This window comes from Somniosus microcephalus, chromosome 4 (genome assembly GCF_052327205.1).
Source record: "Somniosus microcephalus isolate GS21.2 chromosome 4, FLI_Smic_1.0, whole genome shotgun sequence".
Taxonomy (NCBI): Eukaryota; Metazoa; Chordata; class Chondrichthyes; order Squaliformes; family Somniosidae; genus Somniosus; species Somniosus microcephalus.
Window position 1 is genome coordinate 242,445,053 of NC_140990.1, and position 144,179 is coordinate 242,589,231.

Genomic DNA, 144,179 nt, shown 5'->3' on the forward strand with positions numbered 1-144,179 from the left:
CTCTTTTTCCTCCCTTTCTGAGCAGCAGAAGCGTCCCTGATGCCAGGAAGCTGGCTGCTGCTGCCTTCCCCTGGTGAGTCATCCCCTCAACAGTATCCAACTTGGTATACCTGTTTGAAAGGGGGATGTCCGCAGGGGGCCCCTGCTCTTCCTGCCTGCCTCTGTTGCTCCGCCTGATGGTCACCCCCTGTGCAGCCCTACCCTGAGGCGTGAACAACTCGCTAAACGTGCTATCCACGACCCTCTCAGCATCGCGCATGCTCCAAAACTCATCCACCCGCAGCTCGAGCGCCACAATGCGGTCTACAAGTAGCTGCAGCTGGATGCATTTCCCGCACACATGGTCGCCAGGGACACTGGCAGCGTCCCTGACTTCCCACATAGAGCAAGAGGAGCAGAACACGGGTCTGAGCTCTCCTGCCATGACTTACTCCTTTAATTAATCTAAAAATTTATTCAATACCCCAGTTACAGGTATACTCTAGGGCGCTTTATTTACCAACTGTCCTCACTACAACACAGAGCCCCTAGAAATTTAACACCACAGAATTCAAGCTTGTAATGAAAAGAGAGAAATACTCACCAACCAATCCCTTACCTGCTCCCTGGTGACGTCACACCCCGATTACTTTTTACCTCTCTGCAACTTCTGAGCTCGCAGACTGGAGGACTTGCAAGAGCTGTCCCTCAGACTAGTCAAGCAACAGCCAGTCACACTCTCAGAATCATACCTTTCAGCCAATGTTCCAAACTCCTCCATCACCATCCCCGGCAGGGCAGACCCACCAGGGGTGGTGGCACAGTGGTATACAGTCGGAAGGAGTGGCGCTGGGAGTCTTCAACATTGACACCGGACCCCATGAAGCCTCAAGCCTTGAGCTCAAGCATGGGCAAGGAAACCTCCTGCTGATTACCCCCGACGCCCTCCCTCAGCTGATGAATCAGTATTCTTCCATGTTGAACACCACTTGGAAGAAGCACTGAGAGTAGCAAGGGCACAGAATGTACTCTGGGTGGGAGACTTCAATGTCCATCACCAAGAGTGGCTCGGTAGCACAACTACTGACTGAGCTGGCCGTGTCCTGAAGGACATAGCTCCCAGACTAGGCCTGCAACGGGTGGTGAGAGAACAAACACAAGAGAAAAACCTACTTGACTTCATCCTCACCAACCTATCTGTTGCAGATGCATCTGTCTATGACAGCTTTGGTAGCAATGACCACCGCACAGTCATTGTGGAAACAAAGTCCTGTCTTCACACTGAGGACACCCCTCCATCGTGTTGTGTGGCACTACCACCGTGCTAAATGGGATAAGAACATAAGAAATAAGAGCAGGAGTACGCCATCCGGTCCCTCGAACCTGCTCCACCATTCAATAAGATCATGGCTGATCATCGACCTCAACTCCACCTTCCTGCCCGATCTCCATATCCCTTGATTCTCCTAGAGTCTAAAAATCTATCTATCTCAGCCTTGAATATACTCAAAGACTCAGCATTCACAGCCCTCTGGGGCAGAGAATTTCAAAGATTCACAACCCTCTGAGTGAAGAAATTGCTCTTCATCTCGGTCTTAAATGGCCTACCCTTATCCTGAGACTATGCGGCCTTGATCTAGACACTCCAGCCAGGGGAAACAACCTCTCAGCATCTACCCTGTCAATCCCCTTCAGAATCTTGCATGTTTCAATGAGATCACCTCTCATTCTTCTAAACTCCAGAGAGAATAGGCCCAGTCTACACAACCTCTCATGCCAGGAATCAATCTAGTGAATTTTTGTTGCACCAGCTCCAAGACAAGTATATCCTTCCTTAGATAATGAGACCAAAACTGTGCACAGTACTCCAGGCCCTGTACAATTGTAGCAAGACTTCCTTACTCTTATACTTCAACCCCCTTGCAATAAAGGCCAACATGCCATTTGCCTTCCTTATTGCTTGCTCTATCTGTATGCTAGCTTTCGGTGTTTCTAGCACGAGGCCACCCAAATCTCTCTGAACACCAACATTTGAAAGTTTTTCACCATTTAAAAAATATTCTGTTTTTCTATTCTTCCTACCAAAGTGGATAACCTCACATTTCCCTACATTATACTGCCACCTTACTGCCCACTCACTTAGTCTATCTATATCCCTTTGCAGACTCTTTGTGTTCTCCTCACAGCTTACTGTCTCACCTAGCTTTGTATCATCAGCAAACTTGGATACATTCCACTTGGTCTCTTCATCTAGGTCATTAATATACAGGAAACTTTGTGCTATCCGGAGGTGAGCTATCCGGCAATCTGGAGCCACCGGCAAAAATCAGCAGCCGTTTTTTTATTCTTTTTGTTTGTTTTTTTTGCTTTCTTTGAACAGTCAAGCTGTGCAAGGTCTGTAGCTATAGCAACAGCTTCAGCTACAGAGCTTTAGGGCCACACCCGAGTGTTTAGAAGCTGTTGCTAAGCAACAGTGTTTGTTGTCAAATACGGAGATAAGAATCTCCGTATCTCTCAACATTAACTCTGGAGAGTACAGCACTTTTTAGGCAACGGCAGCAGCTCGGTCCCGTGGGTGCCAGATAGCACAAAGTTTCCTGTAGATTGTAAATAGCTGAGGCCCCAAAACTGATCCTTGCGGCACCTCACTAGTTACAACCTGCCAACCTGAAAAAGATCAGTTTATCCCTACTTTCTGTTTTCTGTCTGTTAACCAATCCTCTATCCATGTTACTATATTACCCCCAACCCCATGAGCCCTAATTTTGTGCAATAACCTTTTATGTGGCACCTTATCGAATGCCTTTTGGAAATCCAAATATACTATATCCACTGGTTCCCTTTTATCTACCCTGCTAGTTACATCCTCAAAAATAGATTCAGAACAGATCTAGCAGCTCAAAACTGGACATCCATGAGGCGCTGTGGGCTATCAGCAGCAGCAGAATTGTATTCCACCACAATCTGTAACCTCATGGCCCTCATATCCCTCACTCTGCCATTACCATCAAGCCAGGGGACCAACCCTAGTTCAATAAGGAGTGTAGAAGAGCATGCCAGGAGCAGCACCAGGCGTACCTAAAAATGCAGTGCCAACCTGGGGAAGCTGCAACACAGGACTACATGCATGCTAAAAAGTGGAAGCAGCATGCTATAGACAGAGCTAAGCAATCCCACAATCAACGGATCAGATCAAAGCTCTGCAGTCCCACCACATCCAGTCGTGAATGGTGGTAGACCATTAAATAACTAACAGGAGGAGGAGGCTCCATGAATATCCCCATCCTCAATGATGGTGGAGCCCAGCACGTGAGTGCAAAAGACAAAGCTGAAGAGTTTGCAACCATCTTTAGCCAGAAGTGCTGAGTGGATGATCCATATTGGCCTCCTGAGGTCCCCACCACCACAAAAGCCAGTCTTCAGCCAATTCGATTCACTCCATGTGATATCAGGAAACAGCTGAGCGCACTGGATACATACAGCAAAGGCTGTGGGCCCCGACAACATCCCGGCTGTCGAGCTGAAGACTGTGGCTCCAGAACTAGACGTGCCTCTAGCCAAGCTGTTCCAGTACAGCTATAACACGGACATCTATCCGGCAATGCGGAAAACTGCCCAGGTATGTCCTGTCCACAAATAGCAGGACAAATCCAATCTGGCCAATTAACACCCCATCTGTCTACTCTCAATCATCAGCATAGTGATGGAAGGTGTCATCGACAGTGCTATCATACAGCACTTACTCACCAATAACCTGTTCACTGATGCCCAGTTTGGGTTCCGCCAGGACCACTCGGCTCCAGACCTCATTACAGCCTTAGTCCAAACATGGACAAAAGAGCTGAATTCCAGAGGTGAGGTGAGAGTGACTGCCCTTGACATCAAGGCAGCATTCGACTGAGTGAGGCATCAAGGAGCCCTAGTAAAACTGAAGCCAATGGGAATCAGGGGGAAAACGCTCCACTGGCTGGAGTCATACCTAGCACAAAGGAATCTGGTTGTGGTGGTTGGAGGCCAATCATCACAGCCCCAGGACATCGCTGCAGGAGTTCCTCAGGGCAGTGTTCTAGGCCCAGCCATCTTCAGATGCTTCATCAATGACCTTCCCTCCATCATAAGATCAGAAGTGGGGATGTTCGCTGATGACTGCAGTGTTCAGTGTCATTCGCAACTCCTCAGATAATGAAGCAGTCCATGCCCGCATGCAGCAAAACCTGGACGACATTCAGGCTTAGGCTGATAAGTGGTAGGTAACATTTGCGCCACAGAAGTGCCAGGCAATGATTATCTCCAATAAGCGAGCCTCTAACCACTGCACCTTGACATTCAATGGCATTGCCATCGCCGAATCCCCCACCATCAATATCCTGGGGGTCACCATTGACCAGAAATTTAACTGGACCAGCCACATAAATACTGTGCAACAAGAGCAGGTCAGAGGCTGGGTATTCTGCGGCGAGTGTCTCACCTCCTGACTCCCCAAAGCCTTTCCACCATCTACAAGGCACAAGTCAGGAGTGTAATGGAATACTCTCCACTTGCCTGGATGAGTGCAGCTCCAACAACACTTAAGAAGTTTAACACAATCGAAGACAAAGCAGCCCGCTTGATTAGCACCACATCCACCACCTTAAACATTCACTCCCTCCACCACCGGCGTACCGTGGCTGCAGTGTGCACCATCTACAAGATGCACTGCAGCAACTCGTCAAGGCTTCTTCGGCAGCACCTCCCAAACCCACGACCTCTACCACCTAGAAGGACAAGGGCAGCAGGTGCATGGGAACACCACCACCTCCAAGTGCCCCTCCAAGTACATCATCCCAACTTGGAACTATATTGCCGATCCTTCATCATCGCTGGGTCAAAATCCTGGAACTCCCTCCCTTGAGGAAGGGTGTGCTTGCCATGGAAGGAGTTCAGTGAAGATTCACCAGGCTGATACCTGGGATGGCAGGAATGACGTATGAGGAGAGATTGGGTCGATTGGGCTTGTACTCACTGGAGTTTAGAAGAATGAGAGGGGATCTCATCGAAACTTATAAAATTCTAACAGGACTAGACAGACTAGATGCTGGAAGGATGTTCCCGATGGTCGGGGAGTCCAGAACCAGGGGTCACAGTCTAAGAATAAGGGGTAAGCCATTTAGGACAGAGATGAGGAGGAATTTCTTCACCCAGAGAGTGGTGAACCTGTGGAATTCTCTGCCAAAGAAGGCAGTAGAGGCCAATTCATTAAATATATTCAAGAAGGAGTTGGATATATTTCTTAAGGCTAAAGGGATCAAGGGATATGGAGAGAAGGCAGGAACAGGGTACTGAATTTGGATGATCAGCCATGATCTTATTGAATGGCGGAGCAGGCTCAAGGGGCCGAATGGCCTACTCCTGCTCCTATCTTCTATGTTTCTATGTTTCTAACAGCACTGTCGGAGTACCTTCACCACACGGACTACAGCGGTTCAAGGCGGCGGCTCACCACCACCTTCTCGAGGGCAACTAGGGATGGGCAATAAATGCTGGCCTTGCCAGTGATGCCCACATGCCATGAATGAATAAAAAAAATAAACCTGAATCAATGCCCACCTCTTAACAAAAAGGCAAAAAATCTGTAGATGCTGGCAATCTGAAACAAAAAAAACATAAAATGGCAGAAACAGAGGTCAGGCAGTATCTATAGAATGAACAGAGAATGAAGGGCCCATACTTCAAACATCAGCTCCTGTTGCCCCATTTGTAAAATATTTTACCATTTACCCTCAAAATCTTACACAATTTTGCAAACTCTTCCGGATCCCCTCATCCCCGCTCTCCTGAAACATCTCTGATCCAGTGAGGAAAAAAAACATTTTTCAAGCCTGTCTTCACAACTGTAACCTTTTACTCTTGATATCATACTACTGAATATTCACTGTACGCTTCATGTCTCTGATATTCCTATGATTGCATGAGCCAGTCAGGATGAAAAAAAAAATCTTACACAAAAGAGAAATGGCTATAGGGCAGTGGGAAAAAAATCAAACTAATTTGTATTTATGGTACATTTGACTGCATATTTAAAATATATAATTAATTTTCTATGGATCATGCCACTATTTATATGGAAATTGCCCAATAATGGTTATGCTTAAACTTTCTAAAACATTTCTAAGACAGAAAAATACAACCGAGGTAAGTATCTAAAACAAGAATTAGCTTCTGTTTGGAATTCAAGTGCTCAGACCACTTCAACTACCTTAGATCTCACAGTTTCTTCATAAGGCTACAGGCGTTTTGCAGGCGCAACTTACCAATTGTGAGAGAACTGAGCAAAATGTCTTTCTTCAATTCAGTTATGTTGCTTGTATACCAAAATAATAAAACAATGTCTGCAAAGGCGTTTTTATGATATTGATCAGATTTTAGAAAAGCAGCACTCGAGGAACCTCCATGTGCTGCTCTCCTGAATTTATACTGTGATCTGGCTGATAATGGCCATTGGAAGCTTGCTTGTAAAAGATCATTTTTTATGCAACATATGAGCATTATCATGCCTCCATCAAATACACAAAAATTTCCAGCATATCATCCAGTTAATCACAAGCAGCACCACAGGAAATTGAATTGTTAACATATATACATTAAAAATTCACCCATTTCCATTCAGCAGTTTTTTTAAAGTCGAATTGCTCCATTGGTACCAATCAACCACTAAACTCAAGCCGATAGGTTGCTGCTAAGTACATCCTTAGGGACCAAAGGAGAGATCAAGGATTTGGCAGTCCCTCGGAACCGAGGATGACTTGCTTCCACATTAAAAATATGAGTTCTCAGGTGACTGATGAGTCCAATGTGGGGCCTACAGTCTGTCACAGGTGGGCAGACGGTGGTTGAAGGGCCAGGTGGGTGGGGTGCTTGGGTTGATGTGCGCTCCTTCCGCTTGCTCCCGGCGAAGAGACTCGAGGTGTTCGGCGCCTTCCCGGATGCTTCTCCTCCACTTTGTGTGGTCTTGGGCCAGGGATTCCCAGGTGTCGGTGGGGATGTTGCACTTTTTCAAGGAGGCTTTGAGGGTGTCCTTGAAGCGTTTCCTCTGCCCACCTGGGGCTCTCTTGCCATGTCGGAGCTCAGAGTAGAGCGCTTGTTTTGTAGTCTCGTATTGGGCATGAGGATGATGTGACCCGTCCATCGGAGCGGATCGAGCGTGGTCAAAGCTTCGATGCTGAGTATGTTGGTCTGAGCGAGAACACCGACGTTGGTGCGCCTATCCTGCCAATGGATTTGCAGGATCTTGCGGTGGCAGCATTGGTGGTACCTCTCCAGTGCTTTGAGGTGCCTGCTGTACATGGTCCATGTCTCTGAGTAATACAGCAGGGCGGGTATCACTGTTGCTCTGTAGGCCATGAGCTTAGTGCCTGGTTTGAGGTCCTGGTCTTCAAACACTCTCTTCCTCAGGTGACCGAGGGCTGCACTGGCACACCGAAGGCAGTGTTGGACTTCGTCATCGACGTCTGCCCTTGTCGACAGTAGGCTCCCGAGGTACGGAACGTGGTCCACATTGTCCAAGGCCTTGTCGTGGATTTTGATAATGGGGGGGGCAGTACTGTGTGGCGGGGGCAGGTTGGTAGAAGACCTTTTTCTTACGGATGTTTAGTGTAAGGCCTATGCGCTCGTACGCTTCGGTGAAGGTGTTGACGATGGTTTGGAGTTCGACCTCGGAGTGAACGCAGAAGCAAGCATCATCTGCATACTGTAATTCGACAACAGAGGATGGGACGACCTTGGATCTGGACTGGAGGCGACGGAGGTTGAACAGTTTCCTGTTCTGTAAATTAGCTCCACTCCAGCGGGGAGCTTACTGAGGGTGAGATGGAGCATTGCAGCAAGGAAGATCGAGAAGAGCGTTGGTGCGATGACACAGCCTTGCTTGACACCGGTCCGTACGTGAATTGGGTCTGTGGTGGAACCATTGGTCAGGATCACAGCTTGCATGTCGTCGTGAAGCAGGCGGAGGATGGTGATAAACTTTTGAGGGCAGTCGAATTTGAGGAGGACACTCCATAATCCCTCACCCTCACTGTGGGCCAAGAACGGAGAGGTACTCATCAAAGACAGAGAGGCAGTCAGTGCCCGCTGGAAGGAGCACTTCGAAGATCTCCTTAACCAAGGCTCTGTCTTCGACACGAGTGTCCTCAACTCCATCCCGCAGCATGCTACCCGCCACCATCTCAGCACAACCCCAGCCCGGCATGAGGTTGAAAGGCCATCCAACAACTGAAGAACAACAAGGCCTCAGGAGCAGATGGAATCCCTGCCGAGGCACCAAAGCATGGTGGAGAAGCACTACTGGCGCGAATTCATGAACTCATTTCTCTTATCTGGAAGGAGGAGAGTATACCAGGGGATCTCAGTGTCATTGTGACCATCTTCATGGAAAGTGACAAGTCCGATTGCGGTAATTAGAGGAGTTTCCCTGCTGTTTGCCACAGGGAAAGTCATCGCAAGAATCCTCCTCAATCGCCTTCTCCCAGTGGCCGAAGAGCTCCTCCCAGAGTCGCAATGCGGATTCCGCCCACGAAGGGGCACAATGGACATTATCTTCACCGCACGCCAATTACAAGGGAAATGCAGGGAATAGCACCAACCACTGTACATGGCCTTCTTTGATCTCACAAAAGCCTTCGACACATTTGTTGGCTGCCATCTTCCCCACAGCACAATGCTCCACTCCCTTCCAGCCAGTTTCTCTCAACTGCGTGTTGATGCAGTTGTTGAGGTACACACAGACTGCTGGTTGTTTTTAAACCTAGTTTTGCTAGCTTTCTTGGACCAGTAAGGGGCCAGAATTAGAACAGAAATCAGAAAACCCATCTTGAAACTTTCAAAACATAAAATTATTTAAGAAAAATACATACACTGCCAGGTGGCATCAGAGGTGTTAACTGGGAAATACTTTCAATGATCAGGATGGGATTGATTTCTTTTGGACTGAAATGTTTTGATGATCAAATTCTTCCAAAAGGTAATTTCAGAACTTTACTGATGTCCAAAAGGAGAGCTGTGGCTTTGTCCCAACATCATAAAAAAAATGATCTGGTCATTATAATGTTGCTGTTAGCGAGAGCTGGCTGTGCGCAAATTTGGCTGCCGCATTTCCTACATTACAACCGTGACTACAAAAGTACTTCCTTGGCTGTAAAGCGCTGTGGGACATCATAAGGTGGTGAAAGGCACTATATACATGAAAGTTCTTTCTTTGGTGACAGGAAATGGCGACATACAGAAAGGAAAACAGACAGAAGCAAAACGACTGTGAAAGGCAGAGTAGTAGATGAAGAGAAGCTTAGAGTAGAAAAAGGCAGATGAAAGAAAATGTAACACAAGCCTAAGGAACAGGGAAGAAGAGTGCAGACAAGTACAAGATAGCTGAATTATAGTGTGAGACAACCAGTACTACAGGAAGAGATGTTTCATTTTTGTCCAGAAGCAATCTCACAAGAGCTCAACCAGATACAAAGAAAAATGGAGGGAGACAGGTTGGCAACACACAGGACAGATCAATTCTGTGCAGTTATGAGTTTATATCACAGCACAAATTAGGTACCATTTAATCCAACAAGAAATCTAGCTCTGTAATTACATTAGAGCACTAAGATCGCCTCCTTAATGGTGAACGAATGATATAAACGACTCAATGGCACTGCATGAAGTTAAGTGTGCTCGGGTAGTGTTATGTGTAATGAATATATTAATGTCATGCACTAACTACTAAGCTGCCCAAGGTACTCATAGCTTGGAAACAGGCATTTTAATTGTAAGATATTTAAAAGGCTTCACTATTTTACTGAATGCAAGTTTCTTGGCTGTATATTTTAAGCATGTGTAGCCAAGTTAATTTGAGAATTGTTTAGCAATTTAAAAAAGATTCTGTACACTCAAATACTGCAGCTGTATTGTTCAATTCATTCAAAATAGGTAAAGACATTTAGATTAACTTTGGCCCAGTAAAATTTCCAATTTTAAATATAGTTTTTCTTGGTGTAAAACGTAATACACTATTAAAATACTAATAAGATTGTGGTATTCTGTCTCATCACCAAATTCTGGGGTAGAAATTGGCCCTCATTGTGCCCACTTTACCAGCGTAAAACAGGTGCAACAAGAGTTAATTTCAGGGACCAACGTCCTGTACCTCAGACACCTGAAAGACATCTGACCGGATATTGGGTCGGGCCATTTTTCAGGTGTAAATATGTAAATGAGGGCCTGAAGTCGGTTTTAAGTCACCTGGCAGAAATTGATGAGTGGCAGGTACAGTGTCTGCTCTGTTCAGGATTCTTTCAAACAGATTGTTGTGGAGCTAGGAGAAGCAGGAGTGCTCCCTCGACTCTTTTTAAAATTCATTCATGGGATGTGGGCATCGCTGGCAAGGCCAGCATTTATTGCCAATCCCTAATTGCCCTTGAGAAGGTGTCAGTGAGCCGCCTTCTTCAACCACTGCAGTCTGAGATGAAGGTACTCCCAGTGCTATTAGGGAGGGAGTTCCAGAATTTTGACCCAGCGACGATATATTTCAAAATCAGGATGATTTGTGACTTGAAGGGGAACCTACAGGTGGTGGTGTTAGAACATAAGAAATAGGAGCAGGAGTAGGCTATTTGGCCCTTTGAGCCTGCTCTGCCATTCAATAAGATCATGGCTGATTTTCTACCTCATCTCCACTTTCCTGCACTATCCCAGTGTCCCTTAATATTCAAAAATCTACCAATCTCTGTCTTAAATATACTCAACAACAGAGCCTCCACAGTCCTCTGGGGTAGAGAATTCCAAAGATTCACCACCCTCTGAGTGAAGAAGTTTCTCCTTAACTCAGTCCTAAATGGCCGACCCCTTATTCTGAGACCGTGACCTCTGGTTCTAGACTCCCAGCCAGGGGATACATCCTCCCTGCATCTATCTTGTCAAGACCTGTAACAATTTTGTATGTTTCAATGAGATCACCTCTCATTCGTCTAAACTCTAGAGAATATAAGCCTAGTCTACTCAATCTCTACTCATAGAACCATCCCCCCCCCCATCCCAGGAACCAGTCTGGTGAACCTTTGTTGCACTCCCTCTATGGCAAGTATATCCTTCCTTAGGTAAGGAGACCAAAACTGTACACTATACTCCAGGTGTGGTCTCACTAGGACCCTATATAATTGCAGCAAGGCGTCTTTACTCTTATACTCAAATCCTCTTGTAATAAAGGCCAACATACCATTTGCTTTCTTAATTGCTTGCTGTACCTGCATGCTAATTTTCAGTGATTCGTGTACAAGGACACCCTGGTCCTTCTGAATATCAACATTTCCCAATCTCTCACCATTTAAAAAATACTCTGCTTTTCTATTTTTCCTACCAAAGTGGATAACTTCACATTTCTCCACATTATATTCTATGTGTCATGTTCTTGCCCACTTACTTAGCCTGTCTACATCCCCTTGAATCCAAATACACCACATCCACTAGTTCCCCCTTATCTATTCTGCTAGTTACAACCTCAAAAAACCCTAACAGATTTGTCAAACACAATTTCCCTTTCACAAATCAGTGTTGACTCTGCCCAATCCTATTATTATTTTCTAAGTGTCCTGTTACCATGTCCTTAATAGATTCTAGCATTTTCCCTACTACTGAGGTCAGGCAAACTGGTCTGTAGTTCCCCGTTTTCTCTCTCCCTCCTTTCTTAAATAGTGTGGTTACATTTGCTACCTTCCAATCTGCAGGAGCCGTTCTAGAATCTATGGAATTTTGGAAAATGACAACCTATGCATCCACTATTGCTATAGCCACCTCTTTCAAAACCCTAGGATGTAGGTCATCAGGTCCAGGAGATTCATCAGCTTTCAGTCCCATTAATTTCGAGTACTTTTTTTTTTTTTTTTTTTACTAATACTAATTTCTTTCAGTTCCTCATTCTTGCTCGACCCTTGGTTGTTCACTATTTCCAGGAAGTTTTTTGCATCTTCTTCCATGAAGACAGACACAAAGTATTTCTTTAATTTCACTGCCATTTCCTTATTCCCCATTATAATTTCTCCTGTCTCAGCCTGTAAGGGAACCACATTTACTTTCACTAATCTTTTCCTTTTTACATACCTGATATACCTATCACGCGCATATTGATAGACTTCAGACCCTCCACAACGACCTCTGCCACCCCGGGGTCACCAGACTTTACCATTTCATTAAGGCCCGCAACCTGACCTACTCCATTGAGGAGGTCAGGACCATGACCAGGAACTGCCAGACCTGCGCCGAGTGCAAACCGCACTTCGATAGGCCGGACAGAGCAAGCCTGATCAAGGCCACCCGCCCCTTCGAGCGCCTGAGCATCGACTTTAAGGGGCCTCTACCGTCATCTGACCGCAATGTGTACTTCCTCAACATCGTTGATGAGTACTCCCGTTTCCCTTTTGCCTTCCCCTGCCCAGACATGACCAGTACCACGGTCATCAAGTGCCTGAACGACCTCTTCGCCTTGTTCGGGTTCCCGAACTACATACATAGTGACCGGGGCTCCTCCTTCATGAGCGAGGAACTCCGTCAGTTCCTACTAGCGAGAGGTATTGCAGCAAGTAGGACCACCAGCTACAACCCCCGAGGGAACAGCCAGGTGGAAAGAGAGAATGCGACGGTATGGAAGGCCGTCCTCTTAGCCTTAAAGTCTAAGGGCCTCCCAACCTCCCGCTGGCAGGAAGTCCTCCCGACAGCGCTGCACTCCATCCGGTCACTACTTTGCACTGCCGTTAACGCCACCCCCCATGAACGAATGTTTGTTTTCCCCAGGAAGTCGACTACGGGAACCACTCTACCAACCTGGCTGACCTCTCCGGGGCCCGTCTTGCTGCGAAAGCACGTGAGGGCCCATAAAACGGACCCCCTGGTCGAGAGGGTGAACCTCCTACATGCCAACCCCCAGTACGCCTACGTGGCTTACCCAGACGGGCGGGAGGACACGGTCTCCTTACGAGACCTCGCACCCTCGGGCACTCCGGAGACACCACCTTTACCCCCCCCCCACCACCCCCCCAATTCCAGCCCAGGTAGACGGCATGCCGGAACCCCACGAGCCTTCGCCGACCACGCAGACACCAGCATTAACACCGGATAATGCAGCACCGCCGCTGCGACGATCGGAGAGGCTTACGAGGCCTCCGGACAGACTGAAATACCAGAACTGGTAGTACACTTCACCCCGCCGGACTCAAATCTAAACAAGGGGTGAATGTGGTAAACCACTTTTATCGTTCACTATCGTTACACTATAGTTATCACTGTTGTATTGTTCTCACTGTTGTATCACTATACGAGGTCGCCTCTTGTCGCGCTGTTATACCTGGGCTGACCACCTCCGACTCCGCCCATGGCTCCACCTACCTGCCCAGGTATAAAGGTAGTCGACTGGCTGGTATTCCTCCTTGTTGGACCCGATCACCCACGAGGGTGGGCTCTGTTATTTAGTCAATAAAAACCTTTAGTTACGTTCCTAACTCGTCGCTTTTTATTGGACGAATTGATAGGTATATGCCCGATCACCCACGAGGGTGGGCTCTGTTATTTAGTCAATAAAATTGATATACCTATCAATTCGTCCAATAAAAAGCGACGAGTTAGGAACGTAACTAAAGGTTTTTATTGACTAAATAACAGAGCCCACCCTCGTGGGTGATCGGGTCCAACAAGGAGGAATACCAGCCAGTCGACTACCTTTATACCTGGGCAGGTAGGTGGAGCCATGGGCGGAGTCGGAGGTGGTCAGCCCAGGTATAACAGCGCGACAAGAGGCGACCTCGTATAGTGATACAACAGTGAGAACAGTGATAACAATACAACAGTGATAACTATAGTGTAACGATAGTGAACGATAAAAGTGGTTTACCACAATACCTATAGAAGCTTTTACAGTCTGTTTTTATGTCTCTCGCTAGTTGGCTCTCATTCTATTTTCCCTTTATCAATTTCTTGGTCCTCCTTTGCTGAATTCTAAAATCCTCTAATCATCAGGCTTACTACTCTTTTTGGCATTATAAGCCTCTTCCTTTGATCTAATACTATCTTTAACTTCTCTTGTTAGCCACGGTTGGACCACTTATCCTGTGGGGTTTTTGTGCCTTAAAGGAATGTGTATTTGTTGTAAATGATGTATTAATTCTTTAAATGCTAGCCATTGCTCTACCGTCATACCTTTTAATGTAGTTTCCAAAACTACCGTAGCCAACTCGCCCCTCATACCTACGTAGTTTGCTTTGTTTAGATTGAAGACCCTAGTTTCGGATTTCACCAAATCACTTTCAAACTCAATATAAAATTCTATCATATTATGGTCACTCTTTCCTAAAGGCTCCTTTACTGCAAGGTTATTAATTAATCCTCTCATTGCACAATACTAGGTCTAAAATAGCCTGTTCCCTAGTTGGTTCCTCAACATGCTGATCTAGAAAACTATCTTCCATACATTCCATGAATTCGTCCTCCACATTATTACTGCAAACTTGGTTTGCCCAGTTTAGATGTAGATTAAAGTCCCCCATGATTACTGTATTACCCTTGTTACATGTGCCTCTAACTTCCTGATTTATACTCTGCCCTACATTACAACTACTGTTTAGGGGCCTAAAACAACTCCCACCAATGTTTTCTGCCCCTTGTTGTTTCTTAGCTCCACCCAAACTGATTCTACTTCTTGATTTTCAGAGCCAAGATCCTTTCTCTCTACTGCCTTTATCCTATCCTTTATCATCAGGGCTACCCCTCCTCCTATTCCTAAAAGTTAACTATTGTGGAATATTTGGTTCCCAACCTTGGCCACTTTGCAACCACATCTCTGTAATAGCTATGAGATCAAACCTGTTACTTTCTATCTGTGTTATTAATTCATCTATTTTGTTGCAAATGCTTCGCGCACAGATATAAGTGCCTTTAGCTTTGACTTATTTCTATTTTTCCTTGATGTCACCTTAGTCACTGATGCCTTATTACCTTTGTTACTCTCTGTCCCTTCCTGCCCCACTCTGCTTATTTTTACCCAAAACTCTAACTCTGCTGTAGAGCCTTGATATTTCTCTCTGCTTTTAAATTAGACTCTTTCCTGAATCCTCTCACATCCTCCCTCATTAGTTTAAAGCCCTGTCTACTGCCCCAGTTATTCGATTCACCAGAAAACTGGTCCCAACCCGGTTTAAGTGGAGCCCGCCCCACCAGAACAGCTCCCTCTTTCCCCAGTACTGGTGCCAGTGTCCCATGAACTGAAACCCCTTCCTCCCACACCACCCTTTGAACCACGCATTTAAACCTCTAATCTGTTTGTCCCTATGCCAATTTGCGCGTGGCTCAGGTAACAATCCAGAGATTAATTTTAATTTGCTTTTTAATTTGGATCCTAGCTCCTCAAACTCCCTCAGCAGAACCTCATTCCTAGTTCTACCCATGTTGTTGGCTCCTACGTGGACCACGACAACTGGATCCTCCTCCTCCCACTCCAAGTTCTTCTCCAGCCGCGAGATGCTTTTAACCCCGGCAGCAGGCAGGCAATGCCACCTTCGGAACTCAGTTGCGGCTGCAGAGAACAGTATCTATCCCCCTGTTCCCATGCACCTGCTACCTTTGTCCTTCTAGGTGGTAGAGGTCGCGGGTTTGGGAAGTGCTGTCGAAGTAGCCTTGACAAGTTGCTGCAGTGCATCTTGTAGAAGGTACACACTGCAGCCATGGTGTGCCAGTGGTGGAGAGAGGGAATATTTAAGGTGGTGGATGGGGTGCCAATCAGGTGGGCTTGCTTTGGTGTTGAGCTTCTTGAGTATTGTTGGAGCTGCACTCATCCAAGCAAGTGGAGAGTATTCCATCACACTCCTGACTTGTGCCTTGTAGATGGTGGAAAGGTTTTGGGGAGTCAGGAGATGAGTCACTCGCTGCAGAACATCAGCCGCTGACCTGCTCTTTTATCAATAGTATTTGTGTGGCTGGTCCAGTCAGGTTTCTAGTAAGTGGTGATCGCCCCTCCTCCCCAATGATATTGATGGTGGAGATTTGGCAATGGCAATCCCGTTGAATGTCAAGGGGAGGTGGCTAGACACTCTCTTGTTGGAGATGGTCATTGCCTGGCACTTGACTGTTACTTGTCACTTATCAGCCCAAGCCTAAATGTCATCCAGGTCTTGCTGCATGCAGGCATAGCCTGCTTCATTATCTGAGGAGTTGCGAATGGAACGGAACACTGCAATCATCAGCGAACATCCCCACTTCTGACCTTATGATGGAGGGAAGGTCATTGATGAAGTAGCTGAAGATAGTTGGGCCTGGGACACTGCCCTGAGGAACTCTTGCTGCCGAGAGGATTGGACTTAACCACAGCCATCTTCCTTTATGCTAGGTATGACTCCAGCCTGTGGAGCGTTTTCCCCGATTCCCATTGACTTCAATTTTACTAAGGTTCCTTGATGCCACTCAGTCAAAAGCTGCCTTGATGTCAAGGGCAATGACTCTTACCTCGCCTCCAGAATTCAGCTCTTTTGTCCATGTTTTAGACCAAGGCTGTAATGAGATCTGGAGCAGAGTGGCCTTGGCAGAACCCAAACTGAGCACTGATGAGCAGGTGAGTAAGTGCCACTTAATAGCACTGTCAGCGACACCTTCCATCACTTTGCTCAACAGTATTCATGATCGGTCACTCCCCCTCCTTCCCAGGCATTACCTTAGGGCTGCTGCCAGTGAGGCAGTCAAACATTCATCGATTTAAAATGGGCGAGCTGCATGTGGAGGAGTGACAGGCACTGGCAGCTTGCCCAAATAACACAAGCAAGAGCCAAGGCCCAATTTTGGGATGGCCTCGGGGCTCCCGTTTAGGCGTGTGCTGACAGCATGTGACTGGTTATGTTTGAAAACAGGCCATAACCAATTTTTACCCATGTATGTCTAAATAGAAAAATTAAAAAGGACCAAATCTGAGCATTAGCCAAGATACACAACACAATTCTCAGTAGCTTACAAAATACAGCACAAATAACCACATGGAACTTTGTAAGCAGCCAGACAGCTATCAATAACACGATGGCCCGGAATTTGCGGTCGGAGGCTTCCCGTGGGGAAATGCCTGCGATCGCGAATAAAATGCCCATGTATCCGGAGACTCGTGGTCCTGGGGCTCTCCGGGTACGCGTGGGATGAGGCCCATGTAGATCAGGGGCGCTGGTGGTTCGCGAGCGCCCCTGGGATCACGTGGGCCGGACAAACGAATGACAGAAGGGAATCCCCATTCATACTTATGATGAGGATTCCGTATGTACGGAAGCCCCATAAGCATGAATGGCAATACCTCAAAAAATACACCTAGACACCAAATAAATAAAAAAAGATCACGTATTTAAAATTAAAGTTGTATTTAATTAAATATTTAAAACAAAAATTTTATTTTTTGAAAAATAAATGTACATGTTTTAAAGGGGCTAAAAATAAACTTACCTTATTTAACAAGTTTTTAAAATGTATAGATTAAATTTTTTTTAACTCTTATGCTGGTAAAAGCAGGCCATACACCTGCTTTTACCAGGCGTAAGAAATTCAAGGGCATTCACTGGGCAGAAGTTGGACAAATAGCCCAAATCTCCGCCCGCGGATGCCCCTTTCCCAGGTATGAGGATGATAATATAACATAAGAACATAAGAAGTAGGAGTAGGCCATACGGCCCCTTGGGCTTGCTCCGCCATTCAATAGGATCATGGCTGATCCGAACTTAGACTCACGTCCACTTCCCTGCCTGCTCCCCGTAACCCCTTATTCCCTTATCAGCTAGGAAACTGTCTATCTCCGTTTTAAATTTATTTAATGTCGCAGCTTCCACAACTCTGAGGTAGCAAATTCCATAGATTTACTACCCTCTGAGTGAAGAAGTTTCTCCTCATCTCAGTTTTGAAATGGCAGCCCCTTATTCTAAGATTATGCCCCCTAGTTCTAGTCTCACCCAACAGTGGAAACATCCTCACCGCATCCACCCGATCAAGCCCCCTCACAATCTTATATGTTTCGATAAGATCGCCTCTCATTCTTCTGAATTCCAATGAGTAGAGGCCCAACCTACTCAACCTTTCCTCATAAGTCAACCCCCTCATCTCCGGAATCAACCGAGTGAACCTTCGCTGAACTGCCTCGAGAGCAAGTATATCTTTTCTTAAATATGGAAACCAAAACCAAAATGATGTCAAGAGAATTCTTGATAGATCGCAAGTTCAGGGTTTTAGTGCATGACTAAACTCGGAACTTGTGCGGTCCTTACGGATGCATACACACCTTGTGCACACCCGAAGGGGCCACAAATTATGAGCCCATGTAAAGGGAGCTTTAATTTTGATTTAAATTTAAGACTCAAGGACAGTGCTGCAAATTTAATTTGTATTCAATCTACATTATATGCATTAAATCATTTTTTTTTTTTTTTAAATTGTTAAAAATGTGATTAATCTAGCTTCTGTAACCAATGGTATTAAATCTACGTGCTAAATTTTAAATCAAGATTTTAGTGATGTTATTATGTACATATACAAGATATATGGATGAACAAATCCAAGGTTATCAATTGTTTTAACCAGCAGAAAGAAATTTGATAATGTACCTGGAAGTACTTTTTTAATCGTACATTTTCCTCATTAATCTGACAGACATTCTTTATTGCTAAACTCATTTTAAGGTGGTGAATTTTGTAATACATTAATCTAGCTTATTCAGGACTGTTTCCATTCCAGCTTTACTTGAGCAAGATCGAAGACTAGCATGATAAATGTTGTGATTTTGCATGAATCAAAATCTAATTCATTTTTCATGTGAGCTTTGCATAGAGCAACCCCCAAGAACTCACGATTACTGCAAATTTATAAAGGAAAAATCTACTCTACATCTGAATTACAATGATACTAACTTTGCACGTTTCCATTTGTATTTGAATGCTAGCAGTTTTTATAAAGCACTCACTGCAGGTGAACGCAGTGTTTCTCAACCTAAAAATTCAGTTTCTATCTTCTTTTGATTCAGTGGCCTCTTTCAGAACATGCTGACAAGTTATTTAATGATCAGCAGTGGTGGATCATGAACAGGTGGGGAATTTAAAAAAAAGTATAAATCACTACAAATACAGTGCTAGCACCTCCTTTTTACCCATTAAGGACTGCCTCCATCAGGAATTTAATTCTCATTATTCGTTACTTTAAATTATGACATTTACAATAATCCAAACTTATAAAATTGAACACTACTCGTTAAAATCTACCTGCACTCGTCAAGGTAAAATAAGCTATTTAACACGAAATGCCTCAATATACAATCAAGTACTTAGAAGTGCTCTCACCAAAGGACACAAGCCAAATAAAGATGAAATTTACTATCATTAACTTTATTGATTCTCTACAAATGAATTATGTCCCCAGAATAAAAAAAGGTATATATATCTTAATGCGGATACTGACGACCAGTTTGTTGCATCCAGTGTGCTTACAGGTACTACTCAATCACAGTTTACATATTGAAGCAATGGGTTTAATTTAGTGTGTACTTCAGTCATAATATTGTGGAATAAAGCCATTCAGAAAGTATACAAGACCAGAATGTTTCACAAACAAGTTTTATTAGTCTCTGTACAAGTTATGTAAGACTACACAACCAACAGGTACAATTCAAATTATAAATGCTGAGAATGCAAAGGTTACATGGATTAGAGCAAGTTTCTTCAAGCTATAGATTATTAAAATTCCTATCTTAAACACTGTAATCAATATCTGTCAAGGCCTTCACTCGCTGCCCATTCCCAGAAAATAAAAAAAAGTTAACTGCTCAGTTACTAGCAAAGGTCACGAGTGGAAGTCACTGTGTACTGTCAAGTAGCCAGTCAGTCAGCTGATGTGTCATGTCATTTGTCCCCACTCTGCAGAAACAAAAACATTTATAAAAAAAGTGCTGTGAAAATGTAAAAAGCATCTGTTAATAAGGAATAAAAGTCTACAGGTACAGTACAAATTATGTTCCAGGAAATCCGCTGAGGAAAAATAGCTGATAATTTCACTTTCTTTAAGCTATGTATTCAAGACATTTAAGAGGTGCCTAGTGTTAAATTCAGAGTTCCCTATAAAGGGGTTTGGGTTGGTAAGGCTGTCTATTTTTCCAGTCTTTTGCCCTGGAGAAAAAGGTTGAAAGCAAACAAAATCTTTTCACCAATTTAGTTCTGGGAATATTCATTAGAATACAGGTTAGTTCAAAAAGTTGGGTTGGCAGTTTTGTACCTGTATACAAAATAAGAGTTATATAAAAAGGAAAAGGGCTCTGTTCTTAAGAATGTGGCAAATTTTATTGTACGTGTTTTAAAAAAAAATTATGTAAAGCAGTGGAACAAAACCACTATGTGGAATTAGTCTGGCAAACTAGTGCTAGTTTCAGATGTTGGAAAAAATGTAAGCATTCCTTCAAGCTTTATATTTAAACAAAAAATATTGAGAAATAGTTCAGTTTTCATACTAAACTATCAGGCAGCAAGGATGCTTATTGAGTTTATTCAAATTCCGTGTGATCCTGGGTGGAGAATACAGCATAAATCTCCCCCTTCCCTTAAAGTAATTGGGGAAATTAAAAAATTACATTTAATAAAATCAGTTGATGGGTTTTTGGAAGAACTGTAGTATAGAGTGTGATGATCAACAGATTAGACCAAGTGAGGAATTGGCTCATACACTCCACCTTAAATACAGAAGAATCCTACCATTCTCAATTTTGAAAATAAAATGTCTTTAATGGCAGCACACTAAGTGTGCCATGTAGAAATGATGGTAAACTTTACAGTATCCAGTTTAAAAATGCTACCCGAAGACATCAAAATCTCAGGTGGTCATTGGCAGGTTGTCAAAAAGAATACAAAAAGAACCTAGAGTACAGAAATGTATACCAATAATAGTTATTCAGTATAATGCTTCTGCAAGCTAAACATTCATATTGCAATGTGATAAAAATCAATTCATGGAAATGTAATCTATATTTATATCCTCAACTGCAAATGAAGAGTTTTGTTAGCAGGGCATAATTTTGCCACACTGAAGAGCAACACTATTCATCATTAAAAATTATAAATCAAATTAGTGGAAGACTTCAGACAAGATATATATCTAACAATTTAAAAAAAATTCAAAATGGTTCTCAGCGACACATGGGTAGATGCTGGGAAGATAAAATTTTTGGTCTTGCACCCAATTACAGCAATAAGAACTTCCAAGATCAGATATATGCAAAGCAGAAATCTTGTTACATTACCCAAATAATGTGCCGAGACCAACTTCTGAGGAACATCCCCTACCATATCCCAGTATACAATTGCTGCAGTCCTACTCTCTACAACCTTAATCATAAAATGAACTTATTGGAGAGTTGCTTTGTGCTGTTTACACAAGTCCACTTAGAATGACTGAACTAGTTTCACTTAAGATTCAATAGCCACAAGTGTTACTTTCTTTAATCCCATTTGTCTGGGCTGAATGTCAACCTAGGATGCATCAGGTAATCAAAAAATATTGGCCCATAGTTTATCAAAATAACAGCGAGACTACTAGCGATTGTATATTTATGAGCAAGTGCTCCAGCAACTTCAGGCAAGGGCAGATGCGTGATTAAATGCAGAAATCCAAAAGTTGCCGTTTGAGCTGCGCCACTCCGCTGTTAAGCCACGTGAAAACGGCATCTCGCTGACCGTCTCACCATTGAAATGCATTGTGTGGCGTGAAGTTGCTGTACTTGCACGTTAGATACAATCTAAGCTCACCACAGAAAGTTAATTCTTGTCCATTTCAGTCTAAGTACCCTTTTAACGACATGATAATTGTTAATTTGTCAGTCAACCTCTCTAGCACTGAAAATTAACTATTACAAATGTGGAGTCTCATTCCTTCAGGTTTTAATTGTTGGAGATTTTAAAAATGTAAAAAAAAACTTTTAAATCTCTTTTCCTTTCTGTCTCTTCCCCCGCCCCCCACCACCCCCCCCCATCTCTCTCTAGCCAGTCTTTCTATCCCTCGCTTTACCTGACTTGACATTGAAATCACCCATTCTAACTTACATTTCCTTCTCAGTCCTTGCGCTGTTAATTTCACAATCCTTCAATCTGATTGGTTAAGGAGATACAGTTGCTTTCCCTGCTCACTCATGTCCCAGATGCCCAGTTAACCCTCGCTGCCCCACTATCAGCTCGCACTTTCACCAACTTGCCATGCAAAAATTTAAAAAACCTTAACATGTATGGATTAACAGCAGATGAGGTTAGATGCCCTGCCACGGGAAATTATGGCCCATTGTATCATTCAGTCCTGCAAATCATCAAGTTAGATAAAAAGCTTACCTTTGCACAATCTTTTGTGAAACCTTTTAGTGTGTTCGCTGTCGCTTGTGTGACTCTTCTCTTGGAGGATCAGCCAGCATTACTTTGAGCTTGATACCATTAACAACCTTCCCATGCAAGGCTTCCATGGCATTAGTAGCACTGTGCCTTTCAGCATATTTAACATAGCCAATGTTACGTCCCGGCACCAAGTACACTTCAATCAGGTTCCCAAAACGACTAGGAAAAAACACATTAGTACAAATAAAATAAACCTCAATTTTTTTTATTTTTTTAAAATCATGAACAAGTATACAGATGGTTTCCCTCAGCATACAAGATCAGTTCACTGCCAGACTAAATCTTTATGTAATTTCATGCATTTATTACTAATTTAAATGTTAAAGTTCAAATAAAAATGTTTAGAGCAAGAGGTACTTCATCACAAGCGAGAAATGGAAAATCCAAAATTAAAAACAGAGTGAAGCTTCCGAGAGATTAACACAGGCATCGACAGACATACCATTAATTTGGTTAAAAAGGTAAATGAGGTTTAAAAATTGTATTGGTAATTTTAACCATATATAATTTTCCTGAGGAAACATACGAACAGGAGGTCATTTGGCTCACTGAGCCTCTCCACAATTTATTGGCCATGGCAGCTTCCGCTCATCAATCCCAATTCTTGCTCACCATAACCCTCACTGCTCTTTCTCCATCTTAAGCACTTTGCATCTATGGCCTTTTGGAGCAGCGATCCACAATCTCAACCCTTTGCGTGAACAAATGTTTCCTAGATTCACATTTAACGGATACATGTCCTTTTGTTCTTGATTCCCCCAGTGGAGGGAAGAGCCATACCAGCCCATCAACTCCCTTCATTATTTTAAACACGTCAATCAGATCACCACATAATGTCATCTCCAGGAAATACAAACCAGTTTCGCATTGTGGCTCACTCCCTTCCATCCAACACATTACCGTAGCAACTTTTTCCACGGCCAGAATAATCTTAAAATTGAGAGATCAACACGATATTCCAAATGATGTTTTGCCAGTACTCAAATCGTGAGCTAGCTTTAATTAAATGTACCTGAAGCCCTAAATCCTTTAGTCCATCTGCTCCACAAATGTTTCCCAGTTAAGATCTCATTTGGTACTTTTCAAAGTGTACCCTCTCATATTTTGTTACATTAAACTGCATCTACTACCCACTCACTTATAACAACAACTTGTAATTATATAGCACCTTTAACATAGTAAAACATCCCAAGGCACGTCACAGGAGCGTTACCAAACAAAATTTGACACCGAGCCACATAAGGAGCTATTAGGGCAGATGACTGACCAAAAGCTTGGTCAAGAGGTAGGCTTTAAGGAGAGTCTTAAAAGGAGGAAAGAGAAGTGGAGAGGTTATGTCCTTTTCAATTTCTGCTCACCATCATAATTCACAAATTATTACTTTTTCCTTTGCAAATGGTACCAAGAAATTGATCTTTCAGACTAATAGTGAATTGAGCAGCAAAAAAACATATTTAAGCAATTTTAAGGCACTTCAAGCATAAAACAGTTCCTTACCAAAACAGGTTCTCCAATACATCAAGAGGCAGAACAGTTGGATTGAAGACCACAAAGAGTCTCTCTCTGACAGTACTATCAGAAGGAGCAAAATTTTGAGATGCAGGCACAGAAAAGTCAACCTGCAACCGAGACATCTGAGTAGTACTGCTTCCTCCAAAACCCTGCAACAAATTTTAGTCACATTATATTTTTGCTTAATTTTTTCCTACATAGTATTTTAATCGCGCAGTCAAATGAATCTATACTTAATCTGCAGTATATACTGTACCTACAATACGTAAACTTCCATATAGAAAGTTCTACATATCAAAAAATTTTCAAATACAAAATCTTGGTAATACAGTCCCCACTACTTAAAATGTCCATGTTTAAAACAGGTAGGCACTTATATCGGCCAAAAAGTGATAACCATTATCCATTTGCATTAACGTCAATTTTAAAGTTGTCAGTTATAGCTTCTCAATTGCCCTGTTTATTTCAAGCAGAAACAGATGTTCAGCCTTTGTTAATTCACATCTGCACAATTAGCACAATGTTAAAATCAGCCAGGAATGTGCTGCTTCATTAATTATGTTGTCCGCTACAAGCACTTAACAGAGGCTTTCAAGTCAAGTAGAAAGCTAGGACATCTAGTTCAAGACTTTAAAGTCCTGCAGGCCAGTTTTACTTCTACATTTTTGAATTTTATCTACACCAGCGAGAAGTAGTTCATGCTCTTAAATAACTGTATTGCTAATTTATTGTTTTTCCTCATAATAATCCTATTAGATCTATATTAAAAGTTTAATTTTGTATGTTCTTATTTTAAAAGGCAAATTGTGTTAAACGAACTTGATTGATTCAGTTATAGAGTCATAGAGTAATACAGCACAGATAGAGGCCCTTCGGCCCATCGTGTCCATGCCGGCCATCAAGCCCTGTCTAATCTAATCCCATATTCCAGCATTTGGCCCGTAGCCTTGTATGCTATGGCATTTCAAATGCTCATCCAAATGCTTCTTAAATGTTGTGAGGGTTTCTGCCTCCACAACCCTTTCAGGCAGTGAGTTCCAGACTCCAACCACCCTCTGGGTGAAAAAGTTCTTTCTCAAATCCCCTCTAAACCTCCCTCCCTTTACCTTGAATCTATGCCCCCTAGTTATTGACCCCTCTACTAAGGGGAAAAGCTCCTCAGCATCCATCCTATCTATGCCCCTCACAATTTTGTACACCTCAATCATGTCCCCCCTCAGCCTCCTCTGCTCCAAGGAAAACAAACCCAATCTGCCCAGTCTCTCTTCATAGCTGAAGCGCTCCAGCCCTGGTAACATCCTGGTGAACCTCCTCTGCACCCTCTCTAACGCGATCACATCTTTCCTGTAGTGTGGCGACCAGAACTGCACACAGTATTCCAGCTGTGGCCTAACCAGTGTTTTATACAGCTCCATCATAACCTCCTTGCTCTTATATTCTATGCCTCGGCTAATGAAGGCAAGTATCCCATATGCCTTTTTTACCACCTTATCCACCTGTTCCGCCGCCTTCAGGGATCTGTGTACCTGCACACCCAGATCCCTCTGACCCTCCGTCTTGCCTAGGGTCTTACCATTCATTGTGTATTCCCTTGCCTTGTTAGACCCCCCAAAGTGCATCACCTCGCACTTTTCCGGGTTAAATTCCATTTGCCACTGTTCCGCCCATCTGACCAACCCATCTATATCGTTCTGCAGACTGAGGCTACCCTCCTCGCTATTTACCACCCTACCAATTTTAGTATCATCCGCGAATTTACTGATCATACCCTTTACATTCATATCCAAGTCATTAATGTAGACCACAAACAGCAAGGGACCCAGCACCGATCCCTGTGGTACCCCACTGGCCACAGGTTTCCAGTCACAAAAACAACCTTCGACCATCACCCTCTGCCTTCTGCCACTAAGCCAGTTTTGTATCCAATGTGCCAAGGCACCCTGGATTCCATGGGCTCTTACCTTCTTTGGTGAAGTAACGGATAGGATGGATGAAGGTAGTGTGGTTGATGTGTATGTGGACTTCCAAAAGGCATTTGCCAAGTACCACATAATAGACTTGTTAGCAAAACTGAAGCCCATGAGATTAAATAAGCAGCGGCCGCATCGATATGAAATTGGCCAAGAGACAGAAAGCAGAGAGTAGTGGTGAATGGTTGTTTTTCAGACTGGAGGGAAGTGTGAAGTGGTGGCCCCTAGGGGTTGCTGTTGGGACCACTGCGCTTTTTCATGTGTATCCATGTCCTGGTTATTAATATATACAGGGCATAATTTCAAAGTTTTGCAGATGACACGAAACTCAAATGTAGTAAACAGTTAAGTGGATAGTAACAGATCAGGACGACGTAGACAGACTGGTGAAATGGGCAGACACATGGCAGATGAAATTTAACACAGAACTGTGACGTGATTCATTGTTGTAGGAAGAATGTAATATAAACTAAATGGTACAATTTTAAAGGGGGTGCAGGAAGAGAGAGACCTCAGGGCATACAGGATGCTTTGCTTTATAAACAGAGACATAGTACAAAAGCAAGGAAATTATGCTAAACCTTTATAAAATGCTGGTTAGGCCACAGCTGGAGTACTGTGGCTAATTCTGGGCACCACAAAGATGTCAAGGCTTTAGAGAGGAGCTTTCCTAGAATGGCAACAGGATGAAAGGCTTGCGTTACGTGGAGAGACTAGAGAAACTGGGGTTGTTCTCCTTAGAGGAAATAAGGTTAAGGGGAGATTTGATAGAGGTTTTCAACATTTTGAAGGGTTTTGATAGAGTAAATGAGGAGAAACTGTTTCCAGTGGCAAAGGTGTCAGTAACCAGAGGACACAGATTAAGTTACATAAGCAAATGAACTAGAGACGACATGAGGAAAGAAAAATTTACACAACGCGTTATGATCTGGAATGCACTGCCTGAAAGGATGATGGAAGCAGATTCAATAACTTTCAAAAGGGAATTGGATAAATACTTGGGGGAAAAAAAAGTTGCAGGGCTATTGGGGGGGAAAAAAGCAGGGGAATGGGACTAATTGGCTAGCTCTTTCAAAGAACCGGCACAGGCATGATGGGCCAAATGGTCTCCTTCTGTGCTGTATCATTCTATGATTCTATAAAGTTTCTTATGTAAAAAGGCTGCCGTATGGTGGTCTACAACTTTCACTTGCACTGCTTCATTACATATCTTTGAGAGAAGGCTTATTAAAAGTGGTGCTAACCTACTATTAAGTCTGTCAAACGTTATACTGATCATTGCGTATAGCGGGCAAATCATGTTCGCACGAACATGCCCGCTATAAGCAGTGAACTTCAGAATACGGGTCTATAATGTGTTTGTTACAGAACAAAGGGGGTTTTAATTCATCCCAACCAAACTAATGTATGGTACCAGCATAATTTTCTGCACTATACATAAAACATTTGTAGTAAAAATAATTATATGTACAAGTTAATGCAGTGACTTCCAATAGAAATTGTTGACTATCCACAGGCGGGGCCAGGGTGACACTGTTTTAGCTACATGCGTTAATTCTAGCAGAAAACACCTTACATACACTCAACTTCACTCAACATCTACCACCATTCTGGAACCAAGGAAGTAAAGCACTCAATGATCAAAAAACAACTGCACTCTACTTTTCGTCTTACCGGTGTGCCAACCAAAACAAAAAAGTAAACAGATCATGTGCCCGACAATGGTGTCTATTACTCATTTAAAAAAATTTACTAATAAAATGCCATTTGCCACATGTCGCTGGTGGCTAACATATCAGATAACACGGAGTTGAAAGAAAAACTTCAAGTGATTACAAAATAAAACCCAAACACTTCAAAAGACATGGAGTATAGATCATACTTTTATAGAAGCAGGTATCTGACACTAAACTCCTCCCAGTCTTCAATAAACCATTCCCTGACAGAACATTAATAAGGGTTACAATAGTTTTTAGTAAATTAATTTTGCCTCCCAATAAGTACAGGTACAGTGTTACACAAAATACTTACAATGCAGACTAGTTGACCAGCAGTATTTACAAGTGCTTACAGTGTTTACAAGAGCTGTGCCAGTGAATTAAAAAAAGTTTCTTAAAATCCAAAAAGAAACACATTTGGTTCAACCATTTTTGAAAGCAGAAAGAAACAATGTCTACCACTTAGTACTCACAGGTGAAGCTGGAACTATCTGCTGGCCAACAGGACTGTTACAGGCCAGTGACATCATCTGAGACGCCACAAGTTGCAAGGCCATCATTCCAACTGGGCTAAAACAGAATAAGAAAATGATGATGGAAATCATCTTTACAACGACCACTAGTATTAATTTGTGAAAGATCAGTCAAAAACAAAAAAGCATCCGGGCCAATTTTCTACCATAGTCTGAAATAAACCTACTTTGATCGCCTATCACCGGGGTCATCTTCAAAGTAACTGACTCCCAGTCGATTACCAGGTGGATACTCAAATCCATGGAGCTTTTCTTTGGCATATACTGCTGATGCCACATTGTTGTACCGAACAAGAGCATATCCTAAAAAAATATATAATTGCTTGTAAACATCAGTACTCCGTATTTCCCTGTTAATTAGGGGTTATGCCCCCTTTTAAGAGTTATAACAGTTCTTTTATGCATGTAACAGCCCAATTGACATCATGTTCTTCTCCACCTTAAAGGAAACCCTCATTATAAAGGTGACCAGTTTAAACTACAGATGTGCGACTCTTTGTAAATCTCAAAGACACTGCACAGGCGTGACTTTATTTTTTTACATATAAAATATAGTTCAATGAAATACCTGCAGAATTGCAGTTCCAATAGTAAATTATGTTTTTAAATATGAAATAGAAAATCTTTGATATTTCAACATATATCCTGTGTTATACACCAAAATAGGAAAAATATTAGTGTATGGTCAAAATCTGTACAACTGCCATCTACAGGTAAAACAGGCTTTCAATTTTATGTTTACTGTTACTGTATGACCAAATGATTAAAAACATTTGTCCTATACCATGACGCCAATTATGAACAGCAAATAATAACCAGGATAAGTTACCTAGTTGATACCTAATTTCTAACCAATGTTCCCTCCAAGGTGCGCGGCCGCACAGCGATCTGTAAGGTCACTGACATTCAGGGGATGCACACAGCAGTGAGCTGGAATGGGAGGCCAAGCCAATACCCAATGGCCAAAGCACGAGATAAAGTGCAGCTGAGCCTGTGATTAGAGGAGCAGCAAGTTGGAGCCGGGGTGGAGAGAATTTAATTAGATTGGCTTGGAGCTTTTGCATAGTGCAGTCAGTGTCTGGATTGGAGGTGATGAACACATTCAGTCCTGGCTAGCTAGGAGTGTTGTGCTGTATAAGTATGGGTTCAGAGCAAATGGCTCTTTGCGCAAAAGTACAAAATGCAGACTGAAGGAAGCAAGATAAAAGCCAGACGTTTTTACTGAGACCTACTCAGTAAAGTGGCAAACTGTGTGTCGAGCCAGAGGATGTACGTGGGGTTTTAAATGAATTTTTTGCATCTGTGTTCACTATGGAGAAGGACGATGTGGACATAGAAATCGGGCAGGGGGACTGTGATATACTTGAACATATTAGCATCGAGAGGGAGGAGATACTAGCGGTTTTAGCAGGCTTAAAAGTGGATAAATCCCCAGGCCCGGACGAGATGTATCCCAGGCGACTATGAGGCAAAGGAGGAGATTGCAGGGGCTCTGACACAAATTTTCAGAAGCCCTCTGGCCACAGGGGATGTGCCAGAGGACTGGAGAACAGCTAACGTAGTACCATTATTCAAGAAGGGTAGTAGGGATAAACCAGGGAATTACAGGCCAGTGAGCCTAACATCAGTGGTAGGGAAATTATTGGAAAAAATTCTGAGGGACAGAATTGGTCTCCACTTGGAGAGGCAGGGATTAATTAGGGATAGCCAGCATGGCTTTGTCAAGGGAAGATCATGTCTAACCAATTTGATTGAATTTTTCGAGGGGGTGACTAGGTGTGTGGATGAGGGTAGTGCAGTGGGTGTGGTTTACATGGATTTCAGTAAGGCTTTTGATAAAGTCCTGCATAGGAGACCGGTCAGGAAGGTAAGAGCCCATGGGATCCAGGGTGCCTTGGCACATTGGATCCAAAACTGGCTTAGTGGCAGAAGGCAGAGGGTGATGGTGGAAGGTTGTTTTTGTGACTGGAAGCCTGTGTCCAGTGGTGTACCGCAGGGATTGGTGCTGGGTCCCTTGCTGTTTGTGGTCTACATTAATGATTTGGGTGTGAATGTAAAAGGTATGATCAGTAAGTTCGCAGATGACACGAAAATTGGTGGGGTGGTAAATAGCGAGGCAGGAAGCCTCAGGCTACAGGACGATATAGATGGGTTGGTCAGATGGGCGGAACAGTGGCAAATGGAATTTAACCCTGAAAAGTGTGAGGTGATGCATTTTGGACGGACTAACAAGGCAAGGGAATACACAATGAATGGTAAGACCCTAGGAAAGACAGAGGATCAGAGGGACCTTGGTGTGCATGTACATAGATCCCTGAAGGCAGAACAGGTGGATAAGGTGGTTAAAAAGGCATATGGGATACTTATATTCTATGCCTCGGCTAATGAAGGCAAGAGCAGGGAGGTTATGATGGAGCTGTACAAAACGCTGGTAAGGCCACAGCTGGAGTACTGTGTGCAGTTCTGGTCGCCACACTATAGGAAGGATGTGATTGCTTTGGAGACGGTGCAGGGGAGATTTACCAGGATGTTACCTGGGCTGGAGCACTTCAGCTATGAAGAAAGACTGGACAGGCTGGGGTTGTTTTCCTTGGAGCAGAGAAGGCTGAGGGGGGACCTGATTGAGGTATACAAAATTATGAGGGGCATAGATAGGGTGGATAGAAAGGAATTTTTCCCCTTAGTAGAGGGGTCAATAACAAGGGGGCATAGATTCAAGGTAAGGGGCAGGAGGTTTAGAGGGGATTTGAGGAAAAGCTTTTTCACCGAGGGTGGTTGGAATCTAGAACTCACTGCCTGAAAGGGTGGTAGAGGCAGGAACCCTCAACATTCAAGAAGCATTTGGATGAGCACTTGAAATGCCATAGCATACAAGGCTACGGACCAAATGCTGGAAAATGTGATTAGATTAGACAGGGCTTGATGGCCGGCGCGGACACGATGGGCCGAAGGGCCTCTTTCTGTGCTGTATAACTCTATGACTCTACCAGTGAGAACACTGCTACCCAGAGAGCAGCCGCTTTGGTAAAAAAATGCTGGCAGTATGTTTCAGGCTGCTCCTGCCAAGGGAAAGTTATTTTTTGCAGTTTTCTATAATAGCTGCATTGGGACATCTCAGCCGCAAGATCAAATCCATTGAGTGCACTAGTTAATTTAGTGTCAAACAGCCTGTTGCTACAAGCAGTGGGAGTAATGGTCAACAATGTAAATTATCTCAATTGGCAGCTTTGATGTTAACAAGAGAAGCGTTGGGTACTGCACGAATCATTTTATAAATATTGTAACTTAAGAGTTTTCTATTGATCTTGTAAAATCAATTTTAATCCTGCAAGGCTTTGCATGGCTTGTGTAAAGCATTTGCCACCACCGTGGTGTTCCCTGTGCTTTTGAGTATAACGTTAACTGACAAGCATGGATTGCACCAGTGAACACTTGGCAGGTAGCACGGGAGACTCTAAACTCTTCGGACATCATTGGTCTCAGTTAATCCTGCTCCGTGCAGCAAAATCCCCTGTAACTGCAGGTTCTATAGGCTTCATATCTTATGTGCTCCCTCCATAAAACAGTCTTGTTAATGTATGCTTTTGTAACACTGAAGTTGAGATTTTACCTCTAATTATGGGAAAGGGTTTTGAGATCCGATAGTCTCATGTAGAAAATCAAGTGAATCTGTTCATTTTGGGTGTGGGTTTTTCTGACATCTTGTGCTAGGTTTGTTACTTGAATTTGAGTTTCTGTGTTCATTTTGGGATGTAATTTCCAACAGAGCTTCTCTACTTTAGGATCTCGTGGTAAACAAACAGTCTGAAGATAATGGCCCAGATTTTGCAGGGCTGATGAACCCTCAGAATGGCCCCGCAAGTGCGAAAACCCAGAACTTGCGATCGGTCAAGTTTCTCCTTGACAGATTGTCCGCATGCGCCCCAAAAACACTTCACTGGCGCAGAGTTGGGCTACTTGCCTAACTACTGCCCAGCGAATGCCCCCGAAACCCTTATGCCTGGTAAAAGCAGGCGCAGGGCCTGCTGTTATCAGTATAAAAGGTTAAAATAAATGTTAAATTAAAATTTTTTAAATTATTAAAACAGACATTTAAAATTAGGTCATGTAAATTTTGGGCTGGATTAAAATAATTTTACTATTTTTAAAAATTTTTAATATTTTAAATGCTTAACCAAAAGGGACTTTTAATTAATTTTGAAAATGGGAATATTTATTTTTATTAGAGTTGTGTTAATTATTTATTTATTTGGGGATTTCTCATAAGCTTATGGGGATTCTGTTCGTAAATGGAATCCCCCATTCTAATTGGTTGGCCTGGCCCACATGATCTCAGAACCGCCTGTGTCCCTGGGCCTATACGCAGGTGTACGCCTGCAGGCCCAGGACCTGAAGACTCCGAAGCTCAGGCGCCACCAGGTACATTTGTATTTTTTTTTTCAGGTCGGAGGCATACGCCTCTGACCGCAAATTTCGGTCCAATACAGGTAGACTATCCTTTATCCGAAAACCTCGGGACCAGCCGTGTTTCGGTTTTCGGAAAATTTCGGTTTTCGGAAGGTGGGTCGGCGGGGGGGTCGGGGTCGTGGCTTGTCTGTCGCTGCTAGCCTGGAATGCAATGACGTTCCGCATTTCCACCAACAGGTCGTCGTGCTCGGTCGGAACAGGGGCCGGCACCGCCGCGGGCTCAGAGCTCTCGTGCCTTTGGAAGAGAGTCAGGTGGGTCGGCGGGGGGTCGTGCGCACGACTTACGCTGACCCTCTGCTCAGCGTAAGTCGGCGGGGGTCGGGGTCGGCGGGGGTCCGCGGGGGGTGGTGCGCACGACTTACGCTGACCCTCTGCTCGGCGTAAGTCGCGCGCCACTCTGGTCATGTCGTGCGCACGACTTACGTCGAACGAAAAAACCTTCGGTTTTTAGAGGGTTTCGGTTTTCGGAAGTTCGGATAAAAGGTAGTCTACCTGTATTACATAGGATATATGGCACAAAAACAGGCCATTCGGCCCAACCAGTCCATGCTGGCGTTTATGCTCCACTCGAGCCTAATCCAGTCTTTCCTCATCTAACTCTGTCAGCATAACACTATTCTCTTCTCCCTCATATGCTTATCTAGCCACCCCTTAAATGCATCTATACTATTTGCCTCAACCACTCCCTGTGGTAGCAAACTCCACATTCTTACCACTCTCTGGGTAAAGAAGTTTCTTCTAAATTCCCCATTTGATTTGTTGGTGACTATCTTACATTGGTGGCCTCTAATTATGCTCTTCCCCACAAGTGGAAACACTCTCTCTGTATCTACTCTATCAAAACCTTTCATAATTTTAAAGATCTCGATTAAGTCACCCCTCAGCCTTCTTTTTCCAGCAAAAAGAGACCCAGCCTGTTCATCCTTTCCTGATAGGTATACCCTCACATTTCTGGTACCATCCTTGTAAATCTTCTCTGCACCCTCGCCAGTGCCTCTACATCCTTTCTATAATATGGAGACCAAAATTATACGCAGTACTCCAAGTGTGGTCTAGCCAAGGTTCGATACAAGTTTAGCATAACTTCATTACTTTTCAATTCTATCCCTCTAGAAATAAATCCTAGTGCTTGGTTTGCTTTTTTTTTTATATAAATGGTCTTGCTAACCTGTGTCGCTACTTTAAGCGATTTGTATATTTGCACTCAGAGATCCTTTTGCTCCTCTACCCCACCCAGACTCTCAGCCTCAAGTAATAAGTGACCTCCTTATTCTGCCTACCAAAATGTTATACCTCACATTTATCTGTGCTGAAATTCATTTGCCAATTATATGCCCATTCTGCAAGTTTATTAATGTCCTCCTGAGTGTTGACTATCCCCCCCAATTTGGTGTCATTCGCAAATTTAGAAATTGTGTTTTTGAATCCAAAGTCTAAATTGTTAATATAAATTGTGAACAACAGTGGTCCCAGCACTGATCCTTGTGGAACACCACTACCCGCCACTGTGAATAGCTACCATTTACCCCATCTCTCTGCTTTCTGTCTTGAAGCCAGCTAGCTATCCAATCAGCTACAAGTCCCGATTCCACATTCTCTGACATTATTCATTAGTCTATTATGAGGTACCTTATCGAAGGCCTTTGGAAAATCTAGATAAATTACATCTACTGCATTACCCGTATCTACGCTCTCTGTTACCTCTTCAAAATAATTCAATGAGATTGGTCATGCAAGTCTATCCTTTTGAAATCCATGTTGATTATTCATTATTATATTTTTGGCTTCCAACTGTTCTTCCATTTTCTCTTTTAGTAGGGATTCCATTATTTTTCCTACCACCGATGTTAAGCTGACTGGTCTATAGTTCCCTGGACATGTTCTATGTCCCTTCTTAAATATAGGTATTATATATGTTAGCTATCTGCCAATCCTCTGGCACTACACCTTTTAACGAATTATTAAACATATCCCAAATCCTTATGGAAAACAAAACCCTCCACCTTTCTTATATTTACCCACCCCTGTCAGGGAACACACCCCGCACCCCCTCCCCAGACTTTGGGATGCCTCAATGCAACCTTCTCCTTCCTCCCCACCCCGACCAAAAATCGGCTGTTAGAAATCCTGAGACTTGAAACATCAGGACTTAACAGGACAGTATTGTACTTTTTGAACTTCAGGGCTCGCCAGCTGGACTGAATGGGTATTTTTCGCTCCTCAAAACTAAGAAAAAAGTGAATGAACGTTAAATATTAAAGGAGAAAAAAAAAATAGGGTATTGACAAGTCTAATCACATTATATTTATAAGTTGCATGCAGAATAATAAGTGGATAGACTAGAGAAGCTGGAGTTGTTCTCCTTGGGGCAGAGAAGGCTAAGTGGAGATTTAAAATCATGAAGGGTTTAGATAGATTAAATAAAGAGAAACTACTTCCAATGGCTGAAGGGTCGATAATGTGAGGACACAGATTTAAGGTGATTGGCAAAAGAACCACAGTTGACATGAGGAAAAACCTTTTTACGCAACGAGTGGTTAGGATTTGGAATGCACTGCTTGATACAGATTCAAGTCACCTTCAAAAGAGAATGGGATAAATACTTGAAGGAGAAAAAAATTGCAGGTATATGGGGAAAGAGCGGGGAGTGTGACTAACTGGATTGTTCTTCGAAAGAGCTGGTGCAGACTCGATGGGCCAAATGGTTGCATTCTGTACTATTTTATGATTCAACTAGCTGGAGTGCCCGGCGTTGCCGAGGGAACTGAAGAACCCTCTGACATGTTTATAAAACTGTTGGGATTGAAGAACTCTTCCTAAGCACCCAGGAGGTGGTTGTTTAACTTCGTTTTTTGTTAATGGGGATCGGCAGTAGCCAAAAATTCAAGTTTTTACAGTTTTCCTTCTATGTCACTTTGGAGGTAGCAAGCAGAATTATAATTTTGCAATGTTATCATTGACATTAATGTGTCATGATGATCATATAATGATTGTGCATTATTGTAAAAAGCAGTAAAATTGTTGAAATTTTTAATGAGGACCACATTCCGCTTAAAAAAACTCAAACAATGATGATTTAAAAATGCAATTTTCCATAGCCAACCCAGGAGGAAATTGCATGGCTTCGATTTTTTTTTTTATAAATGAAAGAGTTTCCGAGATTAGGCATTTTTATTGAGAAAAAAATCCTTCGACAAATGCGCCAACTATTTGCATAATGCAGCGCTGATGGACAGGTATTGACGGCGGAGTATATTTTCTTTCTCTACGCCCTTCTGATTGTTAATTGGCAGTGCGTAAAATAGTGGCTTTGACGGAATTTTAATCTAAATAAAAATACCAAATTCGGTATAATCTGTATTAAAAAAAAATTCGATTTTGCAAGCGTGTATCATTGCATAATTGAGGTAGATTAATGTTGCGCATTAACATGATAACAGCATTTTCTTTAAGTTTCAGTTTGTGTGTTGGAAGGCAGGGGTGCTATATTTTGTCCGGGTTTTACAGTTACCTGTTTTCCTTCCCTAATGATGGCATTATTGGAGAGCCCGTTGATATACAACATTTTCTGTTTTTCCTGAGGGTGTTAAAAGAAACAGATTCCTTGATGCACCAACTCTTGAACATGCCACATACAACTGGCCATGTGAAAAACAGGACGTGAGTAAGTTGATGCCAGCAACCTTCAAAGTCTGTTGATTGACATTGCAAAAGAAATTGTTACAGGAAACTGTCGCCTTTTAAATTGAAATGGCAAGTCATTTGGTATCATTGGAATTCGAGGAATGAGAACATCCTCACCTCTGGCGCAGCCTGATATGATGGTAGCCTCAATGAGATTTGGCATGAGCTTTTTGACTGCCAGTCTGATTCCATTGCACAACTTTGGTGGATTAATGTTTCTTAAGAGCATGATGGGGGTGCCCTCCTTCAGTACGAGTTTGTGAGGAGGTGTTCCTGAAGGCTGCAATGAGTTGAGGAACTCAGTGGGGTAGTGTACCCCATCAGCACTGTCACAAACAGTATCAACACTTTTATAAATTCGCTCTTGGCCAGGGAGTTTTTGAAAAAGCAGCATGTTGATGTTGTTGACAGTATCATTCTTGGGTGCAAGTATTGACCGTTCACACAGCCACTTGGGATCTTTGAAGTGATTGAGGTCTGGATACACCTTTGAGATCAACTCATCAACTGTTCTGACTTGACTGCCACAGCCTGGAGGAATTGTGATTTGACCACTGTCAATTGGCAACTTTCCATCTCCCAAATTTAGCAACAGTCGGGTAAAGGATCCTGCCATTTCGTCACCATGCATATGAACACGCATGTTTGTGGTCAAATGTACTGTTTGCACAGCTGGCCACAGATGCGATGCCTTGAGACAGGCATGGAGTTCATCTGCTGGTGTTCCTCTGGGGACAACTGGCAGGATTTGGCGGAAATCACCTGCCAGCAACAGGGTGATGCCACCCATCAGCCTATTGTTGCCTCTCAGATCTTGAAGAGTTCTGTTGAGTGCTTCAAGTGCCCTCTTGTGGGCCATTGTATACTCATCCCACGCAATGAGTCTACACTTTTGAAGCAACTCAGCAGCACCAGTACCTTTGCTAATGTTACACACTGGGTGTTCTTGTCTTGTCAGATCCAGAGGGAGAGCAAAGGTTGAGTGGGCAGTGCGACCTCCTTGGAGAAGAGTTGCAGCGATTCCTGATGAGGCAACAGCCAGTGCAATGCATCCCTTAGAGCGAACCATGGCCAGTAAAAGATTGATCAGGAATGGCTTTCCTGTTCCACCAGGTGCATCGAGGAAGATAATGCCACCAGCATTGTTTTCCACCATATCCACAACCAACCTGTATGTCTGTTTCTGGTCTGGAACCAATTTAGGTTCAGTGATGGTGACAAAGGAGGTCAGTTCCTCAACATTGTAGGTGGTTTCCCCGAGTACCTCTCTGCTGAGACCTGGAGAAGTATTCCTACAGGGAGATGGAAGGTTCAACTCAGTCAGTCAGAGACTTGCCAACCAATGCCAAAGTCTTCTCCTCCAAAAGGATCAATACCGGATTGTACATTGCATCAGTGAAGTTCAACTCCATTGTGGGGTTGGCTCTCCTGAGTTGGTGTAAGATGTCTTCTGTCAGGCTGTCTTTGTGATCTTCCCAAAACTGCATCAGGTTGGAAGGGCTACAGAGGGCAATTATAATGGCAAAGAGATTTCGTAGCCTATTGGGGGAGTAAGACAGAGCAGCTTCTGTCATCGTTGCATGCCAATGAATGTCATCCTCAATGAGTCCTCTCCTGCGGCAAGCTTCTTGAAAAGGAGGCACAGAGACGGCCATTGAAATTCTTGGTCATTAAATGATGTTGGGCCAGCAACCTCATGGAGGAGTAGACGACGGTGAAAGCACTCTGTGTTGTTTGGATGGACCGTGTAGGCTCTGCCAAGTGCATCAGATGAGTACACCCCTGTATGACCAGGAACTTCCTTCTGACCTGGTCCAGGGCGCCGAGCCTGCCATGTCTTGTTTGGCTGCCAGGTGTAGTACTTGGGCACTTGATGATACAAAAGTGTCTTGGCAAAGTCAATCGTTTGGCACAACTCAAAGGATGCTGTCAGTTTTGTCTGTGGAGGTTCCTCGGCACGTTGCCTGGCATTTACTGGTCGGAAGAAAACCCTTTGTCCATTTTGCAAGTGCACATCCAATTTAGTGACAGTGGGGTAACGCTTGTTGATGTCAAAACCAAAAATTCGCCAGGCTGCCTCACTGCTGCAGATGTAACGGCCCATCAGATGTGTGGCGATCTCATCATTTTGATTTTGCTGTCCAACCCGTTGAAGATCAAAGACAGCTTGGTCACTGCCCTTATGGATGTACTTGCACACATATTTGATAGACTTAAGAGTGGCAGTACTCCACATTGATGTGACATTTGAAGAGCCTGGATAGGAGTGGACAATAAGGAACAATCCAACGGTTGTCAACTTCCAATGGCTGTCCTTGCTGTCTTGTCTGATTTGACTGACCAGGTTGACCTGACTCACCAGAATGCTGATTTTGCATTCTTATTTCAGTGCTGAAACCTCCACTCTTTGCCCCTTCTCCTGTACAAAGGATAGCCATCATCCCCATGCTGAGTTTGTTCGCGGAGTGGCTTTGGGTACCCTTTTGTACATTCATTGTTTCTCATGCAGGGAGAAGAAGGGTTGTGTCGCCCACAAGGACCATGAATCATATTTTTTACAACAACATCAAAGAGGATTGGATCCTTGTCCTGATCGGGTAGCTCTGCAGAGATGAAGGAATCAACTTGATTGGGGTGAATCTTTGCCTGAAGCCAGAGTAAAAGATGAACATGAGGAAGTCCTCTCTTCTGCCACTCAATGCTGTACATGTAGCAATGGGGTGCACCAAAAATTTTGCCTACAGTCAGGAGTTTTACCAGTTTTTTAAACTTTGAGGTTGAAGACCCGTGCTATGAGGTCATGCCTTTCAGTACCAGCTTTGGGTGGGAACTCCTGCCATTGGGGATTGCAAGTCATGGTGATAGAGGTCAGGTCTGCCATAGTTTCTGACATAGGTCATGGCATCCTGTGTGTGCTCATGCATGTACCTAGGACCTCCAACAAAGGTGGATGGTAGGATGACCATTTGACTAATGTCCTCAGTGTTGCCATCATTGGCCACAGCATCTCGCAAGTGTATATAGTCTGTGACTCTCAACTGATTTGGGTTATTCCGGAACCAATTAAGCCACTCTCCTTCCATTTTTGCATACATGTCAGTGAGGAATTGGTGGAGAAGTCCTCCACACTGAAGCAGGTGGTTTGAACCAGTTTGTCGTTCCATCAGCCTATATGCATAGAGTTCCATGGCAGATACCATCTTTTGTCTTTGGGCTGTAGGTGGCACACCAGTTTTGGGGTCAACATGTGGGATCTTGTTATAGGCATCGTATCCATCTTCCCCATGGCAAAACAAAAGCGGGTATTGCATAGGATCATATGACCTGTGAAGCTCAGAAATTCTTTTGAGTGGACCACCTCTCATATGCAAGACAATGTCCCATTGTTCAAATTCTTGGCCCACAATGACAATGGCTACTTCATTGGTGGTAGGAGCATTGAAGCGTCGCTCATGTTCACCTGCAGGAGTCTTGTCAGCTTTGATGACAACTTTGAGGTCTTCATTTGTTGTTTTTTCGATGGCTGTTTTGAAACTCTATTTATGGGTTTTGCAGATGAAGCATCTCCTGTAACCCAAGCAAAGTTTGAAGCTTGATTTGGTGTTGTTGTGCGGGGTGAACAGCAGCTTCCCTACGGCGATTGGCTTGCTCCTCGTCATCACCCAAGAAGTAGATTTGGAGAAACTGAGGTCTTTTGTTTGGTAGAGGAAGTAGGGAGCCAGCTGTATGGTACACCTGTCCATGAACTTTAAAAGTTGGGCAAAATCCTGATTCATGCACTCTGTTTGCACCAAAAGAAGTAATTGCGAAACAGTTGTTGTACTTCCTGATATGAGTGAATAATTGTCTTGAAGCTGGAGTTCTGCCCAACAGAAGTGAGTGTAGGGGTTCAGGTGGAGCTGGTAGTGGTGGAAGTTTCACCTTTCCTCCACTGCAGCATATCCCATCAATTTCCCTTTCCCACTTCAGAGCGCCACAGTGAGGGCAAATGATGGTCATCCTGATGACTGTGGGGTCTGCTTCATAATTGATGGTGGGTTCATTGGAGAAGGCTGCTCTGTGCCAATGATTCCAAATGTCAACTCTGGCAATGGCCATGCGTATAGTGTCGGCCTGACGACGTGCCCGAGTCTGGTCAGGAGTCTCTGAGGCTCTGGCTTGGGTATGTCTCGCCTGGTCAACAGCTTGCCGTGCCCGAGTCTGGTCAGGAGTCTCTGCGGCTCTGGCAGTTGCCATTCTGGCTGTGTTGGCAGCTTTACGTCCCTCAGATTGTTGAGGAGTCTCAGCTGATCTAGCAGCAGCATTTCTGTCCTGGTTAACCTGAAGGCGAGCCTGTCTCTGCTCATCAGTTTCAGCAGCTCTCCGAGCCTTATCTCGGCGTGCATAAGTGCTGCGTCCAAGTCTGCAATGTTTTTTTTGAGCCCATGTTGTTAAGAAAAAAGTACAAATCTATATACAGGAAACTTTGTGCTATCCGGCACCCACGAGACCGAGCTGCTGCCGTTCCCTCAAAACTGCCGTACACTCTAGAGTTATCTGACAACAATCACTGTTGCTTAGCAACAGCTTCTAAACACTCGGGTGTGGTTGCAAGCCTCTGCAGCTAAAGCTGTTGCTATAGCTACAGACCTTGCAAAGCTTGACTGTTCAAATAAAGCAAAGAAAACAAATAGAATAAAAAACGGCTCCTGATTTTTGCCGGTGGCTCCAGATTGCCGGATAGTTCACCGGATATAGCACTGTATATCAATTAGTTTGTCTGTCTGTGTGTATGCGTGCAGTTAAATGAGCGGATTTTGTCCGTTTTTTGTACACTGTCCGAACAATTTTTGTCTGACCAAAAAATAAACATGCCTATGACACTCCCCTAATCATAAGCTTTCTTTCGCGCTATAACTTTTGAGTTTACCGCACGCATACACACAGATAGACAAACTATATATATATAAAAAAGATACGTTGCTTTGTGGTACAATTCAGAGGATTGAGCCAGAGGCTAGAGTGGCAGCTGTATCAAGGCAGCACGGCAGCGTGCAGCAATGTCTGTGAATGTCTTAGCATCCTTCCCTAGCAGTGACGAGCTTGCTCAGGGTGCGCACGGTTGCTAGGACACGGTTTAAACAATCCCAGACTCGATCCCTTGGCTGTCCTGCATGGGTTAAAGCACGTGCAAAGAGGCAGAAAACTTCAACCCTCCCCAAACTGGACTTAGCAGCTTTCCACAAACACTTCACCCCTTTCAATTGATTTCCTTTCTTGGCCAAAAGAAAAAGTGCAGGAGTTGAAAGATTTGCATAAAATCCACAGTAACTAAAACAACATTGTACATTTAAAAACTGAGAGCGTGCCACCAAATCTTCTTGGGGAAACAAGTTTTTAAAATAGTAAAACTGATTTGCATGTACCTATTGCACAGAATGCATCCTAAACCAACCCTGAAACCAAGAGGCAACTTTTCTCATAAATCTCAAAAATTGTTGCTAAACTTGAAGAATTGCTTGGTATTCTATTCCCGCCGTCCTTTCTTAAATAAAGCAGCCAATCGCTTCGCAGCGACCTTACTTGTTCAAAAAAATGGGTTTCTGCTACTCCTTTCTGTAAATGCAGATAAGAGCAAGGAAGGTGTACGTGCGGATAAAGATGTACGAGATCAGTGTTAATTTTAACTTCAGCAAGTTGGAATCAACTGGTTTTTAGTGAGGGAGATGCATTGTGTAATAAACCAAATTTTGAGAGGAGATTGTTGCGATTACTAAACAGTTAATAGAAGTCATCAGTGCAGAATGATTTCATTCGGTTCAGGTGAATGACAGTTGTTGTTGTAGTAGTAAAATTTGCCCATGGACAAAAAAAGTCGTGCTCGGAGGAGTTCGCGGATCAAATAAAAACTAGAAGGAACATGGTTTCTAAAATGGGGCAATTACAATTAAATTAAATATTCTGATACATGCACTCTTAGAAGTCTGATTTATCTGAATGTAGGCAGACATGTCAGAATTGCAATGTTTGAATAGCATTAGGTTTTATCTTTTAACCGCGCAGTTGCTTTAGGACTACTGCAAATTGTATTATAATTAGGCTTGACCAATTTCTTCAATTTTCTGGATAGCAGCTATAGTTTCTGATAAATTAAAAAATGTAAAAATTAGATACAAACATTTTACATAATTTTTTTCGTAAATCTAAATGATGGAAACTGTAGTCTCCCCTGATTTGATAGACATAACCTGATCAGACCTATTAACTCTTTTTCTGATTCAGACTGACCTGCTGTGCACAATTAATCTATTTCTGGTCAGATTTCCAGTATGGGAATGTTTTATTTTTAATTCTGAGAAAACATTAACTTATAGCAATGAATAATAACACACATTAACAGCTTCAGATCTTTTGCCAAAATCCTCAAATTTAGATATGTCAACTCAACGGGTGTATAGGAAGTCAAAATATCAATGACCATTACAATGTGTACCTGAATTCCAACTATGCGATGGAAGAAAAAAATCATTTGTGTCAGTTGTGGCTCAGTGGGTAGCACTCTCGCCTCGGAGTCAGAAGGTTGTGGGTTCAAGTAGGGTTGCAAAAGGGTGGAAAGTTTCCGGTAAATTTCCGGAAATTTTCCACGGGAAGTTTAGTTTGGGAATTTTGCCCAAAAAAGCACATGCTAGCATAATATTGTTTTTTTTGTATTTCTTTCTTTCCCCCCCCCCCCCCACAGGTCCTCTCTTAAAATTACTAACAGAGATGGAATCTTAATTATTAAGGAATTTCTTAATCAATATATGTTTATCTTCTTACTTGGCTTGTTTTAATAATTACAAGTTTTGTGTGTGACTGTGAACAAATGTGTCCTGATTGGTTGGATGAGTGATTAGCTCCCTCTATTTGTAATATTTGCATATCGAATTGTGATTGGCCTGCAGGCATCTGTAAGACTGCTATAGTTTTAAGATCCCGGTTAGGGGTCCTGAGGGAAGTCATTTTGTTTTCTGCTGATGTTGTGATGATGCAGTAAGTAAATCAGACTTTATACCAAATAAACCAGTTACTTGTTGAACTTTGTTGTCCTTCAATTTAAAATATACAAAATACACTATTGGTGATGTAGCGTCGGGTGTGTACAGGTCATGCTTCCATCACATGGAGCATCAGCAAAAATGTACTCACCCTGTTGCAATCGTGCTGATCAACCGCAGTTCGACACAGAGATGAATGCCCTTTATTTCTCTGCATAGAACAATGCCACGTTTACCGTCGGATGTGCGGAAGCATTTTACCCCAGGCATTAAAGATGGAAAGACTGTGTACATGTGCAAACACTGTAGAAAGCCATATGTAAAGAATGCCACAAAGATGCAGCAGCATTTATCCAAATGCAACAACTTCACTCAAAGCTCACAGCAGTCAGCCCAGAGTTCCTCTGCTTCCATTCAAGAAGATGATGGTTCTCATTCAGCATCAGGCTCCTTATCATCAGCAACTCCTGGCCCACTTGGAAGGTTCTTTGATACAATGGATAACCATAGCCAAAAGAATGCAGATGAGTGCCTTGCTCGAGCTGTATATGCAACAGGCTCACCCCTCATGCTCACAGCCAATGTGTACTGGAAGAGATTTTTCAATGTTATTCACCTTGCATACTGTCCTCCCACCAGACATGCTTTGTCTACTTATTTGCTGGAGGCTGAGTAAAACAGAGTCCAAGGAAAGCTCAAAGAAACGATAGCGATAACGATAACGAAGAGCACAGACACGAAGGACAACAGACACACAGGCACATACATTGCTGATGAGCTGAAAGCGGTCATCAACGATCTTGGATCACAAAAGGTCTTTGCAGTAGTTACTGACAATGCTGCGAATATGAAGGCTGCTTGGGCTCAAGTGGAGGAGGCCTACCCTCATATTACGTCTATTGGGTGCGCAGCTCATGGGCTTAACCTGCTCCTCAAGGACATCATGGGTTTGAGAACCATGGAAGCACTGTACAAGAGAGCCAAGCAAGTTGTTAAGTATGTCAGGGGAAAACAGGTAGTTGCAGCAACCTACAACTCCAAGCAAATGACAAAGAACAAGAACACCACACTGAAGCTGCCCAACAACACTAGATGGGGTGGTGTTGTCATAATGTACAACAGCCTTCTGGAGGGTAAGGAGTCGCTGCAAGAAATGACAATATCCCAGTCTGGGGATATGGAAACCACCATCAAGAAAATACTGCTGGATGATGTGTTTTGGGAGAGAGTGGTTAGCAGCCTTAAACTACTCTCACCAGTAGCATCTGCAATTGCTCAGATTGAAGGAGATGACGCTGTCTTGTCAGATGTTCTCAGGCTTTTTACTGATTTAAAAGAACAAATCAGCATTGCCCTACCCACATCCCTGCTGCTCAGAGCAGAGGAGAAGGCAATTGTTCAATTCATACAGACGCATCAAGAATTTTGTGTCAAGCCGATTCATGCTGCAGCATACATGCTGGACCCAAAGCATGTTGGGAGACCAATACTTTCTGGAGAACAGATCAACAGCGCTTACAGTGTGATTTCTACCCTCTCACACCATCTCAATCTGGATGTGGGCAAAGTTCTGGGAAGTCTGGCAAAGTTCTCTACCAAGCAAGGTCTTTGGAATGGGGCTGGGATATGGGAATCATGCAAGCATATCAGTGCACATACCTGGTGGAAGGGACTTTGTGCATCTGAGGCCCTGTCACCTATTGCATCGGTGATACTCCAAATCCCACCTTCATCAGCGGCCTCTGAACGAAACGGGTCACTTTTTGGGAATACGCATACAAAGGTGCACAACAGGCTGACTAACAAGAGAGTGGAGAAACTGGTGGCTATCCGGGCGAACCTACAACTTATTGAGCCAGATACAGAAGTGTCCACCACACAGCTAGACACTGACACAGAGGAGGAAATGGACACGTCAGAGCCAGAGTCAGAGAATCAGGAGGAGCAATGAGGAGTAGAAGACTCAGAAGACTCATGAGTAGAAGACTCAAAGGGACAAAATAAGGACAAATTACAGGCTAAATAAGCTGACGCTCTTTTTATTTTATTTTAGATGGGTCTTTTGTGTGGGGGTTCAATAAAGTTCAAAATTATAACCTAAATAAAGTTTTGAAAGCCTGTTTTTATTTGTATGGAACAGTGTGTCTATTTTGACGACAAAGATAATATAAGGGTCAGAGACAAAAACCATCAGTGTGCAAAAAAACTCTAAATTCCCAAAATTCCCATGGAAAGTTTCCTCTTTTAAAAATTCCCAGAATTTTGCAACCCTAGGTTCAATTCCCACTCCAGGGACTTGAACACAAAAATCTAGGCTGACACTCCAGTGCAGGGCTGAGGGGGGTGCTGTCTTCGGATGAGACATTAAACAGAGGCCCCGTCTGCTCTCTCAGGTGGACATAAAAGATCCCATGGCACTACTTCGAAGAAGAGCAGGGGAGTTATCCCCGGTGTCCTGGCCAATATTTATCCCTCAATCAACATCACTAAAACAGATTATCTGGTCATTAACACATTGTGGTTTGTGGGAGCTTGCTGTGCGCAAATTGGCTGCCGCGTTTCCTACATTACAAGTGACTACACTCCAAAAGTACTTCATTGACTGTAAAGTGCTTTGAGATGTCCGGTGGTCGTGAAAGGCGCTATATAAATGCAAGTCTTGTTATTACTTCCTAAACCAAAATTCAACTGTGACATGTTAGAAATAGTCTACATGTCTGATTCACCAGCAATCTTTAGACACAAGATGTTAGAGATGATAAAATACTAGCACAGTAAAAGTAGTTTTGCTTCCTCATATCAAAACATTTTTCTATGAAAATCTCTTATACAACATATCCTCATCTCATTAATATTTAGACCTAAAAACACTGGTTTGTAAAGATTTTACTCAAGTGCTATAATGTAAATATAACTAATAATTGCCATAATATTGTAACAAGCTGACATGGGCAGAAGATATCTTCTGTAATGCAAAAGATTTGATTACAATCCAGTATAATATTATTTAATTTGTTAATATGGTTATGAATATGCAACAGTACATGTGAAATCAACCACATGAATCATCCACGTGCCCAATTCATGAACTTGGCCAAGTCATCAGAAAGATATGGAATAAAGGCTCGCCATTCCTCCACTGGAGGAAAGTAGGAATGTAATACAGCAGTGGCAGAGGCCTTGGGGCAATTATGCAGTTCAAAATGCCTGGGAATAATCCCAAGAATATGTGCACGCACTGGGGGATGGCGGAAAAAAAGAACAAACATTAAAGTCAGTTTAACGGATACTAGCCAATTATCTGGTTCATATACTTGTACAAGTTCAATAGTACTTGCCTTTGCCATAACCCATATAGGGATCTCTCTGAATTTCACAATATTCCAGTCCTGGGATGATATCGAAGAGACTATAAACTTGTTCATGTGTAAGCACTCCTCTAGTAGACACTGAAAGACATGTGGAGATATTTTCTCCACCTCTCGTTTCACTTCTTATTTCACTTCTCATTTCAGTTCTCATCTCACTACCTCTCATTTCACTTGTTCCAAAGTTGGTAAATTCACCTGCATCAGCATATAATCAGGAATAAATAAATGTGAAATATTTCTGAATAAGCAACTCACCCTCGCTACTAACTAGGGTAAAAGCACATTAAAAAATCAATCAAGTATAATTATGGTATAGCATTTTACAATTATTTAAAAACTAGTTAGTGATATTTAAACATAGTTATTAAAGAAGAGAATTGAAATTTTAATTGGAGAGGGACAGATCAGATCCAAATGTGATAAAAGAAACACAGTGGACAAACATTCTCATGTAATGTCAACATTTTAAGCATATATTCTGCACTTTTTTTGTGTGGATTAATTCTTTATATAACCACAGAGCAGCGCAGTTGTCTGATGTATCCAATTTTTAAATTAACTTATGGCTTATTTATAGTGCAAAACCTTTCCTGAAGCAGTTTTCCAATGCTGGCTCTCAGCCCTCCTTATATTGCATGGCAAGTTTTACAGCAGTCAAAACAGTTTCAAAAGCAATTGCATAAAATACAATTTTATGCATGCACCATATTGACAATAGAGATATGCTTTAACTACAGGAAACTTTTTTTATCCGGCACCGACAGGACCGGCGTGGTGCCGGTTGATCAAAAAGTCCGGATTACAGAGAGGTATACTTACGAGAGCCCCATACACGGCCACAGGTGCAGGAGCCCCAGTTACACGGCCACTAATATATAGTAAAACTTACCTGAACCTACTCCTGAATTTTGCCAGTTAAGAGAGATTTCCTGATATTTTAGGTGCCAGATAAAGAGAGTTTCCTGTACTTTGTATTTATTGCTTACCCAGTTTTCCCCTTAATTCTACACTTACCAAAAGGAAACAGCTTTTGACTTCTTGGAGGATCAAACCCTGACCCATACGACGATGATTCTTGTCTGGCCCCACCCACATAGTCATTCTCAGAGTATGTAGATTTGGTTCTTGGTTCAGCAAGTATTGCCTTAAAAGCTGTGCAAAAATGTGGAAATGTATTATATTAAGCATAAGACATGCATAACTCTGCCTTAGAGTTCATTTTCTAATTCCCTGTGAATAAAGAATACTTTCGATTTCGCGCTCTGTTGCATCACAGCATTTCGTTTATTTGTGTCCAGTTCTCTGGCTATAGTATTTGACAATCGATGCAAGGAAATCTTCAGCAATACAAGGGAAAGATGTTAGCTAAACTCAACTGCAACTACACAGTTTAAGGAAGTCATCACCCCCATCCATAGTTTTAGTGCCAAAAAAGTATTTTCCTTCAAATCGCAAGAGATTCTCGTACCCTGACCACATTTTACAGTATATACTACTATCCTGTAATTTCCCCATTAGGGTTCTAATATTTGTGGAGCTGATCAACTGCAGTCAAGTAATAAGAACTCCCCAACCATCTACATGTAATGGTCTTACGTGAATGGAACACAAAACCGATTTGTAATTAGTGTACATTAAGTAACACATTTGTGCAATTAATCATCAATTAGACATTACGAATCATTAAAGCATGGTGTCAAAGAAACTTTAGATGTTTACAGTTGTGCAAGTTATATACCTTCTTTTGCATCACAAACTGCCAAGTGATGACAGTAATTCCCACTCGAGGCATTTTTTAAATTTTATACAGCTTTCAAAAAAAGCATCCTTGCCCCAAAAAACTGACATAACTTCCCCAACTATTTAACATGTGATTTGCCTCAGAATATCTCTCCATTATGATGCACAGCTCCTTCCCAAACTAGGGATGACAGGCTTTCAAAAAAAGTTTTTGTCCAGGCATTCTTAGGAGGGGTTGACAATCTGAAGCAAAGTAATGCAAGGCCAGGAAGACTAATGCTCACCACAGTATTCAAAATAAACCTTCATCACCTGATTTTACAATGTTCTCAGCAGTTGCAATCTTTTCACCACCAATTTTTACAAGTTCCTCTGTATTGTGACCTTAGGACTCTTATTTAACTGGGACAAATCTTAACCCAGTAATTAAAAAGACTTTTTTTTGCTGTTGTTTTCCTCCCCACAATATAAAGATACAGCTATCAGTAGCTGAATTCCAATATTTTGTGCTTCCTGTGCAAACCACCTTAAACGCTGTACAATGTTAATTGATCAGTTTGAAGATGCAGCTATTATAATGCAACTTCACCAGGACATTGTGGTTAGTGGCTCATAAATACCATGTTCACCATATTATAAAAGAACACCCACCATTCTACTATTGTAGTCAATGGCCAACTTTTAGAATTAATGGGGCATCTGCCTTTAACCCAAGCTCATTCAGAATGGCTAATGACAAAGTATTCAATAAAAATTTAGATAAATACACATAACTATTAAAACTGAATGGAATATGTATTATATTCAGGAATAGCCTGCTTACATCAGAAACTTAAATGATTTTAGTATAACTCTATTTTCAAAAGTTTACTTTAGTTTTGCACACAAAGTCTTACATCGTTCGCAGTTTTCAATGGCCTGAGCAGCCTGAGATGGTTTCAGAAACCTCACATAGCCAAAGCCTTTGCTCTCCCCCGTGTTCTTGTTCTTGATAACACTGCAGTATTCAATATCTCCAAATTCCTAATAGATATAAATGGGAATTGAAGTTAGAATTCAATATTTTATAGAAATTAAGAGTGTTGTCCACAAACATGAAGTCATTATTTCTATAGTAAAGTGCCATTCATTTTTTAAAATTATATTGTTTATGTTATGTTATAAGCTTTTAATTAGAGGTTTGTATCTTTAGTCATCTCCCTGTTACTTGCTAACACTGTGACTGTCAAGTAACAGGTTGGTGCATTTACAACATTGACACTATACATGTGTACAATAGAGTCAGCTGACCAAGACAATAGGGTTTTACTGAGGTAGATTATTTACTACAAAAACATGTAATATGGTAGTCTCTTCTCCCTAACAATATTTGTGATTAATTAATTGGTGTTAAGAACAGAATTGGTGGCCGGAATTTTAATCTGGAGGCGGGTTGGGAGCGCGGGATTAGAAAGCGGTCAGGAAACCCGGGAGAACGGGTTAACAGCAGGGCCGGATTAACATTTCAAAGCTCTGTTTCCCGCTCGGAGCCAGCCAGATGGAGAGGTTGGCTGGCTGTGAGCGGGTAGGCCGACTTGGATTTATATAGAGCCTTTCATTACCACCGGATGTCTCAACGCGCTTTACAGTCAATGAAGTACTTTTGAATTGGAGTCGCTGTTGTAATGTGGGAAACGCGGCAGCCTATTTGCGCACAGGTAGGAGGGTGGTTGGGTGCCAAAGGAGCATCGGCGGGGTGGGGGTGGGGGTCAGGACTCGGGAACATCGGGGCTGGGAGTCCAAGAAATTGATCAGGGCCGGCGAGATCGGATGTAGGCGGGTTGGAGTCGGCTTTCAATTTTTTAACACTTTAACCTCCCACCTGACCCCAACACTTCTGTCTTTTAGGGATAAAATTTCCCGCAGTCTCTTTGGGGGGGGGGGGGGGGGAATGTTGGTCTGTGAAAATGCCATGAGGGTTAGTCGTAATGTCTGAATTCATTGAACAAATTTAAATGTGTTTTGAATCTGAGGATTTATTAGGAAAAGCTGGAGTCAAGAATCCCAAATATGGATGTATATAATGTACCTTAAACTTATCCCTCAGATCATCTTCTGCATAGGATTTTGGAATCATAACAAAAATCCTAGTCAACTCCTCATCTTCAACATCACGGTGGCTGCCAGATCCTCTAGACTGTGCAATGAACACCTGTAATTTAAAAAAAAGTTAGACAACCCAAAAAACAAGTCCAGAAATTGTTGGAGTGGCGCATCTCACAGCGAGCACTATGAATTGTTTTTTTTAACCTCGCCCTTCAGATTGCGCTAGAAATACAAAATAGGCATGGCGACGTTAACGGTGCATCTGGGACCTCGTAAACTTTTGGTCCAATGGTCTATTTCCTTAATCAATGAAATTTAAAGATAAAGAAACGGAGCGAACAATGAAGGAAATAGGATGACAAATTAGATACAGAAGGAGAAATATTGAGACAGGAGGCCGGTGGGGGGGGGGGGGGGGGGAAGGCCACAGGAAAAGAAGGGAAAAAAAATTAAAATACAAAAAACCTCTAGGAATAATTTATTATCTGCAGGAGTGAGACTCTACAGCATCATTGTTCCCTTCTGGGCCTCCTAGGTCGAGTTTATTTCTCCAGCAATTTCTGGGTCTATATAGATTAAAAATTGAGAAATATGTATCATATATAAACCGTATGCTTTCATAAAAAGGATTGATGTATGCTAGCACTGCATATCATAAGTAACTAATCTGGAGATGCTTGTTTATTAGCTTGTACTCTCAACATTAAAGGGCTTAGCTCATCAATAACCCATGTGCATCACTGATCGCTTTAGGATAAAGAAAACGTGTATATAAATGCATAGTGTGTGCACACCCTGAGTAAACCATTTAAAATGTTAACACTAAGCCTCCTTTCTGATAACAGCTGTTAAGAATCATATTTTGGGAACTCACTCAAGCTCGAATTAAATTTACTTTGCTAAAATTGGTGGTGTAGATTCATTTGGATCAGAAATCCACCCTTGTTATTTTGCAGCCCTGGCTCTCCTGAAAATAATGGTGTTCCAAGTAGAGCGCTTGTTTTGGGAGTCTTGTATCGGGCATGCAGACGCTGTGACCCGTCCATCGGAGCTGATCGAGCATGGTCAAAGCTTCGATGCTGGGGATGTTGGCCTGAACGAGAACAGACGTTGGTGTACCTATCCTGCCAATGGATTTGCAGGATCTTGCGGAGGCAGCGTCGGTGGTACCTCTCCAGTGCTTTGAGGTGCCTGCTGTACATGGTCCATGTCTCTGAGACATACAGGAGGGCGGTTATCACTGCTGCTCTGTAGACCATGTGCTTGGTGCCGGGTTTGAGGTCCTGGTCTTCAAACACTCTCTTCCTCATGCAACCGAAAGCTGCACTGGCACACTGAAGGTGGTGTTGGACTTCGTCAGTGACATCTGCCCTTGTTGACAGTAGGCTCCCGAGGTATGGAAAGTGGTCCACGTTGTCCAAGGCCTTGACATGGATTTTGATAATCGGGGAGCAGTACTGTGTGGTTGGGGGGGGGGGGGGGGGGGGGGCGGTTGGTAGAGGACCTTTGTCTTACGGATTAACAACAGAAAACACTGGAAAAACTCAGCAGGTCAGGCAGCATCCATGGAGAGAGAAACAGAGCTAACGTTTCAGGTCGAAGACCTTTCGTCAGAACTGGAAAAAAAGCAGGAAATGGAAAGCAAGTTTAGGGGCTGGGAAAAGGGGGAGGGGATGAAAAAACAAAAGGGAAGGTCAGTGATAGGATAGAAAGCAGGAGAGATTAAGAGACATTAAGAGATATCCAAGGCAAGAGGTGGTGGTAATGGGACAAGTTAAGGAACAAAGGATGTCTCTAGATGAAGTGTGAATTGCGCTGGCAGAATGAAGGACAGCTGCCATGTGGGAGGGAAGAAAAAAGGGCTAAACAAAAAGTGCGGATAAAAAAAGAAAATATATGATAGGGGCCGAGGTTACGAGCTGAAATTGTTGAATTCTATGTTGAGTCCAGAGGGCTGTGGAGTGCCTAATCGGAAGATGAGGTGCTGTTCCTCAAGCTTACGCTGAGCTTCCGTGGAACAATGCAAGAGGCCGAGGACGGTGAACTAAAGTGACAGGCCACCGGGAGCTCGGGGTCCCCCTTACGAACTGAATGGAGGTGTTCCGCAAAGCGGTCACCCAATCTGCGTTTGGTCTCCCCAATGCAGAGGAGACTTACGGATGTTTAGTGTAAGGCCCATGCTCTCGTACGCTTTGGTGAAGGTGTTGACGATGATTTGGAGTTCAACCTCCAAGTGTGCACAGACGCAAGCGCCGTCTGCGTACTGTAATTAGACGACAGAAGATGGGACGACCATGGCTCTGGACTGAAGGAGACGGAGGTTGAACAGTTTCCTGTTTGTTCTGTAAATTAGCTCCACTCCAGTGGGGAGCTTACCGAGGGTAGATGGAGCATTGCAGCAAGGAAGATCGAGAAGAGCGTTGGTGCGATGACACAGCCTTGCATGACCCCAGTCCGTACGTGAATTGGGTCTGTGGTGGAACCGTTGGTCAGGATCACGGCTTGCATGTCGTCATGAAGCAGGTGGTGGATGGTGACAAACTTTTGAGGGCAGCCGAATTTGAGGGGGGACATTCCATAATCTCTCACGGTTGTCAGTGTCGAAGGCCTTTGTGAGGTCAAAGGCGGCCATGTACAGTAGTTGGTGCTGTTCCCTGCATTTCTCTTGTAATTGACGCGCGGTGAAGACATGATACACAGTGGATGGCTGCACACAATCACTTGGAGTAGGTCCAGTTGCACAAAATGTAAGCTGGTCTATGTCAACAGCTAATGTTAGCCTCATTTGCTCACAATTGTGACCAGTTGTTTACATAGAAACATAGAAGATAGGAGCAGGAGTAGGCCATTCGGCCCCTCGAGCCTACTCCGCCATTCAATGAGATCATGGCTGATCATCTCTCTACCACCTTTTTTGAATAGTGGGGTAACATTAGCTACCCTCCAATCCATGGGAACTGTTCCAGAGTCGACAGAATTTTGGAAGATGACCAGCAATGCATCTACTATTTCTAGGGCCACTTCCTTAAGTACCCTAGGATGTAGATTATCAGGCCCTGGGGATTTATCGGCCTATAATCCCGTCAATTTCCCTAACAACATTGATTTCATTCAGTTACTCTCTCTCATTAGACCCTATGATCCCCGACATCTCTGGGAGGTTATTTGTGTCCTCCTTTGTGAAGACAGAACCAAAGTATGTATTTAATTGGTCTGCCATTTCTTTGTTCCCCATTATAAATTCCCCTGATTCTGACTGCAAGGGACCTACGCTTGACTTCACCAATCTTTTTCTCTTCACATATCTATAGAAGCTTTTACAGTCAGTTTTTATGTTTCCTGCAAGCTTACTCTCATACGCTACTGTCCCCCTCTTAATTAATCCCTTTGTCCTCCTTTGCTGAATCCTAAACTGCTCCCAAACTCAGGTTTACTGCTTTTTCTGGCCAATTTATATGTCCTTTCCTTGGATCTTATGCTATCCCTAATTTCCCTCGTTAGCCACGGTTGAGTCACCTTTTTTGTTTTATTTTTATGCCAAAAAAGGGCTGAACAAATTCTGTAGTTCATCCATGCGATCTTTAAATGTTTGCCATTGCCTATCCACCGTCAACCCTTTAAGTAACGTTCCCCAATCAATCCTACCCAACTCGCGCCTCATACCATCGTAGTTTCCTTTATTTAAATTCAGGACCCTAGTCTCCGAGTCAACTACTTCACTCTCCATCTTAATGAAGACGTCTATCATATTATGATCGCTCCATCCCAAGGGGCCTCGCACAACAAGATTGCTAATTATTCCTTTCTCATTACATAATACCCAGTCTAAGATGGCCTGATCTCTAGTTGGTTCCTCGACATATTGGTTCAGGAAACCATCCCGTATACACTCCAGGAATTCCTCCTCCACAGTATTGTTACTAATTTGGTTAGCCCAATTTATATGTAGATTAAAGTCGCCCATGATAACTGCTGTGCCCTTATTGCACGCGTCTCTAATTTCCCATTTAATGCCATCCCCAACCTTCGCATTACTGTTTGGGGGTCTGTATACAACTCCCACTAATGTTTTCTGCCCCATGGTATTTCTCAGTTCTACCCATACAGATTCCACCTCATCAGAGCTAATATCCTTCCTTACAATTGTGTTAACCTCCTCTTTAACCACCAATGCTACTCCACCTCCTTTTCCTTTTTGCCTGTCTTTCCTGAATATTGAATACCCCTGGATGTTGAGTTCCCAGCTTTGGTCACCCTGCAGCCATGTTTCCGTAATCCCAATCATATCATATCCGTTTACATCTATTTGCGCAGCTAATTCAGCCACCTTATTACGAATGCTCCTCGCATGAAGACACAAAGCCGTCAGGCTTGTTTTTTTAACACTTAAGACTTTTTAGAATTATTTACTGTGGCCATGTTTGATTTAAACCGTTGATTTCTCTGACTGCCACTTTTGCTTTTCCCCTTCCTGTCTTTTGCTTCTATCCTCGTTTCCCTTTCCTCTGTCTCCCTGCACAGGTTCCCAACCTCCTGCCATTTTACTTTAAACCCTCCCCCACAGCACTAGCAAACACTCCCCCTAGGACATCGGTCCCAGTCCTGCCCAGGTGCAAACCATCCAGTTGGTACTGGTCCCACCTCCCCCAGAACCGGTTCCAATGTCCCAGGAATTTGAATCCCTCCCCCTTGCACCATTCCTCTAGCCACGTATTCATCTGAAATATCCTTCTATTTCTACTCTGACTAGCACGTGGCACTGGTAGCAATCCTAAGATTACTACCTTTGAGGTCCTATTTTTTAAATTTACCTCCTAGCTCTCTATATTCAACTTTTAGGACCTCATCTCGGTTTAGTGTGAATGTTTAGCGTTTCATTCTGCTAATGTATCATGGTCACCTGACTCTTTATATTTCATTGCCTTTGGGAATCAGAGAATTTTCAGTTTGTCCACAAATTGGTCAGTGTTTTTTATATTTGGGGTTGTGCCTCATCCAGGAGTGAGAAACAGTACATGTAGTTAATGACTGGTGCATATTGTTACATTGACTGACGAGAGAACTGGACAGTGATGGGACAGAGAATTCTTTCTTTCCCTTGGCTGAAATCATACAATTGAGCTGTAATATGTGAATGCGTGTCAAAGCTGAATGCCTGGCTTCATGAGCGCAGTCACAATTAAAAGGAGCAATCTACCACCGCAGTGCATATAAGCACTCAAACATTTTTCGTCTTCTCTTAAGCAAAATGTTATGTGCACAATACATCAAGTGATTGTGCAGCTGTGTCCGAGATGCCGAACATTGTATGGTTGGGTTTTGTCGTTGGGAATATTGGGAGTCCTGCAGTAACACCTGTTATGTGCAGTGCCACAGAATCTGACTGCTTCTCTGCCATCTTACAGGGTTCTTGTATCAAACACAAGTCTAAAATCTATCCTGTGTTTGATTTGTGAATCCTGTACCAAGACAATGTTCAAAATTCATTCTACACTGGTTGTTTGTCTCGGGAGTCCTGCATCAATAAAATCCATGAAATTCTTTCCATGTTGTGTGTTTCTTTCAGGTATACTGCATCAGTAAAATCCATGTAATTCAACCTATGCTGCTTGGTTATTTTGTGAATCCTGCATCGATACAGCCTTTGAATTTCATCCTACTTCACCTTTCAGTTTGTCACTGGCGTGAAGAACAAGTCTGCAGATTGGTGACATGGCATGTTTAGCTGAAGCCCCACAATGCACCATAACACGAGGTAAGGCACATGAAAATCCTGTATCCCTTTTCTTTCAGGCCTCCCTTTAAAAGTGTTGCTCTCAAAATATGGGGTTTCTCGGGCATCAAAAATTTTGGGACTTGCCAGGTGGAAAACACACCCACTCTTAGCATCCCTGAAAACATCAGTCGACGGCACCGCTCTCTTCTCTTTATTTGTTACTTTACCCATAGCTACTATCACATGCCTGTCCTCTACCTGCTCTGTGGTCAGATTGCTGCACACACTGGCAGTCTCTTGTTATCAACAAACAGAATAGGGTGTGCGGGAGGGAGGTTAGAATCTGTACTGAAAACACATGTCCAGAGTCAAGGGGGAGGAGATGCAAGAGCACTGAGAAGCAACAGCTGCAGCACTCCACATGAGACGCCAGTGCCCATGTATAGGGGCTACATCTTTGATGGGGCCCATGAGTCAACTGCTGGGTTTGCCTGGTGTGGAGGGATTTCAGAGTAGAAAATAGAATTTGGGGATTCATGACATGTGGTAAGTGTAGTATGCTTAGGAGGAAAAAGGTGACTTTGGACTAATGATTCCCAATGGAACTTTCCTCATGTCATTTCTGGGTCTGCTGTAGACTAATTGATAAAGATTGACTGTTATAATTAGGCAACAATTCCATTGTCATTTTATCATGCAACTACCAAGATGGTAGAAGGTGAACTAGATGGAACTTGTTTTTCATCTAGCAGTTCCTATGTTCCAGAATCAATGTGAGGTGGTAGGCTGCTCAATGTGAAGCCTTCACTCCCCCAGCAGACAATGGCTGCCACAAATTGGTGCCATGTTCCTATTTTGTAACCAAAGGTATTAAGGGAGATGGGCCAAAGGCAGGTATATGGAGTTAGGGCACAGATCAGCCATGATCTCACTGAATGGCAGAACAGGCTTGAGGGGCTCAATAGCCTACTCCTGTTCCTATGTTCATGTACTCCTATAGCGAGTGAGGCCCAGTGAGAGACTGGCTAGTGCTCGCAGCAACCTCATTCAGCTGCTTTTCCACTTGGTCAGTCATTAACCAGGGAAGCAGCTGCTCCTCCACATGCTCACTGAATCAGTTTTGTGCCTCCACACAGTTCACTTTTGGTATCTCAGTGCCTGACACTTAAGCAAGGACCAAAATTCTGGTTGTGAAAGGACAGGCAGCATTTGTAAAAGCACAAAACCCAGCTGGCAGAGTAGCTCTAGGGATGAAGAGGTGGCACTGTACAGTGTGTGTTGCCTGTAATTCACCAAGTGCTATCACCTGTACGGCAAAAATATATTACGCATAGTCTGCAGCTGTGAAGTAAAAGGCAATGTTGGTGACTGTTGGCCCCATGGCAGTCTACTATGTTAAGGCTTACTGAACAATTGTGCCTGGTGTGCACAAGATGGCGGGTCGATGTTCTATCTACTTTGCAATATATTTGAGATCTGCCTTGCATATTCTCTCAACGCAGGGGCATGCCCATCCTGACCAGTGATAGATGGAGCAAAGCTGACACACTTCAGCATTAATCTCACTCCTCAAAGAAGATAAATAAGAAATCATGCCACCTTTTTCCAGAAAGCAGACTAGATCGTAGTGTTAGCATCACAAGTTACCACCTCTAATATTAGCACTGTGCGTTGTCTGAACTGAGGGGTTATGTCTGCACTGGCACTTACATTGACAACTACCCCTACACTGTCAAGCAGTGCTTAAAGACAGCACTGCCTGCCTCCAGCCTGACTACTACTAACTGGATAAAATGTACACATTTCAGACAGAATGTTGGATGACTTCCATTTGTTTACGTTGACTGTTTACCTGTACATTAGCGGACACAGAGATGTCCACAAGCAAATCCATTAAATTTTTAATGGCGCTGTTGGGAGAAGGTGGGCCCGGGGGGGGGGGGGGGGGGGGGGGGGGGGTGGGAACGCCAAAAAAGATAATTCCATGTATGGCAGCACTGGTTTGCAACTTACCAATGCATCACTAAGCACAATTTGTTGTTTTAGCAATTAGTTACTGGATGTGTCTCAGCCTGTGATATAAAGAAAATGTAAACATTATAACACAACGACAAAACACAGGTGATTAGCTGCAGCTTTCAAAATGCAGCTCAAGACAGTCGCTGTGTCAGTTACCATTTAAAATGTTTACATTTTCTGTCAACATAACAGGTGATAATCAGGTGAGATCAGAGGCTTTTTGCTTCAATATTCAACTATTGTTTTGGGGAAAAAATTATAAAAAATAAGACATTCTCTGAGCTTAATGCATTTTCTGAAATTTATAAAACAGAAAAAAAACTAATAGGTGCGTAAATAGTAGTCCCACCACCACACACCCTTTGTTTAAAAAAGCCGTTTAAAAACCTCAATACAAATTTTACCCAAATAAAGATTTTGAAATGAGTCCTCTAGCTTTTCTTCAAAACTTTAAAAGCTGAGCAGAAACTGCAGTAAGTTAAGAAAAATATTCCATCTGTACAGCTTATTGAACAGTACTACTCAGCACCTTATTGAATATTTGAAAGTCTATTTACAGAACACCCACTGCATTTCCTTTATCAAATACACTTACTTCCTCAGACTCTTACATTTATAAAGTCACAACCTATCTATTACAAATCCAGATAATTGGGGAGACCAAACGCAGATTGGGTGACCGCTTTGCGGAACACCTCCGTTCAGTCCGTAAGGGTGACCCCGAGCTTCCGGTCGCCTGTCATTTCAATTCACCGCTCCATTCCCACTCGGACCTCACCGTCCTTGGCCTCTTGTACTGTTCCACGGAAGCTCAACGTAAACTCGAGGAACAGCACCTCATCTTCCGATTAGGCAGTCTGCAGCCTTCCGGTCTCAATATCGAGTTCAACAATTTCAGATCATAACCTCGTCCCCTATTTCATTTTCACATATTTTTCCACTCCTTTCCTTTCCCCCCCCCCTTTCCTTTTGTTTCTCTCTCACACCTGGCAGCTATCTTTTGCCCTGCCAGTACACTTTACACCTAATCACAGCCTATTACCATCTCGTCTAGCTTCTAATCTCTTTTACTTCTTTTGGTTCTTTAATTCTTTTGTCCGATCGCAGCCCTGCCTTCGATCTAGTTCCTTTTCTCTCCAGTTTTGAAGAAGGGTCAAACCCGAAACGTCAACTCAAATTTCTCTCCACGGATGTTGCCTGACTTGCTGAGTTTTTCCAGCATTTTCTGTTGTTATTACAAATCCATACTGGCTGTCCTGTATTATGGCCACCAAAAACATGTCCACTACCACATTACCCTGACAATTACCTGGTTTATCGTTCTCCCTTTTTGGACAGTGGGGTTATATTAGGAACCTTCTTGTCCTCTTGGACAATTTCCATATCCAAGAACGTTTGAAAGATCGTGATCAAAGTCTCTTGCTATTTCTGCCTATTTACTTTAGTTGGGGTTCTTTCAGTGCTACTTCCTTATCTAGTTACCATTTCTTCTTCACAAAAATATTTTGTTTGTTTTTCATTTCTAATGAGCACTACACTTACTTAAACTTTTTTTTATTTTTATGTGTACATAAAATCCTATATACATTACCTATAAGTCTACCTTTTATATCCCCTTTAACCTTTCTAATCTGTTTTGCTCCTTTTTTTCTATATTCAGCTTGATTTTCTTTTGCATTATTATTCTTAAATTTGAAATATGCCTCGTTTTAAGTTTTATTTTCAATTCCTATTAATCAAAAGGAACTCCAGCTTTCGTTACAGCACCGTTACTGTTTATGGAATAGGTCTACTCTGTACCTTAACCATCTGCGGTTTAAATATTCTTGTTTGTTCACCATCTTATTTGCCAATTTATCTTTCCATTTATCTGGGCTACTTCTTTTCTTTTATTGAAAATTACTGAAATTTAACTACTCCCTTTCAACCTTTATTGGGAAAATAATTGGATTATACTACATTTTTGCTAAAACATTAGGGTTAACACTGGAGTCCAGCGCTTTCCTGACTCCACAAATAAGTGCGCAAACGTTATTTTAAAGCTCCAGCAGAGCCAATAACACTTTTAACCAATTTTCTTACGAGATTTTGGCTGCAAAATAAAATCAGGAGCTTTTACAAACAAGGCTCAGAAGACTGGTACTGTACCAGAATAATCGCTTTCATTAGCGACGAGATTACCTCGCTGCACGCCTGCCCGAGGGGGGAGGTGAGAAGAACGACCTTCCCACCTCGTTTACGAGGGCACAGGGCCGAGCGCCTTCGGAGCCTAAAACCGAACCCAGCTCCATTTTGAGGCTTTAACAAAGGGAGACGAGGGGTGCCCAAGCGGCGAGGTTGTACCTTGATGGGCTTGGTGTCCTCGGTGAGGGCCATGCCGTGCATGTCCTCCATCGCCTTACAGGCCTGCGACGATTTGCCGAACTTCACGTACGCGATGCCCTTATGGTCTTTGGACTGCTTGTCCCGCACGACCCAAATGTCCTGGATATCTCCGAAGAAGGAAAATTTCTCCCGGATCACCTCCTCCGATGTCGACTTGCTGATGACCAGAAAGAGCCGGCTATTGGGCGGATGATCGAGGTTCGCCATAGTACGCGAGCTACCGCTATCCTCCATCATTACAAACCTCACTCACTCACACTCACACACAACCTTAAGCCACTCCGCACTGCGCCGCTTTATCAGGCAAAAGCCGCACCAAAGGGCCCACTTCTGCAGCACAGCTCCGCGCCCCGCCTCCCGCCATTCACACCGCCCCCTGGCGCCCAGTGCACCAAACTCCACCGCAACAACCGTTTGCATTGTGGCGTCAATAACGGGCCCTTTCTGACCGTTGCCGTTCAAATCATAGAAATTTATGGTACAGAAGGAGGCCATTCGACCCATCGTCTCTGTGCCGGCCGAAAAAGAGCTATCCAGCCTCATCCCACTTTCCAGCTCTTGGTCCGCAGCCTTGCAGTTTACCACACTCCAAGTGCAAATCCAAGCACTTTTTAAATGTGATGAGCGTTTCTGCCTCGACCACCCTTTCAAGCAGTGAGTTCCAGACCCCCGCCATTATCTGGGTGAAAAAAGTTCTCAACTCCCCGCTAATCATTCTGTCAAATGTAAATTTAGGAATAGCAATCAGTTTGTTACAGCTCTTCCCTGGGTCAATGTCACTGAGTCAATGGAAGTCTTGTTTTCCAAGTTCAAAAGAAATCTGATGAGATTTTTTTTTGTTTCCTGTATATTTTGTTCTCCTTTCACTTGCACATACACATTTCCTATATAGACACAAGAACAGCACAACAGAACTATGGAAACATCTTACATGTTTCTGCACACTTATATTATTTTTTAAATGTATTGTACTAATTCGTTGCATGAAACTTTTCCATGCGATAAAGCACTTTGTGTATGTCTGTATATTGTATATTCTGTATAAATGTTCCTTGGGGCAGTGTACAAGTGCATAATGCTTTTCCTTACTCTCTCCCTCCACTTCTTTTCTTGCCTCTGAACCTATACATATTTTGTCTTTTAATTTCAATCATTTTTTCTCCCCTTATTATTCTGTTTCAACTCCATCAGTAATCCCAACTGTCATAAATCATGAGACAAACTCTTAAAAATCATGAGATTTGGTAAGAAATCATGAGTTGCTATTTTTTTCAAACATAATATAAACCAATATAAATTGACAGTTTGTTTATTATAGTAATCTGGGATGTTATGATTAAGGTTATCCACCAGGTGGTGCTGTAGCCAGTGCTGCCACTAGTTAAGGTCAGGGGGTTGCTTCCTGTCAAGGTCAGCAAAGGTGGAATGCCAGGATGCAGGCCTGTTTTGTTTGCTACACAGTTGTTAATAAAGTACTCGTGCTAATTCTAAGATATCGCCTCTTCGAGTTCTTGTTCCACTACATGGATTTATCACATTTGGCAACGAGGTAAAAAGGACCCTGAATAAAGAAGAGAAATCTGCCGGGGATTTTAAACAACAAAATCACGAGCTAAAGTTAGCTACCAGTTGGAAGAGAGCATGGCTGCCACAGTAGGAACGGTCTCCGCTTTTGATATTCGAGCACAAACCTGGGAGGAATACTGTGAAGTGTTGGGTTATTTCTTTGAAGCAAATGAAATAAATGATGCCGGAAAAAGGAAAGCCATTCTGCTTATTTCAGTGGGAAGCCAGACCTACAGTTTGATGAGGAATCTGCTCAGTCCTGAAAAGCCTGGAGACAAATCATTTGTTGAATTAGTGGCCTTGGTCAAAGAACATTTCAACCCCAAGCCTAGTGAGATTTTACAGCGGTTCAAGTTTAATTCAAGGAACAGAAAAGAGGAAGAGAGTGTAATGGACTATGTCGCGGTGTTGCGTAAATTAGCACAAGATTGCAAGTATGGGAACAACCTGAAGGAAATGCTGAGAGATAGGCTAGTTTGCGGAATAATGGACGACCGAATGCAGCGTAGATTATTATCCGAGACTGGGCTTACTTATGATAAAGCATTGGAACTTGCTCAAGCCATAGAGACAGTGAACCAAAATGTAAAAGAAATACAGGGTTCAGACAGGGCTAATGCTAAGCAAGTTGCAGGTCAGGTTGTTGTGCACAAGTTAAACATACGTCAGAAACCACAACATGAGCATGGGAAGGCATGTTATAGATGCAAGGGCGATCACCTGGCGAGTGAATGCCGGTTTCTGGAGGAAAAGTGCCACAAGTGTGGGAAACAAGGACACATAAAACGAGCATGCAGGGCAAAATCACCTGTGGAGAAATCCAAACCAAAAGGGGGAGGAAAGCAAAACCAAGGAAGAGAAGTGAAAAAACAGGGAGCACACCACATCAGCGGGGAAGCTGAGGAAGAAGAGGACATGTTCATAATGTATAGCATGGTAGAGAACATTCCAAAAGTGGCTCCTATCACATTGCAACTGACAGTAAATGACTCTAAGGTGAACTTTGAAGTCGATACAGGGTGCGGTGTAACCATAATGAACAAGGCAGAGTACTCAAAATTGTGGAACCGTGCAAAAGTTTCAGAGTTAAAGTCTTGCTCTCTGCATCTTAAAACATATACAGGTGAACGAGTAGCGACATTAGGTGCAGCTAATGTGACTGTGCAGCACAGGGACACAGTGGAACAGCTACCTGTAGTTATAGTATCGGGTACCGGACCAAACCTGTTAGGTCGGGGCTGGATAAAAGAACTTAAATTAGACTGGGGAGCAGTAAATCAAATAGATGAGGGCAAACAGTTGACTTTGCAAGAAGTGTTGAGTGAACATGAGAATGTGTTCAAGGAGGAACTTGGCACATTTAATGGCCCCCCAGCTAAGATTTATGTAGACAAGGAGGCACCGCCAAGGTTCTTTAAACAACGACCTGTGCCTTATGCCATGAAGCCAAAGGTAGAGGCTGAGCTTGACCGTCTATTGAGAGGGAACATACTGGAGCCAGTGAAATGTTCGGAATGGGCAGCTCCCATAGTACCTGTTTTGAAACCGGACAATTCGGTAAGACTCTATGGAGATTATAAATTGACAGTCAATCGGGTGTCCAAAATAGAGCAGTATCCTATTCCTAAAACAGAGGATCTCTTTGCAAACCTGGCTGGAGGAAAGAAATTCACAAAGTTGGATATGAGTCATGCATACTTGCAGATTACACTGGATGACGAATCAAAGAAGTATGTCACCATAAATACACACAAGGGCTTGTTTACATATAACCGCTTACCGTTTGGTGTCTCATCTAGTCCAGCTATCTTCCAGAGGACAATCGAAGGTGTACTGCAAGGGATTCCACATGTTTCCATCTATCTGGATGACATTCTGGTGACGGGAAGAACCGACCAGGAGCATCTGAGCACTCTGAGAGAGGTACTACAGAGATTGGAGAGGGCAGGGTTACGACTCAAGAGGAGTAAGTGCACTTTCCTGGGGAATGAGGCAGTGTTCCTGGGACACAGAGTGGACGCCACCGGGCTCCATCCACTCAAGGAGAAGGTACAAGCACTGCAGGACGCCCCTGCTCCTACCAATGTGGCTGAGTTAAAAGCTTACCTGGGATTGATGAACTATTATAACAGGTTTTTACCAAACTTGTCAACAGTGTTAGCACTGCTTCACAAACTACTGCGCAAGGAGACACAGTGGCAGTGGGGAGAGGAGCAGGGGGTTTCATTTGAACAGTCCAAGAAATTGATGCTGTCGTCGGATGTGCTGGTTCACTACAATGAAGAGAAAGACATCATTCTCTCTTGTGACGCTTCACCTTACAGGGTGGGGGCAGTTCTTTCACACCGCATGGAAGATGGAACTGAAAGACCAATAGGGTTTATGTCCCGAACTCTAACACCAGCGGAAAAAAACTATTCTCAGTTAGACAAAGAGGGGTTAGCAGTAATGTTTGGGTTACAGAGGTTCCACAAGTACATATATGGCAGGAAGTTCACCATATGCACTGATCATAAACCTCTTATCTCTCTTTTCAATGAAATGAAAGCAGTTCCACAGATGGTGTCACCCCGGATTCAGAGGTGGGCCGTGACGTTGAGGGCATATGAGTATGTCATCGTCTACAAGGCGGGCAAGTACCATGGGAACGCAGATGCCTTGAGCCGTCTTCCACTACCAGGCACGCCTATCCGTGCAGCTCCAGAGGACAGAGTTTTGATGTTGGAGGACACTGACACGGCACTTGTGACTGCAGAGCAAGTAAGAACATGGACAGGTAAAGATCCAGTACTGTCTAGAGTTCGAGAATATGTAGAAGAAACATAGAAGATAGGAGCAGGAGTAGGCCATTCGGCCCCTCGAGCCTGCTCCGCCATTCGATGAGATCATGGCTGATCATCCAAACTCAGTACCCCGTACCTGCCTTCTCCCGATATCCCTTGATACCTTTAGCTCTAAGAAATATATCTAACTCCTTCTTGAATATATTTAAAGACTTGGCCTCAACCGCCTTCTGTGGTAGAGAATTCCACAGGTTCACCACTCTCTGGGTGAAGAAATTCTTCCTCATCTCTGTCCTAAATGGCTTACCCCTTATCCTTAGACTATGACCCCTGGTTCTGGACTCTCCGACCATCGGGAACATTCTACCTGCATCTAGTTTGTCCAGACCTGTCAAAATTTTAAAAGTTTCGATGAGATCCCCTCTCATTCTTCTAAACTCCAGCGAGTATAAGCCCAATCAACCCAATCTCTCCTCATACGTCATTCTTGCCATCCCAGGGATCAGCCTTGTGAATCTTTGCTGAACTCCTTCCATGGCAAGAACATCCTTCCTCAGATAAGGTGACCAAAACTGCACACAGTACTCAAGGTGTGGTCTCACCAAGGCCCTGTACAACTGCAGCAAGACATCCTTGCTCCTGTACTCAAACCCTTTTGCTATGAAGGCCAGCATACCATTTGCCTTCTTCACCGCCTGCTGCACCTGCATGCTTACCTTCAGCGACTGGTGCACAAGGACACCCCGGTCTCATTGCACTTTCCCTTCTCCCAATCTATTGCCATTCAGATAATAGTCTGCCTTTCTGTTTTTGACACCAAAGTGGATAACCTCGCATTTATCCACGTTATATTGCATCTGCCACGCTTCTGCCCAATCACCCAACCTGTCCAAATCATCCTGGAGTTTCTCTGTATCCTCCTCGCAGCACACACGCCCACCCAGCTTTGTGTCGTCTTGGTGAGGGGATGGCCACAGCATCCGGAAGGGGCTGACTTCACACCCTACAGTGTCAGGAAAACAGAGCTGAGTGTGCAGGATGGTTGTGTGTTGTGGGGAGCATGAGTGATTATTCCACAGCCAGCACGACAGTCTATCCTAGGGCAACTACATCAGTGTCATCATGGGGTCTTGCGTATGAAAGCCTTGGCTAGAAGTTACTTGTGGTGGCCAAAGCTAGATGAGGAGATAGAAAATCTCGTCAAGACATGCAGCACTTGTCAGGCACACAGGAAGGCACCAGCAGCGGCTCCTCTCCACCCCTGGGAGTGGCCGGATAAACCATGGAGAAGATTGCACTTAGATTATGCGGGTCCATTCATGGGGAAGATGTTCCTCATAATCATTGATGCATATTCCAAATGGATGGATGTTTATCCTGTTAATTCTGCTTCCTCCACTACTACTATAGACTGCCTGCGTCGGAGCTTCAGTAATCAAGGACTACCAGAGATCGTGGTAAGTGACAATGCCACTTGTTTTGTGAGTACAGAGACAAAAGAGTTCATGAGAAAAAATGGCAATGTGCAGGTGACCTTGGCTCCATATCATCCGTCCTCAAATGGACTTGCGGAGAGAGCCGTACAAACATTTAAAGAGATGATGAAAAAAAGTGCAGGAGGGAGTTTAGCAGCCAAAGTGTCACGGGTTCTGTTCAGCTACAGAATAACACCTCAATCCACCACAGGACTCTCTCCTGCTGAGATGTTATTAGGTTGTAGACTACGCTCCACTCTTGACCTTGTCCACCCAGACCTAAAAAGGAAAATGGAAAACAGACAAAACAAACAAAAAGAGAACCATGACAAAAGAACAAAGAGCCGAAGTTTTGGAGAAGGAGATGCGGTCCTTACCAGGAATTTCAATTATGGACCAAAGTGGATTCCTGGCTTCTAGACTCAATGACAGGGCCAGTATCATACAAGGTCATGTTGGGAGATGGTAGGGTAGTACGCAGACATGTAGATCAGATACTTCACAGACACGGGGAAATTGAAATGAAGGTTCCAGATGCAATGGCTGAGGACAGGTTTGCCCCCAGTTATCCAAGTGCATCTGTGGTGCCACCACCATGGACAGAGACAATTCCACAGGAACCTATTCTTCAAGAGGAAACCATTGTTGCAGAGTCAGATACTCTGAGCACTGCTCAGGAGCAGCTGGTGACTTCACCACAAACAAGCAGGGACTTTACTGTTAGACATTCACAAAGGCCTCGCAAGCCACCAGAGAGATTGATACTGACCTGTTAGATTCGTCACGTATGGAACATAGTGAATGGAGACTTCTTATGTGACCCTTAGGAATGGTTGGTTGTTAAGAAATTCATACTGAAATCTTAAAGGGGGAGGAATATAGTAATCTGGGATGTTATGATTAAGGTTATCCACCAGGTGGTGCTGTAGCCAGTGCTGCCACTAGTTAAGGTCAGGAGGTTGCTTCCTGTCAAGGTCAGCAAAGGTGAAATGCCAGGATGCAGGCCTGTTTTGTTTGCTACACAGTTGTTAATAAAGTACTCGTGCTAATTCTAAGATAGCGCCTCTTCGAGTTCTTGTTCCACTACATGGATTTATCACATTTATAAACCTCATTAGTGGCTTTATTTAATCTCTAACAGGTCTCTGCTCTTTACAAAGCTATATTACTGTATTTGAAAATGCTTTACCAACAAATTAAAAAAAAATCCTACCTGTTATCACCACGTTGCTATGTTTGGGTACCCTATGAGTTTCGGGCGGGTGACTTTTCACTAACAGGTAAGCGTGAAATTATTGGTGATGTAAGCCCCCAAAGTGTGGACTGAGTGATATACAAAGTCGACAACACTGGCTTGTTTTAAGAAAGACAGACCCAATAATTGAAGTAAAAACGGTTTATTCAGGCCTGGGGAGCTATGGCTCTTGCGTCCCAACACAAGGCTCCAACTCCACCAAATCTCTTGAGGTTTACACAGTTATACACATATTCCGAGACCTCCTACTCCAGAGGTCCAATCGATTTAAAAGTCTATACATTAATCACTAACTAGGTGTGCCTAACTTCTACAAGGTAACCAATAACATAAGTTTCACTTTTCACTGTATGGGCCTGTGGCCCCTCTGATTTCTTGGAAATGAGTCATCAGGTCATGTGATTTCTGAGAAACGAGACCCTCTCTCTCTTGACCACTACTAAGTTTCGTTTTTCCAGAAAAGGGTTATGTCATTGTCTCTTTTTGTAAGTTCATCTCTCTAAACTGGCATGGTCATTTCTGCAATTAAACATACGAGTAATTGGTACATTTCATCTTTAAACATTTTGCTGCGCAATTGCGTTCTACTAAACGTGCCCTGTTACGCTCATTTTTAAATCTTACTTCAGTCCCTCCTTTTGACCTTTTGGACAATTGTTCCAAAACAGGTCAACATGTATGTCCACTGCCTGGTGTCTGCCAGAGCGTGCACTCCCTGGCCTTCTACCAGTCTAGGTTATACATGTATATATCCTATCAATTTGGAGGCCGACTTCCCCCCTCTGTGGTATGGTGGTCTTTCCTCTATGGTGGGCTTTCCTTTAGGGTGGTCTTTCCTTTATGCACTCCTTCTGGTGTAACCATTCCCGGGGCCCCTTAGACCCTGCACTAATGGTTGAGGCTTTTCTGCTCAAGCCGGTCCCTCATTCCCACGTGGGGTGTGTGACGTGCCAATTCGAGACTGTCATCACACACCAGTCCTCATTCACCACCCTCCTTCTGCCACCCTCCTTCTGCCACCTCCATCTTACGGTTGGCCGGCCCGGTCTTTAATTACCATGCCCAATGAATCCCATATAATTTCAGGGCTTCCCATCGCGTCTTACACCATTTGCCTTGGAGAGGCGGGGGAGTTGTCCATTCTTAACATCGCTACCTGCCCCTCCTCAGGCTCTGCTTCTTTCACCGCACCAATTTCAGCCTTACTCATTCTGGCACAAAGGCACTGGAGAAATAAAAATACACAATATATCAGAATAACAATCAAGAGGAATATCATTATGCCTTGTACCACCGAGGCGCCCACAGTCCCCGACCATCCTGGTCCCAAATTATCAAAATATGAGGAAGTGGGTGAGTTTCCTCTAATGTTGTACTAATGTCTTTTTGTTGTTTTTTTAAGCCTTCTTCTATTTTATGATAGTACTTTAAAATTTCCTTCGTTTCCTGCCGTAACTTCTGCCAAGCTTCCTCTAACTTAGGAATTGCCTTGGGCTCTGGTATGACATAAGTTTCAACCCTTTTTAGTAAGTCCCATATTATCAAATGACCAGGTTTTCCTATCTGTGTAGGTATCTTTAGACCAAAACAACGGTTTGGTTGGGGAATGGTATAAGCCATATCTTGATATTCATATTTCTGTTCAATTGTGGTGACACAACAGGTCCCATTGTTCCTTGATGCTACCCAGGTCCAGTGTATCCCCTTGGGTGAACCTCGAGGGTGCAATTGGTAATTTTCGTAAATCTGTACTCGGATGTGTCTCCCTCGGTGGGGGGGTGTGTGCACACCCATGTCCTTCCCTTGTGGTGGCACCCGTCCACTGCCACCCCCCTTTAGGTTTCATTCTTCTGTTTATTATCTTCATCCCTTTCCCAAAGCACCTTGGTAGGGACATCATGATATTTAACCCACTTTCCCTTTGTACTTCTCCTATATTAATCACATCGTATAGGGGTTGTCCCCCTTCTGGGAATTGTGGGATGGCCAGTACAAAGCCAATCATCTTAGTCCATGGGGTCAGACAATCACCTGCCCGGTGTACTTGTCCCATTTTACATTCCTTACATAGGCTGTTATTTGTGTCAATCCAAGGTTCCAGATCCTTATTAGTAATCCAATCAGGGATCTGTCCATTATTTATTTGCCTCATGTTATGCTGAGCATTCGACAATAGCCATGAGCCCTACGTGGCACATATTAGTTCCTTATCGGTTTGGCGAGAAGCATTATTAAGTCTATCAATAATTGTATTGATTGTTTCTGCATGGGGGGCTACTATCTCTTCCACCCCCGACAATTGCATTATTGTTTGGTTTCCCTGCCAGTGTCAAGTGCTGGCTATTTCCAGTAGCTTGTTTTACTAACTTCTCTATTTTTGCTTGTAATTCTTCTACTCCTTCGTTTACTCCTTCTATGTCCAAGCTATTAACTGTTGCTAACCCGGCCGCATACCCTGCTCCGGTCGTTTCCAATACTCCCTGTTTCTTACATCTTTGTAAGATAGATTTTTTTTCTCCTGTGGATCCTCTAATTGTTTTACCCACAGGGAGTTCCAGGTTTGTTTTGTATCTCAAAGTACTCATATTAATGGCAAGCTTAGTAATTCTATGTGCTACACTAGAATACACCTCATCCTGTGTTCTCCTTATTACTAATCCCCCTCGATAATGGCAATACTTATATTTATCCCTAGAATCAAGGCGAGGACGCTCCATCTCATTCCGGACGTCCAATGTTCCTGTAATTACAAAAAGGGGCTGGTCGTCACCAGCCAGTTAGAATTATTCTGCTCTTATCCATTTTATCAGTTCAAAATGCTGTACATCTGGTTCATTTCTTGTTCTGTGGCTCTGTCCCCAGACATACCTGAAGATGCAAACTATGGCATATAATATTATCATCATACACAGCCCTATCATTGATATATGTAGTAACTCCCCTTCCCATTCTTTATATCTTCTAGTATACTCCTCACTCTGTCAAAAAGGGCACCATCTCTGGTTTACTCATTGTCTTTCTTATATATTTTTAACTGGGTCCAGTGTTTCCACCTTCCTTTACCCGTTCCAGACCCATCTACATGAGCACGTGTCATTATTCATTAATACTTCATAAGGTCCTGACCATCTGGGTGCTAGCCCTGGTTTGGCTGGTATTATTTCTGCTATCACTTTGCTATCTATTGCTAAGACCTCCTTCTGGTCGTCCCGTGTATCCTGTTCTCGATCCCGTATAATCTGTTGGTCTTTGGCCTCATGTCTCTAACTATCTGTCCAGATTTATCTTTGGGTAACAGGACAGCCTCCCCAGCAGTCTCCCGGCCGTTTGAGACGGTGCTGCAATTAGTTTATAAGATAACTTCCATTTATCAAATCCTAATTTTCCTTCTATCACTGTGGGGAAATATTAACTCAACATTAAGAAATTTACATTTAATAATGTCCAATATCTTTAAATTCTGTTCAGTAATACTGAAGTTGTTACTTGGTGAACTCAAACAGCTGTCAGTGGAAAGGGTTAACTCCTTCGCAGGCTTTTGAAGGTGGAGCTAAACATTATTGCGTCACTTCACGCAACCGAAAAAACATCCCTGACTGAAAGACAGTTGTGGTTTCACACTTTGATTCAACATGAACATTTGGGCTTCATTGGTCAGATTCCCTCTCTCAATTGCTCGTTTAGCTGCCCATCCTCTTCTGTGCTTTAATTTATTATTATGCACTCTTTGGGTAGGAGAGAGATTCCTACTCATTCCTTGATTATATTCTTGTCTCTGGTGTCATATATCCCTGCCTACTCCCGCTATCATGTAATCAGACACCACCCCAAAGGCATTCCGACTATCTATATAGGTTTACACATTTTCCTTTGGCTACCCCCCTTTGATCAAATCCTGTATAGGCTGGGCCATTTCTACTTTGTTTCCCGGGCCTGCCTGTTTGTTTGACTTATAATCTGGGGGCCAGTACACTTCATTCGCTTTAGGGTCGACTAAAGCTCCTACTTCTCGCAGTATATCTATCCCTAGGATTGTTCCTTCCGTGTTCTCGCATACCCACAACTGTGTAGGTATTATTATACATCCAATTTCTAGTAAGACTGTTTCGCTCTTATAAGCCCTGATTCTTCGTCCACCGATTCCTGCTATACTAACTGAAAGTTTCGTTCGGGGCAAGGGTAAGTCTGTCAATGAGATTGTGGCTCCTGTGTCTATTAACATTTTGCCCTGTCGGCCCCCTACCAATGCATCAACAAACATCCTCGGATCCCCCTCCCCTCTCTGGCGCGGTCCCTTCCTGCTGCCATCCCTAGAAGCTTGCGAGCAATCAAAGCATGCAGCCAGTCCTAATGCCCCTCCCATCTGTTTTTGGGCATTTGTCTCTTCCCTTGTGTCACTATGTATCCTAGGTAGACTACTTCATCCTTCCCTACCTATACCTTTCTAAGGTTTAACTCTAGTCCCGCCTTCTATAAGGCTTCCAGTACCATAGTCAATTAAATATTGTAAAGGGACCTGCCGCTATCAGATATTCTTGCGGAGTGGAGTTATCTTATTCAACTCGGACTACACCAATTTACATCAACCAGAATTTCACTGTGGCCACAATGAAAGTCTGGTTTTAATAGGTTAATTTACCTCATAACTTCAAGGTTAGATCTTAGACTGAAACTTAATCTTTCATTAAACAAACTTTTTGTTGCTCTTCTCAGTTTTTACACTTCAGCTTAACTCAAATTGTAATAGGTTTTTTTTTTCATTCTGAGGGCACAATCTTATTTGCACATTCTTAAACTTCCAAAATCCCCGACAAGACAAAGGGGTTAAATGCTTTTACTTTAACACAGAGAAGTGGGTGGAGCTACAACACACAGCAGACAGTTCTTTTTCTTAACGGACAGATTTTCAGACAAAGGAATATTGAATCCTCTTAAACATTCCTAATCAGGAAAACATCCACACTCACACATTTTTATACAAACTGTAATTTCAGCATATGTCTAAGGTTCCTTTCACTCAGCAAATCTCGTGTTTTACTTGTCTTGGTACAGATGCTAATAACTTCCATGTTGGTAAAGCTTTAAGTTTATCTTTTCCTTCCTTTTTAAATCTGACTCAACAGCTTTCCCTAGTTTCCAAATCCCTGTTTGTTTGTTTTTTTTTTGCTGGGGTTTCAAATTGGTTCGCCTGCAAATTAGACCTTTTTCCTACTTTATCTCTCCCTTCTGTTTCAATTCCTTACATTATCTGTTGCCTCTTTATCTTTAGCTCCTCCCCACCAAGCCTTTGGCTCTCTGCACTGTTTCTTTTTATTTTCCAGGAGTCGGGTTATAGAATCCAGGTCCCTTGAGGATTCTTCTTCCACCCTCTTAGTCATAACTAACTGCTATGTTTCACGCGTAATTCACGATGTTGAGGAATTAGGTTTGTACGCTACGTTGTTCGCCCCTATAGCGTCACCTTCATTAGTTTCTTGCTTTCTATTAGTCACTTCGTTTCATTAGACACACACCAACCCTTTAGTCCCGAGGTTTTGGTACTGTGGGGTCTGTAGCTCCCGGCGTCCTACTTGATCCTAGCCGTCACGTGGGACTACTGTCCTCTTAATTCAGGCTCAGGCTAGGTGCTGGGGACAGACCTCACCCTTGTCCGTTCTAACCTCTTTATGACCGTAGGGTTTTATCTCATTCACTCACCACGGTGCACCCATTCATTCAATTGTTGAGATTTCACCGTCTCACGGATAAAGAGGATTTCCCGCCTCCCCGGGGTAGGGGTCTTTCCGCCCCTGTCGGTTCGCCTACACACGGCTAAATGAGGACTTCTCTGCTTCCCGGGGTTTTTCCGCCCCTGTCGGTTCGCCTACCCACGGCTAAATGAGGACTTCTCTGCCTCCCTGGGGTTTTTCCGCCCCTGTCGGTTCGCCTACCCACGGCTAAATGAGGACTTCTCTGCCTCCCTGGGGTTTTTCCGCCCCTGTCGGTTTGCCGCTATACGGCTTAGGGAACACCTTATCCCTATCTTTTTAACCGCCTTCAATTAAGGGTGTCTTTCTTTTTATAGTTCTTTTATACGTCGATTCTGACTCACCGTCTCGCCAGCGATTAACCCCTAATTTTACAGGTGGTAATTAAAACATACTCACCCGTCCTAGGTTAACGCTGTCCGAGAGTCTGGTTCAGAACGCGCATCCCATCCTCGTCGCCAATTGATGTAAGCCCCCAAAGTGTGGACTGAGTGATATACAAAGTCGACAACACTGGCTTGTTTTAAGAAAGACAGACCCAATAATTGAAGTAAAAACGGTTTATTCAGGCCTGGGGAGCTATGGCTCTTGCGTCCCAACACAAGGCTCCAACTCCACCAAATCTCTTGAGGTTTACACAGTTATACACATATTCCGAGACCTCCTACTCCAGAGGTCCAATCGATTTAAAAGTCTATACATTAATCACTAACTAGGTGTGCCTAACTTCTACAAGGTAACCAATAACATAAGTTTCACTTTTCACTGTATGGGCCTGTGGCCCCTCTGATTTCTTGGAAATGAGTCATCAGGTCATGTGATTTCTGAGAAACGAGACCCTCTCTCTCTTGACCACTACTAAGTTTCGTTTTTCCAGTAAAGGGTTATGTCATTGTCTCTTTTTGTAAGTTCATCTCTCTAAACTGGCATGGTCATTTCTGCAATTAAACATACGAGTAATTGGTACATTTCATCTTTAAACATTTTGCTGTGCAATTGCGTTCTACTAAACGTGCCCTGTTACGCTCATTTTTAAATCTTACTTCAATTGGCCCAGTAATTCCGGTCCCAACGCGTGAGTACGGACGGGGTACTCACGCGTGGGCCCATTGGAAGTGTCGGATTTCAGCATGCACAGCGCATGCACGGAAAACCGGCATTTCCTCTCCTCTGAACCAAGGGGTTAAGAGGCGGTTCCCTTGTGATGTTTGAGGCAGCACATACGCGTTGAACTTCGTTTTTTTTGACAGGTTTGTCCGTGCGTGAAGGCCTCCACTTTTTACGAATGTAAAAAGCAGACGTAAGGACTTAGTTTTATAAGGTAAGTGGTCTAATAATTAAAGTTAGAAATTTTTTTCCACAGGTTTATTATTTTTAAAGAATTTACAGTAAGGTTTCTTGAAAAAAAATTGACAGAAATTTTAATAATTGTTTAAAATAGTTTTTTAAAGTTATTAATAGTTAATTTAGTTATTGGAATTTTTAAAAACTTTTATTTAAAGTTTAAGTAGTGTTTTGGGCACCCGGACTTTTCATGAGTTTGACAGGTCTTATGTCTAACTCATGAATGGACTTTTGTAAACTCCCATTGGTTGCCCAGTGCTCACGTGATCCCAGCCGGCTCATCGCACTAAGTACGCCGCTGGATCACGCACGCACAGCACGCCGGGAGCTGAACCGGGCCACAGACCGGAAATCCACGCAGGCCCAGTCTTCAAATGTCACCGCGATATGTAAGTGTAGGTCGGGGGCTTGCACCCGCGGGAAGCCCCCGACCCGAATTTCTGGGCCATTGCATTCTATACAAAATTTAGACTTTATAACGTCCAGTTTTTCAAAGATTCAATGAGGCATGTGACAGTGCTAATCATATTGATGTGGGGTCTGATGGTGGGTGATATTTGGCCAAAATCTGAAAGAACGATTGGCAACAGCCACATGCCAAAATATACAGCTTGTCAATTTGCCCAATCACACCTTAGTATATATATTCTTTATATATGTGTGAGCCCAGAGAATAGGTGATTCAACTGTGCAAAGAACATAGAAAATCTCAAGTCCATTTAGTCCACCTTTCTGCTGTCCTGTTAAGGTGTTTCTCTTCAAGATACTTATCTGGTTTGACCTTAAAAGTGATCAAAACTACTTGTTTTGCTTGATAAGCTTTTCCAAAAACTACAAACCCTCTCAGCGAAGTAATGCTTTCTTACATTGTTCCTGAACCTACCTCTTTTTAGCTTGTACTGGTATCCCCTTGTTCTGCTGTCTCATATCAAATCAAAACAGCCCTGGCCCATTCTATATCCTCAAGCCTTATTAATTTGAAAATCTCAATCAAAACGCCCCCCTCCCCCCAGTCTTACCTCCTAAGCAAAGTCCTGGTTCTGTGTGCCTATGTTTCATTCTCGAAAACCCTATTAATTCTATTAGCAATTCCCTGCTCTTTTCCAGTTCAGTTGCATCTTCTTCTAGTGAGGGTTCCTAATTCTGTTTTCACAGTAGGGATTGCTGGATAGGAATCAAGAGCAGCAATCCCGGATGATCTTTTTTTTCCACTCCCTAGTCTTGGGAGACCAATTGCAGTGCCTTGCCAGTCGCCACTGTTCGAGCTGAGATCAGCTAACTCAGCACAGATTGGCATTGATTGTGGAATGTTCCTAGCTTGCATGGTTAAAGATGGTTTAAATCCAGTTTCTGCGGCTGATTTGAAAACCTGGGTCTTTTCGGTTTCTGTTTGTAGCGACACAAACGTGGGGAAAAATATAAAAGGGATATCCTAAAAATCCAAGTAAATTAGGAGTAACAGGTATTAAATGTGTATTGCTTGTGTGTCATTCAGGAGATATAAGCCATTCACATGGGAGCAGCACACTGTTAATAAGGCTGCTGCGTTATCAGAGATGTATGACTAAATTGATAGTAGCTCCTTCCTTACCACACAGCGTCTTCTGCTCTCAAATATCCATTTCCTGGACTGTGGTTATCTCTCCATTTGAAAGGTAAAAGAGTAATGTTTGATTCTAAACTACAGATAAAATCAGAGACTGCTCTGACAAAGGAGCATGTTACCTTCAGCACTGCGAAGGCCAGGCTCGCTGAGGCATTTGACCGTGATATTGCCCATCCATCAAACTCTGTTCAGTTTCAAACATTCAGTGTCTTGACTTGGTAATTTCATTCTTTCTACATGAGGCAAGCAGATGGTAAAGCGGACTACAAAAGCTGGTAGAACAGTAGGAAGTGCCATTGATCTTTGGCTCTGTATTCAGTGATATAATTGTTCTCTATGTGCTCGCGGGGGCCGAGAGAGAGCTCGGGGGGCTGAGAGAGAGCGCAGTGCACGATCTGCTCGCCTCCACTCTGCTTCCGACTGGGTCACCAACGATGCGAGCCATGAGCACACGAAGAGAGTGATGGGTGCACGTGGCGCAGGAATGGAACATCCGATACTGAAGGTTCCAAAATAACAACAGAAAATGCTGGAAAAACTCAGCAGGCCAGGCAACATCCGTGGAGAGAGAAATAGAGTCAATGTTTCAGGTTGAAACCCTTCGTCAGGACTGAAAAAACACAGGAAATGAAACAGATTAAAAGGCCAGTTTGGGGGTTGGGAAATGGGGATGAAAGAACAAAAGAGAAGTGAAGAGACATTAAGAGGTATTCAGGTCGAGACGAGATGGTGATAGGATTGGTAAAGAGACAAAAGACGGCTCTAGATTAGGTGTGAAATGCGCTGGCAGAATGAGAGACAGCTGCCATGTGGGAGAGAAAAAAGGGGGAAGGGCACAAAGCAAAGATGTGGATAAAAAATATGTAAAAATATAATGGGGGCTGAGGTTATGATCTGAAATTGTTGAGCTCGATATTGAGTCAAAGCTGTAAAGTGCCTAATCGGAAGATGAGGTGCTGTTCCTCGAGCTTACGCTGGGTTTCCGTGGAACAATGCAAGAGCCCGAGTACGGTGAGGTCTGAGTGGGAATGGGGCGGTGAATTAAAATGACAGGCGACCAGAAGCTTGGGGTCACCCTTACAGACTGAACGGAGGTGTTCCGCAAAGCGGTCACCCAATCTGCGTTTGGTCTCCCCAATGTAGAGGAGACCAAATCTGAAGGTTCCAATCCCTGTTTCAGTTCCAATTCCAATCCCGGAAACGTTCCAATCTCCGTGGCCAATGCTGGGCGGTGCTGCTGCGCACTGACCAATCGGAGTACTGCTGTGCTGCTGAACTCCCACCCAGCGTCATTGCATCATTCCCCGAGGCAAAAAAAATTGCGAGGTTTCACTGTTGAATTGCAAGATCGCGAGTTCGGCTAAATTTTAACTAAACATTACGAGTCTCGCGATTAATTTGCTCCATTGTTTATTTCTGCAACCCCCATCACCCCGCCCCCTCTCACTCCCTAATTCCTGCAGCATTCACATTGCCACATAGGGAGACTGGGGAAAGGGAGAAGACCATGAGAAAAGCAGAGAGATCAGAAAGGGCAGACCTGCGAATTGCAGACAAACTCCAACAAATGACTCATGGGATTCGGGGAGAATAGCCGTGCTGGCTCCTGGCAGTTCCTCCGATAAAGAGGCAGGCCTACAAACTCCAACGGAAGAGCTCTTGCGCCCACTTGGGGGTGCAGGAGAAATGACAGGGGGTAGCACCTGGGAGGTGCTCTGCTAAAAGGAAATCGTGGCATTTCCTGATAATCGTAGACATGGGATGGTAATAGACAAATGTTGCCAAGTTATTTGCCAGGAAGCCGGTGTACCATAAGTCCAGGACGCTCAGAAGTCTGGCAAGGTGCTTCTTGTGGAAACTGAGGGGGTGGGATGGGATTGTCGGACCCAATTTTATGGGTACGTTTGTGTTTTTTAAAATTTATCTTAAGATTTGTTTTAGGGGATTTTAGAAATGTCAGGTTATCTCTCTTGCAAAACGTATTTTCCTGAAATGTGATTGTGTAATTTTTTTTTTGATAAAATGCGTTGGTGCAGATGTTTTTGATGGACTGTCACTGGGAACAAAATTGAAATTGATGGGAAAGTATTATGGTGAATAACAAAAAGAAAATCGAAACTAGCCAGAAAGGAGAAAAATACTGAGATATAATAAACATTTAATCAATGAACTGGAAGAAAGTTAATAGATTCAGCAACCATAATGTGGATGACTGTCATAATGTAAACAATTAACATCAGACACAATGTGAAGAAATATGAGATATATGAAGCAAAACATTTTGGAGAAAAGGACAGTGGAAGTATACGCTAAACAGTAAGATTCTTAACAGTCCAAGAACAGAGAGATATATGGGTGCAGAATCATAGATCTTTAAAAGTAGGAAAGAAAGGGATTCTGGGTTACATATTTAGGAGATTGAATATAAAAGCAAGGAAGTGATGCATTTGAAGAAGACTTTGACTAGATCACAGTTGGAAATTGCCTTCAGTTCTGGGTACCCCATTATAGGAGGAAAATAGAATCATAGGGGGAAAAATTGGGTGGCGCCCCTTTTGGGGGCGCTAACGTCACCAGGGCGCTAATTTTAGCGCCCCGAAAAAGTTAGTGCCCCATCGCCGGAAATTCAGTTGTAGCGCCCCAAGCAGGAAATGGAGCGCTACTGGAAGCACTCCACCTCCATCTTGGGGCGCTACAACTGAAGATCGCGGCGCTACGTGCAAAAGTGCCACATGCGTCAGCACGTAGCGCCACGTCACTGCAGGCCTCCTTCCCTGATTAAAGGGGAGGGGCATAGCGCTGTGCGCACGGGGGCCCTGCTAGAGCACTGGGGAGCGGGGTGCCGTGAAAACAGCCCAGTACTCAAGAGGAGTGCCGGGCTGAGCGATCGCGGCCGGCACCCTGAGGAAAAAAGGGGAAGGGGGCAGGTGCTGGCAATCGGCCCAAAAAGAATGGCCACCCGACACCTGCCCCTCTTAATAGTGCTGCCACCGCTGCAAAAACACCCCCCTGACCCTGTTGGACATATCATCCAGTGATAGGTCAGGGGGCGCAACCGAAGTTTGCAGCCGGGGCGCAAGTGGGGCGCTGTGCACGGCGATGACAAGAGGCGCAAATCTACCCAATTTTCCCCCCATAGACTATTACAGCACAGAAACAGGCCATTCGGTCCATCAAATATGCACCAGTGTTTTTCTACACATAAGCCACCTAGTCTAATTCTATTCATAGAATCATAGAAATTTTGAAATTTATGACACAGAAGGAGGTCATTCGGTCCATCGTGTCTGTGCCGGCCAAAAAAGATCCACCCCGTCTGATCCCACTTTCCAGCTCCTGGTCTGTAGCCCTGTAGGTTATGGCACTTCAAGTGCATATCCAAGTACTTTTAAAATGCGATGAGGGTTTCTGTCTCTACCACCCTTTCAGGGAATGAATTCCAGACCCCCAACACCGTCTGGGTGAAAAAAGTTCTCAACTCCCCTCTAATCCTTCTACCAATGACTTTAAATCTCTGCCCCCTGCTTATTGACCTCCCTGCTAAAGGAAATAGGTCCTTCCTATCCACTCTGTCTAGGCCCCTCATAATTTTATACACCTCTGATTTTAAGGTTATGTCCCCTTGTCCTAGACTCCCCCACCGGCAGAAAAAGTTTCTCTCTATCCACCCTATTCCTTTCAAAATCCTAAAACCTCAATTACATTTTTTAAATGGTGAGAAACTTTCAAATGTTGGTGTTCAGAGAGATTTGGGTGTCCTCGTGCAAGAAACACAGAAAGCTAGCATACAGGTACAGCAAGCAATAAGGAAGGCAAATGGCATGTTGGCCTTTATTGTAAGGGGGCTGGAGTATAAAAGTGAGGAAGTCTTGCTACAATTGTACAGGGCCTTGGTGAGACCACACCTGGAGTACTGTGCACAGTTTTGGTCTCATTATCTAAGGAAGGATATACTTGCCTTGGAGGTGGTGCAACAAAGGTTCACTGGATTGATTCTTGGGATGAGAGGGCTGTCCTATGATGAGAGATTGTGTAGAATGGGCCTATACTCTCTCGAGTTTAGAAGAATGAGAGGTGATCTCATTGAAACATATAAGATTCTGAAGGGGATTGACAGGGTAGACACAGAGTTTTTTTCCCCTGGCTGGAGTGTCTAGAACTAGGGGGCATAGTCTCAGGATAAGGGGTAGGCCATTTAAGACTGAGATGAGGAGGAATTTCTTCACTCAAGAGGGTTGTGAATCTTTGGAATTCTCTGTCCCAGAGGGCTATGAATGCTGAGTATTTGAGTATATTCAAGGCTGAGATAGATAGATTTTTGGACTCTAGGAGAATCAAGGGACATGGAGATTGGGCGGGAAAGTGGAGTTGAGGTCGATGATCAGCCATGATCTTATTGAATGGCGGAGCAGGCTCAAGGAGCCGTATGGTCTACTCCTGCTCTTATTTCTTATGTTCTTATTAAATCACCCCTTAACCTTCTATATTCCATGGAATACAAGCCTAGTGTATATAATCTCTCCCCATAATCTAACCCTAGGAGCCCTGGTAGCATTCTGGTGAATCTGCACTCCACTCCTTCCAAGGCCAATATATTCTTTCTAAGGTGCAGTGTCCAGAACTATACACAGTACTCTGAATGTGGTCTCACCAGGGCTTTATATGGCTGTAGAAAAACTTTCTTCCCTTTGTATTCTAGCCCTCTAGTTATAAAGCCTATCATTACATTAGCCTTTTTGATTGTTTTTTGTACCTGACTACATTTTACTAATCTGTGTACATGAGCCCTTACATCTATTTAGACCTCCACGGTTCCTAGCCTTTTACCATTTAAGTAGTCAGATCTATGCTTTTTTGGTTCAAAATGGATGACCCACACTTACCTGCGTTGAAATCCATCTGCCACAGTTTTGCCCAGTCACTTAATCTAGCAATGTCTCTTTGTAATTTTATGCTCCCGCCTACACTATGCCACCAATCTTTGTGTCATCGGCAAACTTGGATATATTGCTCCCTATTGTGTTATCTAAGTAATTCATACATAAAGTGAATAGTTGAAGCCCCAGCACAGAGCCTGTGGGACACCACTAGTCATTTCCTTCCAATTTGAGTACATACCCATTATCCCTACTCTGTTTCCTACCACGTAACCAATCTCCTAACCAGGTCAATCATTTGCCTTCACTTCCATGAGCTTTTAATTTGAGCTAAAAGTCTCTTATGTGGAACCTTACCAAATGCCTTCTGGAAGTCCTTAGAAACTACATCCATAGACATTCCTCCATCTACTACTTTAGTTACTTCCTCAAAAAATTCAATTAGGATCGTTAGACATGACCTACCTTTTACAAATCCATGTTGGCTCTCGCTAATCAGCTCAAAATTCTCTAAGTGCTCAGTCACTCTGTTCTTAATTATAGATTCCAATATTGTCCCCACAAGATGTTAGATTAACAGATCTATATTTTTTTGTTTCGCGCTCTCACCTTTCTTAAATAATAGTTACATTTGCAATTTTCCAATCTATAAGATCAATTCCTGAATCGAGAGCGCTTTGGAAGATTATGGCTAAAGCATCTGCAATTTCCTCTCATACTTCCTTTAAAACCCTGGGGTGATTTTCTAATACCGTTTCCTTGCTTATGTTAACATTAGAGAGTTCCAGTCCTTGATTCATTATTAGTTTACCTGGAATATCAGGTATATTATCCTCTTCCTCTACTGTGAAGACTGACACAAAGTAATTATTCAACAAGTCTGCTATTTCCTTATTTTGATTTACAATATTACCCGCATCTGTTTTTAAAGGGCCCACATTACCCTTGACTACCCTTTTTCTTATATAATTATAAAAACATTTTGTATTAATCTTGATATTCCTGGCAAGTTTCTTTTTGTATTCCTTTGCAGCTCTTACTATCTTTTTTGTCTTCCTTTGCTGTTCTTTATATCTATCCCAGTCCCCTGGATCTACACTATTCTTTGTACTTTTGTATGCTCTTTCCTTTAGTTTTATGTTGGCCTGTAATTTGTAGTTAGCAGCGAAGCCAAGGCATTTGCCACTGGCCGCCGAAGGAAGCTACCCATAAAGATTTTGTGATCTCTGTAGTGAGAAGTTTTGCTTTATCGACGTGCACTTCAGCTCAGTGCAGTGTACTCTTTTTGATTGGGTGGTTAAACAAATAGACTTTAACTAAAATAACTTTAAATAAAACTTAACAAATTAAATTAAGATTTTGTTGGCCGGGGTGATGATGCACTCCAGTCCCCGTGGCGCCCACCGGTCGCGGAAGGCCTCAAGCGTGCTGGCGGACACCTCATGCTCCATCTCCAGGGCCACCCGGGCGCGAACATGGCCGCGGAAGAGAGGCAGGCAATCGGGCCGAGCGACCCCCCTCAACCGCCTGCTGCCTGGACCAGTTAATGGCCACTTTGGCCAGGCCCAGGAGCAGTCCTACGAGGAGGTCCTCCGATCGGCCCGCTCTCCTCCGCATCGGGTGACCAAAGATCAGGAGCGTGGGACTGAAGTGCAGCCAAAAATCGAGGAGCAGCCCCTTCAAATAATGAAAGAGGGGCTGCAACCTCTCATATTCCGTATATACATGGAACACAGACTCCTCCAGGCAAGCTGCTGTGACGTCAACAAGCTGTCAAAGTAGCCAATCACCATGCAGAATTCTCAGACAGGGAACCAGGAAGTGAAGAAGCTCCTTTTATTCTGACTTTTTAAAAATCTTAGAGAGCAAAACAAAGATTGGGGCTTTCACATGGGGCAAAGGTAAACCTGAAATAATAAAAATTCTTAAAAATTGTAATTTTTATTATAATGGAGAAATTTGACACTCCACAAAATTGAAATTCATTTTTCAGGGCCACAACGTTTGTTTAGCAGTCAATACACTGTTAAAAGCCCAGTTACACCTAATCCAACAAGGTCTAACTTTTAATGGGGTATTTAACAGCGATATTATTGCGGAAAAGCCCAAGTTTTCGTCAATTTCAGATTTCAGTGAATGACTGACCGCAACTTCAGAATTTCCACGTTAGGATGCACATGCGATAATTCCTGAAGTTGTGGTCAGTTTCAAAGGGGTAAATAATGAGCCGTTATCTCTCACCTCTTTTGTCGATTATAGCTGTTTTATTTGGCAAGTAGATCTCTTGCCCCTTAGGGGTTTATACTGGTCCTGTATTAAGTTATCTTCTTGTTCTGTTATTCAGTTGGATCATGGCTAATCTGTATCTCAACTCCATTTACCCGCTTTTGCTCCACATCCCTTAATAACCTTGCCTAACAAAAATCTGTGTTTCAGTGTTGAATTTTTCAATTGACCTAGCCTCAACTCCTCCAGAGTTTCTAGTTTTTAACCAGTTAGAAAATAATCTGATCTATCCTTCTTGGATCCAAAGTGGATGACCTCACATTTCCCCTCATTGAACTCCATCTGCAAGTGGAGGATTGAAGATTTCAAATTCTGAAAGATTATGAAGGCAAATGGTGAACGCTTGAGTGATTTTAACCTAACCCACCCGGCAGGAATTTGACAGGATAGACAAAAAGGAAAGGGAGGTGGGGTAGCATTACTGGTTAAAGAAGGGATTAATACAATTGTAATGAAGGATATTAGCTCTGATGATGTGGAATCTGTATGGGTAGAATTGAGAAATACTAAGGGGAAAAAAACATTAGTGGGAGTGCTATATAGACCTCCAAACAGTAAGGCGGAGGTTGGGGATGGCATTAAAAGGGAAATTAAAGAAGCGTGCAATAAGGGCACAGCAGTCATCATGGGTGACTTTAATCTACATATAGATTGGGCCAACCAAATTAGTAACCATACTGTGGAGGAATTCCTGGAGTGTTTACGGGATGGTTTCCTGGACCAATATGTTGAGGAACCAACCAGAGATCAGGCCATCTTAGACTGGGTATTATGTAACGAGAAAGGATTAATTAGCAATCTTGTTGTACGAGGCCCCTTGGGTCGGAGCAATCATAATATGATCGAATTCTTCATTAAGATGGAGAATGAAGTAGTTGACTCAGAGACAAGGGTCCTCAATTTAAATAAAGGAAACTACGATGGTCTGAGGAGCGAGTTGGGTAGGATTGATTGGGGAATGGCACTCAAAGGGTTGACAGTGGATAGGCAATGGCAAACATTCAAAGACCGAATGGACAAGCTACAGAATTTGTTCATCCCAGTTTGGCATAAAAATAAAACAAAAAAGGTGACTCAACCGTGGCTAACAAGGGAAATTAGGGATAGCATAAGATCCAAGGAGAGGACATATAAATTGGCTAGAAAAAGCAATAATCCTGAGGATTGGGAGCAGTTTAGGAGTCAACAAAGGAGGACAAAGGGATTAATTAAGAAAGGGAAAATAGAATATGAGAGTAAGCTAGCAGGGAACATAAAAACTGACTGTAAAAGCTTTTATAGATATGTGAAGAGAAAAAGATTGGTGAAGTCAAGCGTAGGTCCCTTACAGTCAGAATCAGGGGAATTTATAATGGGAAACAAGGAAATGGTAGACCAACTAAATACATACTTTGGTTCTGTCTTCACAAAGGAGGACACAAATAACCTCCCAGAGATGCCGGGGAACATAGGGTCTGATGAAAGGGAGGAACTGAAAGAAATCAGCATTTGTAGGGAAATGGTGTTAGGAAAATTGATGGGACTGAAGGCCGATAAATCCCCAGGGCCTGATGGTCTACATCCCAGGGTACTTAAGGAAGTGGCCCTAGAAATAGTAGATGCATTGCTGGTCATCTTCCAGAACTCGATAGACTCTGGAACGGTACCCATGGATTGGAGGGTAGCTAATGTTACCCCACTATTCAAAAAAGGTGGCAGAGAAAAAGCGGGGAATTATAGACCGGTAAGCCTGACATCTGTAGTGGGGAAAATGCTAGAGTCTATTATAAAAGATGTAATAGCAGAGCACTTGGAAAGCAGTGACAGGATCGGACAAAGTCAACATGGATTTACAAAAGGTAAATTATGCTTGACTAATTTACTGGAATTTTTTGAGGATGTAACTGGTAAAATAGATAAGGGAGAACCAGTGGATGTGGTGTATTTGGACTTTCAGAAGGCTTTCGATAAGGTCCCACATAAGAGATTAGTGTGCAAAATTAAGGCACATGGGATTGGGGGCAAGGTATTGACTTGGATAGAGAACTGGTTGGCAGACAGAAAGCAAAGAGTTGGAATAAACGGGTCGTTTTCCGAGTGGCAGGCAGTGACTAGTGGGGTACCGCAAGGATCGGTCCTAGGACCCCAGCTGTTCACAATATATATTAATGATCTGGACGAGGGAATTGGATGTAATATCTCCAAATTTGCAGACGACACAAAGCTGGGTGGGAGGGTAAGCTGTGAGGAGGATGTCGTGAAACTCCAGTACGATTTGGACAGGTTGGGTGATTGGGCAGAAACATGGCAAATGCACTATAATGTGGATAAATGTGAGGTTATCCACTTTGGTGGCAAAAACAGGAAGGCAGATTATTATTTGAATGGCAATAGATTGGGAGAAGGGGAAGTGCAAAGAGACCTGGGTGTTATTGTGCACCAGTCGCTGAAGGTAAGCATGCAGGTGCAGCAGGCGGTTAAGAAGGCAAATGGTATGTTGGCCTTCGTAGCAAGAGGGTTCGAGTACAGGAACAAGGATGTCTTGCTACAGCTGTACAGGGCCTTGGTGAGACCGCACCTTGAGTATTGTGTGCAGTTTTGGTCACCTTACCTGAGGAAGGACGTTCTTGCCATGGAGGGAGTGCAGCGAAGATTCACCAGGCTGATACCTGGGATGGCAGGGATGACGTATGAGGAGAGATTGTGTCGATTGGGCTTATACTCACTGGAGTTTAGAAGATTGAGAGGGGATCTCATCGAAACCTATAAAATTCTGTCAGGTCTGGGCAGACTAGATGCAGGAAGGATGTTTCGGATGGCCGGGGAGTCCAGAACCAGGGGTCATAGTCTAAGGATAAGGGGTAAGCCATTTAGGACTGAAATGAGGAGGAATTTCTTCACCCAGAGAGTGGTGAACCTGTGGAATTCTCTGCCACAGAGGGCAGTGGAGGCCAGTTCATTAAATATATTCAAGAAAGAGTTGGATATATTTCTTGAGGCTAAAGGGATCAAGGGATATGGGGAGAAGGCAGGGACAGGGTACTGAATTTGGATGATCAACCATGATCTCATTGAATGGCGGAGCAGGCTCGAAGGGCCGAATGGCCTACTCCTGCTCCTATCTTCTATGTTTCTATGATCTGCTGTCCAGTTTTTATACCCTGCCCAATTTAACTTTTTATTGACTTCAGCCAATCTGGTCCCATCAGTTTCCCACCGGGTAGGTTATGGTTAAAATTACCCTCATTGTTTCCATTGGTGAATGGGTAACAAGTGGGCATATATTAATGATCTGGACTTAAGTATACAGGGCATAATTTCAAAGATTGCAGATGACACGAAAGTTGGAAATGTAGTAAACAGTGAGGAGAATAGTAACAGACTTCAGGAGGACATAGGCAGACTGGTGAAATGGGCAGATGAAATTTAACGCAGAGAACTGTGAAGTAATGCGTTTTGGTAGGAAGAATGAGAAGCAATATAAACTAAACGGTACAATTTTAAAGAGGGTGCAGGAACAAGTCTTTGAAGTTGGCAGGACAAGCTGAGACTGTTATTAAAAACATCCTTCCGTTGTTCACTTGAGTAGTAACGAAGTCAGACGGTGATTACAATCCTTTTATTCTTTAACTTCAGCATAAAAAGCAATCTACAACCAGTGTATTATTTCTTCAACAAACAAAGCAATTTACAAGCATAGTATTGTTACAGATAGAGCACACTTGAAATTAGGCATCTGTTCCTTCTCATGCTGCCTGAACAAAGGAAAAGCTTATACTTAAACAATTTTTTTAATCAATGCTAAAAATTTTCCTTCTCTCTTGATTGGTCCTTTTACTGCACATTGCCTTATATGGTAAATCTCTTAATTCTGAGTAAACTTCAGTACATACTTACAGTCCGCACTGATGATATCTGTCTGCTCGGCGCACCTCAGCAACTTTTCTGTTGATGCAACCTTGAGCACACTAGCTGACAGCATTTTCATCATGTTGCCAGGCTGACCTTTAATTCAATTCAATTCAATTCAAATCGCTTTATTGGCATGACAAGTTACATCTTATGTTGCCAAAGCATCAGAAAACATTCATGTTTGTTCACAAAAATACAGATCTATCCATATACAGTGTATAAACAGATATATCCCTGAGTGTATAAATATATACTTTCATATAATTTATATATACTCTCTTCTTATATTTACTGGTTGTCCCTCTGTTTATGGCAAGCTGTAACATAGTGTGCCGCTAGTGTTATGCAATTTCTCTCTTCCCCTAGTAGGTATGGGAGTTTTTGGTCGTCATTCAAATTTCTGAATTCCGGGCATATTTTTGTGAATTTTGGGTAGAAATTCTTCCTTATGCCCTGATATTTTCTACAAGCTGTGAGGAAGTGCATCTCTGTCTCCACCACTCCCTAACTGCAATGAGAGCATATCCTGTCCTCTCTTGGTAGCCGGGTCTGTCTGTGTCTACCTTTTTCGATCGCCAGGTTATGTTCACTAAGTCTGTACATTGTCAAAGTTTTTCTCAGTTTGCTATCCTTTACCATGGTCAGGTAATCAGCCATGTTGTATTGTCTGTTTATCTATTTATCTCTCCCTCCATTTTATGTATCAACAAGTGTTAAACTGGGGTTGTTCTCCTTAGAGCAGAGAAGGTTAAGGGGAAATTTGATTGAAGTGTTTGAATTTTGAAGGGTTTTGATAAGGAGAAACTGTTTCCAGTGTCAGAAGGGCTGGTAACTGGAGGACACAGATTTAAGGTAATTGGCAAAAGAACCAGAGGTGATATGAGGAAAGAAAAAATTACAAAGCGAGTTATGATCTGGAATGCACTGCCTGAAAGTGTGGTGGAATCAGATTCAATAATAACTTTCAAAAGGGATTAGATAAATGTGAAAAAAAAAATTGTTGGGATATAGGGAAAGAGCAGGGAAGTGGGCCTAATTAGATATTCTTTCAAAGAGCCAGCACAGGCACGATGGGCTGAATGGCCTCCTTCTGTGCTGTATCACTATGATTATCAGTAGAAAAAAAACTTGCATTTATATAGCACCTTTCAAGACCACCAGACGTCTCAAAGCGCTTTACAGCCAATGGAGTACTTTTGGAGTGTAGTCACTGTTGTAATGTGGGAAACGCGGCAGCCAATTTGCGCTCAGCAAGCTCCCACAAACAGCAATGTGATAATGACCAGATAAACTGTTTTTGTTATGTTGATTGAGGGATAAATATTGGCCAGGACACCGGGGATAACTCCCCTGCTCTTCTTCAAAATAGTGCCATGGAATCTTTTACGTCCACCTGAGAGAGCAGACGGGGTCTCGGTTTAACATCTCATCCGAAAGATGGCACCTCCGGCAATGCAGCACTCCCTCAGCACTGCACTAAAGTATCAGCCTAGATTTATGTTAGAAGAATGAAGGGGGGGACATTAGAAGAATTTGTTAACACACAAAGTTATTAGAACAACTCATCATGCCTGTTCTCACTCACCTATATTGGCTCCCAGTCCAACAACGCCTCGAAGAAAAAATTCTCATCCTTGTGTTCAAATCCCTCCGTGATCTTGCCCCACCCTACCTTTGTAACCTCCTCCAGCCCTACAACAATCTGACAACTCTGTTCCTCCAATTCTGGCCTTGTGTGCATCCCCAAGTTCCTGTGCCCCACCATTGGCAGCGGTGCCTTCAGCTGGCTAGACCCTAAGCTCTAGAATTCCCTCCCTAAACCTCTCGGCCTCTCTCTCCTCTTTTAAGATACTCCCTAAAACTTGCCTCTTTTGACCAAGCCCATGGTTACATCTACTTATGTGGCTTGTGTCAAATGTTGTCTATTTACAGCGCTAACTAAATGCAGGTTGTTGTTTATTCGAGCTAGATAGCTGAATGAGTGACCGAAACTGTGATGTTATTGTGAAGTAACTTTGTTATTGTGACGCCATGCCGGTGCTATTGTGACGTTTATTTACTTTCCCACTGCTGCCCAGCCTCTCCCCTGGTGACCAGAGCCCCGTGACCACAGCCCCCCCACCCCAGTGACCAGGGGTTCCCCCGTGACCACAGGCTGCCACTCCCCCGGTGACCACAGCCCCGCCTCTCCCTGGTGACCAGAGCGCCCCCCCCCCTCCGTTGACCACAGGCTGCCTCTCCACCGGTGACCACAGCCCCGCCTCTCCCCAGTGACCAGAAGCGCCCCCCCACCCCAGTGACCAGAGGTTCCCCCGACCACAGGCCGCCTCTCCCCGGTGACCAGAGCCCCCGCCCGTGGCCACAGGCTGCCTCTCCCCCGGTGACCAAAGCCTGTAACCACAGGCCGCCTCTCCCCCGGTGACCAAAGCCTGTAACCACAGGCCGCCTCTCCCCCGCTGACCAAAGCCCCCCCCCCCCGGTGACCAGGGACCGCCTTCCAGCCGCACCTCGACGGCGAGGTCTGAGCGGCACGTGCAGCGTAGAAAGTGCTGCTTTTCCCAGTGCGAGGGCGGCTAACGGCTGTAAGCCGGCGGAGAGCGAGAGCATTAGCTCAGCGATCAGTACCGGTAACACCACCCCCGTCCGTACAGTGGTGAGTATCTTCCAGTCCACACATGGCCCCTCAGCCTTACCGCTTCTCTCTACGCCCGCAAGGCGCGCGTATGTCGTTCCCACATTTTCAAAGAGGCTAAGCAAATGCTCAGATTACTCACAGGAGTGACTAGCATCGTTACTCAAAGGACATATCTAAGGCAGGGCCCTAGACTTGTACCACAGGGTGCTGGAGAAGTTGAATCTGGAGGTGAAGGTGTGGATAAGAGTTTCTGTGACAGTGGGGATAAATTAGGGGCAGAGTGAGCAATGTTTTAGAGATGGAAGTAAGTAGGCTTGGTAGGGAATTGGATATGAGATTTGAAACTCACCTCCGTCAAAGAGAACACTTATGTTGCTTACAGTCTGGTCCAGCCTAAGTGAGCAGTCAAGGTGCAGGATGCAAAAGGTGCAGAGTTCTTGATGGGGCTGAAAATAAAGGCCAACATTGAATTTAGGAAATTCCCTAAAACATAATGGCCCTGAATTCGTGGTCGGCGGCGTAGCTAAGGAGTACGCCGACATCTGAACAACATCCGCACTCAACTCGTGCGAACCCCCCTTTGAAAAGTTGCTTTCAAACGCTGCAGAGTTGGGCACACCGTTGTGGGTATCATGTGGGGCGGTGCTCTTTTCACTTCCTGGCTCTTAGCCAATCGGGAAACAGAGGAGATTGCTGATTTGCCCACAACTCATCAGTTTAAATAATTTAGCAGCCAGAAATGCTATTTTATTAATAAATTCTGATCATTGCAATAGTATTTAATACCTGTACACAAACCTATAATTACAGTCTTTTAGTCCTATCGAATGTGTTTAATCTCTGTTAGACTAACCAACTTTTGATTAATTTAAATAATCTAAAATCGAAAGTTTAAATGTCTGATAACATAGAAACATAGAAGATAGGAGCAGGAGTAGGCCATTCAGCCCCTCGAGCCTGCTCCGCCATTAAATGAAACACATTAACAGAAAGTTTACACTAACATTGCCTAAAACACCCAAGTGCCTACCCTTGTGTGTTGTTAGTTGGTATGATTGGACTAGGATGAGGGTGAGTGTGAGGGGTGGCTAGTGAGATGGGGAAGTGATAATATAGATAGAGAGGGATGGATGGAGCTGCAAGGTGAGTTGGTGTGAGTAAGGATGTGCTGGAGTAGGGTAGAGAAGGCAGAGTGATGGGGATCTGATGCGTGGCACAGGAGGATGAGGTTGAGTGTGGCTTTGCAATAACGTTTCGTGATCTACTGAGAACATTGAAAGGTTTGCGCCAGTGCAGCCAGGTCCTCCTGACAATATCTCTGCTTGTGTCCTGTGCATAGAAACATAGAAGATAGGCGCAGGAGTAGGCCATTCAGCCCCTCCAGCCTGCTCCGCCATTCAATAAGATCATGGCTGATCATCCAAACTCAGTACCCTGTCCCTGCCTTCTCCCCATATCCCTTGATCCCTTTAGCCTTAAGAAATATATCTAACTCCTTCTTGAATATATTTAATGAATTGGCCTCAACTGCCTTCTGTGGTAGAGAATTCCACAGGTTCACCACTTTCTGGGTGAAGAAATTCCTCCTCATCTCTGTCCTAAATGGCTTACCCCTTATCTTTAGACTGTGACCCCTGGTTCTGGACTCCCCCACCATCGGGAACATCCTTCCTGCATCTAGTCTGTCTAGTCCTGTTAGAATTTTATAAGTTTCAATGAGATCCCCTCTCATTCTTCTAAACTCCAGCGAGTATAAGCCCAATCGACCCAATCTCTCCTCATACGTCATTCCTGCCATCCCAGGTATCAGCCTGGTGAATCTTCGCTGCACTCCCTCCATGGCAAGAACATCCTTCCTCAGATAAGGCGACCAAAACTGCACACAATACTCAAGGTGTGGTCTCACCAAGGCCCTATACAACTGCAGCAAGACATCCTTGTTCCTGTACTCGAATCCTCTCGCTACGAAGGCCAACATACCATTTGCCTTTTTAACCGCCTGCTGCACCTGCATGCTTACCTTCAGCGACTGGTGCACAAGGACACCCAGGTCTCGTTGCACTTCCCCTTCTCCCAATCTATTACTGTTCAGATAATCTGCCTTCCTGTTTTTGCCACCAAAGTGGATAACCTCGCATTATACTGCATCTGCCATGCATCTGCCCAATCACCCAACCTCTCCAAATCATACTCGAGTTTCTCGGCATCCTACTCACAGCACACACGCCCACCTAGCTTTGTGTCGTCTGCAAACTTGGAGATATTACATCTAGTTCCCTCATCTAGATCATTAATATATATTGTGAATAGCTGGGGTCCTAGCACCGATCCCTGCGGTACCCCACTAGTCACTGCCTGCCACTCTTTGCTTCCTGTCTGCCAGCCAGTTCTCTATCCAAGTCAGTACCTTGCCCCCAATCCCATGTGCAGTGTGCAACCAGGTTGCGTCGGTGTCCTGGGGAGGTCTCTACCGCCCATTGGAAAGGAAGAGAACCTCCTTGCATGCTGTGACTCCCTCCATAAGCATATGGAGGGAGTCATGCGGGAGCCTGGGTGCAGCCGTGCACCTTTGTGCATTATTTGTCAGTGTTTGCAGCACCTCAGTGCTGTAGAACACTGACAGCACAACTATCAAAATGAATGTGGACGTGGACCCTTTAAGGAAACCGGCTGATGACGCGTCATCAGACCTGCTTCCTTTTAATTGGCCGGGAACCTCACAGGTGGGCTTGTTAAGCCCAGTCAGGGCAAAATCACTTGGAGGAGGCGGGATCAAGACAGGTGTGGAGTTTGAGGCTGCTGTCTACTCCGGCCACGCCACGGTAGGTGAAATCGCGGCCATACACTCTATTTTCTCCTTATTTATTTTTTCATTTCTCCTGTTCATTTTCTGTATTCTCCTTGATTCTCTACTGTATTATGGACCTGACATTTATCATAAGCCTCCTTTTTCTGTTTAATTTTAATCTCAATATCTTTAGTCGTCCAGGAAGCTCTAGCTTTGGATGCCATTCCTTTCCCCCTCATAAGAATGTGTTTAGTCTGAACCCGAACTTTCTCCTCCTTGAAGGCTTCCCATTGCTCATTTACTGTTTTACCTGCCAACCTTTGTTTCCAATCCACCTGGGCTAAATCCCTTTTCAACTCATTGAAATTAGCCCTCTGAGTATTTTCACCGTTAATTGTTCATGGTCCCTTTCCATAACTCCTCTAAACCCAATGATATAGTGATAATTGCTTCACAAATGCTCTCCCACTGAAACATGCTCCACTTGCCCCACTTCATTCCCCAGAACTACATCCAGCACTGCTTCCTTCCTCATTGGACTGCAAACATGCTGATCAAGAAAGTTCTCCTGTACATCTAGAAAAGGAGAAGAGCATATAGGTTGTCACAAGGGAGTGAATGAGAAAATAGAATGAAAAGAAAGCAGGAGATGGTTTGTTCACACAAATCCTGAGCCAATCCTTCTACTTTCCTATCTCTATCCCCTTCTATGATCTCCACCCCCACTTCCCCCTACTTCCAGGATTCTCAGGGCTTCATTCTCATACAGGGATAGTGTGCAAAGGTTAGGGGTCCTCCTCCCATCTGTGCTCTCTGTCTCTTTTTCTATCAGCTATCTTCTCATGCAAGCAATGTAGTAAAAGTGAGTGGTTGCAATATTCTTGATGATATACAGTAATACCCAAGTGTTAGCATGTAGCCCACAGTGCAAGTGATGGCATGCATATGTATCATGCAATAAAACAGAAAATGCTGTTATAATGTATGAGAGGGAGATCATTGTAAGTATCATAGGTGCTTACTACACTCAAATTAATGGAAGATAACAGTGGGCTCTCTTACCTTGTCTGACCTGATAAGGTAATTAAACTTCTTTCTACATTGCCTCCAGATACATGGTATGTTGCTCATGGCATCGGTGATAGTTACAACCTCCTGCCATACTTGTTGGGCAGTTTGCTGACTGGGCTGCATCCCAAAGAGAGCCCTCTTCTGTCCCTCACTTTCTCCCAGAATTTCTATCTTCCTATCACAAAAATGAACTGCTTGCAGACATGTTTCCAAACACAATGGGCTCGATTTTACCAGCCCTGAGGAGGCGGGTTTGCAGGCATGTCAGCTGGTAAAATCGTAAAAAATGGCTTCAGACACCCAACCCGCCTCCATCCCGCCCCCACGCGATTTTCATGAGTGTTGGGTCAGCCACTCCCAAACTGACCTGACTCCAACCAGTAGGACAGGAAGTTAAGGCAGTTAAGAGCCTGTTAGCTGCCTTGATAATCCCATTTTGATAGAGGTTTCCCATTTTCCTGCCTCTGGTTCCTGTTTCCCGTCTTGTCAGAAACAGTCCTGCTGCAAGGAGACGAGTTGGTGGAGGACATGATCTGTAGTTATTATTGGTGCAGAACTTTAAAAGCGCTCCTGTAACATGGCTGGCATTCAAATGCAACAACTTTGTTGTTGGAGGTTTGGGATAAGATTTTGCAAACCTACTGACCTTGTGACTGGTCAAGCTGACACACATCTGCTGTTTGAACTGATTGGAATAATTTCAGGCCACTTTGAGTGCGCGATTGCAAGCTTCTTGCCTCAACTGAAATTATACCAACGGGATGGGAACCATTTACATCCTCTCATCCTGGTCATCAGATTCGGAGGAAGAGCAGCGCGGCTTAGTGCTGCCGGATGAACAAGTGGCTCAGCACACAGCCTCCTTGGAGGAAGATGAAGAGGAGGAAGACAGAGAGTGACGCCTTGCGGGGCCGGATGTGGCCAATCCAACAGCAGGCTATCACATTGCTGGCCATCAGGCCAGGGATGCACTCATCCATGCCAGATTCGCGTAAGCTTACGCTTCAACCACAGGTGGCTGACACATGGAGATGAATATAAGTTCCACATTCTCAAAAACCCAGGCATCATCTGTCCAATAAACGGTGGTTTGCGCTCAGTGTCACCACCAACATTCTACATGGAATTCTCCCTGAGCTCTCACTCTTGAACTTCCATTTCCCAGAACACAGAGGCCACACTTTAGGTGATCTCAGCAGATCATTAAACCTTTTTCCACACTGAACCATGTGCATCTGCACACAGACCTCGAGCTCACCTCCTCAGCAATTTGCAGCCAAGCTGCCTTGGTTTGCTGAGGAGGCCTCCTCCTTCTGTTTCCAAAGAAGTGGAGCTCCTGACGTCCTCTAACTCCCTCAACAAGAGCATGGAGAGAGCCCTCATTGAACCTGGGTACAGCCTTAGTTATTGGGGCTGCCGTTCCTGCAGCAGCCAGCACCTTTAAGAGAAAAAAGCATTAATATCACTAAGCCAATGATTGGAACAAATCTGGCATCTTTTTAATTTCATAGTCAGATTATAAATTGATATATACAAAAAATCATAAAAATCTTTCTGGAAAAATATGGCCAGCAATTTCATTCATTAAATTTTGTTCAGAACAGATGCTGTCAACTCCCCTTTCTATATATTACAGCACCAAATCATCACATTGACATTTTTCCCAAAGGGGACATGGCCCCTTTAAATTTTCTTTCCAACAACGCGTCATCAGACGCGAGAAACTGACAGCCTCCAAGCAATTGCCTGGAGGGACCCGCACGTCGGCTGTAACGAGGCAAATCAACGCAAATTCATAAGTTCTGGGAGGCGGCTGCCGGGAGCAGGTCGGAAAGCCTCCGAGCAGCGGATCCGCACTCAAGCCACCTCCATTAGTAAAATCGCGGCCACTGGCTCTGCCTTACAAACCACTTTAAATCCTGCAGCAGAATGCAATTTCATGTCCAGCAATGGGCAAGTTTTAAATCACAGGCTTTACCAAAGCTGGGAGCACCTCAAGACAATGCTAATGACGTGACTCTGGAAATAAATGTGGGATAAGCTTTAGGCAGGTGCTCTTCTTCCAGGGCCTCAGTTCTGGTTGAGCTTTCACCCAATCAGAAAATCTAGGCCAGTGTATTTGAATATTGTGATTTCCAGACTTGGAAATCAAGAATATTGGATGCCTCCAGATCTGTCAAGGCATCTAAATCGCTGTTTTAGAATTCCTATGATATATTTGATGGATCTGGTGGAGGTGTGCACCTCATTGTACCTGTGCTCTGCTGATGTATAGGCATGCCGCAGAAAGGTCAGAAGCCAAGGCAGCAGAGCATTTCTGTGGTCTCTTTAGGATCCAACCCTTGACTTTCTGGATATCAGCAAATGCTGGACTGCCATAAATTGAATGCATCATGAATGAATGCTGTTGGGGAATCTGAAATTTACCTGCAGTATCCGGTGAAGATGGTTGCACACAAGCTGAACATTGATAGAATAAAATTTCTTTCAGTTTGCCTATGGTGCACTTCCGTGACATCAATGAAACCTGCCATTTGATAAAGCTTAGAACTCTGTCCTGTTGCTCATTGTTGTTCACTGGGAAAGAGATGTATCTGCTTGCTCTGGCAAACAATAAATCATTCATCTATTTATACAACAATGCAGCACAGACTGGTGTTACTAATAACTCCATTGGCCCCCTGGAAAGAGCCTGAAGCAAAATAATTGAAGGCAACTGTTCTCCAGTTCTGACGAAGGGTCTTCGACCTGAAACGATGACTCTGTTTCTCTCCGCGGATGTTGCCTGGCCTGCTGAGTTTTTCCAGCGTTTTCTGTTATTTTGGATTTCCAGCATCCGCAGTATTTTGCTATCGTGTTCTTCACTGTCACTTGCAGCACCATGTCTGGTCTTGTGTTGGGTTGCAGGTTATCCTCCAGCATGTTGCACAGCCTTTTTACTGCCTCACTGGTGAATCAGAGCCTCTGAAGGCATTGCTATTCCATCAGGTCCAGATAATTCCTTTGGGGTTGATGTATTTGGTTAGCAGAATAATGATGGTTTGGACCCCTCTCCCTGCAATGAATTTGCACTTCCCTGGCATTCAAAAGCTCTTCCTTGTACTCTTACTACTAATACATATACAGTGGACTCCAAATGGTATACCCATTGTGCTAAGGGGGATGTGATCCAAAAAGTGCATGTAACTCCCCAACTCTCAAAAGTTCCTAGGCGTGGTGCTGGCCAACTGCAACAGAAAACTGGCATTTTTTGTCTCAAAAGTTGATTTGCCACTCCAAATGCAAGTTGCTCCCTGTCCTTTCAAAGTACAGTAGATTTCAGACCCAGCCCAGCAACTGAGAACACAGTTTGTATATGCCATATTATCACATGAGTTACGACCAGTGTTAGGGAAAGAAATTGATGCGGAGGCCAGATTGAAGTCACTTCCACTTGTTTTAAATACAGTTAAAATCTTAGTGCTTCTTTCCAGTGCAATCTCTCTGGCTAAGCCTGCCCTGCGACTGGGAATGCTTGTCAAGCATAAATGGGATGGAGACTAGATGTGATGAATCGCCACCTCTTTTTCTTCTTCCTGGGAAATAGGTGCGCATGGGGCATTGGGCAGAGAAAAATTAACCCCACCGAGATGCATTATGATATGTCTGGCGAACCAAAGTATCCTTTTCAGATGTAGCAGATGAATAATAAAACCTCAGATTAATTTATATCATTTTATTTGTGATTTACTGAAATACATTTTGAATCAATTCATTTTCAAATTGACAGCAAGTTACTACAGTTCACGCACAATCCCTAATGTTTTCCTTTTTGTCATGTTAGAGTCTAAATGGGTGATCTAGAGAAAGGAAAGAAAATCTTTGTGCAGAAGTGTACTGTGTGTCACACTATTAAAAAAGGTGGAAAACATATGGTTGGCCCAAATCTCTCGGGTCTTTTTGGGCGTAAATCCGGGACAGCTGCAGGATATGCCTACACTGATGCAAACAAGAATAAAGGTAGTGCAATTTAGACTGCAACTTTGATGTTTGCATTTCAGTATTATTTGTCCCTGAACTAAAATATGCATTTATATGCAGGCATCACATGGGGAGAGAGCACTCTAATGGAATATTTGGAGAACCCCAAAAAATATATTCCTGGAACAAAAATGCTCTTTGCTGGTATCAAGAAGAAAAGTGAACGTGCTGACCTCATTGCTTATTTAAAGAAACCATCATCATAATGAAAGCTTTAATTAAATGCTGGATTTAATTTTGAAATGTATTTTTTTTTTGTCAGTCATTAAAACTTTAGTCAAGAGTAAAGCACTCCAGCAATTCAGCTGCTTATCTATGTTCAGTGCTAACTTGTCAATTGTTTTTAATTACTGTAATGGAAATGATTTAATTGTGTAACAAACTTTCAACTTTTAAAATAAAGTTAAGTACATTTTCAAAATGCCTTAATAATATGAAAATAGTTTGTTCCAGGCCATATGTTACCTTGAGTTTGCAAGAAGTGGCTAAGTGGGACTGTCTTCTTGGTGAAGTGTAAGCAGCATGCCTAAGTAACTCTTCCAAGGTCTATTGACTGGTCTTCTTGAATGAGTGTGTCAGGGCAGACTGCATCTAATAAGACATACCTGCCTTTGTGCATGCTTGTGGAACTACTCATTCTCTAATTCCCTGAGGGCAAGAGGGATTCTCAGAGGAATGCCCATCTAAATGGCATTCATTGCTTAAATTAATAAAATTCCCTTCAAAGATACAAGGTGAAAAATAAAGTAAAGCAATACAAAAACAAAAGCAACCCAAAAAGCCAAAAATAGTAGTAGTTCACACTCACTTCCAACCCAGTTAAACATACCTTCAAGGAATTCAGATTGAAATGCCAGGAAATGAGTTTTAAAATGTGTTGATGATGACAGTGTTTCTGGGGCAAACCATGAAAAATGCAGGATACGGACACCTTAGCCTTGGCTTTACAGCGCGTCACAGATCTGTACCAACCTGCTCTCCAGCAGATTGGTAGGAGTGAAGTGTGGCTGGCCCATGAGAGGGATGATGTTGAAATGGAACATGGAAGTGGGGAATAAAAACAGAAAATGCTGGAAATACTCAGCAGGTCAGGCAGCATCTGTGGAGAGAGAAACAGAGTTAACGTTTCAGGTCGATGACCATCAGAACTGGAAGTGGGGACTCCACTCAAAGTGCTCGCATTACTCACCTGTTGCCAGCCCGTACCCGACATGCTGCCTCCTCTCCCGATGGTCGAATCTGCCCCTGCACAGATGCAGGTGGAGCAGTCTTCAGCGGGGCCCTCACAGGCTCCAACACTCAGAGGTCGTCAGCCAAGAGCATCTCAACAATCAGAGCAGAGCCCTGAGCAGCCTGCCTCTACCTCTGCTGAAGCCACAGGGGTTGCACCACATAGGAGCGGTAGGAAAAGGAAGAGTAAAGCTTTGTAGTTCACCAAGGAATGCATATGGACATTTGAGGAAATGTTCTGTTGGAAAGTTTCCATTGTTTAGTACAATCACATAAAATGTATTACTTTGCACCATTTTCCTGTGTTGCCCATTCTTGGTTGCCAAGTGGCAACTTGCCTTTTCAGTTGCTTGTTGATGAATGGGAAGACATGAATTAACGGGGCTCAATGAGGGATGTGCAATCGGATGGTTGGTTACATGACTGCTTTGTGTCATTGGGATTGGAGATGGAGGGATGGAGGGAGAGTGGTTGTTGGATGTGATTGTTATATTGGGCCAGTGGTAGTGACTAACTGAAAATTACAGCTATAAGGGAATCCCAGGCAGCAATGTGAGCGGTTGGTGCTGTGTTGGGGTCATAAGAACATAAAAATTAGAAGCACAAGTATGCTATATGGCCCCTCGAGCCTACTCTGCCATTCAGAAAAATCATGGCTGATCTTCAACCTCAACTCCACTTTCCTGCCCTATCTCTATATCCCTTGATTCCCCTAGAGTCCAAAATTTATCTACATCAGCCTTGAATATACTCAACGATTCAGCATTCGCTGCTCTTTGGGGTAGCGAATTCCAAAGATTCACAACCATCAATTCCTCCTCATCTCAGTCTTAAATGGCCGTCCCCTTATCCTGAGACTATGCCCCCTAGTTCTAGACACTCCAGCCAGGGGAAACAACCTCTCAGCATCTACCCTGTCAATCCCCCTCAGAATCTTATATATTTCAATGAGATCACCTCTCATTCTTCTAAACCCCAGAGAGTATAGGCCCAATCTACTCAATCTCATCATAGGACAACCCTCTCATCCCAGGAATCAATCTAGTGAATCTTTGTTGCACCGCCTCCAAGGCAAGTATATCCTTCCTCCGATAAGGAGATCAAAACTGTGCACAATACTCCAGATGTGGTCTCACCAAAGCCCTGTACAATTGTAGCATGACTTCCTTACCCTTGTACTCCAACCCACTTGCTATAAAGGCCAACATGCCATTTGCCTTCCTAATTGCTTGCCGTACCTGCATACTAACTCTGTGTTTCCTGTGGGAGGATATCTAAATCTCTCTGAACAACATTTAATAGTTTCTCACCATTTAAAAAAATATTCTGTTTTTCTATTCTTCCTACCAAAGTGAATAATCTCACATTTCCCCACATTATACTCCATCTGCCATTTTAATACCCACTCACTTAACCTGTCTGTATCCCTTTGCAGGCTCTTTGTGTTCTCTTCACAGATTACTTTCCCACCTAGCTTTGTATCGTCAACAAACTTGGATACATTACACGTGGTCCCTTCATCTGTCATTAATATAGATGGTAAATAACTGAGGCCCAAGCACTGCTCCTTGCGGCACCCTAGTTACAGCCTGCCAACTGGAAAATGACCTGTTTATCCCTACTCTCTGTTTTCTGTCTGTTAACCAATCCTCTATCCATGCTAATATATTACCCCCAACCCCATGAGCCCTTATCTTGTGTAATAACATTTTATGTGGCACCTTATCGAATGCCATTTGGAAATCCAAATATACTACGTCCACTGGTCCCCCTTTATCGTACTAATTACATCCTCAAAAATGCTTAACAAACTTGTTAAACATGACTTCCCTTTCATAAAACCATGTTGACTCTGCCTAATCATATTATGATTTTCTAAGTACCCTGTTACTACTTCCTTAATAATGGATTCCAGCATTTTCCCGATGACTGATGTCAGGCTAACTGCCCTGTAGTTCCCTGTTTTCTCTCTCCCTCCTTTCTTGAATAGCAGGGTTACATTTTCTACCTTCCAATCCATTGGAACTGTTCTAGAATCTCGGGAATTTTGGAAGATCATAACCAATGCATCCACTATCTCTGCAGCGACTTCTTTTAGAACCCTGGGATGTAGGCATCAGGTCCAGGGGATTTGTCGGCTTTTAGTCCCATTAGTTCCTCAAGTACTTTTTCTCTACTGATATTAATTACTTTAAGCTCCTCACTCTAATTAGCCCCTTGGTTCCCCACTATTTTTGGTATGCTTTTTGTGTCTTCTACCGTGAAGATAAACACAAAGGGCTTGATTTTGCCAGGTCTGAGGAGGCAGGATTGGAGGCGTGTGAGGTGTTAAAATCGCAAGAAATGGCAGGCGGCTCCAATCCCGCCTCCGAGCAATTTTCCCAGAATTGGGGTTTCAGATCCCGCTTCCATCCCACCACCAAGAGGCAGGATAGGCCCTTAAGGCCCTTAACAACCAGTTAATTGCCTCTATTATCCCATTTTGAGAGGCCTTTCTGATTTTAACACTTTTTCTCTGTCCTGCATTTCTCCTCTGGAACACGCCAATTAATCCTGGCGGCCTCACAAGTGGACTGCTTACTAATAGCTGCAGCTCCACCATTAAAAAGGAGTTTTCACCAATGATCATTTGCAGGTGGCAGAACTTTGTTGTCTCAGGTCTGGGGAAACTTTTAGCAGGCATACTCATTGTTGTGGAAGTTTGGAGCCTGACACCCATCTCCAGTGTGACCTCCTGGGAAACCGCTCTCCCCACCTTGACTGAACGCTTCCTCAACTGAGGCATATGTCAGAAGCATGGGAACCATTTATTTCCTTTCCTCCTGGACATCAGATGCGGACGAAGACCAGCCGTGGAAGCAGCAGAACCTTGAACAACAGCAGCACCAACAGCAGGAGCAACAACAGTAGCGCCAAGCTGCTGCACAGGCCAGAAGGTGCCAGCGCGCAACCACATTGCTGCCTGGGATGCACTCATGTTGGCCAGATTTGCTTAGCCTCCACAATCAAACACTTTTGCCTCACACATTCTTACTAGAGCATTGATAATGGACAAGAACCTGTGGATTCCTATTACTCTGACCACCATACTTACAATTGCAAGTCGCTCTAAGCCCTCAATGTGGAAGTCCCATTTGCAAAATGACACAGGCCACAACTTCAACAGTTTGCCATCAGAATTTTTTTTATCAAAACAAGCAACTGATGGCATTTCAAAAATAAACAACATAATATCCAAGTGACTACCCTTGTGACTACTTGTGCATTATCTTCCACTTACGTGTGCTCCTATGTGGTGCTTCCCCTGTGGCTTCAGCAGATGTGGAGGCACCTTGCTCACTTTCTTGCTGCTCCTGTCTCGAAACTTTTGGCGGCTGTCCTCTAGGGTTGCAGCAGTGACAGTGTGGACCTGGGAGGAGCGGCGGCGGTGATAAAAGGCGACCCCAAGGCGCAGGTAGGCCCCACAGCAGCGGCAGTGTGGACCTGGGAGGAGTGGCGGCGGCGATAAAAGGCGAGCCCGAGGCGCAGGTAGGCCCCACAGCAGCAGCAGCGGCAGTGCGGACCTGGGAGGAGCGGCGGCGGCGATAAAAGGAGAGCCTGAGTTGCAGGTAGGCCCCACAGCAGCAGCAGCGGCAGTGCGGACCTGGGAGGAGCAGCAGCGGCGATAAAAGGAGAGCCCAAGGCGCAGGTAGGCTTCCCAATCTCAGAGCTCCGAGAGTGGGAGAGAGAAGTAAAAAGTAATCGAAGTGTGACGTCACCAGAAAGCAGGTAAGTGATTGGTTGGTGAGTATTTCCCTCTCGTTTTTTCCAAACTTAAATTTTGTGGTTTATAGTTTCTAGGGTCTCTGTTGTGTAGCGGGGACTGTTAAACAAGGGTCTTTGAGTATATCATTTAATTGGTGGGATTGATTTGATTTAATTTAATTTGAATTAATTAAAGGGTAGGTCATGGCAGGACAGCTCGGCGCCGTGGTATGCTCCTCCTGCACCATGTGGGAAATCAGGGACACTTCCTGTGTCCCTGACGACCATGTGTGCGGGAAGTGTATCCAGCTGCAGCTACTGACTGACCACATTGCGGCGCTGGAGCTGCGAGTGGATACATACTGGAGCATTTGCGATGCTGAGGACATCGTGGATAGCACGTTTAGGGAGTTGGTCACACCGCAGGTAAAGGCTGCACAGGTAGGAAGAGAATGGGTGACCACCAGGCAGAGTAGTAGGCACAGGCAGGTAGTGCAGGTGTCCCCTGTGACCAACCCCCTCTCAAACAGATATACCGCTTTGGATATTGGTGAGGGAGATGGCTTATCAGGGGAAGGCAGCAGCAGCCAACTTCCTGGCACCATGGGTGGTTTTGCTGCACAGGACGGGAGGAAAAGTAGTGGGAGAGCTATAGTGATAGGGGATTCTATTGTAAGAGGAATAGATAGGCGTTTCTGTGGCCGCAAACGAGACTCCAGGATGGTATGTTGCCTCCCTGGTGCAAGGGTCAAGGATGTCTCGGAGCGGCTACAGAGCATTTTGGAAGGGAGGGTGAACGGCCAGTTGTCGTGGTGCATATAGGTACCAACGATATAGGTAAAAACCGGGATGAGGTCCTAAAAGCTGAATATAGGGAGTTAGGAGGTAAATTAAAAAATAGGACCTCAAAGGTAGTAATCTCAGGATTGCTACCAGTGCCACGTGCTAGTCAGAGTAGAAATAGAAGGATACTTCAGATGAATACGTGGCTAGAGGAATGGTGCGAGGGGGAGGGATTCAAATTCCTGGGACATTGGAACCGGTTCTGGGGGAGGTGGGACCAGTACAAAATGGACGGTTTGCACCTGGGCAGGACTGGGACCGATGTCCTAGGGGGAGTGTTTGCTAGTGCTGTGGGGGAGGGTTTAAACTAAAATGGCAGGGGGTTGGGAACCTGTGCAGGGAGACAGAGGAAAGGGAAACAAGGATAGAAGCAAAAGACAGGAAGGAGAAAAGCAAAAGTGGCAGTCAGAGAAATCAACGGTTTAAATCAAACATGGCCACAGTAAATAATTCTAAAAAGTCTGTGGCCTAGAAATTCAGTATAGCCAGTTTTGGGGCGCTAACGTTAGCGCCCGCCCGACTTTAGCGCCCGCCCCAAAGTTGCGCCCCCTTCGCCGAAATTCAGTTGCTTCGCCCTAAGAGGTTGCTGGAGCGCTAAAAGAGGCGTTACACGACTATCTTTAGGCGCTAAGCCGGCGGTGCAGAGGGATAGCGCCGAGGCAGGGCGCAGCGCGGGTGCGGTCATTTTTTGATTGACAGCAGACCCCGTGGCGCCGGCCAGCTCTTAAAGGGGGAAGGGACGATTTGGTCTGCTGCCACGCCCTGCACACTGCAGCTTTCAAACTAGGCCTCAACACTGCTGCTGAGGCCAAGGAGCCATGGCAACGCATGATAAGGCCCGTGAGCGTGCCCTGCGCTTCTCAGAGCGTGATCTGGATATCATGCTGACAGCATTGGAGAAGAGGCGCAGGATCTTGTTCCCAGACAATGGCAGGAATCCCACCCACCGCGTCTACACCAAAGCCTGGAGGGAGATCGCCACCAGGGTGTCGTCCTACGGCGATGCCCCCAGGGACAAGGTGCAATGTCGGAAGAAATACAATGACCTGACCAGGATTGTCAGGGTGAGTACCCTTTCCACTCTCCTCCTCATTCTTGCATGTACACCTGACATGATGGGCAAAGGGACCTGAAAGGCCTAATGGGCAGCCCTCAGCCAGCAGCTTTGGGACAGTCATGAGCATCAATTGCACATTCTGCACTTTACACACTGGCCAAGCTATTCCACCATGAGAGGCAGTGCACACTAGATCAGGGCTACACTCTGGCCAAGCTATTCCACCATGGGAGGCAGTGCACACTACGTCACGGCTACACACCGTACTTAGAGCCCGTCCTTTCTCTTGCAGGCTAAACTTGCGAATAATCGCAAGCGCCGCGACATCACCGGGGGAGGCCGCGCCAAGTTCCAGAAGCTCACTCCCCTGGAGGAGCGCGTGAGTGGCCTCATGGGAGGCCGCGTGATTGTGCCCAGAGCGTGCGGAGAAGCTGACCCTCCGCTGCCCGGCAATGGTAAGGACCTCGCCTTTTGGCCCTCTCTCGTCACACTTGCGCATCCGAGCTACCTCCTTTGCCACTGTGCCACCAATGCGCTGAATGCCACCAGTCATGACTCCCTCGCTGACGCCCTCTCCTCACTCTGAAGCTACTCTTCTGCCTTCCTGCTTTCAGCTGGTGACGAAGAGCTCCCTGAAGCTGCCAGTGACAGCCCCTCCGAACAGGAGGAGGAGGAGGAGGAGGAAGAAGAGCAACCCGGACCATCAGGGGAGGACTCAGGTCCCGCAGCAGAGGGCGAAGTGTTGGACACGTCTTCCCTGGACGAGAGCCTGGAGCAACTTTCGGAGGGGAGTGCAGCTGCTGGGACCAGAGGTGTCCAGCCACCCAGGAGGGCTGCGGGTGGGCCGCGGCCTTCCCCCCCCCAGAGGGGGGAAGGATCGGAGGGGAGTGCAGTTGCTGTGGACATTCGGCGCCAGCAACGTGCCAAGGGTCGCCTAGCTCGGACCCCTGCTCCCCAGCGGGAGAGTCCCACCTCCAGTCCGGCCACCTTCACCTCGGAGGAGGTGCGCCAGCTGGACCAAATGGCCGAGGGTTCGGACCGCCGCCACACAGAGCTCATGCAGGTGGTGGGACGGATGCCTGAGGCCATCGAGTCGCTGGCGACCAGTGTGCGGGAGTTTGGGGCATCAAATGCCGAGAGTGGCCGGATGATGATGGAGGTAGTGGAACGGATGCCTCCGGCGATGGAGTCGCTGGCTGATGCCGTCAAGTCAGTGGCGGATGTGATGCGGGCGCAGACCAGGGCAACAGGGGCACTCACTGCTGCCACACGCGCTGCCTCAGCCAGGCATCGCCAGGACACCCGCCGCGCTGCAGCAGCACAGCGATCCGCCCTTCGGCTGATTGGTGCGGATCGTGCAGTGCGTGCCCGGGCGAGTGCCAGCGTGCAACATCACCAGCCAGCGCCTCCAATACGCCAGCTTGCCCACATTGCGCCATCCGTCGCCGCCACTCCCCCAGTGGAGCGTCAACGGCAAGCGACTGGAGCTGATGGTGGCCATGCACATGTGCGCCAATCAACAGCCGGCCCCTCGAGGCCCAAAGCCCGTGAGGGCCGCCCCCCAAGGCCATCTGGCGGAAGGACATCTGACCCTCAGGCGCCTTCCCCCAGCCTCGCAGCAGCCACTGGGCAGAGCTTGCGGAGGAGCAGCAGGCCGGGCAGGGGCGCCAAAAGGCTGGACAAGATCTCGCCCTCGCGGGCCACTAAGTAGAGGGTGTGGCCAGCTTTCATTTTATATGGCGGTGGACATCTTTATTTTGCCCATGGTTGTTTTGTTTATGGGTATGTTTTTTGCGTTAAGGCCGAGGTTGAGGCCTGGTTTGTTCAAATGTGGAGTTACTCCTCCCCAGGTTGTGGGAGTGAGTCGTTTGTTGCACTTTTTGTGGGGGCCGTTGATTGTTTTTGGGATTCATGTGGGAAGGGGTTTCATTTTTGTCAAATATAAATTTATCTTTATTCAGACAGTGTACATGGTTGTTCTTGTTAGTCTTTGTTGCCTTCGCCGGCTGAGGGCTTGCGGAGCGGCTGCATTCATCTTGCTTCATGGCCACAAGGCATTCCCTGACAGGGGGCTTAGAAGTTACGTTCAATAAGCTGGCGACGGACGGCCCTTGGACCTTGTCGCTCCCTCCTGGGAACGTACTCCTCCTCCTCCTCCTCCTCCTGCTCCTCCTGCTCCTCCTCCTGAGGTGGTGGTCCAACATCAGGTGGCAGTGCCTGAATCCTGCGGAGAGCCAGGTTGTGTAGCATGCAGCAAACTACGACAAATTGGGAGACCCGTTGCGGCGAATACTGCAGAGATCCGCCGGAACGATCAAGGCAGCGGAACCGCTGCTTGAGGACCCCAATAGTTTGCTCGATGATGTTTCTGCTCCTTTGATGGCTCTCATTGTATGCCTCTTCAGCAGCGGCCCTGGGCGCGCGGAGCGGGGTCATGAGCCAGGTACACAAAGGATAGCCTTTGTCCCCGAGTAGCCATCCTCTTGGGGGAGGCTGTGCCTCGAACATGTCATGCACAGTACTCTGCAGCAGGATAAAGGCATCGTGGCAGCTGCCTGGAAAGCAGGCATTGACAGCCAGGATGCGCTGCTTGTGGTCACACACCAGCTGCACATTGAGAGAATGGTAGCCCTTCCGGTTGCGATACTGCTCGCCATGCTCCAGAGGTGCCCGCAAAGCCACATGCGTACAGTCAATGGCGCCCTGCACCAAGGGGAAGGCCGCGAGTCTAGCAAATCCCACTGCACGCTGATGCTGGCTCTCCAGGGCCATGGGGAAGGAGATGAATTGGCGTCTCCTTCTGAAAAGGGCATCAGTCACCTGGCGGATGCAGCGATGCACGCCAAACTGGGATATGTTCGCTATGTCCCCAACAGCGGATTGGAAGGAGCCGGTGGCATAGAAGTTCAATGCCACCGTCACCTTCACTTCCACCGACAGAGACGTCCTGCACCTGAGCTTTGGACGCAGATCTCTGCGAAGCAGGTGGCAGATCTCTGCAACCACCTCCTTTCGGAATCTCAGCCTTCTTACACATCGCGCGCCACTCATGGTGAGGTAGGAGCGCTGCTGGCGGTATACCCTGACTGGGTAAGGCCTATGTTGCCGACGCCTGTTGCCCCCTCTGCCTCTAGCCAGGGCTGCCCCTCTGACCCCGTGTCTGCGAGCCCTACGCACATGGCGCTGAAACTCCGCGTTGGCACCCCATGCAGCCCCCATCAAATGCTGGCAAACAGTCAAATTTCCAACAGGGCACTTGCAGCGCTTTGGCCTGAGTCCAAAAATACCTGAGCTATTGCTGCACGAAACCAGTTAGCTCTCCTCCTTGTTGTGTGTCCAGAAATCCGTTGCACAAGAGTGTTTGCTGCAAAATGGCTGCCCTTTATACTGCAGGGTCCGTGCCCTTTAATTTGCACTCCCCGGGGCCCGCGTCGGCTGTGTTGCATTCCATTTTACAAACGCTCTGGCCGCCAGCCGCACAATGGGGCGGTCCAACTGAAGTTTGGAATCGGGGCGCGCAAAGGGCATTGCACGAGGATGTGATGTCATTTTCTGCACGTGCAGCCGGGCGGGCGCTAAACTTTGCGTCGGCGCTAAGGGTCCACTTAATTTGGGGCGAGGCGCAAACTGCGCTGCGCCCGGGCGCTACACGCATAGCGCCCGAAATTCACTTCTCTTAAGGCGCAAACTGCTGGCGCAACCAACTGAATTTCTAGGCCTAAGTGTTAAAAAAGCAAGCCTGAAGGCTTTGTGTCTTAATGCGAGGAGCATTCGTAATAAGGTGGATGAATTAGCTGCGCAAATAGATGTAAACAGATATATGATTGGGATTACGGAAACATGGCTCCAGGGTGACCAGGGCTGGGAACTCAACATCCAGGGGTATTCAATATTCAGGAAAGACAGGCAAAAAGGAAAAGGAGGTGGGGTAGCATTGCTGGTTAAAGAGGAGATTAACACAATTGTAAGGAAGGATATTAGCTCTGATGATGTAGAATCTGTATGGGTAGAGCTGAGAAATACCAAGGGACAGAAAACGTTAGTGTGAGTTGTATACAGATCCCCAAACAGTAATGCGGAGGTTGGGGATGGCATTAAATGGGAAATTAGAGACGCGTGCAATAAGGGCAGAGCAGTTATCATGGGTGACTTTAATCTACATATAGATTGGGCTAACCAAATTAGTAACAATACTGTGGAGGAGGAATTCCTGGAGTGTATACGGGATGGTTTCCTGAACCAATATGTCGAGGAACCAACTAGAGATCAGGCCATCTTAGACTGGGTATTATGCAATGAGAAAGGATTAATTAGCAATCTTGTTGTGCGAGGCCCCTTGGGGCGGAGCGATCATAATATGATAGAATTCTTCATTAAGATGGAAAGTGAAGTATTTGACTCAAGAGACTAGGGTCCTGAATTTAAATAAAGGAAACTACGATGGTATGAGGCACGAGTTGGTTCGGATTGATTTGGGAATGTTACTCAAAGGGTTGACGGTTGATAGGCAATGGCAAACATTTAAAGATCGCATGGATAAACTACAGAATTTGTTCATCCCTGTTTGGCATAAAAATAAAACAAAAAAGGTGACTCAACCGTGGCTAACAAGGGAAATTAGGGATAGCATAAGATCCAAGGAGAAGACATATAAATTGGCCAGAAAAAGCAGTAAACCTGAGGATTGGGAGCAGTTTAGGATTCAACAAAGGGGGACAAAGGGATTAATTAAGAGGGGGAAAATAGAGTATGAGAGTAAGCTTTCAGGGAACATAAAAACTGACTGTAAAAGCTTTTATAGATATATGAAGAGAAAAAGATTGGTGAAGTCAAGCGTAGGTCCCTTGCAGTCAGAATCAGGGGAATTTATAATGGGGAACTGTGGTGATTATTTCCTATGTTTAATAAGAAGTATTGTGATTGGTGAATGGGGTGGTTGTTCTCTGTATTAGTAAGAAGTATTGTAATTGGTTGTTTGTTTCTACCTTGAGATATGCTGTAAACTCATTGGTAGTGGATGTCAGGTGATTTGTGGTGGCCATCTTAAATTCAGTTCTCTCTAGTCATTGTTGGAGACTGGTGTTGAAAGATGTGCTACTGGGTTTTTTAAGTTAATAAAGCCTAGATTAGAAAGGCAAATCTATTCTTTATTTCAATTTATTAACTTTTTATCAGAATGGAGCGATATCTTCAACCGGAACGATTCAATGCTGACCCTAATTCTGCAGGAGTGGATGATAAATGGAAACATTGGTATTGTACATTTACAAACTTTTTGGGTGTGTTGGAACAAGAGTCTCTGAATAAGCTGAATATGCTGATCAACTACATTGCTCCGGATGTGTATAAGTATATTTTGGACTGTAAAACTTACGAATTGGCTATTTCTACATTGGAGAAGATTTTTGTTAAACCAAAGAATGAGGTATTTGCACGTTACCTTCTATCTGCCCGTAGGCAGCAGGTGGGAGAATCTTTGGATACTTATTTACAAGCACTTCGGCACCTTGGTGCTAACTGTAATTATAAAGCCGTGACGGCCGAAGAATATAAGGAAGAATCGGTACGGGATGCTTTTATTAATGGACTACTGTCTAGATCAATTCGTCAGCGGTTGTTAGAAAATAAGACTTTGGATCTCAAGAGTGCTTTTGAGCAAGCTTCTACATTGGATATGGCTCAGAGAAGTTCGGATTCTTATGCTCTTTCTAATCGGCCTGTGACTGTGGTTTCGGCAGTTCCGGATGAAAAGGAATTAGGTGGACTTAATGGGAGTGGTTTACTAGATTCTGAAATAGTTTCTACTCCAACAGTTCCACCTTTTACTTCGGCGGCTGTTGCCTCTAGGATTCAGAAGTGTTATTTTTGTGGGAACGTCCGGCATCCTCGTTTGAAGTGTCCTGCCCGGGAGGCTGTATGTAGTAAATGCGGCAAGAGAGGTCATTATGCACGTGTTTGTAAATCATTAGGTTCAATTACCTCCTCTTCTGCGACTATTCAACCTGTAGAGAGGGCGTTTATTGCATCAATTTCTGCTGCATTTGCTCATGGCCTAAACAAAGCTATAGTTATGGCCCAAGTTAATGGGTTAGAAGTGAAGGCTCTCATAGATACGGGCAGTACCGAGAGTTTTATAAGTCTTCAGTTTGTGAAGGAAAAGTGTTTGAAAATCTTGCCTGTTACTTATCAGGTGTGTATGGCTCAGCCGACCCTTACTTCACAAGTAGCTGGTTGTTGCCTTGTGAAATTGATTCTTCTAGGTAATACGTATACTGATATACGCCTATCTGTTTTGCTTAATCTTTGTGCGGATATTTTGATTGGTCATGATGTGCTTAAATTACACGAGAGTCTTAGTCATTCATTTGGAGGGACTAAGCCACCCTTATCCATTTGTGGATTAACTTCTTTATCCATTTCTCCATTATCACTTTTTTCCAATTTGATGCCGGAATGTAAGCCAATTGCTACCAAGTCAAGAAGGTATAGCAGTCAGGATAGAGAATTTATTAATTCTGAAGTCCAACGTCGTTTATTGGAAGGAATCATTGAACCTAGTTGTTCGCCTTGGCGGGCTCAGGTAGTTGTCACCACTAACGAGAGGCATAAGAAACGAATGGTGATAGACTACTCTCAAACTATTAATAGGTATACTCAATTAGATGCATACCCTTTGCCTAAGATTGATGAGCTTATCAACAAAGTATCTCAGTATAAGTTTTTTTAGCATTATTGATTTAAAGAGTGCTTATCATCAGATTCCTGTTGTTAAGAGGGATCAACCATATACAGCCTTTGAGGCTGGTGGAAAGCTGTATCAGTTTTGCCGAATACCATTTGGTGTTACTAATGGTGTTGCTTGTTTTCAACGGGCAATGGATGCTTTTATAAGTGATAACTCTCTCTCTGACACCTTTTCATATTTAGATGATATTACGGTGTGTGGTAAATCAAGGGTGGAGCATGATTCTAATTTAGAAAGATTCCTTCAAGCTGTGGAAAAAGTTGGTTTAACTTTTAATAAAGAGAAGTGTATCTTTTCGACTACTGAGGTAAATCTACTGGGGTATATTATCTCGGGAAATAAGATTAAACCAGATCCAGAACGTCTGCGACCATTGATCGATTTACCTTATCCTACTAATTCCAAGGCTTTGCAACGAGTTGTTGGACTGTTTTCTTACTATTCTAATTGGATTGCAAACTTTTCGCAGAAGATCCGGCCCCTTATACGGGTTACGACATATCCTCTATCATGGGAGGCCAGGACATGTTTTGATAAATTTAAAAAGGATATCCTAGGAGCAGTTGTGCATTCTATTGATGAGCAGGCTCCCTTTGTGATTGAGACAGATGCTTCTGATTTTGCAATTGGGGCTACTCTGAACCAAAATGGAAGACCTGTGGCCTTTTTCTCATGTACTTTGAACAATAGTGAAAAAAGGCATTCTTCAATGGAGAAAGAGGCATATGCAATAGTAGAAGCACTGCGTAAATGGAGACATTATTTATCGGGGCGACATTTCACGTTGGTAACCGATCAAAAATCTGTGTCCTTTATGTTTGATGTTAAACATTTTGGAAAGATCAAAAATGATAAAATAATGAGGTGGAGGATTGAGTTGGCATGTTACCATTTTGATATAGTTTATCGTCCGGGGAAGGATAATGTTGCTGCTGATGCACTGTCGAGGGCTTATTGTTCTGTGATTCACGGAGATACGCTTATTAATCTTCACAATGCTTTATGTCATCCTGGGGTTACGAGGATGATACACTTCGTACGCAGTAAGAATTTGCCCTTTTCAGTTGAAGACGTCAAGCGGATGACTTCATCATGTTCTATCTGTGCTCGGTGTAAACCGAATTTCTTTAAGCCTCAACAAGCTCATCTTATAAAGGCTACTTCTCCTTTTGAACATTTGAGCGTTGATTTTAAGGGGCCTCTTCCTTCAACGACTCAAAATCGATACATATTTACTGTTGTGGATGAGTTTTCAAGGTTTCCTTTTGCTTTTCCTTGCGCAGATGTATCAGCTGCTACAGTTATCAAATGTCTGACTCAACTTTTTGTCATCTTTGGGATGCCTGCGTATATCCATTCGGATCAAGGAAGTTCTTTTATGTCTTCCCAGTTGAAGGAATACCTTCAGAGTCGGGGAATTTCTACTAGTAGAACTACCCCGTATAACCCCCAGGGTAATGGACAGTGCGAACGATACAATGGGGTGATCTGGAAGGCAGTTATGTTGGCTTTGACATCCCGGAATCTTAAGAATACACAGTGGGAAATGGTACTGCCTGATGCCCTGCATTCCATTAGATCATTGCTTTCAACGGCTACTAATGTGACCCCCCATGAAAGGCTCTTTAATTACCCGCGGAGATCTACTACGGGATATTTGGTACCTTCATGGCTTACTATGCAGGGACCTGTGTTGCTTCGACGCCATGTTAGATTGTCAAAATATGATCCTTTAGTGGAGGAGGTGGAGCTGTTGGAGGCAAATTCCCAATATGCTCATATTCGATTCCAAGATGGGAAAGAAAGTACTGTTTCAATTAAAGACTTGGCTCCTTGTGGTGGCCAGCCCTCTTCCGAGGATACTAATAATAGTCATGATTCAGATAATGTGGATGTTGTTATAGATACTACGAATGTTCCCAATCCTATTGCAGATAATTATACTTCTATTAGTCAGCCTTTGATGGATGTTCATGACCGTCCTAGTTTACTTCCTGATGGGATTTCCAATCCGGAAACCGTTGATAATCGGGATATGGATAGCCTGCCTGCAGAAGATACTTCGGTGCCTCCGGGTGTGGGAGGGCAAGGAATTTCACCAAGGTTAAGAAGGTCGACACGAACAAGATATCCGGTCGACCGATTGAAAATGGACTTTTAAATTGATAGTAATGTTTTAAAGTTGTTGAAATATTATATTTGTATTTTATTGCAAATAAATTAATTATAAATTGTAAAGGTTATTTAGGTTGGAGCATGTTTTAAAAGGAGGGGTGAATGTGATTATTTCCTATGTTTAATAAGAAGTATGGTGATTGGTGAATGGGGTGGTTGTTCTCTGTATTAGTAAGAAGTATTGTAATTGGTTGTTTGTTTCTACCTTGAGATATGCTGTAAACTCATTGGTAGTGGATGTCAGGTGATTTGTGGTGGCCATCTTAAATTCAGTTCTCTCTAGTCATTGTTGGAGACTGGTGTTGAAAGATGTGCTACTGGGTTTTTAAAGTTAATAAAGCCTAGATTAGAAAGGCAAATCTATTCTCTATTTCAGGAACAAAGAAATGGCAGACCAATTAAATACATACTTTGGTTCTGTCTTCACAAAGGAGGACAGAAATAACCTCCCAGACATGTTGGGGAACATAGGGTCTAATGAGAGGGAGGAACTGAAAGAAATCAGTATTTGTAGGGAAATAGTGATAGGGAAATTGACGTGATTGAAGGCCAATAAATCCCCAGGGCCTGATAATCTACATCCTAGGGTACTTAAGGAAGTGGCCCTAGAAATAGTAGATGCATTGCTGGTCATCTTCCAAAATTCGATAGACTCTGGAACAGTTCCCATGGATTGGAGGGTAGCTAATGTTACCCCACTATTCAAAAAAGGTGGTAGAGAGAAAACGGGGAATTATATAACGGTAAGCCTGACATCGGTAGTGGGGAAAATGCTAGAGTCCATTATAAAAGATGTAATAGCAGAGCACTTGGTAAACAGTGACAGGATCGGACAAAGTCAACATGGATTTACAAAAGGTAAATCGTGCTTGACTAATCTACTGGAATTTTTTGAGGATGTAATTGGAGAACCAGTGGATGTAGTGTATTTGGACTTTCAGAAGGCTTTCGATAAAGTCCTGCATAAGAGATTAGCGTGTAAAGTTAAGGCACATGGGATTGGGGGCAAAGTACTGACTTGGATAGAAAACTGGTTGGCAGACAGGAAGCAAAGAGTTGGAATAAACGGGTCTTTTTCTGAGTGGCAGGCAGTGAATAGTGGGGTACCGTAGGGATCGGTCCTAGGACACCAGCTATTCACAATATATATTAATGATCTAGACGAGGGAACTAGATGTAATATCTCCAAGTTTGCAGACGACACAAAGCTAGGTGGGCGTGTGTGCTGTGAGGAGGATGCCGAGAAACTCCAGTATGATTTGGACAGGTTGGGTGATTGGGCAGATGCATAGCAGATAAAGTATAATGTGGATAAATGCGAGGTTATCCACTTTGGTGGCAAAAACAGGAAGGCAGATTATTATCTGAATGGCAATAGATTGGGAGAAGGGGAAGTGCAACGAGACCTGGGTCTCCTTGTGCATCAGTCGCTGAAGGTAAGCATGCAGGTGCAGCAGGCAGTTAGGATGTTCTTGCCATGGAGGGAGTGCAGCGAAGATTCACCAGACTGATACCTGGGATGGCAGGAAGGACGTATGTGGAGAGATTGGGTCGATTGGGCTTATACTCGCTGGAGTTTAGAAGAATGAGAGGGGATCTCATTGAAACCTATAAAATTCTGACAGGACTGGACAGACTAGATGCAGGAAGGATGTTCCCGATGGTGGGGGTGTCCAGAACCAGGGGTCACAGTCTAAGGATAAGGGGTAAGCCATTTAGGACAGAGATGAGGAGGAATTTCTTCACCAGAGTGGTGAATCTGTGGAATTCTCTACCACAGAAGGCAGTGGAGGCCAATTCATTAAATATATTCAAGAAGGAGTTAGATATATTTCTTAAGGCTAAAGGGATCAAGGGATATGGGGAGAAAGCAGGGACAGGGTACTGAATTTGGATGATCAGTCATGATCTCATTGAATGACGGAACAGGCTCGAGGGGCCGAATGGCCTACTCCTGCTCCTATCTTCTATGTTTCTATGGCTCGGCAACAGTCTGCCACTCCTGCGGCTGTGCAGTGAATGAGACGCCCATCTCAGTTGGGTGAGGACTCTGGTGGGGCTCTGACCAAGGGCTTTACAGTGGCGTGGTCATGTGAGCGCTTGGAGAGGAGCCCCCACTTCCTTGTTGTCTGCCACCAACATCCCTCTCATGGGTCAGCCCCACTTCAGAGCTAGCAAGTGGCTTGACAGCACCTTGCTGCAATTCAGGTGGGCCATGAGGACCCGTTTCTGCACTGGAAGTTCTGCTCCAGAGGACCTCCATGAAGGACTGGTTTCTCTGCTCAATAGCTGACCATCGCTCCTCAAGAGATGTCAGTCTATTCTGAACAATGACCATGTTTTCAAGACCCTGGCGACTAAGCTCCTCCATGGCCGTAGCGATCCTCTCCTCTACCGTAGCCATCCTCTCCTCTACGGTAGCCAGCCTTACCACGGAGATAGCCATCCTTTCCACGGATTTTGCCATCCTTTCCATGGTGATGTGTTCATGCGCCAATGCCTCCACAAAGGCTCTGCTCATGTTAGCGATGGACTCCTCCATTCGCTCCACACTCGCAGCGACCCTGGAGACATAACCTGCCAGAGACTCCTGCACCTGTTCCTGGAGTTCCAGCACTGCACTCCTTCTGGATGGACCCGGAGGCACCAGGTTGACATGCAGCGGAGCCGTGCTGGGAGAGTCCTGCGCCCTCAGACTAGGACTCTCCACTGCTGTCCCTGCCTCCACCATCGGCTGATGCTCACTTGTGAGCTGTGATACACCAGGTGACAACACTACTCTATCTCGCGAAGGTCCCACAGAGGTGTGAGTGCGCTGGTGCTGGGAGCGCTGAATTTTGCTGATGCAGCGCCCTCAGAGGTTGCAGCTTCCTCTGAGGTGTCTTGAAGCTCAGGCTGATCCGCCTGGACAGTGGGGACGGGGCTTCCGATGGTCCTGTGGGGGAGTAAAGGAAAGAGTTAGAGATGTGAGGTAAAGGTTGCATGCACATTGAATTGTGCAGATGATCATAAGTCAATCTGTTAGAGCATCAGAATCATTATCAGTCACTCATGCAATGTCAATGAGAGAGTTGCCAAACTATTCTGTCACCAGCTTGCTGTGATGCGCCCGTCTGTCCGTCCCCCACTTGCGCATCACTTGCGAATCTTCCTCGACACCAGCGATTTCCAGGGCCGTCTCCTCTGAGGTGGAGAGCTGGGCTACTGAGGGTGGCCCTCCTCCTGTCCTTGCTCTTTCCCTCTTATTGTAAGCTCTTTTTTCCTGCAATGAGGGACACAAGTGGAGTTTGAGTGAGAATGAAGGAGTGAGTGTAGAAAATCCGTAGCATAGATGCTTAGAAGGAGACAAAGGGCCCTCCCTGTGTGTTGTAAGTTGTTGTCATTATATCACAGTGATAGGGAGTGTGAGGGCTGCATGGTCGAATAATTAAGTGAATGTGACCATAGAGAGAGAGGGAATGGGTAAGGGTGCAAGGATGTAAGTTTCAAGTGGGATGTGAAGGAAAAGGTTGGCAAAGCAGAGTGCTGGTGAGGAGAGGTGATGGGAATCAGATTGAGGGTGATGGGAAACTCATACTCACTTTTCCTGTGCGGAGAAGGTCATGAAACCTCTTCCTGCACTGCAGCCAGGTTCTGCGGCACATAGAGATTGAGTTGACCTCCTGGGCCACTTGCATCCACACAGCTTTAGTCTGCTGGGGAGGCTTTTTCCTCCCTGATGAAGGGAAGAGCACCTCCTTATTTGATCTTGCACCCTCCACCAGAGTTTGGAGGGAGGTCTCATCGAACCTTGGAGCACACTTTGGCCTACTGCTGGACATAGTTGCTGAATGAAGCGATCACAACAATGGGCATAAAGTTTAAAGTCTCCAGAAGAAGCAAGGCTGCTTGCAGGCCTTAAATCCAGCAGTATTGATGACGTCATTTGAGGTGACTTTCTGTATGAAAAGAGTCATTGGGCCAGGGGTTTCCACATGCTGGAAATCAAGTGCCCAATTAGGGCAAAATCGTACTTTTTTCCCATATCACATCAGAGTCAGGGTCCTGACACGAAAACCACTTGACACGCCCCAGCCCGCCCCCAATGGCAAAATCGAGCCCAAAGTATTTGTTTAAAGTCTTTGCCATTTCCTTATTTCCCATTATAATTTCTCCTGCCTCAGCCTCAAAGGGACCAATGCTTACTTTTGCTACTCTCTTCCTTTTTACATACTTGTAGAAGCTCTTACAATCTGTTTTTATATTTCTTGCTCATTTACTCTCATTCTATTTTCTCAATTTTTATCAAGTTTTTGTTCATCCTTTGCTGGTTTCTAAAGCTCTCCCAATCCTCAGGCTTACTACTATTCTTCACAACATTATAAGCCTCTTTTAACCTTATACTATCCTTAACTTCTTTAGTTAGCCACAGATGGATCACTTTTCCCGTGGAGTTTTTATTTCTCAATGGAATATATATTTGTTGAGAATTTTGGAATATTTCTTTAAATGTTTTCCACTGCTTATCTACTGTCATACCTTTCAATCTAATTTCCCAATCTACCTTAGCCAACTCACCCCTCATACCTATGTAATTGGCTTTATTTAAGTTTAGGACTCTAGTTTCGGCCTTAAGTATTTCACTCTCAAACTCAATGTAAAATTCTATCATATTATAGAAACATAGAAACATAGAGATAGGAACAGGAGTAGGCCATTCGGCCCTTCGAGCCTGCTCCGCCATTCAATGAGATCATGGCTGATCTTCGTCTGAGATCATAGCTGATCTTACCAGTTCAGTACCCCGTCCCCGCCTTTTCTCCGTAACCCTTAATCCCCTTAGCCTTCAGAAATATATCCAATTCTCTCTTGAAAATATTTATTGAATTAGCCTTCGCAGCCCTCTGTGGCAGGGAATTCCACAGGCTCACCACTCTTTGAGTGAAGAAATTCTTCCTCATCTCTGTTTTAAATGATTTGCCCGCTATTTTTAGACTGTGGCCCCTGGTTCTGTGCTCCCCGGCCATTGGAAACATTCTCTCTGAATTCAGCCTGTCCAGGCCTGCCATAATTTTATATGTTTCGATGAGATCCCCTCTCAATCTTCTAAACTCCAGTGAGTACAAGCCCAAACTATTTAATCTCTCTTCGTAGGTCATTCCCACCATTCCAGGTATCAGCCTGGTGAATCGCCGTTGCACTCTTTCCATGGCAAGAACATCCTTCCGCAGATGGGGCGACCAAAACTGTACACAATATTCCAGATGCGGTCTCACCAGCACCTTGTACAGCTGTAGTAAGGTATCCCTATTCCTATACTCGAACCCCCTTGACATGAAGGCCAACATACCATTTGCATTATTATGATCACTCTTCCCCAGAGGATCCTTTACTATGAGATTTCTAATTAACCCTGTCTCATTACACAATACAATATCCAAAATAGCCTGCTCCCTGGTTGGTTCCACGGCGTATTGTTCTAGGAAACTATTTCAAATGCATTCCATGAACTGGTCCTCTAGTCAACCTTTGCCAATTTGATTTGCCTAGTCTCATGATCATAAAGTACCCATGATTATTGCATTACCTTTGTTACAAGCTCCTATTATTTCTTGATTAATACTCTTTTAGGTGCCCTATAAACTACTCCCACCAGTGTTTTCTGCTCCTTGTTATTTCTTATCCCCACCCATACTGATTCTACTTCCTGACCTTCCCAGCCAAGATCCTTTGTCACTACTGTCCTTATGTCATCATTCATTATCAGAGCTACCTGATCCTCCTCTTCCATTCTGCCTGTCTTTTCGAAATGTCACCATATTCCTCATTTTCAATGGATTTGACAATAGATGATGAGTGCTTCGTGCCTTGTTCCTCCTGCAGCTCCAAACCTCATTGCTGTGCAATGTTGTGCAGAGCGCAGCACACCATGATCATTCTGGAGACCCTGGCTGGCAAGTACTGAAGGGTGCCTTCTGATCTGTCCAGGTGCCTGAGGTGCATCTTGAGCATGCCGATCGCTTGCTCAATGACACACCTGGTTGTCATATGGCTTTCATTGTACCGCTTTTGGGTTTTATTGGTTGGGTTTCTCACGGGTGCCATCAGCCAAGTTTGAAAGGGGTATCCTTTGTCTTCTAGCAGCCACCCCTTAAGTCTGCTTGCAGGTCCAAAGAAGTTGGTAAACTTGGACTGCTGCAGGATGAAAGCCTTCATGGCAGCTCCCCAGGCATCTGGTGCACACCTGCATAAACCTTTCCTTGTGGTGCACACCAGCTAAAATGTGATAGAATGGAACCCCTTGCAGTTTACAAATACTCCTGGTTGATCTAGGGGTGCGAAGATTGCCACGTGTGTACACTTGATAATGCCCTGCACCTGTGCGAAGCCAGCCAGAGACTCAGACCTGAGCGCCCGCTCATTCTGACTGGCATTATCACAGGCAAAGTTGACAATATTGCAAGCCCTGGCAAACAGTCTATCAGTGACCTGCCTTATGCAATTGTGTGCAGCCGACTGGGAGATCCTGGCTATGTCTCTGGTAGTGCCCAGTTGAGGGCGGTGGTCACTTTCACAGCCACTGGTAATACGTGGCCACTAGGTTCAGCAGGGAGCAAGTTTTCCTGTGGGAGGCTGCAGCTGTCTGTCATCACCTGACGCTACAACCTTAGCCCCTGGAAGCACTGCTCTTCCGAAAGTTCAAGGAAGGTGAGCCTCTGCCTGTACAACCTATTATGCGGGTAGTGCCTCCTCCAAGCTCAGCCCCCTTCTGCTGCTCCCCTCTCTGCTGACCTACTGCAGGTCTCCGCACAGCAGGCTGTTGCTGCTGGTCATCCTGCTCCTCATCCCAGGTCCCATCTAAGGCAGCCATCCTGATCTTGTGTCTCACTACCTCCAAGGTGCACAAATTATCCTCTCACCACAAGTACTGTCAACAAACCCTTTCCCAGTGGGAGGTAAGAAAGCAGCTGTGAGCACTGACTATTTTGTGCTGACGTCTGCCAGACTTTTAATGAGCCTCATGAATTGTCATTCTTTTCTCGCTTTGGTTTCAATGCCGAGTTTCAGGAAGCCCGGGAAACCTGTGCACGCGCAGTTAAATTTAAATGGTGGTTAAAATATCGTTGCAATACACTGATTTAAATATTCAAATTGCTAACCTGCCTCTCCAGAGGAGTTTACACACACGCAGCTGAACGTGCCCAAGTTAAACCTGGAGGTCGGTGCGTTGGAGCCGGCTTCTGGATGTGCTGACATTTTCAATTAATTTAACCCCCCACCTGCACCTAAACCCACATACTCCTCAATATTAAAATTTCCCGCTGTATCTCAATATTCTATTTACCTTTTTAAATAGTTTCTCTGTTTCTAATGGGATCAATTTTATGTCAGAAAACTCCTCAATTTGCTGTTCAGGAAATTGGATTGCCTCGATTTAATGCTGGAAAACTGCTGAAACCAGAACATTAGCCTTTAGTCCTATTAACCTATTGAATATCTTTTCAATACTGATTTCAAAATCCTTTAGAATATTTGTTGCACTACAATAATCAGATAACAAACCAGTCAATACTCCTAGAAAATAGTCATTATTTTCCCTTCTTCAATTTCTCCACCAGCTTTTTTCTTTTAAAGTTGTAACTTCTTTCCTAACTACCCTTTTATTGTTATATTAAAAAGTGTTTTATTATTATTATTGACAGTCTTTGCTATGTTTATCTCTGGTGACTTTTTTGTATCCCATGACCTTATTTTAGCTTGTTTTAACAATTCCTATAGTCCAAATGTTTCCCCCTCCCATTTTTGTAGGCTTTGTATAGTGTGCTTCCCTCCAGTGAGCTATCCACTTCATTCATCTAGTTCACCGCTCATTCCCATTTAAGTTTCCCTTGCTGAAATCATCCATCTCTGTCCTTGTTCTCATTGGCATTGGTTGCCAGGTGATCTCATATTTGATCATATTGTGCTGACTTGTCCTTCAAGGTTCCATTACTTCTATTATTACACAATATTACCAGCTGGAGTGCCCGGCGGTGCCGAGGGAAATGAAGAAACCTGTGCAATGTTTATAAAACTGTTTATGAAACTGTTGGGATTGTCTGTGTGGGAAGGAGAGAGAGAGAGGGAAAGAGAGAGGGGGAAGGAGAGAGAGAGAAAGGGGGAAGGAGAGAGAGAAAGGGGGAAGGAGAGAGAGAAAGGGGAGAGAGAAAGGGGGAAGGAGAGAGAGAGGGGGAAGGAAGAGAGGGGGGGAAGGAGAGAGAGGGGGTAAGGAGAGAGAGAGAGAGTGGGAAGGAGAGAGGGAGAGACTGAGGGGAGAAGAGAGACTGGGGGGAGAAGAGAGAGACTGGGGGGAGAAGAGAGAGACTGGGGGGAGAAGAGAGAGACTGGGGGAGAAGAGAGAGACTGGGGGGGAGAGAGAGAGAGACTGGGGGGGGAGAGAGAGACTGGGGGGAGAGAGAGAGACTGGGGGGTGGAGAGAGAGAGACCTGGGGGGTGGAGAGAGAGAGAGACTGGGGGGGGAGAGAGAGAGAGAGACTGGGGGGGAGAGAGAGAGAGACGGGGGGAGAGAGAGAGAGCGACTGGGGGGAGAGAGAGAGACTGGGGGAGAGAGAGAGAGAGAGAGACTGGGGGGAGAGAGAGAGAGACGGGGGGAGAGAGAGAGAGAGAGACTGGGGGGGAGAGAGAGAGAGACTGGGGGGGGAGAGAGAGAGAGAGAGACTGGGGGGAGAGAGAGAGAGAGAGAGAGACGGGGGGAGAGAGAGAGAGAGAGACGGGGGGGAGAGAGAGAGAGAGAGAGACTGGGGGAGAGAGAGACTGGGGGGGAGAGAGAGAGAGACGGGGGAAACGAGAGAGAGAGAGATAGACTGGGGGAAGAGAGAGACGGGGGGAAGAGAGAGACGGGGGGAAGAGAGAGAGAGAGACTGGGGGGAGAAGAGAGACGGGGAGAGAGAGACTGGGGGGGAAGAGAGAGAGAGAGAGAGAGACTGGGGGGAGAAGAGAGAGACTGGGAGAGAGAGAGAGACTGGGGGGGGGAGAGAGAGAGAGACTGGTGGATTTAGTTCGGGATTAGCCTGGAGGAAGAAGGCGAGCTCTCCCTCCCTCTCCCACCCCCTTCACTCTTTCCCTCCCTCACCCTCTCTCTCTCCCCTGCCCCTCTCTCTCCCTGCCCCTCTCTCTCCCTGCCCCTCTCTCTCTCCCTCTCCCTCCCTCCCTCCCCTCTCCCTCTCTCTCCCTCTCCCCCCTCTCCTCTCCCTCCCCACTCTCCCTCCCTCCCTCCCTCCCCTCTCCCTCTCTCTCCCTCTCCCCTTCTCCTCTCCCTCCCTCTCTCCCTCCCTCCCCCTCTCTCTCCCTCCTCCTCCCCCTGTTTCTCCCTCCTTTCCTCGCTCTCCCTCCCTCCCCTCTCCCTCCCTAGCGCCTCAGGCCCAGCCCAACTCACCTGAGCTGAGCTCCCGCTGATGAGCTCCCGCTGCGGGCCGCCGCCCCGGAGACACCGTGGGCGGCGTAGCGCCTGAGGCCCAGCCGGAGTCACCCGAGCTGAGTTCGCGCTGCGGCCCGCTGCCCCAGAGACACCGTGGGCGGTGTAGCGCCTGAGGCCCGGCCCGAGTCACCCGAGCTGAGCTCCCGCTCCCTCTGACTCGAAGAGCTCGGCAGTGACATCCTGCAGAGCGGAGAGGCCCGGGTGACAGGAGAGAGGGGAGAAAGCGGAGAGAAGGAGGAGGCCTGCCTTTACCAAGATGGCGGCGATGGCAGGCTGCTGGTTTGGAATCAGGCCCAGCGGGACGGGCGGTGCCTAGCTCGGGCGTGGTTGGCGAGGAGAGGCCGAGGCTTCAAGGCCTGAGGCCTGCAGGCAGCTCATCCACCGTGGATGCAAACAACCCACGAGTGGAGAGGCTGGGGTGACAGGAGAGAGGGGAGAAAGCGGAGAGAAGGAGGAGGGTGAGGGTGGGACTGGGGCCCATGGTCGGACAGAGGCAGAGTTGCTCCATCACAAACAACAATGGCCGCCGCTTGCTTTTCAGTTTGAAGGATTAGGCCCCGCCCACACACACCATGAAACGCCCCCCGTGACGCAGCACGCTCCCCCCGTAGAATTGGTCAACCTTCACGTCACTCAATGCTAATGAGCGGATTTCCCCCGTATGATTGGCCAACCGCTAATGAGAGGAATTTTGAACATTTTTTGTCTACTGTCTGAACAATCTTTGTCTGACCAAAAAGTAAATATGCCTAGGACAGCGTACTAATCATAACCTTTCTTTGATATAACATATGTGTAGGTACGCTCTATAACTTTTGAGTGATGCCCGGACAGACAGACAGACAGACACCACTATCCTTTTATTTTTATTTATATATATATATATATATATAGATTACAGGTTGAGCGTCCAAAATCCAGAGTTCCAGAATATGGAACATCATGGAATCCGGACTCTGGGACGATTGGTGGCCGGTTCTCCTGAATCCGTAAAATGTACCGGAATCCGAAACTTCGGATTTTGGACGCTCAATCTGTACTTCAAAAAGCCATTAAATTTTGTTGTCTTTTTTTGAAAATTCCTATGAAAAATGCGAGTGATGCAATAAAACTTTAGTGTTGTGTTTTATCCTCCTTAATCTGCACAGCTCCACTAAGTGTTTCCGCCAGGCTGCGGCCACGGCACCCACGCCGCCCTGGTGGCCTAGTGTGGGCCATCAGATGCTCGCAGAGCTCGCAGTGTCCCTCCCCTTTAACAGAAGGGGCGGGGCGGAGAAATGTGTCAGCGCTACGTGGAGTGGCCCAGGCATTTCCGGACTCGGAACGTGTTTCTGATGTCCGAAAGTCTGGAAACGCCTGAGCCCAGGTTGCGATATTTCCGGACTTCGGACATCAGAAACACGTTCCAAAGTCCAGAAAACACGTCCATGTTACCGGATTCAGGACGCTCAATCAGTATTGCCACCTGGTAACTTGCAAGAACCAAATCTAGATGCACGTTCCTCCTAATGGGAAATATGACACAATGTGATATGTAGTTTTGTATGACATTTATGAGTTTTGATTCTGTTACATACTTCCAGTAGGTTATGCCCAGTGTATATTAGTTTAGTTGAAGTTACCCATGATTATTATATTTGTACATACCTTTCTTATTTCCTCATATGAGGTGGTGTCATTTTAATTTATCTGCAATGGGAGCCTGTAGAAGACCCCAATTACTAACTTTTTCCACTACTTACTAATTAACTTTAGCCTAGCTGTTTCATTTTTGCCTAACCATAAGATATTGGGCCTGATTTTCATCTACTGATGTAAATCAGTTCTAAATGGTAAAGAATAGGCACTAATCCCACAAGAATGGTAATTTTTCCTGGGTCATTCTGTTTGCATAATTAATCACAGATTGGGGTGCAGATTTGGAGTGTAAAAGTTGGGAATCTGGTGTGAGTGGAACTCTCTGGTAAGTAGTGGCTGAGTAGGCCAGGTGGAAAAGGTAGTATAAGTAATAGTTGTAAAACAAACAAAGGAAGAGAGTAGAGTAATAGTCACAAACTGTGCTTTAGGCACTACAGGTAAAGGGAAAACTAAAAGATGTAAAGTAGTTAAACCAGGAGAGAGAAATAAGAAATGTGCGAGTAAAACATTAGAGCAGAAGGACAGGTTAGAGTGCGTGGCCCAAAGAAGCATTCTTTATACAAATGCACAGAGTATAAGGAACAAATTGAATGAATTGCCAGTCCAAATTCAACTTGGAGGGTATGACATGGTAGCCATTACTGAGACATGGCTGCAAGACGGTCAGGACTGGGAACTAAATAGGCCAGGTTATAAGGTCTACAGGAAGGATAGGGAAAATGGTAGAGGGGAGGAGTAGCCTTAGTGATTAAGGATGAAATCACTTCAATGATAAGAGACGATATAACAAGAGATAAGCAGGCAGTGGAGACTTTGTGTAGAATTAAGAAATAGAAAAGGAATTAAGACTGTAGTGGGAGTTGTGTATAGTCCTCCTGGTAGCAGCTGTGTATAACTGCAGAGATTAGAAAGCATGTATCAAAGGCAGAGTGGTTTTAATGGGAGATTTTAACTCCATGTAGATTGGGGTAAGCAGACTAGCGCATGTCAGAAAAGTAATGAATTTTTTGACTGTGTTCAGGATAGATTTCTGCAACAATATGTCTTAGAACCAACAAAGGGGCAGGCCATATTAGATTTAATAATGAGTAATGAGGCAGATTTAGTTAACAGCCTAATGGTGTGTGAACATTTATCTAATAGCAATCATAATGGCCCAGATTTTGCGGTGGTAATGACGATGAAATTGTCAGCGTTTGCTGTCATTACCCCTCTGAAACTTCAGGATTTAGCACATGTGCAGAGCGGTGGTAATGACGATGAAATTGTCAGCGTTTGCTGTCATTACCCCTCTGAAACTTCAGGATTTAGCACATGTGCAGATAAACATGGATATCCAGAAGTTATAGTCAGTCATTCACTGCTCTGCTACAGGTTGTGCTGTGGAACTCCCCAGAGCCAGCGATCAATTTAAATCATATATCAGAATGAAAACTTTCCCTATTACGCTGGAATAATGCTGTTCACCCCGCACCCCCAAAAAAAATTGCCTTGTTGAAAGAGGTGTAACTGGGTTTTTTAACAGCATATTGACTGCTGAACAACTGTTCTGGTCTTGAAAAACTGATTTTATATTTGTGGAATGTCATTTTTCCATTAATATGATTAAGAATGACAAGATTTTTAAAATACTATATATTTTTTAAAAGTTTGTTTATGATATTTCAGCTGATATATAAACTGAAATATCATAAACAAACTTTTAAAAATATATAGTATTTTTAAAATCTTGCAATTCTTAATCCTATATGTATGTCCCAATCTTTATTTTGTTCTCTGTAAAATTTATAAAAAGTAAATTATAATCTGTGCATTTTACTTCCTGGTTTGCTGTCTGTGAGAATTCTTCAATGTGTTTGGCTGCTTAGCCTGCTTGATGACATCACTGTTGCTGGATGCTGGAGATTCACTTAATTTGGTGCCAGATTCAAACAAAGGTCGGGAGAGCTGAAGTCGATGTCTCAGAGATCGCTAGATCTTTGTGGGCAGCTTTCTTCGAGGTCCGTGGTAAGCTGACTGCAAATTCTGGGCCATTATGATCGAGTTCGACATAGTGTTTGAAAGGGGAAAACACGAAACAGATTCTAGATTTACGTAACGGTGACTTCAATGCAATAAAACAGAGACTGTCCACAGTAAACTGGGTAAATCTGTTAATGGGTAAAATGACAGAAGATCAGTGGGAGGTGTTCAAAAAGAATTTAATGTGATACAGAGCCAGTTTATACCCCTAAGGGGCAAGAGCTCTACTTGCAAAAAAAAATAGCCATGGACAACGAAAAAGGTAACGGACAACAAAAACTAAAAGAAAAAGCATACAAAAATGCAAAAACTAGTAGCACAGATCTTGGTGACTGGGAGAGATACAAAGAACAACAAAAATGACAAAACAGAAAGTAAGAGCTACAAAAAGGGAGTATGAAAAGAAACTTGCAAGGGATATCAAAATCAAAACTTTTTTTTACAATTATATTCAGAAAAAAGGGGGTGGTCAGGAGCAAAGTGGGCACCTTGAAAACTGATAACGGTGATATTGTGAATGAAAATAAGGAAATGGCAGACATGTTGAATAATTACTTTGCTTTAGTATTTACATTAGAGCATGCCGGACATCCCAAGAAAACTAATATTGAATCAAGGACGGGGACTCACCAAAATTAACGTAAGCAAAATAACAGTAATGGAGAAAATAATGGCACTAAAGAGTGACAAATCCCCAGGACCAGATGGTTTCCATCCCAGGATTTTAAAGGAAGGAGGTTAGAACATTGCAAATGCCCTAACTACAATCTTCCAAAGTTCTCTTGATTCGGGAACCATTCCTTTAGATGGGAAAATTGTGCATGTTACTCCACTATTTAAGAAAAGTAAGAGGGAAACCAGGGAATTATAGACCAGTTAGCCTGACATCTGTTGTCAGGAAAGTACTAGAGTCTATAATTAAGTATAGAGTGACTGAACACCTTGAAAATTTTCAGCTGATCAGAGAAAGCCAGCATGGATTTATAAAGGGTAGGTCATGCCTGATGAGCCTGATTGAATTTTTTGAAAATGTGACTAAAGTAGTGGACAGGGGAAATGTCTATGGATGCTACTGGAGCCTTCCAGTCTGGAGCAGGCGACATAGCTAACATCTCCCATCCATCGCTGCATCCGGGAGGTCACAGAGGCCCTGTACTCCAGGAGAAGGGACGTCATTGTCTTCTCTCTGAACAGAGAGAAGTAGGAGGAGAGCGCATATGGCTTTGCCAGGATATCGGGTTTCCCCATGGTGCAGCGTGCCATCAACTGCACACATGAAACTTTGCGGGCGCCAGATATCAATCCTGAAATGTACCGTAACCACAAAGGCTACCACTCACTTAATGTGCAGCTGGTGTGTGACAATGCCCAGCACATCATGATGATGAATGCCCGGTATCTAGGCAGCAGTCATGATGCCTTCACCCTGCGCCATTCTGGTGTGCCAGCAAGCTTTCAGCCACCACGTCGAACCCAAGGGTGGCTGCTCAGAGACAAGGGCTATCTGCTCTACACCTGACTGATGACTCCCCTCCACAACCCCACCACTCGTGGCCAGTAGTCATATAATAACAGCCATGCTGCCACGAGGAACCTCATCGAGCAGACCATCGGGTTGCTGAAGCAATGGTTCTGCTGCCTTGACCGCTCGGGAAGAGCCCTCCAGTACTTGCTGGAGTAGGTGTCCCATTTTGTAGTGGCCTGCTGCATCCTCCACAACTTTGGCTATTATGAGGGTGTAGCCCTTGCCACCACGGGTTCCGCGACCACCTCAGGAGAAAGAGGAGGAGGAAGAGGAAGGGAGGAGGCTGGCAGCAAATCCCCGTTCCAGACTGGCTGTCCGTGAGCGCCTCATCAGACTCCAGTTCCAATGAATGAAACCTCAAATCCCAGTTGCAAACACTTCCCCACTTTACCATCCCTCTGACACAGAACATCACAGCACAAAGCTGAAATGAAAGCCAGCACAAATCAAACATTCCAAACATAACTTATAAATGATTCAATCCAATACTACATAACAAAGTCAACTAATCATCCTTGTGCATTCCCTTAGTGTCTGTCTTTCGTGTTCCTTTGCCTATTCTAGTGCTCCTATGAAGTGCTACCCCAGTGGCTGCAGCATGGCTGGTTGAAGGCTGCTGACTTTCCATAGGGGTCACTGCAGATGGCCCTGCAGGACAACCTCGAGCAGCTCTGGGCCTAGAAGGCCCGGCTGTAGACTGCACCACCTCGGTATGAGGGGCAGCAGTCTGGGCTGGCTGGCTGACAGGGAGCAGCAAGGACACTGGCGGAATGGTAGTAGGAATGCTGTTATCCTGAGAGGGGACAGTAGGTTCTTGCTCCACGGAACCACTGCCACTCCCCTGGGGCGGCGCCTCAGCATTCCTAGCCATCTGTTGGGGGACAGATTGCTGGACTGCTGTGAGACCCCGCAAGCCCCTTTCCACACTCATAAACCCAGCCCCGATAGCATCAGTATGAGCTTGTGTGTCAGCAAACGGAGGCTGTATGAGAGCAGTCTGAGCTTCCACTGCAGCACTCAGATGTTGGGTTGCTTCCGCTTGTGCTGCAATGAAAGCTGCGACATCACCCATCACACCCAGCATCATACTTGGGTCCACAAGTGCTCACTTACATCTGGGAAATCATGGGCTCCAAGCTCCATGCAAAGCCATGTGCAATGTTGGAGGCAGACTCCTCCATGCTCGTTGACACTGACAAGAGGCTCTCTGGCAGGCCTGCCATTGCACTAAGCAATTCTGTTTGCATGCTCATCACCCTTCTTCTGAAGGCCGCTCCATTGAAGTCCTCATCTGAGTCCTGTGCAGCGGAGCTTGTATGCGAACTCGTCCTCCGGGGAGCTGGCACCTTGTAGGGGGGCATCCTTTACCTGGTTTACGGTAATTTACCTGGTCAGGCAGCCTTTGTACTGCACTGTGACCAATTCCAATCAGCGGTTTCAAATCACTAAACCCCGCCCCCCCTCCTGTTCTGACTGGAGGAACTTATAATTAATGATATATTAAAACAGACAAATGGCCTGGATGCAAGAAAGTCAAATTTTATTAAAACTAAAGAAACTACACCACACGATCAAAGTAATCATGGTAAAATTGCTTAACAGGGGAAGGCAGACGGCAAAAACAAGGGATCAATGGCTACAATGTTAACCTTACAATCTTAGCAACATTTCCCTTAAATTACCACCCCTTTACTTCTCACTAGATTGTCTTGCTAATGGGTCAGAAGCCTTGTTCACCTGCAGTCCAAAGAGTAAAAGAGACAAAAAGGGGCGAGGACTTCCTGGGCTTAATCTTTATACCCTGGGAGTCCCTGCTGTTTTCGCGCCGAAAAGGTCCGTGCGCAATTTCGCGCCGAAAAGTCCAAATACATAAGAGAAGGGCTTTTAACTTCCTCCATTCATACATGGAGACATCACATAGTAGGGTCAATTTCAGTGAATGGATGTGTGTAAACAACCCATTGTGCTTGCTGTCCGATGATTGGCTGATTCAAACGGGCTACTCCCCAGTGTAAACAAGCAGCTTGTAGGTTACCGGACCCGCCCAATACCACAGGGTGACTGACAGCTCGGGCTCCATTCAAACTTACTACAGGGCAGTGCTGAGCTTTTCATATGCTAACAGCCTGTCTGTTTCATATGCTAACAGCCTGTCTGTCCTTTTCTGCTGCCTTTTAAAATTCTGTTTCCATGAGGTCTGTTCAGCCATGTTTATGCCCTGGGCAATTTAAACAGTCCAAATTTAAGAGTACATCTTTTAATAAAATGTACAATCTTAAAGTGTGCGATTTTCACAAAGTTCTTTGGTTCCAGTGTCCAAGTGCTGCCTAGCTTATGAGCTTTTTAACGCAGCCTTTTGCGGTTCTGAGTATGTTTTAAAACATTGTCCAACCCAGAGACAATTTAAATCATACGAGTCTTCATCCACGATGTGGATTACTATTTCCCGATCTTCTGGGGCTGAGGGGATTTTATGACCCCTACATTCCTCCCTTGGATACTTCCAACTTGCTTGTAGTATCCTCTTGAAGAAGTGAGCAAAATTTTCTGACCCCCCACAAACAATCATCCCCTGTATTTACCTATAGCTACCTATCACTGATTCCCCGACCCATCTATTCCCCTCAAATCCGAGAAAAACCGTGGTACGGTAGGCATCTACAGATACATCAATTACAAAATGTTACAATAGGGGGTTTCATACCCCTGCACCACTTGTTACATTATAACATATTACAAAATGTTGCAATCTTGGTTATACTATGTTATCAGAATGATCCCAAGCACGGAGAGTGTCCTACGCCTCTGCACGGCTTGGAACTGTAAAACAAAATACAAAATCTTCATTAAACATTTGAAACAAAATGCTGAAATAAACCCCGACCATCACGTGCCAATGATGGGTCGCGAAATTCGAGTGGGTATTGCTCCTCCCACCTGGACAGTAAATGTTCCTTCCACCCCCCCCCTTTAATGGTCTTAAACTTTTAAAACATACAGAATGGATTTTACAGAACAGTCTGATCCGCCAGCCCCGAGCCGTTCCATTGTCCTTTTGTGGAGGCGGGGTACCCCTCATGTTTCACAGACCGAGACTGGGGTGTATGGGATCGTGACTCCCAGTCCCTCCCCCTCCCGTCTTCCCTCGACTGGCTGCAGAAAATGATGGGTGCCTGTGTGGCGGCTCTAACTGGCCCCACACTCAAACTTGGATCCCAGATCCGGCCACCCACTCATCCTTCCCAGCCTCACTTACACTCTAACTTTGCCCGTGGGCCCTGGGTGAGTTCCTCCCTTCCCCAAATGCACCCATGCAACTCTTGGGTCTCCCCCTCCCCTTTACAATCTTTCCCGGGCCATCACCACCCACTCCCGGGGAACGCGTCCCTATCTGACAAGGCGCCCGCACTTCCCCACCATGACTCCTCAATAGCGAGGTCTCCCGCAAGTGAAATTCGGTCAGGATAGTGCTGGGTACCCAGCTGGGGCCATCTCTTCCACGTAGGATGAGTAGGCAGGTTCCTCCGGACCCTGTCCAGTTTCTCCCGAAGGTCGCTGCGGGGTCTCCTCCTGGATTTGTCCAGTGGCGAGGTGATCCCCTACATTCTGTATAACCATATCTTCATTCGATGCCCAGCTCGGGCTGGGCGAACAGGGCTGCTCCTTTGTCGACTCTCCTGCAAAAGAACTTAAAAGGACATGCAGCCAGGTCTCTCACTGACCTGCTGCCTTAGGTGGAGACATGGTCGGGTCCTTCGACCTCGGACCAAAATACAAGCATTTGGCACACTTATAAACTTAAACTCAAAACTACTAGTTACATTCTAAACTTAAAATTTAAACACCTTAAAAGCAAGCTATAAACATTGGTAACTTAGCACAAAGCTATAATACAAATGCCGCCCGTCTCCGGACAGCCAGGCTAATCTCTGGTGTCACTGTCACAGATTACTGCTACCTGCAGCGAAGCTGGACTGCCTCCTGCTTCTGGTCCCTGGCAGCTTATGGCTGCTAGTTGGGGACCTCTGTGATCTGTTTCCTCCCGGGCTCGGGAGATTGCTCTTTGTGGCGGGTACTCTGGTGACCATCTTATCTTGGGCTTGCGGACCTGCTGAGACCTTCTGAGGGGCGTCTCTGTGGGGGAAACTTTGGCTGACGGACCCTGAGCCTGGGTCACAGCCCTAGCTGGCTGGGAACCTTCTCCCCCTGATGCAAACAGCCCGCACTGTTTAATATACCTGGCAGCCTGCCAGTAATCCGGGTTTGTCTCCTTTTCCCTACCCACTCCTGTACTGGGGGCAGGTATCCCCTCACCAACCGCTGCTGGTGGCTGAAAATCTTCCTCTCCAGGTCCAAAACCTGGTACCAGCTCCTTCCATATGTCCCCTGCAAGAGGAATTGCTATCCCTTCCTCCCCAGAGTCCCACACCATAGGGGGAACCACTCTAGAAGTGGGCTGGGAAGCTTGTCCCTTTAAACAGGCGACTGCGCCTGCGCAAACCTCCTCCCCGGAGTACCATGGCAGAGGCTGCGAAACCTCTGTACTCAAACAGGCGACTGCGCCTGCGCAGGAAAACTGAAGAGGAGCCGCTGTGGTCACGGGCTTGGGAACTGCGCCTGCGCGAACAGACCGTTCAAAAGACTGGGGAATTCCTGTCTGCAGACCAGTGACTATGCATGCGCGGGCAGTCTCTTCAAAAGGCGGCTCCTCCCTGGAGCTCCCCAAGTGATTTTCTGTGAATGAACTCGCAGCAGCCTGCAGATTTCTACTCTCAGGCTGCGGTTTTAAACTTTGGCCAACACTTAGGTCCCACTGGGGTGGGGAAGTGTCCCAATTGGTGGGCCGGACAACTTTTCCCTTGAAACAAGCCACAGCGCCTGTCTTTACAGCCTGTGAACTTGAACTTGTATGGTCAGATTTATACAATTTACATTGGTTGGCGTGGACTGAGAGGGGTCTGGAGTATACCCCCGCCTGCTCCTGACCGGTGAATCCCGATAGTATGTATGGAACCCCGTTAGACAGAGGTGAGGTGGTGGAATTATCCATATGGATCACGGTGCATGATGCCCCCGTATCCAATAGATAAGTCCCTGTAACCTTCTCTACCTCCATCTGTACGAGCGGTCTCTTCCATTCACCGTACCAGAGATTACACAGACGGACAGGCTGCACGGGCTTCAGTCATTGTGGGGAGGCAGAGGTGGGCGAGGGGGCTGCAGCACCACTGATGGCTGCTACCTTTCCCTGATAGGCCCTGAGGAAAGATTTTATCAACTCCATGACGAACTCGACTGTATTGGGAGGAGTTTCTGTCTCTGCCTTCTGAGTTGGGGCTGCAGGGGTCCTGGCTTTATCGTCTCTCCCAGGCTTTTCACAATCCCTGTGCCAGTGGCCATCTTCCCCGCACCTGTAACAAGTGACCTTGTTCTGGGAGGGACGGCTCCCCTCCTGGCGCCACTCTTTCTTGTATTGAGCCCCAGGTTTAACCTTGTGGACCTTACCCTTTTGCTGGGGAGTCCCACTATTCCTACCGTTCCTATATGCTACCGTGAGCTGCCGGATTACAGTCTCTTCGGTTGCTAGGGGGTCTCGGTGGTCAAACCAAGTATCAGCCTTTGCTTTTATCTGGGGCAGGCAATTGGACACCAGGCAACGAAGCCATTGGGTCCGCTGCCGCTGGTTCAGGTGTGCCCTATCTTGTCCCCCTGTACACGCGCTGTTGTAGACTGGCCACAGCCTGTCTGCAAATGCCTGTGGGGTCTCCCCTTCCTTCTGCAGTGTTTTCCCTATGCGATCGAACGGACTGCCATCGTTTGCACCCATGGCTTCCAGTATTTCCTCCTTTAGGTCCTCAAAACCCTTCTGCCCTCTCTTAGCCTCATCTGAAAGGGTCTGATAGAGCTTACTATCTACAGAGAAAAGCAACATTTTGGCTTTCTCTTCGTCATCACAGCCGTTAACACAGGCTGCCTGTTCTATCTCTTGGAAGCGCATTGAGGGGTCTCCCTTTTCGGAGAGCAGGGGAATATGTTTCACCAGGCCTCTGAGCTGTTGGGTATCATAGGGTACCAGATAGGTATGCTGAACAGCCCCTGGGTCATTATCGTTCACGGGTGGACCGTACCTCCGTTGTCGGAGGGGGTACACTGGTCCTGGTCCCCGCCTGCCTAGCGGGACCTGCTGGTGTTCTCCTACCACCCCATTGTCCACCCCTTCTTGCTGCCAGAGCTCCTCAAAACTCGGAGCTGTGGGCTGCGGTCTTGGGCTCTCTAATTCCCTAGCCAGCTCTGTTCTGGGTGCTGCCTGTGGGGCGGTTTGATTTGGGCTGCTGGTACTGTCCGACGGACTTCCCTTCAGACTTATGAGACATACCATCCCTTTAATCCTTAGTAACTCCATACCCAAACTCTCTATCTTTCTGTTACATGGGGTATGATCTGCTCCACTTAACCTTTGGTCGCAGGCCAGCTTATAAGCTGCCTTTACCTCCCTAACCTTTTCCTCCTGCTCTGTTACTTCTGAGGTGAGGTGGGCATTCTCTTCCCGCAGTCTCATCTCGTTACTCTTTGCTTCTGTAATTTGGCACTTTAGGAACTCTATCTTGTGCCTCGTGTGGCTTTTGCCCTCGCTAGCTTCTTGGGTGAGGTGTGCGTTTTCCTCTTGTAGCCTCATCTCATTGTCCCTAGCCTCTGTGACTTCCTGCACAAGGTGCTCTATCTCTGCCTGGCATTTCGTGACCTCGAGTGTGAGGCGTGCATTTTCTTCCCACACCCTCATCCCACTATCTCTGGCCTCATTCACCTCTCTTATGAGGCATTCTACCTCCGCCTGTCATTTTTCAAACTCTGACTCCTGATTCTTGGCCTCTGTAACCTCCTCCCGCACCCTCATCTCCCCCTTCTTAACCCAGCCACCTATAGTATAATAGGTCAGCTTACATGCTGCCGCTAACTTCTGCAGGGCTACCCACAGACTGAAAGCAAGAAAAGCAAGAGCTGATGCTTTCTCCAGATCCAGACCACTTATCATATCAAAAACTGTCTCCAGCCCTGCCGTGGTCGCCAATTTGTAGGGGGGCATCCTTTACCTGGTATACGGTAATTTACCTGGTCAGGCAGCCTTTGCTACTGCACTGTGACCAATTCCAATCAGCGGTTTCGAATCGCTAAACCCCCCTCCAGTTCTGACTGGAGGAACTTATAATTAATGATATATTAAAACGGACAAATGGTCTGGATGCAAGACAGTCAAATTTTATTAAAACTAAAGAAACTACACCACATGATCAAAGTAATCACGGTAAAATTGCTTAACGGGGAAGGCAGACGGCAAAAACGAGGGATCAATGGCTATAATGTTAACCGTACAATCTTAGCAACATTTCCCTTAAATTACCACCCCTTTACTTCTCACTAGATTGTCTTGCTAGTGGGTCAGACGCCTTGCTCACCTGCAGTCCAAAGAGTAAAAGAGACAAAAAGGGGCAAGGATTTCCTGGGCTTAATCTTTATACCCTGGGAGTCCCTGCTGTTTTCGCACCGTGCGCAATTTCACACCGAAAAGTCCGAATACACAAGAGAAGGGCTTTTAACTTCCTCCATTCATACATGGAGACATCACATAGTAGAGTCAATTTCAGTGAATGGTTGTGTGTAAACAACCCATTGTGCTTGTTGTCCAATGATTGGCTGATTCAAATGGGCTACTCCCCCGTGTAAACAAGCAGCTTGTAGGTTACCAGACCCACCCAATACCACAGGGTGATTGACAGCTCGGGCTCCATTCAAACTTACTGCAGGGCAGCGCTGAGCTTTTCATATGCTAACAGCCTGTCTGTTTCATATGCTAACAGCCTGTCTGTCCTTTTCTGCTGCCTTTTAAAATTCTGTTTCCATGAGGTCTGTTCAGCCATGTTTATGCCCTGGGCAATTTAAACAGTCCAAAACTCAAGAGTACATCTTTTAATAAAATGTACAATCTTAAAGTGTGCGATTTTCACAAAGTTCTTTGGTTCCAGTGTCCAAGTGCTGCCTAGCTTACGAGCTTTTTAATGCAGCCTTTTGCGGTTCTGGGTATGTTTTAAAACATTGTCCAACCCAGAGACAATTTAAATCACACGAGTCTTCATCCACGATGTGGATTACTATTTCCCGATCTTCGGGGGCTGAGGGGATTTTGCGACCCCTACAGCCTGAGCTACCCTTTCCCCCTGGCCTGCCTGCAGCCCACTCATACCCAGTGACTCACCACGTGCAGATCCCCTCTAAAGTTTGCGCAGTGCCATTTTCTGAGCTGTTGCCTGGGAGTGTCAGATCGATGGTGTCCCTTCTTCATCATCACTCTCCTCCTCTCGTGGGTCGTGGTTTGGCTGGGCTGCTGGCAGTTCTTGGGTATCTGAAAGGAGAACAACACAAGGGGCTGGTTGTGGTAGGAGGAGGGGGGAAAGCAAGATGTGCACACTTACACTATCTGTAGCTTGTAAGTGAGAAGAGATTGTGCCATGAGGGGGAAGTCATGGAGTCATAGAGTTATACAGCACAGAAAGAAGCCATTCGGCCCATCGCGTCCGTGCCGGCCATCAAGCCCTGTCTAATCTAATCGCATTTTCCAGCATTGGTTCCGTAGCCTTGTATGCTATGGCATTTCAAGTGCTCATCCGAATGCTTCTTGAATGTTGTGAGGGTTCCTGCCTCTACCACCCTTTCAGGCAGTGAGTTCCAGATTCCAACCACCCTCTGGGTGAAAATGTTCTTCCTCAAATCCCCTCTAAACCTCCTGCCCCTTACCTTGAATCTATGCCCCCTTGTTATTGACCCCTCTACTAAGGGAAAAAGTTCCTTTCTATCTACCCTATCTATGCCCCTCATAATTTTGTACACCTCAATCAGGTCCCCCCTCAGCCTTCTCTGCTCCAAGGAAATCAACCCCAGCCTGTCCAGTCTTTCTTCATAGCTGAAGCGCTCCAGCCCAGGTAACATCCTGGTGAATCTCCTCTGCACCCTCTCCAAAGCAATCACATCCTTTCTATAGTGTGGCGACCAGAACTGCACACAGTATTCCAGCTGTGGCATAACCAGCGTTTTGCACAGCTCCATCATAACCTCCCTGCTCTTATATTCTATGCCTCGGCTAATGAAGGCAAGTATCCCATATGCCTTTTTAACCACCTTATCCACCTGTTCTGCTGCCTTCAGGGATCTATGTACATGCACACCAAGGTCCCTCTGATCCTCTGTCTTTCCTAGGGTCTTACCATTCATTGTGTATTCCCTTGCCTTGTTAGTCCGTCCAAAATGCATCACCTCACACTTTTCCATTTGCCACTGTTCTGCCCATCTGACCAACCCATCTATATCGTCCTGCAGACTGAGGCTACCCTCCTCGCTATTTACCACCCCACCAATTTTCGTGTCATCTGCGAACTTACTGATCATACCTTTTACATTCACATCCAAATCATTAATGTAGACCACAAACAGCAAGGGACCCAGCACCGATCCCTGCGGTACCCCACTGGACACAGGCTTCCAGTCACAAAAACAACCTTCGACCATCACCCTCTGCCTTCTGCCACTAAGCCAGTTTTGGATCCAATGTGCCAAGGCACCCTGGATCCCATGGGCTCTTACCTTCTTGACCAGTCTCCTATGCGGGACTTTATCGAAAGCCTTACTGAAATCCATGTATACCACATCCACTGCACTACCCTCATCCACACACCTCGTCACCCCCTCGAAAAATTCAATCAAATTGGTCAGACATGATCTTCCCTTGACAAAGCCATGCTGACTATTCCTGATTAATCCTTGCCTCTCCAAGTGGAGACTAATTCTGTCCCTCAGAATTTTTTCCAATAATTTCCCTACCACTGATGTTAGGCTCACTGGCCTGTAATTCCCTGGTTTATCCCAACTACCCTTCTTGAATAAGTGAGATGTGAGAAGAAGAATTAGGTATGAGCATATCGTCATCAGCAATGCTTTCAGCTGTGCTGCTCGCCACGGCCTCAGTGAAGGCCCCTCCAATTATCTCCGGCACACTCTCCTCCAGCTCAGTAATGTTCTGCAGATGTGCGTCACCCCCGCCTGTCTGCTGCTGCTCATGTCGGTTTTGAGCCACTTTGGCCTGCAAGAGAAAGGGAAGTATGTCAGTGAGTGTGGCACAATGTGTTTGGGTGATGTGCCTGTCATGGTTGAATAGCTGACATTGTGTGCAAGGTGTGCAATGTGGGTGTGAGGCTTCCAGCAGTGGTAAGTGTGTGAGGGTGAGGTGAAACTATGATTGTGAGGTATGAGTCGTGATTGCTAGAGATTGCTGGTAGGTGAGTGGTGGGGGTGTGATGCATTGAGCAGTGTGTGAGGCTAGTTGTGCAGTTGGTGGGATATGGCATTTGAAGATGGATTCACTTGCCTTGACCACTCGTGTGAGGTCATTAAACTTCTTGCGGCACTGGATCCAGGTCCTGGGGGCACTGATGACTTTGGCTTTCTCCTACTGTCTTCTGGTACTCTGTCTCGAAGGCCTCCTGCCCCCCTGCGGGCAGAGGACCTGTCTTCACCTGTATACACCCTAGACCAAGGTCTCCAGCATTGCATCTGAGAAGCGAGGTGCCCTTTCTCTTCCCTGTTGTGACATCGCTACAGCTGCAGTGACAATGAGGTGCTTCTGCAACAAAGCACCTCCCCTTTAAGAAATGCAGAGAGCCTCGGCAAAATGTTATTGGACAGCAGACTGTGCTCGATATTGGCCCCCTGTTGAGTGCTGAGCCAACCAGCAGCACGTTTAACACTGAGCTCAGCGCTCCAATCATTATAATGAGCAGCTAGCACAAATTTTGCATGTTGCCTGCACTACTTTCAACGGGTGTGGGCAGATCGCGCATTGCGATCCCTACGTCCATTTTCGGGCCTAATCCAGTTTCACCTCCTTAAGGTTTCTTAAATTTTGGAACAAATGTTATTAACATACCCTGATTCATAGCAGCCTGTTGAAGAACTTATTTAACAACTGTACCATGCACAAAACCTAAATAATTTGCACTGTATCTGTTTCAACAAAAAGATGTCAGTCAATGCAATTATAACATATTGGATTTATACAGAAACTAAGGAAATGTAAAAAGGAAGGTGGCATGGTCGATATAAGATAACATAAAATCTGATGTGTGTTAGACATACTCCAGACTCAGTTACTTGTTATGATATATAGCAATGTCTTACATTTTTCTGTTCACTGTTACTCATTTATTGTTTTTGCTGGCAGAGATACCAAGGTCCATAGTGATGGACAGGAACAGCTACTTGTGTACTACACAATTAAGCTACTATCCCATGTGATTAGACCTGAAGTGGCGCCCAGCTTATTTACTGTCTTGGTTGATACAGACAACACACAGCTTCTATAAATTATTAACAATAATGGTTGTATTATTAATGGATTTTTTCCACATTCTTTGCTGTCACCAGGTCCTTTGGGGGGGGGGGGGCGGAGATAGAAGCATGTCTCCTGTTTACAACCAGTAGATCCATTATTTATTTTGTCCATTTGTTCTCCTTTCCTCAAAGCATTGACTTTTATTTATGTACAATTCCACGGACACCGTCAACCCTCTTACCCAAAGTGGCAATTCGTCAAGTGTGAGTGTAGACAGTGAATGTCAGCTGTAAGTATAGGTGTACCAGATTAAATAGTCAGAGTAAGCTTTTAAAATATATATATATACATATATTAGTACTCATTCTGCAATGGCTATATGAGACTTTGAATGCTACAGAGAACTAATGAGCGCTCATGTGGAATGTACAGAGTGTAATAACCTAAGACACCAAATGCATAGTAGCAGCTACCCTTACCACTAAACGAGCTTGTGTGCCAACAGCATACACACAGAACGAGATGACCTACGGTACCCACATTTGACTACGTAATTAAATCTATAAAAATACAACACACTGGAGCTCCTGGGGGATGGAGGGGGTAGAACTTTAATTTAGTCTTGCTGAGGTTAGCGTAAGCAGTCGAGATGACACGCTTGCTACCTCCTGATGAAGGGTCATTTGCACTCGAGTTATAATCAATACCGATCTCCTATGCACTGTATGTAAGGGGCTGTGTTTTATTATAGGATGCGACTGCTGCCAATAAACTGGAAGCAGTTTGCGCATGCGCGCTGCTGGTTCGTCAAAAAAAATTTAAAAGCCGAGAAGGGAGCGAGCGCGTTAGCGTGATCGTTTGTAAAAAAAGCAGACGTTTCAGTGTTTCCTAGTCCTTGAACCTGTATTGAGGTAAAGGATATAACAACAACGACAACAACTACCCGCATTTATATAGCACCTTTAACGTAGTAAAACAACTGCTTCACAGGAGCATTAGCAAACAAAATCTGACACCGAGCCACATAAGAAGATACTAGGGCAGGCGAGGTAAGTTTTAAGAAGTGACATAAAGGAGGAAAGCGAGGCGGAGAGGTTTAGGGAGGGAATTCCAGAGCTTAGGGCCGTGGCAGCTGATGGCGCGATTAAAATTGGGGATGAGGAAGAGGCCAGAATTGGAGGAACGCAGATATCTCAGAGGGTTCTAGGGCTGGAGGAGGTTACAGAGATAGGGAGGGAGTGAGGCCATGGAGGGATTTGAAAACAAGGATGAGGATTTTAAAATCGAGGCATTGCTTAACTGGGAGCCAATGTAGGTCAGCGAGCACAGGGGTGATGGGTGAATGGGAAATGGCATGTTAGCATACGGACAGCAGAGTTTTGGATGACCTTAAGTTTATGGAGGGTGGATGATGGGAGGCCGGCCAGGAGGGCAATAGGGATATATGATAATATCCGATATAAACCCAACATCAGCATGTCATGTAACTGTGGAGGACATCGCAGCTGAGCCTGACTCTCCCACATCTGATGTCCACACATAACATTTTCCAGCAGGAGTCACTAGGCAGCAATGAGGAGCAAATTTTTGGTTGCTTTTTTTCTGCCTTGGATGGAATTAGCTAATTAAACATAGACCGGGAATCAAATCTGGGACCTAATGAGCTATATGGTTTGGTACTACACAAGGTAGTGCCTTTACCACTTGGTAATTGGGGGAGCTATCTTGTCATTTCTCTGTAATGTCAAAACTGTCATTGAGGCAGCTGAAGACATTATGGGGGGAAAATTTGGTTGGTTTGCGCCTCCTGTTAGCGCCTTAAGAGGGCGCTAATGGGGCGCAAAGCAACTAGCGCCCGTGCACGGCGATGTTTGCGCCGCTCACGAAATTAACTAGACATTTTGCGGTGGCGCTAAACACTACCGCCACGATCTCCTGCGCCGGCAGATCGTGACGTCAGTCGAGTGTGGAATGCCCCGGTAGCGCCCCGGACCGGATATTGAGTGGCGCCCCCTGTATTACCGCCTGCCGCTAGCAATGACAGGTTGAGGGGAGCGTTTTGCAGCTGAGAAGGGACTGGGGAGCGCTATTTAAAGGCGACTGCTTCCTGCCTTTTTTTTTCAGCGAAATTTTTGCACCACGCATTCTGAGTGAGAGAGAGAGAGACTGCAGGAGGTATTCAAAGCTCTGTTGAGGAGTTTTGGGTACTGAGCAGCACTTTGCAGGTTCTTTCTGATTTGATATTCCTTGCATTGATTTAAAAGAGAATATGGGGGCTGCACTCTGAGCTCTTTCCCTGGGCCTCTCCTTTGTTCTTTCGAACAGATTTGATGTACAGGTCCCTTCAGGCTGAGATTCAAGGCTGCAATGAGCAGGGTGTGGATGGAGAGCAAGATCGACCCTCCCCTTTAAGAACTAGCCGGCGCCAGTGTGTCTGTGTTCCATTGCTGACTGACATCACATGAGCTTCGCTAGCGCTCTGAGGTAGCACCTCGCTCCTTGGCCTTTGCGCCTTAAGAGAGGTGTGTAGCACTTGATTTAGTGCTCCAACCACCTCCAGGGGCGATAAAAGCCAAGTTTGCAGTCGGAAGAGATAATTAGCGCCAGGTGCTAATCTTTGCGCCCGGCCGATAATTGTGCCCCAATTGGGGTGATACTGCATTTCTTTCCCTATATCTGCTGCACTAGTTTGCACTGATGCTAATAAAACATGAAAGGGAAAACATAATACACCAAATTGTCTCATAATCATTAAGTGTTATATCATTTCTTACCATTATCTTTCAGTTACCCCTGGTTAATGCTTTGTGTTGATTAAAGACAGTCTGGAAGCAGACATTTCGCTTATACTCCCTCATGTGATTCCATGCAGGTTCTGATTTAGTAACATCATGAATAGAAACAGTGGATTGTGAGTGCTCCAGTCACAGCGCCACTGGACCAAAACTTTATGGTGCCATATGTGGTTGTGTTCTATGTAAAACATTAATGTCCTGGCTCCTTCAGGCCACATTTAAAAAAAATTTTCTTGCTTCTCCTTTCTGTCTTTTTTTCTCTCTTAATCTAAACTTTCTTTCCCTCTCCATTTCTCTTTCTGTATCTAATTTGACTCTAATTCACTCTATTTCCTTTTCCGTTGTTCCTCTGTTTCTTTCTCTATTCCTAAATCTCATTGGTTAAGGAGACAGACGGTTGGTCCCATAGTTCACCAAGGTCCCAGATGCCCCGCTGACCTCACTGGGCCATTACAGCTCACACTTCCAGCAACTTGCGGCATAAAAACATTTTGAGCTGAAAGGTGAGGAAAAAAGTCTAACAAACTGGGCACATGATGTCCGGCACCAGCAAATTCTGGGCCTTTGTAAATGCAAGTTCTTTCATTCTAAGAGAAATAACATACATATCAATAAATGACTGTAAAGAAAGGTGGTACTATGGCTCGAGATCATCCTCTCCTCCTGGTAATGTTTGAAATTCTGACCAGAACGCATTCTAAGATATAGGCCTAGAAATTGAGTGCCCTTAGCGCCGATTTTGCGGCGCTAGAGGGCCTAGCGCTGCATTTGGCACCGGCGCCGAAATTGCCTGGGGCCCTTACGCCGCGGTAGACCGGTAGCGCTGCGCCGGCACCGATGACGTCATCGGTGTGCGCAGCGTCCCGGTTGCCATGCCGACGGGCCCCAGCGCCGAAATTCAGTTGCGGCCGCCTCGCCCGTGACAGCCGCAACTAAGACTCTGGCAACAGAGTCTTACGAGTCTTTGCGCCGGCGCATTAAAGGCCCCGCGGCGGCCGGCCGCTTTCCCGCCGGCCGCCTGGCCGCAGCTCCCTCCCCGGACTTCCCCCCCCCCCCCCCCGGAACAGAAGCAAGCCCGGCACTTGTCCGAGGTGCCGGGCTCATTTTTTAAAAGATTTTCGCGGGCCGCGATCGGGTGCAGGCAGCTCCTCCTTAAGGGAAGGAGGAGGCCTGCACTTCCCGAGCCTGCCGCACCGCATCGGGTGCCGCAGCGCCGGAATTGCGGCGCGAAACGGCAGTTAGCGCCGATTTACCGCCGCAAAGACCCTTCAGTAGCGCCGGCAGCCGTTTGGGCGCGGCCCTGCTGAATTTTTGGCGCGCGCAGGGGGACTTAGCGCCGGCACTAACTTCCGGCGCTAAAGCCCTGGCTAAGCCAAAACTCAATTTCTAGGCCATAAAATGTGAGCTATAATTCAGCACTCTTCACTTACAATATGGAAAGAAAGACTTACATTTCTATAGTGCTTTCCATGACCTCAGGACATCCCAAAATGTTTTACAGCCAATGAAGTATTTTTGAAGTGTAGTCGCTATTGTAATGTAATATAAGAAAGTTATAAGACAGGAAAAGGCTATTCGCTCAATCAAACCTGTTAA

General features: G+C 44.8%; 2 protein-coding genes across 5 annotated transcripts; one reads left to right on the forward strand and one right to left on the reverse strand.

Annotated features, from left to right (window-relative positions):
• Nucleotides 1-19,595: 19,595 nt before the first annotated feature.
• rbm45 (RNA binding motif protein 45) lies at nucleotides 19,596-60,985 on the reverse strand. Of its 2 annotated transcripts, none has more exons than XM_085986083.1 (10): nucleotides 60,590-60,985; nucleotides 50,495-50,617; nucleotides 49,323-49,449; nucleotides 47,701-47,838; nucleotides 46,654-46,881; nucleotides 28,316-28,451; nucleotides 28,089-28,185; nucleotides 23,913-24,076; nucleotides 22,356-22,574; nucleotides 19,596-19,904 (listed from the first exon to the last, which is right to left on the reverse strand). In XM_085986083.1, exons 1-9 carry the CDS (start codon nucleotides 60,866-60,868, stop codon nucleotides 22,382-22,384), a joined length of 1,485 nt encoding a protein of 494 aa, XP_085842209.1. In that variant the 5' UTR covers nucleotides 60,869-60,985; the 3' UTR covers nucleotides 19,596-19,904; nucleotides 22,356-22,381. The 2 variants fall into 2 exon arrangements, with proteins under 2 accessions (XP_085842209.1, XP_085842210.1); XM_085986084.1 differs by lacking the exon at nucleotides 19,596-19,904 and adding an exon at nucleotides 19,911-20,894.
• Nucleotides 60,986-61,006: 21 nt separating this feature from the next.
• On the forward strand, nucleotides 61,007-99,492 carry LOC147120311 (cytochrome c-like). 3 transcript variants are annotated; one of them, XM_085986087.1, is made up of 3 exons: nucleotides 61,007-61,285; nucleotides 97,779-97,954; nucleotides 98,036-99,492. In XM_085986087.1, exons 2-3 carry the CDS (start codon nucleotides 97,786-97,788, stop codon nucleotides 98,179-98,181), a joined length of 315 nt encoding a protein of 104 aa, XP_085842213.1. In that variant the 5' UTR covers nucleotides 61,007-61,285; nucleotides 97,779-97,785; the 3' UTR covers nucleotides 98,182-99,492. The 3 variants fall into 3 exon arrangements, with proteins under 3 accessions (XP_085842213.1, XP_085842214.1, XP_085842211.1); XM_085986088.1 differs by lacking the exon at nucleotides 61,007-61,285 and adding an exon at nucleotides 73,633-74,778; XM_085986085.1 differs by lacking the exon at nucleotides 61,007-61,285 and adding an exon at nucleotides 89,615-90,114.
• The last annotated feature ends 44,687 nt before the right edge of the window (nucleotides 99,493-144,179 follow it).

Excerpts from the sequence above, each read along its gene's own strand:
- rbm45 (XM_085986083.1), bottom strand. The coding sequence starts at position 60,868 with ATGATGGAGGATAGCGGTAGCTCGCGTACTATGGCGAACCTCGATCAT. Across the intron at positions 49,450-50,494 it reads ATCTGAGGGATAAGTTTAAG|GAATTTGGAGATATTGAATA; the intron begins GTACATTATATA and ends TATATCTATTAG. Across the intron at positions 24,077-28,088 it reads AGATAGTTCCAGCTTCACCT|GGTTTTGGAGGAAGCAGTAC; the intron begins GTGAGTACTAAG and ends AATTTGTTGCAG.
- LOC147120311 (XM_085986087.1), top strand. The coding sequence starts at position 97,786 with ATGGGTGATCTAGAGAAAGGAAAGAAAATCTTTGTGCAGAAGTGTACT. Across the intron at positions 97,955-98,035 it reads TGATGCAAACAAGAATAAAG|GCATCACATGGGGAGAGAGC; the intron begins GTAGTGCAATTT and ends ATTTATATGCAG.